A 144,179-nucleotide genomic window follows, 5' to 3' on the forward strand; every position below is an offset into this window, starting at 1 on the left:
TGTGCAGGAGGGTTTCCTGACACAATATGTTGACAGGCCAACAAGAGGCGAGGCCACATTGGATTTGGTTTTGGGTAATGAACCAGGCCAGGTGTTAGATTTGGAGGTAGGTGAGCACTTTGGGGACAGTGACCACAATTCGGTGACGTTTACGTTAGTGATGGAAAGGGATAAGTATACCCCGCAGGGCAAGAGTTATAGCTGGGGGAAGGGCAATTATGATGCCATTAGACATGACTTGGGAGGGGTAGGTTGGAGAAGTAGGCTGCTAGTGTTGGGCACACTGGATATGTGGAGCTTGTTCAAGGAACAGCTACTGCGTGTTCTTGATAAGTACGTACCGGTCAGGCAGGGAGGAAGGCGGCGAGCGAGGGAACCGTGGTTTACCAAAGAAGTGGAATCTCTTGTTAAGAGGAAGAAGGAGGCCTATGTGAAGATGAGGTGTGAAGTTTCAGTTGGGGCGCTTGATAGTTACAAGGTAGCGAGGAAGGATCTAAAGAGAGAGCTAAGACGAGCAAGGAGGGGACATGAGAAGTATTTGGCAGGTAGAATCAAGGAAAACCCAAAATCTTTCTATAGGTATGTCAGGAATAAAAGAATGACTAGGGTAAGAGTAGGGCCAGTCAAGGACAGGGATGGGAAGTTGTGTGAGGAGTCTGAAGAGACAGGCGAGATGCTAAATGAATATTTTTCATCAGTATTCACTCAGGAAAAAGATAATGTTGTGGAGGAGAATGCTGAGACCCAGGCTATTAGAATAGATGGCATTGAGGTACGTAGGGAAGAGGTGTTGGCAATTCTGGACAGGCTGAAAATAGATAAGTCCCCGGGGCCCGATGGGATTTATCCTAGGATTCTCTGGGAAGCCAGGGAAGAGATTGCTGAGCCATTGGCTTTGATTCTTATGTCATCATTGGCTACAGGAATAGTGTCCGAGGACTGGAGGATAGCAAATGTGGTTCCTTTGTTCAAGAAGGGGAGTAGAGACAACCACGGCAACTATAGACCGGTGAGCCTCACGTCTGTTGTGGGTAAAGTCTTGGAGGGGATTATAAGGATTATGATGGCAGCACGGTAGCATTGTGGATAGCACAATTGCTTCACAGCACCAGGGTCCCAGGTTCGATTCCGGCTTGGGTCACTGTCTGTGCGGAGTCTGCACATCCTCCTCGTGTGTGCGTGGGTTTCCTCCGGGTGCTCCGGTTTCCTCCCACAGTCCAAAGATGTGCAGGTTAGGTGGATTGGCCATGATAAATTGCCCTTAGTGTCCAAAATTGCCCTTAGTGTTGGGTGGGGTTATGGGGATAGGGTGGAGGTGTTGACCTTGGGTAGGGTGCTCTTTGTAAGAGCCGGTGCAGACTCGATGGGCCGAATGGCCTCCTTCTGCACTGTAAATTCTATGATAAGAGACAAGATTTATAATCATCTAGATAGGAATGATATGATTAGGGATAGTCAGCATGGCTTTGTGAAGGGTAGGTCATGCCTCACAAACCTTATTGAGTTCTTTGAGAAGGTGACTGAACAGGTAGACGAGGGTAGAGCAGTTGTTGTGGTGGATATGGATTTCAGTAAAGCGGTTGATAAGGTTCCCCACGGTAGGCTATTGCAGAAAATACAGAGGCTGGGGATTGAAGGTGATTTAGAGATGTGGATCAGAAATTGGCTAGCTGAAAGAAGACAGAGAGTGGTGGTTGATGGGAAATGTTCAGAATGGAGTTCAGTTACAAGTGGCGTCCCACAAGGATCTGTTCTGGGGCCGTTGCTGTTTGTCATTTTTATAAATGACCTAGAGGAGGGCGCCGAAGGGTGGGTGAGTAAATTTGCAGACGACACTAAAGTCGGTGGTGTTGTCGACAGTGCGGAAGGGTGTTGCAGGTTACAGAGGGACATAGATAAGCTGCAGAGCTGGGCTGAGAGGTGGCAAATGGAGTTTAATGTAGAGAAGTGTGAGGTGATTCACTTTGGAAGGAATAACAGGAATGCGGAATATTTGGCTAATGGTAAAGTTCTTGGAAGTGTGGATGAGCAGAGGGATCTCGGTGTCCATGTACATAGATCCCTGAAAGTTGCCACCCAGGTTGATAGGGTTGTGAAGAAGGCCTATGGAGTATTGGCCTTTATTGGTAGAGGGATTGAGTTCCGGAGTCATGAGGTCATGTTGCAGCTGTACAGAACTCTGGTACGGCCGCATTTGGAGTATTGCGTACAGTTCTGGTCACCTCATTATAGGAAGGACGTGGAAGCTTTGGAACGGGTGCAGAGGAGATTTACCAGGATGTTGCCTGGTATGGAGGGAAAATCTTATGAGGAAAGGCTGATGGACTTGAGGTTGTTTTCGTTAGAGAGAAGAAGGTTAAGAGGAGACTTAATAGAGGCATGCAAAATGATCAGGGGGTTAGATAGGGTAGAGAGTGAGAGCCTTCTCCCGCGGATGGAAATGGCTAGCACGAGGGGACAAAGCCTTAAACTGAGGGGTAATAGATATAGGACAGAGGTCAGAGGTAGGTTCTTTATGCAAAGAGTGGTGAGGCCGTGGAATGCCCTACCTGCAACAGTAGTGAACTCGCCCACACTGAGGGCATTTAAAGGTTTATTGGATAAGCATATGGATGATAATGGCATAGTGTAGGTTAGATGGCTTTTGTTTTTTGACTTCCCATGTTGGTGCAACATCGTGGGCCGAAGGGCCTGTACTGCACTGTATCGTTCTATGTTCTATGATTGTCCAGTGGTTTCTGTTGTCGTGTTGTAATTCCCGGAACAGGTCGTAGTCTGTCACCAGTGTGATGTTGGGTGCTCTGAGGTACAGACGAACCAACACGGTTGCGATTGGTACAACGCAGTTTTATTCCAACTAGTTATTTACGCATCTGACTTGGTACTCAGCACGTGGTGAAAGTGTGAGAGTCTTGTTAATGAGGTCCTGGCCTTGTCCTGTCTCCAGATGGACTGGCCACCAGGTGTCCTGTTTCTTGTCTTATACTGTGTCTGCTCTTGTCTGTGATTGGCTGTCGTGTTGTGTGTGCTAATTGGTCTGTTGGTCTGTCTATCATGATGTGTGTGTTGTGATGTGTGTTTGAATATCATGACAACCAGGTGCTTACAGCTTGAGGGGCGTGACGGACCAGGAGTCCCTGTCACTCTTACCGCCAGCCATTGCCATGTAGGAAGGAGTTTGAGCTTGGCACACTGAACCTGACCATGTTCCGAACACACCTTCGTAGAACATTACAGCGCAGTACAGGCCCTTCGGCCCTCGATGTTGCGCCGACCTTTGAAACCACTCAAAAGCCCATCTACACTATTCCCTTATCATCCATGTGTCAAATAGAACATAGAACATATGTCCTTGGTCATCAAGTCCCGGAATGGGACTCGAACCCGGGGGCTTGTGGCTCAGGGACAGGGATGTCACCCACTGTGCCACAAGACCTCACTGAGCTACAGTGGTTCCTGGTTAAGCTTACTCCTTATTCAGGTGCTACGCCCCAAGAGGACATTAGGCACAATAGATTGGTCCATGATTACACTTGGCAAAGTGTTGCAGTTGTTTGCTGTTGCCTTCAGCAGTGTGGCTGACCGGGAAACTAGCCCACTCCTACCACCTGCCCTCAGGGGGATTGAAGGGATTTACAGGCTGAGAATGATCATGGCTGGCCACGTTAAGAGCACACCTTCCCTGTCATCAAGTCCTGGAGTGGGACTGGAACCCAGAATTCTGGCTCAGAGGTAGGAACATTACCCACAGTGCCACTCCTCCCTGGTTAAGCAATGCCTCAAATGTAAAATTCTCGTCCTTATTTTCAAAGTCCTCCATTTCTTCACCCCTACCTATGTCTGTAACCTTGCCGAACTCCACAACCCTCCTCCAATTCTGGCTTCCTGTGTATCCCTGTTTTTAATTGTTCCGCCAAAGGCGATGTGTCTTCAGTTGCCTGGACCCTGAGTTCTCAAATTCCCTCCCTCCTGTCCGTTACTCCACATCTGTTACTTCCTTTAGGATGCTCCTAAAAAGCTACATCTTTGACCCAAGACCCATATTCTCTAATATGCCCAAATATGTCCTCATGCGGCACAGTGTCAAGTCTGGTTTGATAATGCTTCTCTGAGGCACCTTGGCGTGTTTTACTGCGTTACTATGTAAAGCACAAGTTGTTGCTCTCGCCTGCTATCTGGTTCACATTCAACAGTTTAGCTGTCTGTCCTGTCAGTGGTCAGGTTATTTTCAGATTACATCTGAAAGACAGAGGATGTGTCGGATATGTTCAGAGAACATCAAAAAGGAGAAGTCAGTTTGCACAGTTTCTGCTGAGCATCAAGAATCAGTTCAGTGATTGTCAGAATGGGGGCCAGATCCTGAAGTGTTGGGACCCGGGGACTGAGCGGACAATGTACCTATACCTGGTCCTCCTCATGCTGCCTGCTTCCTGTGTGGCAGGTAGGAACGTAACTTTCATACGTTTGTCCTTCCCTCTCTCACTCTCACCTCCAGCGCTGTCAGAACGATGTGTTTCCGTGGCTCTGTGTGAGTGTGTGTGAGTGACAGTGCACTCTCCGGACAGGGTGGAGAATGGGGCAAGCTGGGGTTGTTCCCTCGGAGCAGGGAAGGCTAAGGGGAGATTTTAAACCGCCGGCTTTGAAGCAGTGATTGAGGACTGAGGGCAGGATTTTCTGGTCCGGTCCTGGCGATACCCACAGCGTTTTGCGTGGCTCACCATTCCTTTCCAAGAGCGGGTGCAGACTCGATGGGCCGAATGGCCTCCTTCTGCACTGTAAATTCTATGTTACGTTCCAAAGGGAATTGGCTAAAGACTTGAAAATGGAAAATTTATGGGTGGCACGGTGGCGCAGTGGTTAGCACTGCTGCCTCACGGCGCTGAGGACCCGGGTTCAATCCCGGCCCCGGGTAACTGTCCGTGTGGAGTTTGCACATTTGCCCCGTGACTGCGTGGGTCTCACTCCCACAACCCAAAGATGTGCAGGGTAGGTGGATTGGCCACGCTAAATTGTCCCTTAGTTGGAAAAAAAAAGGATTGGGTATTCTAAATTTATTTTTTTTAAAAGAGAATGAACATTTACTGGAATCTGAAGATGGAGGAGGGGCCTGGGTCAAGTGGGTGGTTCTTTCAAAGAGCTGACATGGGCACAATTGACTGAAAGTATTCTGTTTGTGCTTGTAGTATCATCCTCTGATTTCCTCTCTGCAAATCTATTGCTATGGAAGAGCCCATTACGGCTTCGATCCTTGTCATCTTCCCCCTCCCATAATCGTTTCAGGGTTTAACCCCAACTGTGCTCGAATCGTACATTTAGATCCTGCCTCTTGACTCCTTACCCTGTAATCCCCCCCCCCCCCCCCCCCCCGCCCGCTTGCCTCCACCACTGTTAGGCAGCAAGATAAAATCATGGCATCTTACTGCCCTTCGTCCAGTCTGCCTCTCTTCCTCCTACACTCTGCCTTTTCCATTCAGTCATTCATTACCTTTCCGAAACAGTTGGCCTCTGGCAAGGAAGTTTCCTCCAAATCCCCTGGGCACATCAGTGACCATCTTATATTTATGGCCCCTTGACGAGGTTCCCTCCACAGGTGGGAGCATCTTTTCCACCCCCTCCCCATCAAAACCTTTTGTAACTTTTGTAATCAGATCACCCCTTCAGCCTTCTCTTTTGGAGAGAAATGAGCCACAGTCTTTCCTGATAATTATAGCCTCTCAGTTCTGGCATCGACCAATACTTCTATTTCCTATTCTATCCTCTTGCTCTGTTTTCTGCATTAATCTAATGATGGAAGTCCCAATTTTCAGGTCTTTTTTGTATTTCTATTCCTTCATATACATGTAGAACAGGAAGAGGTCATTGTACCCCTGGAGCATGTTCCATCATTCAATGAGACCATGCTTTCTCAATACCTTTGGTTAACAAAAAACCTTTAAGTTTTGTTTTAATTACTGGGGAGAGTCCCAATGATTCTATGCTGTGCCCTCTCTAAAATCTCAACACCCTTGCTGTAGCATGGCGCCCATTGCATTTTCTATTAACTTGTCCTCACAGCGTAAACGCCCCCCCCCCCCCACCCCGTTTTCCCACCTCCCCCACAACCATACTTATTATTAATCCTACACTCTCGCCAACAGATCCACGTGTAGCCTTTCCAACAAACGTCACAGGGGAGTGTTTGGAACTGGGGGCACCGACTAATTTTCACCTTTGACTAGTTCGGGGACACTGGGAGTAGAATCATCATATTTATTCCTGGTGCCTGTCATTGAGGGATGGAATATCAATCGTAACAACATTCATGAACGGTTTTGATGGAGTTGAGAAGGAGAAGATCACGGATTACAGAAGCAAAACATGTACATGGAGTTTTTTAAAATTCAAAAATAATTCCAATTAGGGGACAATTTAGCGTGTTCAATCCACCTACCCTGCACGCGTTTGGGTTGTGGGGGTGAGACCCACGCAGACACGGGGAGAATGTGCAAACTCCACACGGACAGTGACCCAGAGCTGGGATATAACCTGGGTCCTCAGCGCCGTGAGACAGCAGTGCTAACCACTGCGCCACCATGCTGCCCCTTAGATGGAATTAAGACACAGACCGGCTGTAATCTAATGGGATAGTAAAACGGGCTTGAGGGGCTGAACAGCCTCCTCCTGTTCCTATGTTTCCAGTTGAGGTGTTTAAATTATGAGGGTTTTTGATGGGACAGGAGAAACTGTTTCCACTGGCAGAGGAGACAGTAACCACAGGACACAGATTATAAAAATGTACAAAATAGGCAGGGATATTAGGAAACTTTTTTTAATAAGTGTGTTGTTATGATTGAAATGCTCTGCCTGTAAGAGTTACGGAAAGATATTCAATCGTAACTTTCAAAAGGAAGTCAGAGTTTTAAAAATTATTTATTTGTTTAAATGACGTGGACGTTGCTGTCAAGTCCAGCATTTATTGTCCACCTCAAATTCTCTTTGAGAAGGTGGTGGTGAATGGCTTTCTCGAACGATGTGGTGTAGGTACACCCACTGTGCGGTTAGGAAGAGTGCTCTGGGATTTTGACCCAGCAACAGTGAAGGAACAGCAATATAGTTCCAAGCCTCAATGGTGAGTGACTTGAAGGGGAACTTTCAGACGGTGGTGTTCCTGTCAACCTGCTCCCCTTGCCCTTGCGGATGGTCGAGGTTGCAGGTTTGGAAGGCGTTGTTGAAGGGGTTTGCAGAGTCGATTCAGTACACCTTATAGATGGTGCACACTGCTGTCACTGTGTGTCAGTGGTGGAAGCAGTGAATAGGTTGCCAATCGAGCACACTGTTTTTGTCCTGAATGGTGTCACGTTTCTTGAGTGGTATTGGAGCTGTGCTCATCCAGGCAAATTGTGATTACTCCATCACATTTCTAACTTGCGTCTGGCAGGTGATGGAATGATTTTTGGGGCCACAGAGTGAACTTCTCACCAAGGAATTCCCAGCTTTGATCTGCACTTACATTTATCACTGATCTAGTTTAGTTTCTGGTGAACTGGAATTTCCAAGATGCTGATAATCAGGGATTCAGTGATGGTGATGCCTTTCGATGTCAAGACAATGTCTCTTTTTGTACATGATCATACCTCGGCACACGTATAGCGTGAATGTTACTTGCCAGTGACAGCAATCCCTCTGTACCGACCCTTTGACAGTGCAGCACTCCCTCAGTACTGACCCTCTGACAGTGCAGCAATCCCTCTGTACCGACCCTCTGACAGTGCAGCACTCCCTCAGTACTGACCCTCTGACAGTGCAGCACTCCCTTAGCACTGACCCCCTGACAGTGCAGCACTCCCTCAGTACTGACCCTCTGACAGTGCGGCACTCCCTCTGTACCGACCCTCTGACAGTGCAGCACTCCCTCAGTACTGACCCTCTGACAGTGCAGCGCTCCCTCAGCACCGACCTCTGACAGTGCGGCACTCCCTCAGTACTGACCCTCTGACAGTGCAGCACTCCCTCAGTACTGACCCTCTGACTGTGCAGCACTCCCTCAGTACTGACCCTCTGACAGTCCAGCACTCCCTCAGTACTGACCCTCTGACAGTCCAGCACTCCCTCAGTACTGACCCTCTGACAGTGCAGCACTCCCTCAGTACTGCCCCTCTGACAGCGCAGCACTCCCTCAGTACGGCCCCTCTGACAGCGCAGCACTCCCTCAGTACTAACCCTCTGACAGTGCAGCACTCCCTCAGTACTGACCCTGTGACAGTGCAGCACTCCCTCAGTCCTGACCCTCTGACAGTGCAGCACTCCCTCAGTACTGACCCTCTGACAGCGCAGCACTCCCTCAGTACTAACCCTCTGACAGTGCAGCACTCCCTCAGTACTGACCCTGTGACTGTGCAGCACTCCCTCAGTACTGACCCTCTGACAGTGCAGCACTCCCTCAGTACTGACCCTCTGACAGTGCAGCACTCCCTCAGTACTGACCCTCTGACAGCGCAGCACTCCCTCAGTACTAACCTTGCGCAATGCTCTTTCCCTCAGCACTGACCCTCTGACAATGCAGCACTCAACATTGCTTACCCTGTGCAGCACTCCCTCCCTCAGTACTGCCCCTCATTTTCTAACTACTGGCATATTTTGAAAACCTTTCATGTTGTTTCTGAGTTTAATAAAAACGGAAGTGAGAATTAGAGTTTGTTGTTTATATTTACCCAGTTGTAACTTTCGCTTTCTGATCAGATTGTGTTTCAAAGTCAAAGCCAGTTGAAAAATCACGGGATGGGTTCTCCGTTCCCCGACGGCAAAACCCGTCCGGCGACGGGGCGCAGAATCCGTTCTGGCGGCAAAATCGGGAGCGCCGCCGGTTTTTCAATTCTTCGCCCCTCAAAATTGGCGTACTCGAGGAGTACGCCGTGCCGTGTATCCACCGCCTCAGGCCATAGCCTGAGGCCCGCCTGCAACGCTCCGTCCCCGACCGGCCGAGTTCCCGATGGCGTGGCTGACGTGTGCTCACACCCTCCGGAATCCTCGCGTGGCGGCTGCGGACTCAGTCCGGGATGCCCCAGTCGGGGGAGGGCCGATCGGCGGGCGGGGCGGGGGGGGGGCTTCATTCGGGGCTGGGGGCAATGTGGGCGCGCGGTCCGGCGTGCGCGAGCGGCCGATGCGGGGCACTACTTTGCCGGTCCAGGTCCGCCATGGACCACGGCACGGCCGCTGCAGGTCTCTGCCGTTCGCATGCGCGGCCTCTGACCTGGAAGTGGGGACCATATCGGTAGCTAGAGCTGAGAGCTCTACGCCGGCCCCCTGCTCGCCCCCAGCAAAACGGGGAATCTGTGGCCCTTTGACCGAGTTTTTCTGGCGTGAAAGACCACAGTTTCAACGACGGCATCAGCACTTCGTCTCAAAATCTGAAAATCCAGCCCCCTATATTACAGGGCAGGAACAAATGTTTGATTTTAATTAATAAACTCTAATCCTGCATTGTTCCTACTTTACTGTTGTATTTTCATAATTGGTGTATGAGGAACTATGGTTTTGATCCTCTGGTGCATTATATTAGATTGTGAAAGTTTATTTTGTATCTCCACAAACAATATTTTCCCTTTGGGGAGTGGTGGGAAAGTGTTGGGAGGAAAAATAGGCAGATTATCAATCTGTTGAATTATGTCATGAACACTCCTTCCACAGCTGAGGAGCCCTGGAGTGGACCTTGAGCCCGTAACCTCTGGTTCAGAGACGAGGGAGCTATCGTCTGAGACATAACACTTCCATTGAGCAACTAAACGATACTGATGAGCAGGCAGTTATTTTCTAAATAAGTTGGTGACAGAGAAGGGAAAGAAACTGGGACGGCCAACTACTGGTGAGAGCCTGCAACTACATTGTGACAGAGAACTGTTTACATTAAGGGGGTTAGCTAGATGCTCCCTCGCCAGTGGGTTTGAAGGCAGGAAGCTTGTTCATTTCAGTCGGTAGCTTGTCTGTTCCCTGCCCACTGTCCCCTGCCCCCATGGCAATAATGCCAGTGGTAACCACTGAGTCAATTGATGTTCAGCAGTGGACAATTAATTCCCACTTGAGGGCCTCATCCCGCTGGAATTTAACCGTCAATGAAAGACGCCTATGCTAAGTGCCTCGCCCAGCAATTTCCCTTGTGCAGGCTACTGCCGGGCAAGAGGAGTGTCCCTTCTTAACAAACCCCCAGGCCGATTGGAGGAATCTCAAGACTTGAGCCCCCCCGCTCCTCCCAGTGACTCTGCCAGTTCAGGTGAGTCGCCAGCCTCTGATTGGCCAGCAGCAACTCCTGTTCCTGAGTTCCGTCCCAACTCATGGAGCGACCAATCGGTCAATTCATTGTTGCGGGGCAGCGAGCAGGAGTGGGGACGGAACTCAGGAACATCACTGGCTAGACCTTAGCTAGGTATTATGTTCAATCCTGAATGCCACGCGTTAAGAAGATATTGAGGAGCATGCAGAGGAGATTTACCTGATGAGGGGTTTTTCTTCACTATACGGATTTCCAGAAAACATTCTACAAGATTACAGTAAGAGATTGTTAACAAAAAAGGAGCATAGGAAATCGGAGGCAACCTGTCGGATTGGATGGGGAATTGGTCAGGAGATAGGAGACAGAGGGTAGATATAATGGACATCTATTGCAGTCAGTGGGATCACAGGGGAAAGCCAAACCACACCGTCTTTCTACAGCACCTCCAGCTGTATTTTGGTGAGTGTTTAGCCATTGACAACGCAAAGCTTTGAAACATTTAAACAGCTTTTCACTGTGTCCGTGAATGAGTGTCAGTGAGGTAAGTGTGTATGGTGGCAGGATGGTACGTGGCAGGGGGCTAGGGTGGGATATGTGAACATATGAGTTTGGAGCAGGGGAGGGCGGCAAGGTGGTGCAGTGGTTAGCACTGCTGTCTCACGGCACTGAGGACCCGGGTTCGATTTCGACCCTGGGTCACCGTCTGTGGTATTTTCCCCTGTGTCTGCGTAGGTCTCACCCCCACAACCCAAAAAGATGTGCAGTGTCGGTGGATTGGCCACGCTAAATTGCCCCTTAATTGGTCAAAGAAATGAATTGGGTACTTTAAATTTTTTTTAAAAAAATGAGTTAGGAGCAGGAGGAGGCCAGTTGGCCCCTCGAGCCTGCTCCACCATCACAAGGGCAGGTTTGAGGATATTCGCTGAGGAATGCATAATGTTCAGCACCATTCACCGCTCCTCACATACTGAAGCAATCCGTGTGCAACTGCAACAATGTCTGGACAATATTCAGGTGTGGCCTGAGGAATGCCGGAGTGCCAAACAACAGCGGTTATTGATGAAGACCTAGGGTGGGATTTTCTGCCCCCGCCTCCCTCCCCCCGTGGCACGTATGCCGCAGCAGAGGCGACCAGCCCCTTCCTGGAGGTGGAATCCTCGAGTCCCACTGTTATCAACTGGTTTCCCATTGTTAGCACCCTTCACCGCGGGGACTGCGGGTCGGGTGGGCGGGGGGGGGGGGGGGGGGGCGTTGGCTTGTGGAAAAGCTGTATAAATTTTGGTTCTAATTGCACAGAAGTGGAAAAAACATGCACCAATCAGTTAACAGCACAATAGTAACTGGGTAAACTGCCACAGCAAGAATAGAAAGTGTGGATTCTTCCGAAGTCCATCTCAAGAACTGTTCAACTGAATTCCTCCAAAACTATGAGCTGGAAAGTTGACGTCACAGAGATTTACTCATCACCCCAATATGGAAGCAGGATATCAGAACAGGAATTAGCATTACAGGGGAAACCCATTCTTCTATGTTTACAGATAACCAATGTCCTTTGTGGATTAAATATGTTCTTCCCAATTAATCTCAGAATACCAATTTTACCACCCAAATGCCCTGGATGTGCCAGGGGGCAGTGCTAGGAAATGCCCAGGATGTGCCAGGAGACAGTGCTAGGAAATGCCCAGGATGTGCCAGGGGGCAGTGCTAGGATGGGCATCTGCGGAGCTCCATTATGTGTGTGTGGCGGGGTGGGGGGGGGGGGGGGAGAGAGGGGGGTTCACTGGAGGACTACTACACGCCAATTTTCTCACCTGAACCAGCACTCTGCACAGAGTGCAAATGTGGTCACCACTGGCCAACATTTATTGCCCACCCCAGATTACCCCTGGAGAAGGTGGTGGGGAGCCACTCTCTTCAACCACTGAAGTCCATGAGGTGGATATACTTCCACGATGCTGGCAAGGAGGGAGTTCCAGGTTTTTGACCCAGCAGCAGTGATAGAATGGCAGTATAGGTCCAGGTCAGGATGGTGTGTGACTTGGAGGGGAACTTGTAAATCCTGTGCACCTGTCCCGGTCCTTTAAGCAGTGCATGTCACTTGTTTGGGAGGTGTTTTCAAACAAGTTGCTACAGAGCATCTTGTCGATGGTACACGCTACCGACACTGTGTGTTACTGAGGAAGTGAGGGAATAGCTCATCTAGTGGCAGGGGTGTCAACTGAGTCGACTTGTTTAGAATTTTGTCCGGCTGTCTGGAAAATTAAGAGTAAAACATATAGCCCTTTGGTAGTACAGAACTTTAATATCGCTGAAAAGAGAGGCATGTTGCTGAAGTTTTTCATCTTGCACTCATCAGGACAAATGCGAGAATCCCAATATTTCAAACAATCACAACAATTTATACGACAGGAGGGACGTGTGCTGATTGGTTGGCAAGTCAACTCTAATTGGCCAAGGCATTGTCTTGGAAAAAGCAATGGGGAGCAATAGGCTCCCCACATTTTGTGTGTATATGTGTTTGTACAATTCAAAAATGTTACAAGGCCTGAACATATTCCTTTTGTTTGCAGAGGATCCCTGCGTGTGAACGTATGTTGCTTCTAGTAAGCGTAAATGAGCGACATTGTGAACTTGAGTGATTATCTTAAACCGGTTGATATTTATGAGTGCACTCAGAATTGCTCAGAAAATGCTGCCCAATCGCAAGATCACATCTCACAGTCAATGCTTTGTTTCGGGTTTTGTAAGCATAGGCTGGTTGAATGCAGTATTCTGCCTATTACAAACAACCGAAGGAACATACTATTAGATTTGATTAGCTGGTCATTGGGCCATACGTACCTGACATCGCACCAGCATTGAAAGTCCTACATGACATTGCTCAGTTCTGTGCTAGGCAGAACGAATGTCCTGGTCACTTTTACTGATGAGTAGTGATCAATGCTGAATGGCAGTGGCTGGATCACAAGTTATTCATAATGTTAAAGGAGAGAGTACAAACCCTCAATCATGTGATTGTGCTGACGGTACACACATGTATGTGCACATACATATCTTCTGTTACCGTCTATGAGATAAACCTCTGTTTATATAAAATTGCAGAATAACCACAACGTAACGGACCATTCAGCCCAACAAGTTCATTCCAAAGTTTATGTTACACATGAGCCTCCTCTCACTTTACATCATCTAACTCTATTAACTTAATCTTTATGAAGTCACCCCTCAGCCTTCTCTTTTTTAAATCTTTACTGATGTTGTCATCCTCTCAGTTCTGATGTCATTAATAGATCTTTTTTACATTTTCCCTAGTGCCTTGATTTACTTCTTGTGATAGAGATCAGAGACTGCTCACAGTACTCCAAAGGTGAACTAACCGTACAAGTTTAAAATGACAATTCACTATTTCGGCTTTATCCCTCTGGAAATGAGCCCCAGTTCGTTCCTTCGCTACTTCGTTAACTGCAATGATGCTTTTCCTGATTTGTAAACCTGTATCCTCAGATCCCTCTGCTCCACACAACCATTTGGACACTTACTTTCCAGGCAGTATTGTGGTCTCTCTATTCCTACCATCAGTCTTATTTAATAAGGAATAAGAGGGACAGTAGCAATGTGGATACAAAATGGGCTGAATAATAGGAAGCAGAGAGTAATGGTCAACGGATATTTTTTGGGCTGGAGGAAGGTTTGTAATGGTGATCCCCCAGGGGTCAGCATTGGGACCCTTGCTTTTCTTGATATATTTTAATGATGTAGATCTTGGAGTGCAGGGGACAATTTCAAAGTTTGTAGATAATGCAAAACATGGAAGTATTGTAAACTGTGAAGAGGACAGTGCAGAACTTCAAAAGGATATAGACAAGTTGGCGGAGTGGGCAGGCAGGTGGCGGATGAAGTTCAATGCGGAGAAGCGCGAGGTGATGCATTTTGGTAGGAAGAACATGGAGAGTCAAGATAAAATAATGGGTGAAATTCTGAAGGAGGTTCAGGAGCACAGGGACCTGGGTGTATATGGGCATAGATCATTGAAGGTGGCAGGACAGGTGTAGAGAGCAGTTAATAAAGCATATAGTATCCTGAGCTTTATTAATAGGGGCACAGAGCACAATAGCAAGGAGGTTGTTCTGAACTTGTAATAATAATAATCTTTATCAGTGCCACAAGGAGGCTTACATTAACACTGCAATGAAGTTACTGTGAAAAACCCCTAGTCACCACATTCCGGCACCTGTTCGGATACACTGAGGGAGAATTCAGAACATCCAATTCACCTAACAAGCACGGCTTTCGGGACCTGTGGGAGGAAACCGGAGCGCCCGGAGGAAACCCACGCAGACACGGGGAGAACGTGCAGACTCCGCACAGATAGTGACCCAAGCCGGGAATCGAACCCAGGACCCTGGCGCTATGAAGCAACAGTGCTAACCGTTAGACATCAGCTGGGGTATTGTGTACAGTTCTGGGTGTTATGGGAAGGGTGTGAACGCATTAGAGAAAGTGCAGACGAGGTTTACAAGACTGACTTCAGAAACTTCAGCTATGAGGATAGATTGGAGGGACTGGGACTGTTCTTGGAGAGAAGAAGGTTCAGAGGAGATCTGATAGACATCTTCAAAGTCATGAGGGGGCTGGACAGAGTAGATCGAGAGAAACTGTTCATAGAATCCCTACAGTGTAACAGGTGGCCAGTTGGCCCATCGGGTCTGCACTGACTCTTGGAAAGAGCAACCTACCTAGGCCCAAGCCACAGCCTATCCCCGTAACCCAGTAATCGCACCTAATCTATTGGACACTGAGGGGCAATTTAGCATGGCCAATCCACCTAAGCTACACATCATTGGACTGTGGGAGGAAACGGGAGCACCCGGAGGAAACCCACGCAGACACGGGGAGAAAGTGCAAACTCCGCACAGACAGTGACCCAAGCCGGAAAGTGCAAACTGGAACCACATCCAGTTTGTGCAAAGTTCTGCTGAAGTTGCAGAAACAAATACCAAGAAATTGTGCTCTCATCCATATACCTCTCAGGGCCCCAGACTGGCGCAGATGTGGTAATGACGCACCGGCCAGTGGGCGGGCTCAGGAAGAGTTACGTAATCTGGAAATCGCCCTGCAGAAGGAGAAGTGGGATTGAGAAATGAGAATTGAAACTGAGTATTTTTTTAAGATGTGCCTTCCTGATTCACGTTTGTCACAATATTAGCTTCTCCCTGGCTTTTCTTTTGGATTGCAATTCTTGACACACTTTCACAAATTTCCAGCTCGCTTGGACACAATGGGCGGGATCCTCCGAGCCTCAGCACCGAAATCGCGATCGGCGCCGGGTCGGAGAATGGGCGTTGACGCCGAAATCCGGCATGACAATTTCAATAGCCCCCGTGATTCTCCGGCGAATCGGCATGAATCGCACGCACGTGGTCTACGCGGCACGGCTAGGGGGCCATTGACAGAGGCCCCCGCGGCGAGTCTCCGCCAAAAACTGGCCAAGTTCCCGACGTCATGGTTCTAACCACGTTTTGCCTTTCGGGAACGGCCAGTGGCGGCTGCAGAGTGAGTCCGCGGCCGCCCTGGTGGGGGGGGGGGCGGGGGTATTCTTCACCGGGTGGGGGCCTCACGGACAGCCAGGCTAGCGATTGGGGGCCACCTATCCGGAGGCGTGCGCGATCTCGGGGGGGCCTGTATTTTCGGGGCCGGTCCGCGTGAGAGTCCGCCGTGTCGCACGGGGGGGGGGGGGGGGGGGCGGCGCAGTCCGACCACATGCGCGTGCGCGGACTCCCGACCGGAAGTCCCCATATCCGCAGCCAGAGCTGCGAGGAGCATTCCAGGCCCTGCAAGCACCCTGCAGGTCGGAGAATCACTTTGAACTTTCTTCAGGAAAGTTCAGAGTGATTTGTGTGTGTTTTGACGCTGGAGTGGGGACAGAGGCCCATTATTGGAGAATCCCACGTAATGACTTTCAGTTCCTTCTCAGAGCTGATTCGATACAGAATGGCGTTAGCTTTGTGTGTCTATGTGTGGGTGTCTATGTGTGTGTCTGTGTATCTGTGTGTTTGTGTGTGTGGCGGGACAGTACTGAGGGAGTGCTGCACTGTCAGAGGGTCAGTACTGAGGGAGTGCTGCGCTGTCAGAGGGAAAGTACTGAGGGAGTGCTGCACTGTCAGAGGGAAAGTACTGAGGGAGTGCTGCACTGTCAGATGGGCAGTACTGAGGGAGTGCTGCACTGTCAGAGGGTCAGTACTGAGGGAGAGCTGCACTGTCAGATGGGCAGTACTGAGGGAGTGCTGCACTGTCAGAGGGTCAGTACTGAGGGAGTGCTGCACTGTCAGAGGGTCAGTACTGAGGGAGTGCTGCACTGTCAGAGGGTCAGTACTGAGGGAGTGCTGCGCTGTCAGAGGGTCAGTACTGAGGGAGTGCTGCACTGTCAGAGGGTCAGTACTGAGGGAGTGCTGCACTGTCAGAGGGAAAGTACTGAGGGAGTGCTGCACTGTCAGATGGGCAGTACTGACAGAGTGTTGCACTGTCAGAGGGTCAGTACTGAGGGAGTGCTGCACTGTCAGAGGGTCAGTACTGAGGGAGTGCTGCACTGTCAGAGGGAAAGTACTGAGGGAGTGCTGCACTGTCACAGGGTCAGTACTGAGGGAGTGCTGCACTGTCAGATGGGCAGTACTGACAGAGTGTTGCACTATCGGAGTGGCAGTACTGAGGGAGTACTGTACTGTCAGAGGGGCAGTACTGAGGGTTTGCTGCACTTTCAGAGGGTTAGCACAGAGGAAGTGCTGCACTGTCAGAGGGTCAATACTGATGGACTGCTGCACTGTCAGAGGGGCAGTACTGAGGGAGTGCTGCACTGACAAACGGTCAATACTGAGGGAGTGCTGCACTGTCAGACGGTCAGTACTGAGGGAGTGCTGCACTGTCAGAGGGGCAGTACTGAGGGAGTGCTGCACTGTCAAGGGTCAGTACTGAGGGAGTGCTGCACTGTCACAGGGTCAGTACTGAGGGAGTGCTGCACTGTCAGAGGGTTAGCACTGATGCAGTGCTGCACTGTCAGCGGGTCAGTACTGAGGGAGTGCTGCACTGTCAGATGGGCAGTACTGACAGAGTGTTGCACTATCGGAGTGGCAGTACTGAAGGAGTACTGTACTGTCAGAGGGGCAGTACTGAGGGAGTGCTGCACTGTCAGAGGGTCAGTACTGGGGCTTTGCTGCACTTTCAGATGGTCAGCACTGAGGGAGTGCTGCACTGTCAGAGGGTCAGTACTGAGGGAGTGCTGCACTGTCAGGGGGTCAGCACTGAGGGAGTGCTGCACTGTCAGAGGGTCAATACTGAGGGAGTGCTGCACTGTCAGAGGGTCAGTGCTGAGGGAGTGCTGCACTGTCAGGGGGTCAGTACTGAGGGAGCGTTGCACTGTCAGAGGTTCGGTACTGAGGGTGTGCTGCACTGTCAGAGGGTCAGTACTGAGGGAGTGCTGCACTGTCAGAGGGTCAGTACTGAGAGAGTGCTGCACTGTCAGAGGGTCAGTACTGAGCGAGTGCTGCACTGTCAGAGGGGCAGTACTGAGAGAGTGCTGCACTGTCAGAGGGGCAGTACTGAGAGAGTGCTGCACTGTCAGAGAGTCAGTACTGAGCGATTGCTGCACTGTCAGAGGGTCAGTACTGAAAGAGTGCTGCACAGTCAGAGGGTCAGTACTGAGGGAGTGCTGCACTGTCAGAGGGTCAGTACTGAAAGAGTGCTGCACAGTCAGAGGGTCAGTACTGAGGGAGTGCTGCACTGTCAGAGGGTCAGTACTGAGAGAGTGCTGCACTGTCAGAGGGGCAGTACTGAGAGAGTGCTGCACTGTCAGAGGGGCAGTACTGAGAGAGTGCTGCACTGTCAGAGGGTCAGTACTGAGAGAGTGCTGCACTGTCAGAGGGGCAGTACTGAGAGAGTGCCGCACTGTCAGAGGGTCAGTACTGAGAGAGTGCTGCACTGTCAGAGGGTCAGTACTGAGAGAGTATTCCATGATCAATGGTGCCATCTTTCTGATGAATCGTTAAACTGAGGCTCAGGTGATCTCTCTGGTGGATGTAAAATATCCCCAGTGAACATTTTAAAGAAAAGGAGGTCTTCTGAATGCCAACCAACACATTCACTATTTCCATGGCCATCTCCTTTAGTACCCTGTGTCATAGATTATCAGACCCTGGGCCTTTAACGGCTTTTACTTCCATTAATTTTTGCAACAATTGTCTTTTCCTAATATTCATTTCCTTCCATTCCTGCTTCTCGATCCTGGTTCCCCAGCATTTCTGGGAAGTGAATTTTGTATTCCAGCCTGAAGATGGAACTAAAGTAGTTGTTTAATTGCTTTGCCATTTCCTTGCTGCCTATTATAAATTCTCCCATTACGGACTGTAAGGGACCGACATTTGTCTTCAATCAAATTTTTACCCACTTATAGAAGATTTTGCAGTCCACTTTTATGTTAGTTGCAAGTTTACTCTCACACTCTACTTTTCTCCTCTTAATCAATCTTTTCGTCCTCCTTTGCTTTCTATATTCTGCTGATAGGATTTCATCCTTCTTCCTTCCTATTGTTATGGGCCAGGGTTTAGAGAACCCCAAAGTGTATCACCTGACCCACAACTTTTAATAGATTGTGGTATGAGGAGCACATGGCCCACTCTACAGGTATTGTGCAGCAGAAATGGAAAAGTATTTTTTTTAAAGCAAACCAATGTTTATTCTATAAACTCAAGTTAACCTTTTTAAAACATACTGTGAACATCTTAGCAACCATTAATTCAAATACAACCCCCAAAGAATACAACACTAAGTAATCCTTACTTTCCTTTTAACATCCATAAGACTTTAAAAAAACTTTTAACAGAAGGACATCAGGTTTAAATTCACTACTGAGAACAGTTATAACTCTGAATTCACCAAATGATCAAGAGATAGTCTTTACATGGCAGAGAGAACAACATTACACCTTCTCTGGCTGACTGCAGCTCCAACACACTGAAACGCAACCAATAAAACACAGACACACCCAAGCTTTTTTCTCAAACTGAAACTAAAAGCTGACAGACAGCCCAGCTCCACCCACACTCTGACATCACTGCAGTAATAAACACCCATTTCTTAAAGGTACACCCACTACAGTTATTCTGTAAAAAAACACCCATTTCTTAAAGGTACTCTCACAGGACACTGTGTCATTGGCAGCGACATGGACCACAACCTCTGGCTGTTGGACATGGCAGGGGGGATGGTGGATGTGGGAAGGCCCGCTGATTGGCACTGGGGACTGAGAAAGGAGGAACTCTCAACTTTCACTGGCCAGCAGCTCTCTTTATCTCTCATCCTTGCCTTCTCTGACCTACATGTGCCTCCAGAGCTACAGTGATGTGTTTGACGTTTAACTACCGTCTGAAATGGGCCAGCAAGCTTCTCAGTTCAAAAGCCACGAGGAATGGGCCATCAATGCTGGTCTTGCTAGCGGTGCCCACATCCCATGAAGGAATAAAGAAAACCACCCATCCATCATAACCCTCTGCTTCCCATCTCTGAGTCAAGTCGATATCCTTACTACCACCTTCCCCTTAATTCCACCTTCTTAACCAGCTTCCTGTGAGATACTGCTAAATGCCTTTCAAAGGCAGGAAACACGTGTATTGCACTACCTTCATGAGCCTTCTCTGTTACCTCATCAAAGAGTTCAATTGAGTTAATCAGATACGAGTCTCTTTTAACAAATCGATTCTCTCTCCCATTGATTAGCCTGTGAATTTCCAAAGGTATACGCCTCCATCACCATGGTTTCCAACAATGTCCCCACTCTCAATGATCGGATGTCTGGCTTGTAATTTTCTGGATTATCCTTGTCCCCTTTCTCGAATAATGGCGAAAGGTTAGTAACCCCCCCCGGCCCTCCGCCATTACTCCAGCGAGGATTGAAAGGTTGTGACCTCTGCAATTTCTACATTTGCTACTTTTAGCATCCTCAGGTACATCTGGGCCAGGTGACTTATAAACTTTCAGTAACCCTACTTTGCCCATAACTTTCCTCTCCTATTTTACTGTAACCTTCACATCATTGGCTTCCTTACTATCACTGGATTGAAATGAAATGAAATGAAATGAAAATCGCTTATTGTCACAAGTAGGCTTCAATAAAGTTACTGTGAAAAGCCCCTAGTCGCCACATTCCGGCGCCTGCTCGGGGAGGCTGGTACGGGAATTGAACCGTGCTGCTGGCCTGCCTTGGTCTGCTTTAAAAGCCAGCAATTTAGCCCAGTGTGCTAAACCAGCCCTTAAAACATCAAAGTCCACAGCGAGCAGGGTTCAAACCTATGCGGGGAGACCCCATTGGATTTCAAGTCCAACGCCTTAACCACTCGGCCATCGCTGCTGTACAGATAAATCTTTGCTGTACTAGGTCTTGTGGCACAGTGAGTTGTGACTCTCTGCCTCAGCCTAAAGTTCTGGATTCTAGGCAGGAGGGCAGTAAGAGTGGGAGAGCCTTCTGGGTGGCCAGAACCGTGTGTTATCTGCAGTGCAGCAACCTCCCAGTGTTAATCGGCTCCACGAGCTGTTTTTTGCCATGAATTGTACTCTGGAAAGTGCCCTCCATGCTTTGAGGGACATTCCCAAAGAAGAATCCTTTGTTGTGATGGGATTGATGGGAAAATCGGTGGACAATCTTTAAACGCAGCTCTCTTTATTTTCAGAGTTTCAGCTTCAACTCGAAACCAGGGAGCAAGTGCGGCTGCGAGGCGAACCCTACTCCATTCCCTGCACTGCAAAGACTAAGTCCATGGATCTCTCTGTGAAATGGTTACACCCACAAGGCTCTGTAAGTTAACTATGCCCTTGCTCTTTTTCAGCATTTCTATTCTGTTAAAAGTTTTTTTTTTCTAGTCGGTTCTGCTCAATCCCCAGATTGGTTAATCGTGCCTTCGGAGTCTGGTTTCTGTGACATTGACAAGGGTGAACACTTACCCTCCCCCATCCCGCCCAATTGCCACCACCCAAAAGGATGCCCTGTATAGTAGTTTCTCAATCAGCAATGCTGGTGTCCTGCCATTGTTTTATTTTAAAAGTTGCTCGGGGGGGGGGGGGGGCGGGGGGGGGGGGGGTGCCCCAAGATGTACGTGCCCTCTCTCTCCCCCTTGCCTGCAATAGCAGGCTGCAGTTCCTTCCATGCTGGAGGCTTTCCTGGGCCCTTCAGCCTCGAGGGACCAATCCACCATCCTCAATTGGAACCCAAGCTTGACCGCTGAGACTAATTGGCCAATTCAGACAAAATCGATGTCAGGTTTCCCTCTGTTGTTGGCGGGCCGGGTGCAGGCAATTAAGATCAATGTTTTGCCGCGATTCCTGTTTTTGTTTCAATGTCTGCCGATTTTCTTGCCTGAGGCATTTTTCAAGGGGGTGGACAGGTTTACCTCCTTGTTTGTTTGGGGGGGGGGCGGAAAGGTGGCCAGGATTAGGAGGGTGATACCGCAGAAGGGACGGCAGGCGGTGAGGTTAGGCCACCCGAAATGGGAAACTGTTCCTGGCCATTTCTGGAGGATCATGTTTTGAGTGGGTTCTTCCCAGCTTCCACCAATCCGAATACTGGGATCAAGTCCAGTCTTCAAATTACAGGAAAACCTCCCTCTTCCTGTCTCCTGTGCCTGCTCCAGGAAAGGGCAGGGTTTGAAGCCTTCAGTGGCTGCACTGTTCCCTTCAAATGAAATGAGTTGCGTGGTTAAATAATTCACGGCAGGACAGAGTGTGCATGGGCTGTGAGAGGAGCTGGGTTGATGGGATGAATGGTGTTTCCCTGTCCTGCCTCATGAATTCAGTGAAGATCCTGAAAACATTGACAATGTGTTGTTTTATCTTTCTCTGCAGCCTGTCAATGTTTCTCTGCTCCGAAAATATGACGACTGGTTCAGAATAGAGGCGGTGCTCAACATTAAGGCTGTGGAAGGAACTGATTCGGGAAACTTCACCTGCGTTGCAAAAGCAGAGGAGGAGGAACGATCGGCCGTGACATCTTTGCGTGTTGTCGGTAATAACCCTGTGTCCTCTTCATGGAGAGGGGGTTATTTGGTGCCAGCCGTGGCGGGACTCCGTGTAGTTTACGTGCACTCTGACCCATCTCTCTCACCGCCATCAGAATCTTCTCCACACTCACTCTCTGTGAAGTGATAACATTGCTGAGAGATTTGTGGAGGGACAGGCATGGTTCTCCCTCTTGCAGAGATGGCCGGATGGAAATCCAATAGGGGGTCTCAAAATGAGGAAGGGTTTCCACAGAGTCCATGAGGAGAAGTGGTTTCCAGTAGCAGAACGGTTGGTAACCAGCGGACACAGATATAAGGGAATAGATAGCAAAGGAACCAGAGTTGTTGATCAGGCTCTGATGAATGTAAGAAATTGGTGTATATATTATATTAGATGTATTTAATGCAGTAATGATTTTAAAAGTCTGACTTAGGGTGTGTATATATCTACTGCAATAATATATTTTTTTATATCCTGGTTTGAAAGAAAGTCAGACACTGTGGCTACAGAAGGTGCAATTAAGATGTTGTAAACATGAGATCAACATTATTTCAAACCATGCTTATGTTTACAAGGCGTAATGGGTTTATTGTTATGATTTCTGGGGAGTAGATAATTAGAGACATTGGGCGGGATTCTCCAACCCAACAGACCCATTTTCCGGAGTGACGTGCCTGCACCGGCAACGGGAGCCTCCATTCCGGCAGCTGGCCAATGGAGTTTCCCATTGTGGCCACCCCAGGCCTTCGGGAAACCCATGAGCACGGGTGCACTGTTGGCGAAGTGGAGGATGCCGCTGACGGAGAATCCCGCAGACTGTGTTTAAACTCAAGTAATTAGGTCATGGGTTTTGAGTGGGATAAGGATGATGTAGTAATGGGGGGGGGGGGGGGGGGCGGGCAGGTCTGTGGCAGTCGGTTTTGAGTTTAGTCAGTTTTTGCCAGGAGCTAAACTGTAGCTTCTGAAAGAGGATGCTAGGTGAAGCAGTAGTCTGACACAGACAATAATCTGCAGACTGTTTCCTGACAGGATCTGTCTCTTCAAATAGTCTCTCAAAAGATTGTTCGACACAAAGATAGGCAATAATGCTGTGTTTACTAACTTTATTTAAAAGTGGGGCTTGAGTTGTGATGGGGGTTGCTTGATTGGAGATAAAGAAATAGCCGTTGGGAGTTAAAATGTTTTATTTTATTGTTAAGCATTGTTTAACTGGTAACTGTAAGCTATATTTCTGTGATGTTAAGGCAGTTTAACACTGTGTAGTAATAAGGCTTGTTTTAATACACCAAATCCCTATTTGTGCGCTGAATCACTCCTGGAGCAAAGTGACCTTTCCTCACAGTTTTACAAATTTAAAAAAAGTGATCGGGGTTCCTGTCCTGTGTATTCACAAAGGTCTGGATTGTAACAAGGCAAAACACTTCTGGCAATGAGATATTATCATCTCTTCGACGCTACCTGTGGAAGCTGATTTAATAATATTTTTAAAATAGAATTAGATAAGTACTTGAAAAGGAAATGATGTAGGGTTATATAGAAATAACAAGGCAGTGGAATTAATTGAATAACTCATTCAAATAGATGTTAATAAGTCAATGGCCCAAATCAAATGGTCTCCTTCTGTTCATTAAAGTTCTCTAGCCCATGATTGTACTTGTTAATTGTTGGAAATTCAACTTTGAATCTCTTTTGCCCCCACATCTCCCCTCCCCTGCAAATTTGCAAATCTTCCATTTGAAGACATTTCACAACATTGAGGGTGAAAGGTGAGGTTTAAGGATGGATCTGTGCTTTAGGGAGCAGTGCTCGCTTCACCCAGAGCTGGAACATAGAACATACAGTGCAGAAGGAGGCCATTCAGCCCATCGAGTCTGCACCAACCCACTTAAGTCCTCACTTCCACCCTATCCCCGTAACACCCCAATAACCCCTCCTAACCTTTTTAGTCACAAAGGGCAATTTTTCATGGCCAGTCCACCTAACCCGCACATCTTTAGACTGTGGGAAGAAACCGGAGCACACGAAGGAAACCCACGCAGACACGGGGAGAACGTGCAGACTCCGCACAGAGAGTGACCCAGCGGGGAATCGAACCTGGGACCCTGGCGCTGTGAAGCCATAGTGCAATTATCACCATTGTGCGAACCTGGGATCAGAAATGGAACCGACTGGACCCTGGGGAGACATTTTACCAATTGGTTACACCATCCCAATCTAACAGCTGCTTCTGGATGCTTCATCATCCAGTCTGAAGTTGCAAACCCTGCTCTCAGATTTGCACCATCGACTTTTTATTGTGTCATTGTCTGGAATGGAATTCCTGTAACTCTGTCAATTGACATTGCTATCTTAATGTTAGAATGTGGAGAATATAGAATATTTCCCACAATGGACCTCTGCATCACCTCTGAATGACCATCTGGCAGCTCTGTGGTCACTTTTACTGAGGTCAGGCCAGATCTTTATCCCTGGATTCCCTTTTCTTTAGAAGTGAATCCAAATTGGGCGGCACGGTGGCGCAGTGGTTAGCACTGCTGCCTACGGTGCCGTGGACCCGGGTTCAATTCCGGCCCCGGGCACTGTCACAGAATCATGGAATCATAGAATTTACAGTGCAGAAGGAGGCCATTCGGCCCATCTCGTCTGCACCGGCCCTTACAAAGAGCACCCTACTGAAGCCCACATAATCTACCCTAAGCCGGAACCCAATAACCCCCACTTAACATTTTTTGGCCACTAGGGGCAATTTATCACGGCCAATCCACCTAACCCACACATCTTTGAACTGTGGGAGGAAACCGGAGCACCTGGAGGAAACCCACGCACACACGGGGAGGATGTGCAGACTCCGCACAGACGTGACTCAAGCCGGGAATCGAACCTAGGACCCTGGAGCTGTGAAGCAACTGTGCTAACCACTGTGCTGTCCGTGTGGAGTTGCACATTCACCCTGTGTGTAACCACACAACACAAAGATGTGCAGGGTAGGTGGATTGGCCACATTAAATTGCCCTTTAATTGGAAAAAAAAATAATTGGGTGCTCTAAATTTATTTTTAAAAATAATAAATAAACAAAGGAGTGAATCCAAATTCTCAAACTGCCCTGGTGGGACTGGCCACCCATTCCCTTGGATGAAATGAAATGAAAATGAAATGAATGAAATGAATGAAATGAAATGAAAATCCCTTATTGTCACAAGTAGACTTCAAATGAAGTTACTGTGAAAAGCCCTTAGTCGCCACATTCCGGCGCTTGTTCGGGGAGGCTGTTACGGGATTATTAACTTGTTGAGGGGGTGAGACAATCTGCAGTTGTTCGCCCATCACAATTTGTGCACTGGTTACATTTAGTTTGCTAACCCAGGTGTGCTGGGATGGTGATTTCAGGAAATGACCCAGTTCCTTGTGTGTCAACAGAGAGAGGTTACGTGCGAATCTCGACTGAGCAGCAAACTGCCCTGGTGGCAAACGCTGGGGAGAACATCCAACTTCAAGTGAAAATTGAGGCATATCCTAAACTGAGACAGATGCAGTGGATCTACGAGTCCAAGAACAATACTAATGATCACAAGTCGACATTCACTAAGGAATTCAATAGGTAAGGTATCAAAGATGAAGTGGCAAACAATGAAGGGACACATGGGTTCCAGTTGGCCACAGCCATGGAAGGGGTTCACATTGAGGTCTGTCATCTTGTTCTAATCCTTCCAGGATTGCACCTCGCAGGGTCGGGGCAAAGATACTGAAACAATGAGAGCCACATCATATGAGGTTAGAAATGTGTAGACTGGTGTCGGAACAGCACGGTTCCTTCCCTAAAGGACGCCAGTGAACTTGTTGGGTTTTGGCAACAAGTCGACTGTTTCATGCTGACTTTTATGAGCGGGAGATTTATTGAATTCAATTTCATAATTTCCTGGGGTTTGAGTGAGATCAGAATGAAACTCAGCGAAGTATCGCATCAGGTAGGCTGATGGGATTAGAATTCTGCTGTGCTCATGGACGGGAGAGTGAATAGCAATTCAGACTGCCTTACTTGAACCAATACATAATAAAACAATGAAATAATTCAAGGTGTTACAGGAAGTGCTCACAGCAAAGGGCTGTTTAGCACAGGGCTAAATCGCTGGCTTTGAAAGCAGGCCAGCAGCACGGTTCAATTCCCGTAACAGCCTCCCCGAACAGGCGCCGGAATGTGGCGACTAGGGGCTTTCACAGTAACTTCATTTGAAGCCTACTTGTGACAATAAGCGATTTTCATTCATTTCATTTCATTTCAAGTTCATTATATAGAATCAAGCACATCCTGATTGCAAGTCAACTGTTCATTCAGAAAGAGCACTCGCTCTGTACAGTCATTCTAACAGTGCAGCACTCTCTCAGCACTGCCCCTCTAACAATGCAGTACTCGCATTACTGCCTCTCTGACAGTGCAGCACTTCCTCAGTACTTACTGTCATAATATACACCAGTATATCATGGTGCAGACACACACTGATGGACACACAGTGGGACTAATCAACACACACAACACCGCAGCCAATCACCAGTAAGAGCACACTCACTATAAAGACAGGGGGCATCAGAGTTCCCGCTCATTCAAGTTGCAGCTAGCTAGGAGGACAGAGCTCACAGCCTGTAACACAGACATTCACCATGTGCTGAGTGCATCGACTGGTAAGGACAAGGCAAAGGTCTTTAGTTAAAGCTAGTATCGTATTAACCCACAGTCTGAGTATGTTTAAACAGTTAAAGATTCAATAAAATAGTGTTGCACTATTTCAAGTGTTGGTGACCTGTATGTGACCCAGAACACCCAACACATCACTTACTCTCTGACAGTGCCGCACTCTCTCAGCACTGCCCCTCTAACAATGCAGTACTCGCATTACTGCCTCTCTGACAGTGCAACACTCTCTCAGTACTGACCCTCTGACAGTGCAGCACTCCCTCAGTACTGCCCCTCTGACAGTGCAGCACTCCCTCAGTACTGCCCCTCTGACAGTGCAGCACTCCCTCAGTACTGCCCCTCTGACAGTGCAGCGCTCCCTCAGTACTGACCCTCTGACAGTGCAGCACTCCCTCAGTACTGACCCTCTGACAATGCAGCACTCACTCAGTACTGACCCTGAAACAGTGCAGCACTCCCTCAGTACTGCACCTCTGACAGTGTAGCACTCCCTCAGTACTGACCTTCTGACAGTGCAGCACTCCCTCAGTACTGATCCTCTGACAGTGCAGCACTCCCTCAGTACTACTCCTCTGACAGTGCAGCACCCCCACAGTACTGTCCCTCTGACAGTGCAGCACTCCCTCAGTACTGCCCCTCTGAAAGTTCAGCACTCCCTCAGTACTGACCCTCTGACAGTGCAGCACTCCCTCAGTACTGCCCCTCTGACAGTGCAGCACTACCTCAGTACAGCCTCTCTGACAGTGCAACAGTCCCTCGGTACTGTCCCTCTGACAGTGCAGCACTCCCTCAGTACTGACCCTCTGACAGTGCAGCACTCCCTCAGTACTGACCCTCTGACAGTGCAGCACTCCCTCAGTACTGACCCTCTGACAGTGCAGCACTCCCTCAGTACTGACCCTCTGACAGTGCAGCACTCCCTCAGTACTGACCCTCTGACAGTGCAGCACTCCCTCAGTACTGACCCTCTGACCGTGCAGCACTCCCTCAGTACTGACCCTCTGACAGTGCAGCATTCCCTCAGTACTGCCCCTCTGACCGTGCAGCACTCTCTCAGTACTGACCCTCTGACCGTGCAGCACTCCCTCAGTACTGACCCTCTGACAGTGCAGCATTCCCTCAGTACTGACCCTCTGACAGTGCAGCACTCTCTTAGTACTGACCCTCTGACAGTGCAGCACTCCCTCAGTACTGCGCTATCTGTACTGAGCAGGAAGTGTGCAATCAAATGAGCCACTCTTGAGACAGAAATACTGTGTCAACCTGATCTTAAATCATTTGACTGTTGAAATACTGTAATAAAAGCAAAATACTGCTGATACTGTAAAACTGAAATCGAATCGGAAATGCTGGAAAAGCTCAGCAGGTGTGGAGCGTCTGTGGAGAGAGAATCAGAGTTAACGTTTTGTGTTTGAATGACTCTATGAGTTAAAGAGAGGAGGAAATGTGAGGGATTTACAGCTCCTTGAAATCCATCACATTGCTCCCTCTCTTTCGCTCTGAGGAAGAGTCGTTGTTGCGTCTGAATCAGGTTGCAACACTTCAGGAAAGATGCCAGAATCTTGACAAGGGGGCAGAGGAGATCTGCCTGCATGTTGCCAGCGACGACGGATTTCGGTTATCTGGAAAGAGCAGAGACCTTGAGATTGTTGGCCTTAGAGCAGAGAAGGTTAAAGAGAGATTTGAGAGGAGCGCTCAAAATGAAGTGGAGCGTTGATGGAATAGTTACGGAGAAAGTGTATCCGTTCGGAGGGGTGTGGTGTCAGGGGACCGGGATGTCGATAATTAAAGATTACAACTTTAAAATGATTGGTAAAAGAATGTATGCAGCCATTTACTCTGTTGTGGAACACACCATAGAAAGCATCCTATCGGGCTGCATCACAGCCTGGTATGGCAACTGCTCGGCCCAGGACCGCAAGAAACTTCAGAGAGTCGTGAACACAGCCCAGTCCATCACACGAACCTGCCTCCCATCCATTGACTCCATCTACACCTCCCGCTGCCTGGGGAAAGCGGGCAGCATAATCAAAGATCCCTCCCACCCGGCTTACTCACTCTTCCAACTTCTTCCATCGGGCAGGAGATACAGAAGTCTGAGAACACGCACGAACAGACTCAAAAACAGCTTCTTCCCCACTGTCACCAGACTCCTAAATGACCCTCTTATGGACTGATTTCATTAACACTACACCCTGTATGCTTCATCCGATGCCAGTGCTTATGTAGTTACATTGTATATGTTGTGTTGCCCTATTATGTATTTTCTTTTATTCCCGTTTCTTCCCATGTACTTAATGATCTGTTGAGCTGCTCGCAGAAAAATACTTTTCACTGTACCTCGGTACACGTGACAATAAACAAATCCAATCCAATCCACTGCCTAAAGAGCAGCGGGAGCAATTCCAATCGTAACCTTCCAAACTGGGACCTGGAGGTAAATAATTGAAAATGAACAGCTGTAGGGCTATGGCGAAAGAGCACAGGGTATTGGGCTAATTAAATGGCCCCTTTAAAGAGCTGGCATAGTAACGATGGGCCAAACTGCCTCCATTCCTCTTGTTATCACTGTGTGAGAAGAGTCTTCAATACTCAAAAGGTTAAATGGTGCTGTGTCTCTCTCTCTGGCTGTTGCTTCGAGGGTTAATGCGCTGACATGACGTAGTGGCTCATTGCACAGAACTATCCCAGCTGTTTCCTTGGCCTCGCCTGAGATTCCTGACCCCAGCTCCAATTCGTCTGATTATCACAGTCAGCCCGTGGTGGTGACCCACTGACTCCCGCTGAAATGGGAACCAGGATAGGCGTTGTGACGCCTCACACAGCAGAATAAGAGGAGCTGGAAGGTAGAGGAGAGGAGAGACGCTGAGGGAATGGAAGGCAGGGAAGACTGAGCGTTGTAATTTTGTAGTTTTATTTTATTTTTTTGCAGCTATGAGAGTTCCCTCTCGTTGGTGCGACTGAAGGAAAATGAGAGTGGCGACTATACGTTCTCTGCCTCCAATGATAAAGCAAACTCGTCCCTGGCTTTCCAATTAGTAATAAATCGTAAGTAGCATCTCACTAAAGCCTCTGACTCCGACCGAGTCTCTGCCTGTTCGGAGAGCATAGAGCGTGTTTTAGACTGCAATGACCAGTCTCCATGTCGATTCTTCACCAGCCTCTTCCTTCACCCTCATTCCCCTCCCTCCCTTCACCCTTGTTGTGTTCTGCTTCTTCATGTAGCATAAGCTGCTTCCTTGATGTATGCTCTGACAAAGGAAGGTTCAGACTTGGAGATAGGTTTAACACATTTATTGAGCAGTTAACAATTCTCCGACTTGAGTTCGACTGTCCTGCTAATCTTACTATGGTAACTCAGTCTAACTAACCCGTCTGCTCTAAGCCATGCGGTGGGTGAGATGCTTCTGATCTGCCCATGTCCTTCTCTCTGAGTGTCGCCTGTGGAAAGAGAAAGAGCATGTGTGCCCTGTCCTTTTAAATATGGGTTTTGTAATGCCCCCTTGTGGTAGTGTCACCTCTGGTGTCTTGACTGCCCATTGGTCATGTCCTATTCTATGTGTTCATTAGCTGTATGTCTGCATGTCATGACATCTCCAGTGCTCCCTCTAGTGTTTATTTAATTGCAGTGTATTTACATTAACCCCTTGTGTATTTACAGTGATGCATATCACCACAACCCACAATCTCCTCCCCCTTGCTTCCTTCACCTTCAAACCCTCCCCCTCACACACCCTGCACCCTCAAACCCCTCCCCCTCCCTCCACCCCGAGCCCCCTCTCTCCCTCTCTGCATTCTCAAACCCCTCCTCCTCCCTCCCTTCACCCTCAAATCCCTCCTCCCTTCACCCTCAAACCCTCCCCCTCACACACCCTGCACCCTCAAACCCCTCCCCCTCCCTCCACCCCGAGCCCCCTCTCTCCCTCTCTGCATTCTCAAACCCCTCCTCCTCCCTCCCTTCACCCTCAAATCCCTCCTCCCTTCACCCTCAAACCCTCCCCCTCACACACCCTGCACCCTCAAACCCCTCCCCCTCGCTCCCTGCACCCCGAGCCCCCTCTCTCCCTCTCTGCATTCTCAAACCCCTCCTCCTCCCTCCCTTCACCCTCAAATCCCTCCTCCTCCCTCCCTTCACCCTCAAACCCCTCCCCCTCCCTCCCTTCACCCTCAAATCTCTCCCCCTCTCTCTCTGCACCCTCAAATCACTCCCTCTTTCTCTCTCTGCCTGCACCCTCAAATCCCCTGCCTCTCCCACCCTGCATCCTCCTCCTCCTCCCCTCCTCTTCCTGCACCCTCAAGTCCCTCTCTCCCTGCACCCTCGTGCACCTCCCTCGCCCTCTTTACACCCTCAATCCCTTCCCCCTTCCAGCAAGCCTCCTCACTTCCAGTCCTTTGATCTCTCCTCACGTTCGTTCCGAATCTTTCCCAAGAACCATGTTGCTCCAAGTCGCAGGCCTCAGCTTTAACCACCTTCTCCCAAACCAGTCCTGTGGTGGATTTACCAAGCTGCGTGGCCTTGCCCCTTTCTCACAATCTGAAAGCTTCTACATGACATTTACGCCTTGGTACCAGGCCACTCAGGCCCAATCAATGCCTGCTTCACAAAGCCTCCGCCCATCCCTTCTCCAACTAACCCTATCCAAATATCCTTCTCTACTTCATGTGTTTATCGAACTTGTCCTTAAATCCATCTATCCTACTGCCCTGAATGATTCCTTGTGGAATATTCTGGTCAATCGTCTCTGCACCCCCTCCAGTGCAATCACATCCTTCCTATAATGTGGTGACCAGAATTGCACGCAGTGCTCCAGCTGTGGCCCCACCAAAGTTCTGTACAGCTCCAACATGACCTCCCTGCTTTTGTAATCCATCCCCCGATTCGTGGCGGCACAGCGGCACAGTGGTTAGCACTGTTGCTTCACAACGCTTGGGTCCCAGGTTCGATTCCCGGCTTGGGTCACTGTCTGTGCGGAGTCTGCACGTTCTCCCTGTGTCTGCGTGGGTTTCCTCCGGGTGCTCCGGTTTCCTCCCACGAGTCCCGAAAGATGCGCTGTTAGGTGAATTGGACATTCTGAATTCTCCCTCAGTGTACCCGAACAGGCGCCGGAGTGTAGCAACTCGGGGATTTTCGCAGTAACTTCATTGCAGTGTCAATGTAAGCCTACTTGTGACAGTAATAAAGATTAAAAGATTATTAAAAGCGAGTGGCCTATATGCCTTTTACACCACCCTATTAACCGGCCCTTCTGCCTTCAGAGATATATGGACAAACACGCCAAGGTCCCTTTGTTCTTCGGAACTTCCCATTGTCAGATCTTTCATGATATACTTCCTTGTTAAATTACTCCTTCCAAAGTGTATTACCTCACATTCTTCAGGGTTACATAAGAACATAAGAACTAGGAACAGGAGTAGGCCATCTGGCCCCTCGAGCCTGCTCCGCCATTCAATGAGATCATGGCTGATCTTTGTGGACTCAGCTCCACTCTCCGGCCCGTACACCATATCCCCGAATCCCTTTATTCTTTAGAAAGGTATCTATCTTTTTCTTAAAAACGTTTAAAGAAGGAGCCTCAACTGCTTCACTGGGCAAGGAATTCCAGAGATTCACAACCCTTTGGGCGAAGAAGTTCCTCCGACACTCCGTCCTAAATCTACCTCCCCTTATTTTGAGGCTATGCCCCCTAGTTCTGCTTTCCCCGACCAGTGGAAACAACCTGCCCGCATCTATCCTATCTATTCCCTTCATAATTTTATATGTTTCAATAAGATCCCCCCGCATCCTTCTAAATTCCAATGAGTACAGTCCCAGTCTACTCAACCTCTCGTCATAATCTAATCCCCTCAACTCTGGGATCAACCTAGTGAATCTCCTCTGTGCCAATATGTCCTTTCTCAGGTAAGGAGACCAAAACTGCACACAATACTCCAGATGTGGCCTCACCAACACCTTATACAATTGCAGCATAACCTCCCTAGTCTTGAACTCCATCCCTCTAGCAACGAAAGACAAAACTCGATTAGCCTTCTTAATCACCTGTTGCACCTGCACACCAACTTTTTGCGACTCGTGCACCAGCACACCCAGGTCCCTCTGCACAGCAGCATGTTTTAACATCTTACCGTTTAAATAATAATCCATTCTGCTGTTATTCCTCCCAAAATGGATAGCCTCACACTTGGCAACATTGAATTCCATCTGCCAGACCCTAGCCCATTCACCTAACCTATCCAAATCCCTCTGCAGACTTCCGGTATCCTCTGCACTTTTTGCTTTACATCTGCCACTTATCCACCCATTTGACCATCCTGTCTAAATCATCCTGTAACCCAAGACACTCAACCACACTTTTAACCACCCGGCCAATCTTTGTGTCATCCGCGGACTTACTGATTCTACCCCTCCACGTAGTCATCTATGTCATTTATATAAACTATTGTCCCCCAATGCTTTTGTTTAATTCAAAAAAAGGTGCAATGCCTGGACATGTTCCTTTTGCCTGCAAGAGTAGACATCCCATCCAATCAGCACCCTCTTCTTGTGCGGAATAAATTGTTGCTCCCTTTGAAATTTGGCATTCTTGTGTCTGTCCTGATGAGTGCAAGATGAAAAGCTTCAACGGCATGTCTCTTTTTCAGCAATACTTTCTGAATGGTGAGAACGGTGGATGAGCAGGGACACATAGTGATCCAACTACACAATTGAAAGGATGTTGGTGTTTATCTCCAGAGGCCTAAGATACAAAGGGATGGGAGTTATGTTACAGTCATGCAGAGTTCTGTCTACGCTAATTGTGTAGGCACACAAAGCACACTGCAGAAAGGCTATATTGAGTGCAGCTTAGATTCGCCAGAATTATACCACGGTTAAATTATTATTTTAAAATTCTTTCGTGGGATATGGGCGTCGCTAGCTGGGCCAGCATTTATTGTCCATCTCTAATTGGCCTTCAACTGAGTGGCTTGCTTGGCCACTTCAGAGTCAACCACATTGCTGTGGGTCTAGAGTCACATGTACATGTAGGCCAGACCAGGTAAGGACGACAGATTTCCTTCCCTCAGGTACACTTGTGAGCCCGATGGGTTTTTACGACAATCAACGGTGGTTTCATGATCATCATTATTGACCTCACCGTCTGCCGTAGTGGGATTCGAACAAGGGTCCCCAGAGCATTGCCCTGGGTCTCTGGATTACTAGTCCTGGGACAATACCACTATGCCATCACCGCCATCAGCTCCCCTCAATGAGCCTCGGTTTGTATCCCGTTGAATCTAGAAGGTTAAGGGGCGATAATTGAGGTACTTATGATGATCAAAGGAGCTGATCGTTTCTCTCTGTTTATCTCTGGTACCTTTCGCGTAAAAGCAAAATACTGCGGATGCTGGAAATCTGAAATAAAAACACGAAATGCTGGATAAGCTCAGCAGGTCTGGCAGCGTCTGTGGAGAGAGAGAAACAGAGTTAGTGGGTCGAGTCTGTATGACTCCAGTTCAGAGCTTTTTCTGTTAAATCTGTTTTACGCCTTCTCAAAGGCCTTGTCGTCCGTGGTGTCCAGAATTTGACACAATGGCCATACCCCAGTTGAGGCCTCACCATTATACTCTATGCCTCTATTTCTCTGGTCAAGGATCCTGTGTGCCTGTTTTAACAGCTTCATGTTCTGTTTCCACAGCCCACCCTGTCAAAAATGCCGTGTTCACCCCCGTACTCTCAGGCTCGGTGGCGGTCGCAGTTCTCCTGCTCTTCTTCCTTGGTCTGCTGCTCTACAAATACAAACAGGTCAGATCCACATCCATTTAACCTTCATTTCCGTTGGTGAAATGCTCCTGACATTATCGAACTCTTCTTTATCATCAAAACTCTTCTGATCCCAGAAACCAACGTATGAGATCCGCTGGAAGATTATCGAAGCAGTCAACGGCAATGACTATACTTTCATTGACCCCACTCAGCTTCCATACAATGGGAAATGGGAGTTCCCCAGGGAGAAGCTCCGTTTGGGTAAGGACATCAACATTCATATTGTTTTATTTTGGTTTTCACTCTCTCCTACCATCAAGTACAACATTTGGAGTATTGGACACATGTCTCACCTCCACATGCTTGGTCAGACCATACTTGGTACTGTGTACAGTTCACGGGCGTCATTCTCCGACCCCCCAGCGGGTCGGAGAATGTCCGTTGGCCGCCGTGAATCCCGCCCCCGCCGGTTGCCGAAGTCTCCGGTACCGGATATTCGGCGGGGGCGGGAATCGCGCCGCGCCGGTTGGCGGGCCCCCCCGCTCGATTCTCCGGCCCGGATGGGCCGAAGTCCCGCTGATAAATTGCCTGTCCCGCCGCCGTAAATTAAAGTACCTATTTACCGGCGGGACAAAGCGGCGTGGGCGGGCTCCGGGGTCCTGGGGGGGGGCGAAGGACGATCTAACCCTGGGGGGTGCCCCCACGGTGGCCTGGCCCGCGATCGGGGCCCACCGATCCACGGGCGGGCCTGTGCCGTGGGGGCACTCTTTCCCTTCCGCCTCCGCAACGGTCTCCACCATGGCGGAGGCGGAAGAGACTCTCCCCACTGCGCATGTGCGGGAAACTGTCAGCGGCCGCTGACGTTCCCGCGCATGCGCCGCCCCGACATGTCATTTCCGCGCCAGCTGGCGGGGCAACAAAGGCCGTTTCCGCCAGCTGGCGGGGCGGAAATCCCTCCGGCGCTGGCCTAGCCCCTCAATGTTGGGGCTCGGCCCCCAAAGATGCGGAGCGATGCCTGTTTTGGGCGCCAGTCGGCGGACATCGCGCCGTTTGGGGAGAATTTCGCCCCACATCTCCATCGTGGATGTACCACATGGAGCACATTGTACAGTTATGGGCCGAGATTCTCTATTGCGAGTCCACTCCGCTACTGCTGATAGCGAGGGCGGGGAATTTGGCATTCAGCCTAATCTCTGATTCGCTGCAGAGGGGCCAGAGAATCCTGCTACCGGGAACAGGCGGAGAATCCCGTTGCTGGGACCGGGCGGAAAATCCCACTGCCGGGAACAGGCCGAGAATCCCGCTGCCGGGAACGGACAGAGAATCCCGCTGCTGTGAACGGACAGAGAATCCCGATGTTGTGAAAGAACGGAGAATCCTGCTGCCGTGAACGGACAGAGAATCCTGCTGCTGGAAATGGACAGAGAATCCCGCTGCTGTGAACGGACGGAGAATCCCGCTGCCTTGAACGGACAGAGAATCCCGATGTTGTGAAAGAACGGAGAATCCCGATGGTGTGAACGGACAGAGAATCCCGCTGCCGGGAATGGACAGAGAATCCCGATGGTGTGAACAGACGGAGAATCCCGATGGTGTGAACGGACGGAGAATCCCGATGGTGTGAACAGACGGAGAATCCCGATTGTGTGAACGGACGGAGAATCCCGATGGTGTGAACGGACAGAGAATCCCGATTGTGTGAACGGACGGAGAATCCCGATGGTGTGAACGGACGGAGAATCCCGATGGTGTGAACGGACGGAGAATCCCGCTGCTGTGAACGGACAGAGAATCCCGCTGCCGTGAACGGACAGAGAATCCCGATGGTGTGAACGGACGGAGAATCCCGCTGCCGGGAACGGACGGAGAATCCCGATTGTGTGAACAGACGGAGAATCCCGATTGTGTGAACAGACGGAGAATCCCGATTGTGTGAACGGACGGAGAATCCCGATGGTGTGAACAGACGGAGAATCCCGATTGTGTGAACGGACGGAGAATCCCGATGGTGTGAACGGACGGAGAATCCCGCTGCCGGGAACGGACGGAGAATCCCGCTGCTGTGAACGGACGGAGAATCCCAATTGTGTGAACGGACGGAGAATCCCGCTGCCGTGCACGGACGGAGAATCCCGCTGCCGTGAACAGACGGAGAATCCCGCTGCCGTGAACGGACGGAGAATCCCGCTGCCGGGAACGGACAGAGAATCCCGATTGTGTGAACGGACGGAGAATCCCAATGGTGTGAACAGACGGAGAATCCCGATGGTGTGAACGGACAGAGAATCCCGCTGCTGTGAACAGACGGAGAATCCCGCTGCTGTGAACGGACAGAGAATCCCGATTGTGTGAACGGACGGAGAATCCCGATGGTGTGAACGGACAGAGAATCCCGCTGCTGTGAACGGACAGAGAATCCCGATTGTGTGAACGGACGGAGAATCCCGATGGTGTGAACAGACGGAGAATCCCGCTGCTGTGAACGGACAGAGAATCCCGATGGTGTGAACAGACGGAGAATCCCGGGCGAATTTCTCCTACCCGCCCCGCCACATTTCTGCGCCGACCGGCCGGCGGGAGTCTCCGTAACACCGGCCGGTCAATGGGGTTTCCCATTGTGGGGCAGCCCCACGCTGTCGGGAAACCCCCGAGCGCCGGCAGAACGGAGACTCCCGCCGGCGGAGAATGACGCCCCCCGATTGTGTGAACAGGCGGAGAATCCCGATAGTGTGAACAGGCGGAGATTCCCGATGGTGTGAACGGACAGAGAATCCCGATTGTGTGACCGGACAGAGAATCCCGCTGCTGTGAACGGACGGAGAATCCCGATGGTGTGAACGGACGGAGAATCCCGCTGCTGTGAACGGACAGAGAATCCCGCTGCCGTGAACGGACAGAGAATCCCGATTGTGTGAACGGACAGAGAATCCCGATGGTGTGAACGGACAGAGAATCCCGCTGCCGTGAACGGACAGAGAATCTCGCTGCCGTGAATGGACAGAGAATCCCCCTGCCGTGAACGGACAGAGAATCCCCCTGCCGTGAACGGACAGAGAATCCCCCTGCCGTGAACGGACGGAGAATCCCGATGGTGTGAACGGGCGGAGAATCCCCCTGCCGTGAACGGACAGAGAATCCCGCTGCCGTGAACGGACAGAGAATCCCGCTGCCGTGAATGGACAGAGAATCCCGATGGTGTGAACGGACGGAGAATCCCCCTGCCGTGAACGGACAGAGAATCCCGCTGCTGTGAACGGACAGAGAATCCCGCTGCCGTGAACGGACAGAGAATCCCCCTGCCGTGAACGGACAGAGAATCCCGCTGCCGTGAACGGACAGAGAATCCCGCTGCCGTGAATGGACAGAGAATCCCGATGGTGTGAACGGACAGAGAATCCCCCTGCCGTGAACGGACAGAGAATCCCGCTGCTGTGAACGGACAGAGAATCCCCCTGCCGTGAACGGACAGAGAATCCCGCTGCCGTGAATGGACAGAGAATCCCGATGGTGTGAACGGACGGAGAATCCCCCTGCTGTGAACGGACAGAGAATCCCGCTGCCGTGAACGGACAGAGAATCCCGCTGCCGTGAATGGACAGAGAATCCCGATGGTGTGAACGGACGGAGAATCCCCCTGCCGTGAACGGACAGAGAATCCCGCTGCTGTGAACGGACAGAGAATCCCCCTGCCGTGAACGGACGGAGAATCCCGATGGTGTGAACGGACGGAGAATCCCGCTGCCGTGAACGGACAGAGAATCCCGCTGCCGTGAACGGACAGAGAATCTCGCTGCCGTGAACGGACAGAGAATCCCCCTGCCGTGAACGGACGGAGAATCCCGATGGTGTGAACGGACGGAGAATCCCCCTGCCGTGAACGGACAGAGAATCCCGCTGCTGTGAACGGACAGAGAATCCCGCTGCCGTGAATGGACAGAGAATCCCGATGGTGTGAACGGACGGAGAATCCCGCTGCTGTGAACGGACAGAGAATCCCGCTGCCGTGAATGGACAGAGAATCCCGATGGTGTGAACAGACGGAGAATCCCGCTGCCGGGAACGGACAGAGAATCCCGCTGCTGTGAACGGACAGAGAATCCCCCTGCCGTGAACGGACAGAGAATCCCGCTGCCGTGAATGGACAGAGAATCCCGATGGTGTGAACGGACGGAGAATCCCGATGGTGTGAACAGACGGAGAATCCCGATGGTGTGAACGGACGGAGAATCCCGCTGCTGTGAACGGACAGAGAATCCCGCTGCCGTGAACGGACAGAGAATCCCGCTGCCGTGAATGGACAGAGAATCCCGATGGTGTGAACGGACGGAGAATCCCGCTGCCGTGAACGGACAGAGAATCCCGCTGCTGTGAACGGACAGAGAATCCCGATGGTGTGAACGGACGGAGAATCCCGATGGTGTGAACGGACAGAGAATCCCGATTGTGTGACCGGACAGAGAATCCCGATTGTGTGACCGGACAGAGAATCCCGATGGTGTGAACGGACAGAGAATCCCGCTGCTGTGAACGGACAGAGAATCCCGATGGTGTGAACGGACAGAGAATCCCCCTGCCGTGAACGGACAGAGAATCCCCCTGCCGTGAACGGACAGAGAATCCCGCTGCCGTGAACGGACAGAGAATCCCGATGGTGTGAACGGACAGAGAATCCCGCTGCCGTGAACGGACAGAGAATCCCGCTGCCGGGAACGGACGGAGAATCCCGATGGTGTGAACGGACGGAGAATCCCGATGGTGTGAATGGACGGAGAATCCCGATGGTGTGAACGGACAGAGAATCCCGATGGTGTGAACGGACGGAGAATCCCGCTGCTGTGAACGGACAGAGAATCCTGCTGCCGGAAACGGACGGAGAATCCCGATGGTGTGAACGGACAGAGAATCCCGATGGTGTGAACGGACGGAGAATCCCGCTGCTGTGAACGGACGGAGAATCCCGATGGTGTGAACGGACGGAGAATCCCGATGGTGTGAACGGACGGAGAATCCCGATGGTGTGAACGGACGGAGAATCCCGATGGTGTGAACGGACAGAGAATCCCGCTGCCGGGAACGGATGGAGAATCCCGATGGTGTGAACGGACGGAGAATCCCGATGGTGTGAACAGACGGAGAATCCCGATGGTGTGAACGGATGGAGAATCCCGCTGCTGTGAACAGACGGAGAATCCCGATGGTGTGAACGGACGGAGAATCCCGCTGCCGGGAACGGACAGAGAATCCCGATTGTGTGAACGGATGGAGAATCCCGCTGCTGTGAACAGACGGAGAATCCCGATGGTGTGAACGGACAGAGAATCCCGCTGCCGGGAACGGACAGAGAATCTCGCTGCCGGGAACGGACGGAGAATCCCGCTGCCGGGAACGGACGGAGAATCCCGCTGCCGGGAACGGACAGAGAATCCCGCTGCCGGGAACGGACGGAGAATCCCGCTGCCGGGAACGGACAGAGAATCCCGCTGCCGTGAACGGATGGAGAATCCCGATGGTGTGAACAGACGGAGAATCCCACTGCTGTGAACGGACAGAGAATCCCGCTGCCGGGAACGGACAGAGAATCCCGATTGTGTGAACGGATGGAGAATCCCGCTGCTGTGAACAGACGGAGAATCCCGATGGTGTGAACGGACAGAGAATCCCGATTGTGTGAACGGACGGAGAATCCCGATTGTGTGAACGGACAGAGAATCCCGATGGTGTGAACGGACGGAGAATCCCGATGGTGTGAACGGACGGAGAATCCCGATGGTGTGAACGGACGGAGAATCCCGATGGTGTGAACGGACGGAGAATCCCGCTGCTGTGAACGGACGGAGAATCCCGATGGTGTGAACGGACAGAGAATCCCGATTGTGTGAACGGACAGAGAATCCCGATGGTGTGAACGGACGGAGAATCCCGATGGTGTGAACGGACGGAGAATCCCGATGGTGTGAACGGACGGAGAATCCCGATGGTGTGAACGGACGGAGAATCCCGCTGCCGTGAACGGACAGAGAATCCCGATGGTGTGAACAGACGGAGAATCCCGATGGTGTGAACGGATGGAGAATCCCGCTGCTGTGAACAGACGGAGAATCCCGATGGTGTGAACGGACAGAGAATCCCGCTGCTGTGAACGGACAGAGAATCCCGCTGCTGTGAACGGACGGAGAATCCCGATGGTGTGAACGGACAGAGAATCCCGATGGTGTGAACGGACGGAGAATCCCGATGGTGTGAACGGACGGAGAATCCCGATGGTGTGAACGGACGGAGAATCCCGCTGCCGTGAACGGACAGAGAATCCCGATGGTGTGAACAGACGGAGAATCCCGATGGTGTGAACGGACGGAGAATCCCGATTGTGTGACCGGACAGAGAATCCCGATTGTGTGAACGGATGGAGAATCCCGATGGTGTGAACGGATGGAGAATCCCGCTGCCGGGAACGGATGGAGAATCCCGATGGTGTGAACGGACGGAGAATCCCGATGGTGTGAACAGACGGAGAATCCCACTGCCGGGAACGGACAGAGAATCCTGCTGCTGTGAACGGACAGAGAATCATGCCCATGGTCTTTATGTTACAAAAAGATATAAAGGTACTCGAGAAGGTGCAAAAGAAATTGCACAAAGTTGTTTCCAGAACTGAGAGTATAGACTGAACAGACTGGAGTTATTTTATTAGAATAGAGAAGACTAAGAGTGCCGAATAGAGCTCGGGTTCGATAGGGTCAACATTGAGAAGAGGTTTGCATTAATTTGGGAAACCAGAACTAGGGATTACAGATGTTAGACAGTAACTAATAAATCCAATAGGAAATTCAGAGGAAAAAACAGCATTGTCCACAGAGTGGTGGGAATATGGACCTCGCTACCACCGGGGTTAATTGAGGTAAATAGTATCGATACATGTAAGGGGAAGCTTGATAAACACATGTGGACGAATGAACAGAGGGGTATGTTGATGGGAGTGCGATGAAGAGAGATGGGAGGAGCCTCGCGTACAGCATAAACACCAGCATGACCTTGTTGGGCTGAATGGTCTGTGCAGTAAGTTTTGTAAAGGGTGTGGGGCCAGTTGTTCTTCAAAGTGTAAATCCTTCACCTGTATATGGAGACAATGAGTATTTTGTGTTGGGGGGGACGGGGGAGCAGTGGTGGTGTTACAGTGTGGAGGCCCAGTACACACACCATCCTGACTTGGAAATATATCTCCATTCCTTCACTGCCGCTGGGTCAAAATGCTGGAACTCCCTCCCTAACAGCACCGTGGGTGTACCTACACCACATGCACTGCAGCGGTTCAAGAACGGCGGCTCCCCACCATCTTTTCAATATAGATTCAGTATAGATGGTCATCGTCCATCTCCCTCATTGTCTATCTCCCTGCAGTGTGAGACTGGGTGGAAAGCACTGAGGTCTGATGTTAGAATTGCGTTCGGTGATATGTAGCCCAGGTTTAACTCTGTGTGAATGAATGGGTATTGAGTGAGGTAAAATCTTGCCATCATCTTTAAGCAAGGACCCCATCAGCTTGGGGCTAGGGCTCTTGGTGAATCTTGGAATCTTAGAAATCTAAAATAAAAACAGAAAATGGCAGGAAAAACTCGGCAGGTCTGGCAGCATCTGTGGAGAGAGAGAAACGGAGTTAGCATTTTGTGTCCGTATCATTCTTCTTCAGTGAAGTTCCCGAATAAGAGTCATACTGAACTCGAAACATGAACATGTTTCTCACTCCACAGTTGCTGCCGAGTTTTCCCAGCATTTTCTGTTCTTAGTCCTGAAGGATGTGGCTTTGTGCCGCCTGCGTCCCGGAACTAACTACCTGAAACCTTCTCTTCCCAGGCAAGATCCTCGGAGCTGGAGCATTTGGGAAGGTTGTTGAGGCCACTGCGTATGGACTGGACAAAGAGGACTCAGCTATCAAGGTGGCAGTGAAGATGCTGAAACGTAAGAGGTTTGACTGACCCCTGTCGGACCCTCAGTTCACCTCCATCACTGGGGGTCATGATCTCTCCACTAACAATGGTGGAGGCAGGGGAGGGTTGTGACCTTCTCCCCACGCCCATCACTGGGGGCCGTGACTCTCTCTGCAGTAATACTGATCTGTGGAAAATCATTGAATTTAAATCTCGTTTACAATTGCTGCCATGTCTGGGCACTTTACTCGTTGGAATTTAGAAGAACAAGGGGCGATCTCATTGAAACATATAGGATTCTCAAGGAGCTTGACAGGGTAAATGCTGAGAGGATGCTTCACTCCTGGGAGAGTCTAGGACCAGAGGGCACCGTCTCAGGACAAAGGGATGTCCATTTAAGACTGAGATGAGGAGGCATTTCTTCTCTCAGAGGGTTGTGAGGCTTTGGAACTCCTTACCACCGAGAGATGTGGGGGCAGAATCGTTGTGTATATTTAAGGTTGAGATAGATTATTGATCAGTAAGGGAATTGAGGGTTACGGGGAAAGTTAATGTGAGGAATGTTAGATCAGCCATGATCCTATTGGATGGCGGAGTAGGCTCGGGGGTCCGAAAGGTCTATTCCTCTTTCTATTTCTTATGGTCTATAACCATTTACCTCACTGAGGTATGGAAGACCCAGGCAGTGTTTAATTCCTGAAATTCTCAAGCTGAATTTCAGCCAGATTTTGGAACGACTAAACTGCATTTTCCCCTAGAGTTTAATTAATGACCCTTCTTTACACCCTCTGTTGTCAACGCGATCAGAATCCCAGGCTGTGCAGCATTTTCCAACAATAGCCCCAACAATTGGGAGCACATGAAAGATTCACGTTGCTATTAAATTGTACGATCTCACTCACGTCCGTCATACAGTCTATTAAGTTGAAATGTGGTCACAATTATTATGTTGGGAAATCTAGCAGTCATACCACAACCTAGAAGGAGCGATCACACCCACCTCCAGTTCAATCTAGAAAGAGCGATCACACCCACCTCCAGTTCAATCTAGAAAGAGCGATCACACCCACCTCCAGTTCAATCTAGAAAGAGCGATCACACCCACCTCCAGTTCATTCTAGAAAGAGCGATCACGCCCACCTCCAGTTCAATCTAGAAAGAGCGATCACACCCACCTCCAGTTCAATCTAGAAAGAGCGATCACACCCACCTCCAGTTCACTGAGCATCAGAGGGAATCACATTTGAACCCAATCCAGTCCTCATCTGACGAGCTATTGTGATAGTGACTGGATACCTGGTCTGGCATATGAGCATCTGACTGACACGACTGGCATTGATTGCCCAACCCTAGTTGCACTGAGAAGGTTGTGATACTATTCAGCGCTTGACCACTGCAGAGAGTGACTAAAGGCAGAATTTAATGAGTGACAGGACATGGGTGTCACGGTGGTTAGCACTGCTGACTCACCCGGCTTGGGTCACTGTCTGTGTGGGGTCTCCTCGTGTCTGCGTGGGTTTCCTCCGGGTGCTCCGGTTTCCTCCCACAGTCCAGTTCAGTCAGGCGGATTGGCCATGCTAAATTGCCCCTTAGTGTCCAAAATGTGAGGTGATTACCAGGCTATGGTGATAGGGTGGAGGCGTGGACTTAAGTAGGGTGCTCTTTCCAAGGGCCGGGCAGACTGAATTGGCTTAATGGCCTCATTCTGCAGTGTAAATTCTATGATTCTATGAGTTTAGGTGGGATTACAGAGATAACGTGGGGGAGTGGGCCAAGATAGGGTGCTCTTTCAGAAGGTCAGTGAAAACGTGATAGGACCAATGGCCTCTTTCTGCACTGTAGAATTCGAAGGTTCTATTCTTCTATGGTACCATCCTAACTCACCACCAACCAAGTCAGTGGCGATCTCACCCATGGCCCCAATGGCTGCTCCAAAGAGAGTTAATTGGCCGGAGAGCGATCTTCCCCACCCAACTGAGGAGGAAGTGCAGCCTCCATGAGCTGTCAGCCAATCTGATTGGCAGGCAGCTTTTTGGCATCAACAGCGCCCCCCTGGGAGCGATGGCCACTGACATAACTGCATCCACTCCTGGACATTAAGGAGCGGGATGAGGCGTGTGTTCCGGGGACGGGACGGGGATGGGGGTGGCAGATTCGCGGCAGGATCAGGTCAGAAGGTCCTGGAGGTGAATGAGGGGATATGGTGGGTAGGGGTGGAATGGTGTGCGAGGCCGGAGGTGGAGGGGGGACGGGGACGGTGGAACATCCGGGGTGCGGGAGGGGGCAGATCTTGAGGGGGAAGACTGTGAATGAAGCAACCCCCACTTTTGGATCCGACCACGAGCAGTCAAGCCTTGCCAGTTTAAGGCCAAACATTCTTGCAATTGTTATGGGCGGGGCGTTTTCAGAACCCCAAAATGTATCATGGAGTTCAACCAACCTCACCCTTTAATGGATTTGTTGCTTTTTCGAGCACACAACTTTTTCCCTAGGTGTGGGATTACAATTATGGACACGTGGGTTTTTAAACACAAAACACTGTTTATTCCATGAACTCAACTTAACATCTTAAATAAACATTGGATCTCTTAACACCCCATACTTTTCAAAGATAACTCAGAAAATATTGCAACAGTAAACACTTCCTGAAAATGTTCCTTCAAACTTCCAAGAGACTTAACACCTTTAAACAGTATCACAACAGGTTAAAGCAGGGGCTGGTTTAGCTCACTGGGCTAACTCGCTGGCTTTTAAAGCAGACCAAGGCAGCACGGTTCAATTCCCGCACCAGCCTTCCCGAACAGGTGCCGGAATGTGGCGACTAGGGGCTTTTCACAGTAACTTCTTTGAAGCCAATAAGCGATTTTCATTTCATATATATATTATATATTTTCTGTAGAATGGCACAGACTGTCTCAAACTGGCTTTCTACTTTTAAACTGCTCTCAGCAAAACCAGCCAGGCACTTTTTAGCTGCTCTCAGCAAAACCAAACTGCAAAACTTGCAGCTCTCTCGAAACACACAGACACACAAACACTGCTTTTAAACTGAAACTAAAAACCTGCAAAATGGCTGACCTGAGCTGAGCTCCACCCACTCTCTGACATCACTGTTTTCTTAAAGGTACATTGCTTAAACATCCATTTCTTAAAGAGACTCTCACATGACACCTCCCTCCAAGAAACAAACCCCCATCAACTTCAAGATGGTTTCATTTTTCACTTTTGCACCATCCACTAAGAAATGTGCACAGTAAATATACCTTTTCGTTTAAAAAAAAAAACAGCACACGCAAACAGGTATAACAAGATAATCCATTTTTCTTTGTTCTTCTTCCTTTAACCAAAATTGACAGTCTCTTTGAACAAAGTCTCTGCACGATCCATCCATTCCTCTATTCCTCGGCATTTCTCTTTGGAAACAGATACTTTAGTTCAATCTGACCGCAAGAGTCCCTTGCAATTCTCCAATGCAGGAACATTGGTGATCACAGCTTTCAGGCAGTCAAATGCCTGTTGAAAGTCCGCTGTCCATTGAAATTTTTTTGGTTTCTTTGGCACTTCCATCAGTGGAGTAAACACGCCACAAAACTTTTGCACAAAGGATCGATCAAATTCATTCATGCTAAGAGATTGCATTATTTCCCTTTGTCTTGAAGGTAACGGAAACTCCGCAAGGAAAGTGATTCGGGCTTCTCCAAATTCACTTTCGGCTAGGTTCATCACCAAACCCGCCACCTGAAGTCGATCGAAGAACTCCATATGATGGTTTAAATGTTCTTTCCATGTCTGGAAGTTGGAAATAAAAGCAGATTGTCCCACTTTCTCAATGCAATCATTCAATGGTGGGACAGGATAAGAGTCCGTTCTTGTAACTGCATTCACCTTTCTATAGTCCACACACAACCGTTGGGTACTGTCTGGTTTAGGTACCATCACTATGGGTGAGCTCCATTGGCTGCAACCCACTTCAATTATGCCATTTTTCAGCATACTCTCAATCTCTTTGTTAACCTGTGCCAATTTTAAAGGGTTAAGTCTATATGGATGTTGTTTGATAGGAACAGCATTTCCCACATCTACATCATGTGCAGCCATTTTAGTACTTCCCAATTTATCTCTACAAACTTGCCCATGTGATATCAATAACTCTTTCAGGTCAGTTCGTTTTTCCTCTGGAAGGTAACTTAACAATTCATCCCAATTTTTGAGAACATCCTCATTTTCCAATTTAATTTGAGGTATGTCAAATTCACAGTCATCTGGGGCGTGATTCTCCGACCCCCAGCCGGGTCGGAGAATCGCCGGGGGCTGGCGTGAATCCCGCCCCCGCCGGTTGCCGAATTCTCCGGCACCGGATATTCGGCGGGGGTGGGAATCGTGCCGCGCCGGTTGGCGGGCCCCCCCCCCCCCGGCGATTCTCCGACCCGCGATGGGCCGAAGTCCTGCTGCTGGAATGCCTGTCCCGCCGGCGAGAATCAAACCACCTCTCTTACTGGCGGGACAAGGCGGCGCGGGCGGGCTCCGGGGTCCTGGGGGGGGGGGGGGCGCGGGGCGATCTGGCCCCGGGGGGTGCCCTAATGGTGGCCTGGCCCGCGATCGGGGCCCACTGATCCACGGGCGGGTCTGTGCCGTGGGGGCACTCTTTTCCTTCCGCCTTCGCCATGGTCTCCACTATGGCGGAGGCGGAGGAGACCCCCTCCACTGCGCATGCGCGGGGATGCCATGAGCGGCCGCTGACGCTCCCGCGCATGCGCCGCACGGCAAAGTCATTTCCGCGCCAGCTGGCGGGGCACCAAAGACCTTTCCCGCCAGCTGGTGGGGCGGAAATCAGTCTGGCGCGGGCCTAGCCCCTCAAGGTGAGGGCTCGGCCCCTCAAGATGCGGAGAATTCCGCACCTTTGGGGCGGCGCGATGCCGGACTGATTCGCGTGTTTTTGGCGCCGGTCGGCGGACATCGCGCCGATTGCGGAGAATCCCGCCCCAGGATTTGGTTCGTCTCTTTGAGTTAGAATCATTAAAACCTCCTTTTTCTCTCCTTCCCTTTCAAAGTACCTTTGAAGCATATTCACATGACACACGCGGTGAGTCTTCCTTCTATCTGGTGTTTTTACCACATAATTCACCTCATTTAATTTCCTTTCAATCTGATAAGGTCCACAAAACCAAGCTTTTAAAGGCTCACCTACCACTGGTAACAACATAAAACTTTATCCCCACTGGCAAAACTACGAACTTTGGATTTCGTGTCCGCTACCCGTTTCATCACATTTTGTGCAACTTTCAAATGTTGTCTCGCCAATTCACCTGCTCTATTTAATCGTTCCCTAAAATTTGACACGTAATCCAATAATGTAATTTCCGATTTCTCACCCACCAATCCTTCTTTAATCAATTTAAGTGGTCCTCTTACCTCATGACCAAAAATTAGTTCAAAAGGAATAAATTTGGTAGACACATTAGGTGCATCCCTAATTGCAAGCAATACGAATGGGATTCCTTTATCCCAATCCTCGGGATAATCTTGACAATACGCCCTCAACATGATCTTTAATGTCTGATGCCACCTTTCTAATGCTCCCTGTGATTCTGGATGGTACGCAGTTGATTTAAATTGCTTTATTCCTAAGCTATCCATAACTTCTTTGAATAACTTTGAAGTAGAATTTGATCCTTGATCCAATTGAATTTCTGTGGGTAGTCCATATCTAGTAAATAATTTAAGTAACTCCTCCACAATCCTTTTAGCTGTAATATTATGTACTGGAATGGCCTCTGGAAACCTAGTAGACACATCCATTACAGTCAAAAGATATTGATTCCCACTTTTTGTTTTAGGAAGCGGTCCTACACAATCGATTAGGACCCTTGTAAAAGGTTTCTCAAATGCTGGAATGGGTATTAAGGGCGCTGGTTTTATCACTGCTTGAGGTTTCCCTATCACTTGACATGTGTGACATGATTGACAAATTTAACTACATCTTTATGTAGTCCAGGCCAATAAAAATGTTTCTGGATTTTAGCTTGAGTTTTCCTTATTCGCAAATGACCTCCCACTGGTACCTCATGTGCAACTCGCAACACCTCCTTTCTATACCCTGCCGACAATACTACTTGATGAACTTCTGCCCACTTTTCATCCGCCTGCATATGTGCAGGTCTCCATTTCCTCATCAAGACATCATTTTTACGGTACTAACACTCTGGTATACACTCAGATTCCTCTTCCGTATATGCTTTCTGATATAGCCGTTTTAGTTCTACATCTTTCTGTTGTAACTCCGCCAATTTTCCTGAACTAAAAATATCCGCCTCATCCTCCACCTGTTCTTGTTCTTTTTCAACCATCTGATCAAAAATCATTTCTGATAATTGCGCTTCAACTTCATCTTCACTCTTTGATTTCTCCTCTTGTATTACCCTGTGACTTTGCGACCTTGTTACTACACAATACGGAAAAATCCCAGGATATTCGTCCTTCAACACTTTTCCACTGGCTTATTAACCACAGTAGGCATCACTCCCACCTGCGATCCAGCTATATCATTACCCAATTGCCCAAGATAAACTGTATTCCTGGACAAGATAGTTTATCTATTACTCCTACTACCACTTCACCACTCTTCACTGGACTTTCCAACCTTACCTTATATAATGGAACGCTGCTCCTCTCACCCTGAATTCCACATATAACCACCTTTTCTGGCAACATTCTTCCCAAACTACGTAATTCCTCATCTCTTACCATTAAAGATTGACTAGCCCCTGTATCTCTTAAAATTGTGACTTATTTACCTGCTCCTCCTGATACACATGAGTGAACTTTACCCACACAAGTAAATTCTTTAAAGGCATCTGGCACCTTCTTAACAATTACTTCTTGAACAGGCTGTACAATCGTTTGCACCTCCTTCACTTCCCTTGGGCTTTCCTTTACCACTTTAACAAACCCCACTGTCTTATCCTGTTTTACCACATCAGCCTTTCCAGTGCTTTTCTTCAACCACCAACACTGTGACTTTACATGGCTTAGTTTATTACAGTGAAAACATTTGAAACTTTTCATTTCTTTTCCACCCTCCTGGATTTCTTTTTTAATCTGAGGTACACTATCTTTATTGTCTCCCATCAGATCACCTTTACCTTTACCACTTGAGAATTTCTCATGTCCCCAGTTTTTATCCCTCACCGGCTGAAACTGATGTCGGAAACCAATCTTTGATTTATGAACTAATTCATAATCATCTGCCATTTCTGCTGCTAATCTCGCAGTTTTAACCCTCTGTTCTTCCACATGAGTTCTCACTGCATCAGGAATAGAATTTTTAAACTCCTCCAAAAGTATAATTTCTCTGAGAGCTTCATACGTTTGGTCTATTTTCAAAGCCCTTATCCACCTCTCAAAATTACTCTGTTTGAGCCTTTCAAACTCCATGTATGTTTGACCAAATTCTTTCCTTAAATTTCTAAACCTTTGTCTGTAAGCTTCAAGCACTAGCTCATTTGCACTAAAGATGGATTTCTTCACATCCTCATACGTTCCAGATACCTCCTCCGGTAGTGATGCAAACACTTCACTAGCTCTACCTACCAGCTTTGTTTGAATCAGTAACACCCACATGTCCTGTGGCCATTTCATTTGTTTAGCTACTTTCTCAAATTAAATGAAAAAGGCTTCCACTTCCTTCTCGTCAAACCTTGGCAATGCTTGGACATAGTTAAATAGATTCCCACCAAGCCTTCGGCTATGACGCTCTTTCTCACTATCCTCATCACTATCATCCAACTGTACGTTTCCCTTTATGTCTGCCAATTTTAATTGATTGTCATGTTTCATGGCCATTTTCTGAAGTTCAAACTCCCTCTCTTTATCTTTTTCCCTGATCTGTATCTCCCTTTCTTTTTCTTTTTGTTCTGCTAGGGCTATTCTTTCTTTTCTCCTTTCTTCTCTCTCCTTTTCTTTTTCCTATCTCTCTCTTTCTCTTTCTTTTTCCTCTCTCTCACTCTCATATTCCAGCCGCTTTAATTCTTTCTGATGTTCCATTTGTTTAATTTGCAACTGAATTTTTGCTATTTCCAATGAGTCAAACTCTATCTCAGGCAACTTTAAATGCTTAACCACCGCCATAATTACCTCATCTTTTCGCATTTTGTCAGGTAAGGTTAACTGCAATGTTCTTGCCAAATCTAACAGTCAGCTTTTCGTTTCTGTCCGTAAAGTACTGCGTGTGACATTCTCCACCCCCAAAAACTTCTGAGCCGCTGAAAGAGCCATTGTTCACAACACTCTCCCCACTTAAACTAAAATACCACACCGGAAAAGCAACAATCCTTCACTGTCTTTAAGTTCACAAAAGCCAATCCAATCGATAGACTTTTATCCCCCTCGAGCCCCCAATTGTTCTAGAACCCCAAAATGTATCATGTAGTTCAGCCAACCTCACCCTTTAATGGATTTGTTGCTTTTCCGAGCACACGGCTTTTTCCCTCGGTGTGGGATTACAATTATGGACACGTGGGTTTTTAAACACAAAACACTGTTTATTCCATGAACTCAACTTAACATCTTAAATAAACATTGGATCTCTTAACACTCCATACTTTTCAAAGATAACTTAGAAAATATTGCAACAGTAAATACTTCCTGAAAATGTTCCTTCAAACTTCCAAGAGACTTAACACCTTTAAACAGAATAACATCAGGTTAAAGGATATATATATTTTCTGTAGAATGGCACAGACTGTCTCAAACTGGCTTTCTACTTTTAAACTGCTCTCAGCAAAACCAGCCAGGCACTTTTTAGCTGCTCTCAGCAAAACCAAACTGCAAAACTTGCAGCTCTCTGGAAACACACAGACACACAAACACTGCTTTTAAACTGAAACTAAAAAGCTGCAAAATGGCTGACCTGAGCTGAGTTCCACCCACTCTCTGACATCACTGTTTTCTTAAAGGTACATTGCTTACACATCCATTTCTTAAAGGGACTCTCACATGACACAACACTGGAACCACAACTCCATCCCGTCTAATGGAGGGGTCTGAGCTGCCCACCCCCATCCCACATTTAAAACAAAATCAAACACCTGAATATGTGCACCACATAATTTGCTAACACTCTTCCTCATTTGTCACTTTTAGCCAGTGCCCATTCGACCGAGAAAGAGGCCTTGATGTCCGAGCTGAAGATCCTGAGTCACCTCGGGCAGCACACGCACGTTGTCAACCTTCTGGGAGCCTGCACACTCGGAGGTGAGAGGTGACCATCAGCGTTTGTACCACTGAGGCCGCGCATAACAACAACTTGCATTTAGGTAGCACCTGCAATCTAACCAAATTTAGCACCGATTAACTTCGGGACTATATTGATTATCAGGACAGGTGTCCAAAGAGGTAGATTCTACGGGGCATCCTGAAGGAGGAACGAGAGAGGGATGTGGAGAAATTCCGGGATGGAATCCCAGAGTTTAGGGATTGGCAGCTGAAGACGGGGTCCACTCGTGGTAAAAAGACAATGGACGGGATTCTCCGACCCCCCCCCCGCCGGGCCGGAGAATCGGCGGGGGAGGGGGGGGGGGCAGCATGAATCCCGCCCCCACCGGCTGCCAAATTCTCCAGCGCCGGGGATTTGGTGGGGGCGGGAATCACGCTGCACCGGTCAGCGTCCGCTAGCAGCGGCCCCCCTGGCGAGTCTCCAGCCCGGCGTAAATTAGAGTAGGTACTTACCGGCGGGACCTGGCTGCGCGGGCGGCCTCCGGGGTCCTCGGGTGGGGCGCGGGGGGATCTGGCCCCGGGAGGTGTCCCCACGGCGGCCTGGCCCGCTATCGGGGCCCACCGATCCGCGGGCGGGCCTGTGCCATGGGGGCACTCTATTTTTCCACGTCGGCCGCTGTGGTCCTCCACCATGGCCGACGCGGAGATGAAACCCCCCTGTGCATGCGCTGGGATGAGGCCAGCACACGCTGGCGTTCCTGCCCATGCACCAACTTGCGCAGGGCGGTGGAGACCCTTCGGCACCGGTTGGCGTGGTGCCAAGCCCCTTCCCCGCCAGTCGGCGCGGCACAAACCACCCCGACGCCAGCCTCGCCACTGAAGGTGCGGAGGATTCTGCACCTTCGGGGCGGCCCGACGCCGGAGTGGTTTGTGCCACTCCTCGGCGCTGGAGTTGCCCGCCCCGCCGATTCCCGAGGGGTTGTTGGGCTGGAGGAGGTATCAGAGCTGTGGCAGGACAAGGACATAATAATAATATAATAATAATCACTTATTGTCACAAGTAGGCTTCAATGAAGTTACTGTGAAAAGCCCCTGCATGGATTTGAAAATAAAGATGAGAATTTTTAAATCAAAGCAGTGTGGTCTGGTTGTCAATCAAGTTCAGCGATCATGGGTTGGCGGGATTTGGTGCAAGTTTCATATTATTGTCATGTGACATTACGATATATAATACTGCCGGAGTTTTGCATTACAAGATGAGCAATGGACTCTCCACAAAGAATTCTGATCCTCACTTTTACTTAACATGATTTGCCTTTGAATTGTAGGCCCAGTTCTTGTCATCACGGAATACTGTTGCTATGGCGATTTATTGAACTTCCTGAAGAGCAAGGCCCAGTACCTGACCTGCTGCGATGCGCTGAATAATTATAAGAACCTGTCCCACCACAAACGGCCCTTAAGGTAGCGAGACGTTTTGACATCTTCAAGGGAGGTTTTCGATCACTCTGTCAGCCTGCCTCCAAAGTCTTGGTGAACCACAATCTTCTATTTTGTACCAAATGCCCAACCATTCCCAAATCTCTGAGGCCCAGATCCAGCCAAATCCTGACTTTCCCAGACCTTTCTAACCCCCTTCCTCACAAACCTAGAGGGAACACAGCAGTAAAGTCATTGCTTGGCAGACTCTCCCTCTCTTCAACCTCTCATTCCTTCTTAACTCGCCTCCTGCTTTTAGTGATACTGAGTTCAGTGCTCTTTAGAAATTATTTTACTGGCTCCTCTCGAGTGCCAAAAACCCAGCACCTTCTGTCTAAAGTTGCCAACTCTCCATGATGACTCTGCAATTTCCAAGAATTGAAGTTTGGGGGGGGTGGCACAGCCTCACGGCGCCAGGGTCCCAGGTTCGATTCCCCGCTGGGTCACTGTCTGTGCGGAGTCTGCACATTCTCCCCCTGTGTGTGTGGGTTTCCTCCGGGTGCTCCGGTTTCCTCCCACAGTCCAAAGATGTGCAGGTTGGTTGGATTGGCCATGCTAAATTGTCCCATAGTGTCCTAAAATGTTAGGTCGGGTTACTGGGTTACGGGGATAGGGTGGAGGCATGGGCTTAAGTAGGGTGCTCCTTCCAAGACTGGTGCTGACACAATGGGCCGAATGGCCTCCTTCTGCACTGTAAATTCTATGATTCTATGACATCCCGGCCACTGCCGAGAGAAAAAGCCAGAAGATGATTCAATGAAGTGTGAAAAGCAAAATGGTGAGAGGGATGGTGAAGCAGACTGTTTACCTGAGAATCAAGCATTATGCAATTGGGTTGCTTTCTGATTGATTATAGGAAGGCGGGGCACCACAAGGGTGACTATACCGGGTAACCAATAATGAGGGTGTGGGGAGGTGGGCCACTTGAGGCAGGAGGTCAAAACCTCCAGGAATAAGTCCAATCAAAACTCTTCCTCCTCCCTCCACCCTGTGCCCAAGCAAAGACCCACCCTCCCTCACTCATTGTTCCCTTAATCATCTCCACCCTGCTTTAGGTGGGTAAAGAGCCTCATCGGAGAAAGCCACATGGGACTATCGGCTTCGCGCTCTCTCTCTCTCTAATAGTGGGATTCAACTGATTAAAAGCTTGAGGCACTTTGCCTCAATGGAAATGGAACCTGCATCGTTGACATTATTCTGAACCACACGCTGACGATCCATCCAACTGAGGTAACAGCCGACCCCCCCCCCCCGCCCCCCCCCCCCCCCCCCCCCCCCCCCCCCACTCCCCCCCACCAAAGGCTGTTTGAAACCTCTTCCTGACAGAGTCTCTCCACTCTTCGCTTTCAACCTGGGCGGTGCTGCTGAATGAAACTGATTTAAAGGAGTCGCCTTGTCTTTCCCACAGCGACTACTCGGAAGGTTACCTGCCCATGAGGCCAAGATTGTCCAGTATGAGCCCAATGATTTCTCAAACAGATTCCCAAACTATGGAAGGTAAGCATGAAAATATTCCGATCATTGTCAATCTTTGAATATATACACATATTCTTCTGGGGCTGTGGAGGTTATGGGCAAGGCCGGCATTTACTGCCCAATCATTATTTGCCCTTTGATGGTGGTGGTTGACTTTCTTTTTGACCCATCTCTTGGGTCTGATACAATTGAGAAGCTAAACCACTTCAGCGAGAGATGAGCAGCCAACCATGCTGGGAGTCACATGTAGCCCCGGAGTGAGGCAGGATGCAATCTCTGTCTAGGCATAGCGCTATTCCATTGTGGATTTGTCACTTTAAGGCCAATTATTCATTCAGATTCTATTCCTCGCCATGGGGACCATTGACCGCGATTGTTTTATTTACATCGCAAAGGGAATTTTTAATATTTGTTCCTGGGATGTTGGTAACAATGGGATGGTGCCTCCTCTCTAATAACCCTTCAGCCAAAACGTTGGGAAGGAAAATTGACCCACTCCCCCTTCACTGACTCCCCTCCCTCCCCAACTAACTAGACTCTGTTCTTCAAACAGAAGATGAAGACCAATTGCCATTGGACGTTGAAGACCTTCTGAGCTTCTCTTACCAAGTTGCGACTGGGATGGATTTCCTGTCCTCCAGAAATGTGAGTACAGATTGAACTCGGCAAGTGTGATCCACTGTGTTCCTGAGACACATACACCTCCAAGACCCCAGCCCCAATTACCGGATCTGGAATAAGCTAGCTGGTCACGTCCAGGTGGACATGCTACATTTAGGCTCAGTACTCCTGGCCGATGGATTTCCATTCCTGTCCCTATCCAGTAATTCTGCCTGCTCCTTGCATTTACCTTCCCTTTGCATGCTGAGCGTATTTTATTTTGTTCGTAGGATTGTAGGCATCGCTGGCAAGGTCAGCATTTATTGTCCATCCTTAATTGGTGTTGAGAGGTTGCTGGTGAGCTGCCGTCTTGAGCCACTGCATGCGGTGCAGGTACACCCACAGTGCTGATAGGGAAGGAGTTCCAGGAGACCCAGCAATAGTGAGGATAGATGTGACAGTTCCAAGTCAGGATGGTGTGTGGCTTGGAGGGGGGAGTTCCACGTGGTGGCATTCCCAGGTATCTGCTCCCCTTGTCCTTCTAGATGGTAGTGGTTGTGGGTTTGGAAGGTGCTGTCTCAGGAGCCTTGGCGAGTTGCTGCAGTGCATCTTGTAGATGGTGCACACGGCCACCACTGTGCGTCGGTGGTGGAGGGAATAAATATTGAAGATGGCGGATGGGATGCTATTCGCTGAGCTGCTCAGTAGATGGGCTTGAGGGATAGAAACATAAAAAATAATATCAATAATAATAATCGCTTATTGTCACAAGTAGGCTTCAATGGAGTTACTGTGAAAAGCCCCGAGTCGCCACATTCCGGCGCCTGTTCGGGGAGGCCGGAACGGGAACTGAACCCGCGCTCCTGGTCTTGTTCTGCATTACAAGCCAGCTGTTTAGCCCAATGTGCTAAACCAGCCCCTGAAATGGGAACAGGAGTGGACCGTTCGGCCCTTCAAACCTGCTCCACCATTCATTATGATCATGGCTGATCATCCAACTCAATGGCCTGATCCTGCTTTCCCCACATATCCTTTGATCCCATTCGCCCAGAGCTCGATCTAACTCCTTCTTGCAAACATGCAAGAGTTTATCCTCAACAGTTTTCTGTGGTAGAGAATTCCACAGGCTCACCACTCTCTGGGTGAAGAAATATCTTGGGCGGGATTCTCCGAACCCCGCCGGAGGGGGGGGGGGGGGGGGGGGGGGATCTGGCACCGGGGGGGGGGGGGGGGGCACGGTGGCCTGACCCACGATCGGGGCCCACCGATCCGCGGGCGGGCCTGTGCCGTGGGGGCACTCTTTCCCTCCGCACCGGCCGCTGTAACGGCCTCCACCATGGCCAGCGCTGAGAAGAACCCCCCTGCGCATGCGCTGGGATGACGCCAGCACACGCTGCCACTCCCGCGCATGCGCCACCTCGTGCCGGCAGGCGGAGGCCCGTTGGCGCCTGTTGGCACAGCGTGAAGCCCTTTGTTGCCGGTTGGCACGGCGTGAAGCCCTTTGCCACCGGCTGGCGCGGCGCCAACCCCACCGGCACCGGCCTAGCCCCTACAGGTGCGGAGGATTCCACACCTTCCGGGCGGCCCAATGCCGGAGTGGTTCACGCCACTCCTCGGCACCGGAGTGGCCTGTCCCGCCGGGTAGGGAAGAATCCCGCCCCTTATCCCTGTCCTAAATGGTTTACCCTGTATCCTCAGACTGTGACCCCTGGTTCTGGACACACCCACCATCGGGAACGTCCTTCCTGCATCTACCCTGTCGAGTCCTGTTCGAACGTTATAGTTCTCCAAGAGATTCCCCCCTCATTCTTCTGAACTCCAGGAAATACAATCCTAACCGACTCAATCTCTCCTCATACATCAGCCCCGCCATCCCAGGAATCAGCCTGGTAAACCATCTCTGCACTCCCTCGACAGCAAGAGCATCCTATGTACAGGTTTGCCAACCCGAAAGTGGCGGGGAGAGGGGGTGGGGGGTGGGGGTGGTGAGGGTGGGTGGGGGGGGGGGGGGTGATCCCATTGTGTTTCATCACCCTTTGGTTTAATAATGGGGAAGGAACTGTCTGATTCTCTCAGTGGGAGATGGATAAACATGGGGGTCCGATGGAATCGAGGTGCGCCAATTGAGATTGTGGCATCAGCTTTGCAAAGTTGACCTCTCTGAAGGTGAATGATGGTTTCTGGGTTTTTATTGCAGTGCATCCACCGTGATCTTGCTGCGAGGAACATTTTACTGACGGAAGGACGCGTCGCCAAGATCTGCGACTTCGGTTTGGCGAGAGACATCATGAACGACTCGAACTACATCGTCAAAGGCAATGTGAGTTTAAAAATCACCGAGGGGTCTGATAGCAACAGGGCTCCATGGTTTAGTAGGTATCCCTGAGTGGTGCTGAGTTAGACAGTCCTAAACATCCCAACTCCCAGCCCTGATTCGTTTTACTCAACACGCAATCATCACTGGCGAGGCCAACATTTATTGCCCATCCCCTTGAGAAGGTGGTGGTGAGTTGCCTTCTTGAATCTCTGCGGATCATATGGTGTAGGTACACCCACAGTGCTGTTAGGGACGCGATCCAGGATTTTTGACAGGATTGAAGCAACGCCGATGTATTTCCAAACCAGGATGGTGAGTGACTTGGAGGGGAACCTCCAGGTGGTGGTTTTCCCCAGCATCGACTTACCTATCTTCTGGATGTACAGGGGCCACAGGCTCAATATTGTCTGTGAGAAATTCGAGTCAGAGTTGGTGTCAAAATGTGATCCATGAGAGGTTAATGAGAGGAAGTCTACAATTTACCCAAATTTGATGGAAACATCGGGGGGGAAAAAACAGAAAGGAAAAATACATCCTGATAGTCCGAGATTGAGTTTTCAGGATTTTCACCCTGAAGATTATCTTCTATCCCCTAGACCCTGCTCATCCTGATCTGAGTTTTCCGTCTCTCGGGGATTCAGGGGATTTTAGGAACGGTGGGGAAGTGGAGTTGAGGCAGAAGATCCGGCCATGATGGTTTGGAATGGGAAAGCAGGCTCGATGGGCTGAATGGCCGACACCTGCTCCTATTTCCAACTCTCAGGTTTTTATTTCCTGTGCGTCCGTGTGATTATTATGACGTTGCCTCCTGTTTCTCCCATCAGTGTTTTCTAAGACCTGCTGTTTTGCTTTTAGGCTCGTCTCCCAGTGAAGTGGATGGCTCCAGAGAGTATCTTTGATTGTGTGTACACCGTGCAGAGTGATGTCTGGTCCTACGGGATCCTGCTCTGGGAGATTTTCTCACTCGGTAACCCGACAATTCATTCCTCGATGAGCCAGAATTCAGCCCTTTCTTCCGCCAAAATGGAGTGAATGAACTGTTTGCCCGCAACAGTGAGCAATTCACGATTAAAAATCTCCGACACAACAGGGATTCTGTGTAAATACTGAAACATTCCTGGAGACCTTCTGTAAATACGGACATGCTCCTAGAGACACTCTGTATGGGGCTGGTTTAGCGCAGTGGGCTAAACAGCTGGCTTGTAATGCTGAACAATGCCAGCAGCGCGGGTTCAATTCCCGTACCGTCCACCCGGAATGTGACGACTAGGGACTTTTCACAGTAACTTCTGTGAAGCCTACTTGTGACAATAAACGACTATTATTATTTAAATGCTGACACACCGCCCGGATACCCTCTGTAAATGCTGACACACTCCCGGAGACCCTCTGTAAATACTGACACACGCCCGGAAACCCTCTGTAAATACTGACACACTCCCGGATACCCTCTGTAAATACAAACACACTCCCGGATAGCCTCTGTAAATACTGACACACTCCCGGATACCCTCTGTAAATACTGACACACTCCTAGATACCCTCTGTAAATACAAACACACTCCCGGAGACCCTCTGTAAATACTGACACACTCCCGGAGAAACTCTGTAAATACTGACACACTCCCGGAGAAACTCTGAAAATACTGACACACTCACGAAGACCCTCTGTAAATACTGACACACTCCCGGAGACCCTCTGTAAATACTGACACACTCCGCAGAAACTCTGAAAATACTGACACACTCCGAAGACCCTCTGTAAATATTGACACACTCCCGGAGAATCTCAGTAAATACTGACACACTCCCGCAGAAACTCTGAAAATACTGACACACTCACGAAGACCCTCTGTAAATACTGACACACTCCCGGAGACCCTCTGTAAATACTGACACACTCCCGCAGAAACTCTGAAAATACTGACACACTCCCGAAGACCCTCTGTAAATATTGACACACTCCCACAGAAACTCTGTAAATACTGACACACTCCCGAAGACCCTCTGTAAATACTGACACACACCCGGATGCCCTCTGTAGATACTGACACACTCCCGGAGACCCTGTGTAAACACAGACACACTCCGGAGACCCTCTGTAAATACTGACACACTCACCGTGGACCTCTGTAAATACTGACAGACTCCCAGTGACCCTCTGTAAATACTGACACACTCCCGGAGACCCTCTGTAAATACTGACACATTCCCGGAGACCGTCTATAAATACTGACACCACTCCCGGAGACCCTCTGTAAATAATGGCACACTCCCAGTGACCCTCTGTAAATACTGACAGATACCCAGTGACCCTCTGTAAATACTGACACACTCCCGGAGAAACTCTGTAAATACTGACACACTCCCAGTGACCCTCTGTAAATACTGACACACTCCCGGAGAAACTCTGTAAATACTGACACACTCCCGGAGAAACTCTGTAAATACTGACACACTCCCGGAGAAACTCTGTAAATACTGACACACTCCCGGAGACCATCTGTAAATACTGACACACTCCCGGAGAAACTCTGTAAATACTGACACACTCCCGGAGACCCTCTGTAAATACTGACACACTCCCGGAGAAACTCTGTAAATACTGACACACTCACAGTGACACTCTGTAAATACTGACACACTCCCGGAGAAACTCTGTAAATACTGACACACTCACGGTGACACTCTGTAAATACTGACACACACCCGGAGACCCTCTGTAAATACTGACACTCTCACGGAGACCCTCTGTAAATACTGACACACTCACAGTGACACTCTGTAAATACTGACACACTCCCGGAGAAACTCTGTAAATACTGACACACTCCCAGTGACCCTCTGTAAATACTGACACACTCCCGGAGACCCTCTGTAAATACTGACACACTCCCGGATACCCTCTGTAAATACTGACACACTCCCGGATACCCTCTGTAAATACTGACACACTCCCAGAGACCCTCTGTAAATACGGCAAACTCCCGGAGACCCTCTGTAAATACTGACACACTCCCGGAGACCCTCTGTAAATACTGACACACTCCCGGATACCCTCTGTAAATACTGACACACTCCCGGATACCCTCTGTAAATAATGACACACTCACGGAGACCCTCTGTAAATACTGACACACCCCCGGAGACCCTCTTTAAATACTGACACACTCCCGGAGAAACTCTGTAAATACTGACACACTCCCAGAGACCCTCTGTAAATACTGACACACTCCCGGAGAAACTCTGTAAATACTGACACACTCCCGGAGACCCTCTGTAAACACTGACACACTCCCGGAGAAACTCTGTAAATACTGACACACACCCGGAGACCCTCTGTAAATAATGACACTCACGGAGACACTCTGTAAATACTGACACACTCCCGGAGAAACTCTGTAAATACTGACACACTCCCAGTGACCCTCTGTAAATACTGACACACTCCCGGAGAAACTCTGTAAATACTGACACACTCCCGGAGAAACTCTGTAAATACTGACACACTCCCGGAGAAACTCTGTAAATACTGACACACTCTAGGAGACCATCTGTAAATACTGACACACTCCCGGAGAAACTCTGCAAATACTGACACACTCCCGGAGACCCTCTGTAAATACTGACGCACTCCCGGAAAAACTCTGTAAATACTGACACACACCCGGAGACCCTCTGTAAATACTGACACACTCCCAGAGAAACTCTGTAAATACTGACACACTCCCGGAGAAACTCTGTAAATACTGACACACTCCCGGAGACCATCTGTAAATACTGACACACTCCCGGAGAAACTCTGTAAATACTGACACACTCCCAGTGACCCTCTGTAAATACTGACACACTCCCGGAGACCCTCTGTAAATACTGACACACTCCCGGATACCCTCTGTAAATACTGACACACTCCCGGATAGCCTCTGTAAATACTGACACACTCCCAGAGACCCTCTGTAAATACGGCAAACTCCCGGAGACCCTCTGTAAATACTGACACACACCCGGAGACCCTCTGTAAATACTGACACACTCCCGGATACCCTCTGTAAATACTGACACACCCCCGGATACCCTCTGTAAATAATGACACTCACGGAGACCCTCTGTAAATACTGACACACTCCCGGAGAAACTCTGTAAATACTGACACACTCCCAGTGACCCTCTGTAAATACTGACACACTCCCGGAGAAACTCTGTAAATACTGACACACTCCCGGAGAAACTCTGTAAATACTGACACACTCCCGGAGAAACTCTGTAAATACTGACACACTCTAGGAGACCATCTGTAAATACTGACACACTCCCGTAGAAACTCTGCAAATACTGACACACTCCCGGAGACCCTCTGTAAATACTGACACACTCCCGGAGAAACTCTGTAAATACTGACACACACCCGGAGACCCTCTGTAAATACTGACACACTCCCGGAGAAACTCTGTAAATACTGACACACTCCCGGAGAAACTCTGTAAATACTGGCACACTCCCGGAGACCATCTGTAAATACTGACACACTCCCGGAGAAACTCTGTAAATACTGACACACTCCCGGAGACCCTCTGTAAATACTGACACACTCCCGGAGAAACTCTGTAAATACTGACACACACCCGGAGACCCTCTGTAAATACTGACACTCTCCCGGAGACCCTCTGTAAATACTGACACACTCACAGTGACACTCTGTAAATACTGACACACTCCCGGAGAAACTCTGTAAATACTGACACACTCCCAGTGACCCTCTGTAAATACTGACACACTCCCGGAGACCCTCTGTAAATACTGACACACTCCCGGATACCCTCTGTAAATACTGACACACTCCCGGATACCCTCTGTAAATACTGACACACTCCCAGAGACCCTCTGTAAATACTGACACACTCCCGGAGACCCTCTGTAAATACTGACACACACCCGGAGACCCTCTGTAAATACGGCAAACTCCCGGAGACCCTCTGTAAATACTGACACACTCCCGGAGAAACTCTGTAAATACTGACACACTCTAGGAGACCATCTGTAAATACTGACACACTCCCGTAGAAACTCTGCAAATACTGACACACTCCCGGAGAAACTCTGTAAATACTGGCACACTCCCGGAGACCATCTGTAAATACTGACACACTCCCGGAGAAACTATGTAAATACTGACACACTCCCGGAGACCCTCTGTAAATACTGACACACTCCCGGAGAAACTCTGTAAATACTGACACACACCCGGAGACCCTCTGTAAATACTGACACTCTCCCGGAGACCGTCTGTAAATACTGACACACTCACAGTGACACTCTGTAATTACTGACACACTCCCGGAGAAACTCTGTAAATACTGACACACTCCCAGTGACCCTCTGTAAATACTGACACACTCCCGGAGACCCTCTGTAAATACTGACACACTCCCGGATACCCTCTGTAAATACTGACACACTCCCGGATACCCTCTGTAAATACTGACACACTCCCAGAGACCCTCTGTAAATACGGCAAACTCCCGGAGACCCTCTGTAAATACTGACACACTCCCGGAGACCCTCTGTAAATACTGACACACTCCCGGATACCCTCTGTAAATACTGACACACTCCCGGATACCCTCTGTAAATAATGACACACTCACGGAGACCCTCTGTAAATACTGACACACTCCCGGAGAAACTCTGTAAATACTGACACACTCCCAGTGACCCTATGTAAATACTGACACACTCCCGGAGAATCTCTGTAAATACTGAGACACTATCGGAGACCTTCTGTAAATACTGACACACTCCCGGAGACCCTCTGTAAATACTGACACACTCCCGGAGACACTCTGTAAATACTGACACACTCCCAGTGACACTCTGGAAATACTGACACACTCCCAGTGGCCCTCTGTAAATATTGACACACTCCCAGAGATCCTCTGGAAATACTGACACACTCCCGGAGACCCTCTGGAAATACTGACACACTCCCAGTGACCCTCTGTAAATACTGACACACTCCCGGAGAAACTCTGTAAATACTGACACACTCCCGGAGACCGTCTGTAAATACTGACACACTCCCGGAGACCCACTGTAAATACTGACACACTCCCGGAGACCGTCTGTAAATACTGACACAATCCCGGAGACCCCCTGTAAATACTGACACATCCTGGAGACCCACTGTAAGTACTGACACACTCCCGGATACCCTCTGTAAATACTGACACACTCCCGGATACCCTCTGTAAATACTGTCACACTCCCGAGTCCCTCTGTAAATACTGACACACTCCCGGAGACCCTCTGTAAATACTGACACACTCCCGGAGACCCTCTGTAAATACTGACACACTCCCGGAGAATCTCTGTAAATACTGACACACTCCCGGAATCCCTCTGTAAATACTGACACTCTCCCGGAGACCCTCTGTAAATACTGACACTCTCCCGGAGACCCTCTGTAAATACTGACACTCTCCCGGAGACCCTCTGTAAATACAGCCACGCTCTGGGCAACCTCTGTAAATACTGATTATATTTATTGTTTGCGGTAGGTTCGAGCCCTTACCCCGGAGTCCCCGTGGACACCAAGTTCTACAAATCAATAAGAAGTGGATTCCAGATGGACAGACCCGGTTCTGCAACGCCAGAATTGTAAGAGACCCCTCCTTTCCAGAGAGAGAGAGAGAGAGAAATGAATTGAGTTTATAATTTCTTTATTCAGCGAGTTATGATCACAAAAGCACTGCCTGAAAGGGTGGTAGAAGCAGATAGATACATGCAGGGCCACATGGGGAGAGAGCAGGAATAATGGGTTGGGAATTGGGGGCTAATTTGAAAGCTTCATCATGAGCTGGAACAGTCAGGATGGGCCATATGGCCTCGTTCAGCATTGTATCATTCTGTGATTCTGTGATTTATTTATGATTCTTTCACGCGATGTGGGTATCACAGCTAGACAGCATTTGATGCTCATCCCTAGTTGACCATGAGAAGGTGGTGATGAGCTGTCTTCTTGAACCGCTGCAGTCCCTGAGATGTAGGTACACCCACCGTGCTGTTAGGGAGGGAGTTCCAGGATTTTGCCCCAGCGACAGTGAAGGAACGGCCGATGTATTTCCAAGTCAGGATGGTGAGTGGCTTGGAGGGGAGCTTGCTGGTGGTGGTGTTTCCATGTATCTGCTGCCCTTGTCCTCCTGGGTGGCAGTGGTCTCAGGTTTGGAAGGTGCTGTCGAAGGAGCCTTGCTGAGCGGCTGCAGTGCATCTTGTAGAGGGTACACACGGCTGTCAGTGTGGGTAGGTGGAGGGAAGGAATGTTGGAGGTAGTGGAGGGGGTTGGTTAAGAGGGAAGCTTTGTCCTGACGGTATCGATCTTCTGGAGTGTTGTTGGAGCTGCACTCATCCAGGTAAGTGGAGCGTGTCCCATTACACTCTGGATTTGTGCCTTGTAGATGGTGGACAGGTTTTGGGGAGTCAGGAGGTGAGATACTCGCTGCAGGATTCCTAGTCTCTGACCTACTCTTGTAGTCACAGTATTTTAATGCCTCAGTTCAGTTTCTGGTCAACGGTAACCCCCAGGTTGTTGATTATGCACCCTCATACGTGCAATCTGTTGTGGAGGGGGGGTTGGTAGGGGAAGGGGGAGCATCTACCCGACCTCACTCTCAGGTCGTCCACTCAAAATGACTGCCCGATAGCGGGATTCACGACGGAACCCCTTGCAATCACTGCCATTCCCTGATGACCCATGGAAGCCCTCAGCCTCCCCAGATTCACATGGGATAAATCTTTGTCCGTCAGCTCTCACCCTCTCCCCCCCCATTCCCCTGGAGTGAGCTCCAGAGGCCTCTGCGTATCTGAATCTCCCAGTCCTGTTGCCTCCCTATTGTCTGTATCATTGTGTTGATGCCCTCAGCGATGCTCCTCAGTGTCTGGGCCACTCTCTACAGTGCCCCAGCAATGTCCACCCGCATATGGGACATGTCCCTCGGTGACTGGGTCATGATGTTGAGGCCCTCAGACATGGTCATCACAGACTGAGCCTGGGGCACCACCGCTCAAGACACTGACCTCTTGCTGCAGGATTTCCATCACGGTCACCACCCTGGCAGTGGTCACACTTTGTCAGTATCATCTCCCCCGCCCGTAGCCTTTGGGACTCCTCCAATCAGCTTTGCACTCGCTGGAGAGTCGCTGACATCCCCATCTGAATCTCATGGCTGTGTCCTAACATCTGCATCAGCTCTGGGAGGGCCTTGTCCAGAGGCTCGGCGTCTGGCCGGGACCCAGCTGCATCCTGGGATACAGCAGACCTCTGGCTGCCGACCCCCTTGGATGTTCCTGCCTCCACTTCATGTGCATCAGCAACCTTTTGGTGGTCACCAGCTTGTGCCCCAGAAGCTTGTCGCTGTCGGTGACTGCTCTCTCCTCGGTCAACCCCTCCCCCCAATCTCCAGGGCCCCCTCCTCGTAAGGGGTGGGGACTCGGATCTCTGGTACTCTGCCCCTCGTCTTGGCTCTTGCCCCCTTATTATTGGCCCCGCAGGAGAAGATAGCCCAAGAGAGGGCTTTGTCAGCCATGCGCTTGATGGGTCGCGGGGGGGGGGGTTCTAAAGCATGGGCAGCACGGTAGCATGGTGGTTAGCACAATTGCTTCACAGCTCCAGGGTCCCAGGTTCGATTCCCGGCTTGGGTCACTGTCTGTGCGGAGTCGGCACGATCTCCCCGTGTGTGCGTGGGTTTCCTCCGAATGCTCCGGTTTCCTCCCACAGTCCAAAGATGAGCAGGTTAGGTGGAGTGGCCATGATAAATTGCCCTTAGTGTCTAAAATTGCCCTTAGTGTTGGGTGGGGTTACTGGGTTATGGGGATAGGGTGGAGGTGTGGGCTTGGGTAGAGGTGAGGTTTACAATTCGAGGGGTGACAGGCAGAACTGATGCCAGGAGTGAAGTGGTAACTTACCCTTGCAGCTTGGTGGAGGTTGTTATGTTACTCTTTGATAATATATCGTTACTCTTTGCTTTATATTTTCAGAATGGTCTGATGATGTGATTCTCCAGATACCACCAGTCTTTAACCTAAAAGCAAAATAGATTTAATGAATAACGAATTGATTAATATTGAGTTTGTACACTCTTACAGAACTATAACTAGTGATCAAGTAATTCAGAATAGAGTATTAACTATTTTAACTACACGTGCTAACTATGCTATTGTCTATCTCTCTAACACTCTGCTGTCCAGTCACTCCTGCTTCAAAGAGACCCAAGATCCTCTGAGTTCTCATATTTATACACAAATCTAGTGCTGCCATCTAGTGGTTGTGTTACACTATGATGTAGTCATTAACCCTTTATATGTCTCTGTGTACACATATCACTGCAGAGGCTGTTGGTTTTCTTCCAACATTGGACAGTGATCCTCTTGGTCACGCTGCCCACACTGACAGCCGCTGCCACTGCCTCCCTGGCAGTATTGGTGACCCTGCTGCTGGCCCTCCGACCCGCTCGGGGGAAACAGGATGCCCCGTCTCTCATTCACAGCGTTGAGAAGCCTGGCCACAACGGCAGTCCCAAAGCGAGGAGCAGGTCTGCGCTTGTGTGTTGACCAGGAGTGAGTGGTGAGGGAGAGTTTAAAAGCAGCTCCCCCTTGCTAGCAGCGAGACGCTGACGCACAGACCTGCCGAATCAGACGGTGAGACAGCCAGTAATGGCTAGAAGCTCATGGGCCGCGATGTCGCCAACACGAACATCGAGAAACACCCCACTAATCACGCCCTAAATGACACCATTTCCCGTTACATCGCCTCTAATTTCATTTTCAAGAATATCTGATAATAAAAACCTTGGGCGGGATTCTCCCGTCCCCGGCGGGGCGGAGGGTCCTGTCGCCGGGGAGCGGTGTGAACCACGCCGGCGTCGGGCCGCCCCAAAGGTGCTGAATCCTCCGCACCTTCAGGGGCTAGGCCGGCCCCGGAGTGGTTTGCGCCGCACCAGCCGGCGCGAGTTAGCGCATGCGCGGGAGCGCCAGTGTGTGCTGGCGGCATCCTAGCGCATGCGCAGAGGGCTTCGTCTCCGCACCGGTCATGGCGGATCGCTACAGCCACCGGTGCGGAAGAATAGAGTGCCCCCACGGCACAGGCCCGCCCGCGGATCAGTGGGCCCCGATCGCGGGCCAGGCCACCGTGGGGGCACCTCCCGAGGCCAGATCGCCCCCCCCCGAGGACCCCGGAGGCCGCCCGCGCAGCCAGGCCCCGCCTGGTGTAACAGACGGCAGCAGGACAGGCCGCAAATGGGCGGCCACTCGGCCCATCGAGGGTCGGAGAATCGGGGGGGGGGGGGGCTGCTGCCAGCGGCCGCCGACCGGCACGGTGTGATTCCCGTCCCGCCAAATCTCTGGCGCCAAATCCCGCCGCTCGTATCAGTTTTCATAAGATCTCACTGGCTCACAAAGTCCTTTGGGAAAGGAAGCTGCTGTCCTTACCCAATGTCGACTTATCTGTGACTCCAGCCCCACACCAAAATTATTGGCTCTTAACTGCCCTCTACAATGGCCTGGAAGGACAATCAGTTATATAAAACTTCTGTAAGTGTAGGTTTACTGTTAAAGTGCTATCAATAGTGGGATCTGTACATTCACCTGAGAAGACAAATGGCGCTGTTTAACATCTCACCTCAATGGTGGCACCTCTGACGGAGCAGCACCCGCTCAGTACCACATTGGATTACCTGGCGAGCACCTGGAGTAGGATAGTACAGTCTCAATGTGACAAGTGGTGTGAGCGAGCTGGGTGGGGTTGTGAATCCGTAGTATCGTGACCTGAGTGTAAAAGAGACTTGGGGTCATGACCCTCATGGTGGGAGACATTGGGGTCATGACCCTGGAGAAAGGGAGCGACAGAATTGACTCTGACTGGCACTGACCTTCGAACTCTTGCTTCCAACAGGTATGACATCATGACAAGGTGCTGGAACCTTGAGCCCACAGATCGTCCGACCTTTGACCAGATTGTGAAGCTGCTGAATAAACAGAGGGGTGAATTCAGCACGCAGGCGAGTGAGGGTTAATGATGTAGTTACTGAGAAGCTGGACTTGGAAAGGGGTCTGATGGGGAAAAGGGCGAAAGGCAATTGCTCGATCTCCAGTAAAGTCCCCACAGAAATGAGAATGGGGCTCAGTGTGAAATTATAAAGCAGTCATTGCAGTCTGTGGGTGCAGGAAGCGATCCACTCGAGCCTGCATTCTGTCTCTTAATGCTTTGTCTCTCTCTCTGTTTGTGTAGGATTACAGAAACCTACCCATTGAACACGAGGTCCCAGAATCTCCCACCTGCCACTCACCGAATCAGAGCAACTGCGAGACAATTGATGAGACTGTGTTATTGATCAATCCTTACAGCAAGATCTGAATGACCGCCAGCAGCAAGCTGATCAAACTGTGGTTTCCTCTCACTCCTCAAGGAAACCTCTTCGATATTCAGTTTCCCAGGACTCAATACTTTTTAATCCCATTTGCCATGCCGTTTTTGACATTACTCACAGAATGAATTGTTGCAGATTTATTGTTATGAGAGAGCCGGGATTCAATTAATGAATGATGCACAAAATTGGAGTGAGAATCAGATATATTTGAGGGAGGGAAATTTGTTTCTGTAGCAGGGAGTGGTGATTGGTGCCGTGCGTTAGTTTTTCTTGTGTATTATAGTCTTCCTACAATACTGAACGTTATCGGAACTTGCCATCAGGAATAGCAAATTATGAGGGCATTACAGAGCATGTGGTCTAGAACAGCGTTTTTCAAACTTTTTGTTTCACGGGACCCAGTTTTACCAACCGGTCGACCTTCGCAACCCACTTTAATGCTTACCTTTAATGCGACAGGTGAACCTGCTTGGTCCTCATGATTTCACTTACTTCGTCATTCAATGTTACATTTCTACGAAGGACTTCAGCTTCATCCTTTGAAAAAAAATAAAGAGGTTTGTCCTCAAACTTGCCATGCTTAGTCTTCAAATGCTTTTGAAGTTTTGAATATTTTAAACTTGCATTTGCCAGTACTTCCCTGCGTATAACGCACATGGGTTTTGCATCCTGGTTTGCATTGGCACAATTAACAAAGACATACCTCAAGAAATCACCTTTACACTGCTTTGTTCCCGATTTCAGTTCTTTCTTTGTTTAAAGTGATCCATCTTCAGTTCTTCACAGTCCTGTTGCTTGCTCGCTCACAGCTAGAAAATGGAGGAATCTCTCCTGCATGATTTCACGCCAAAAGCATGGACGTACAGGAGGAGTGATGTCCATGTACGTACCGGGCGCAAGACCTGCTCTCTACCGCTGCTTCTGGCTGGAAGACTGTATTGTCCCATTTAAAAGCGGTCGCGGCAGGCATTTTCAATTTAAAAGCCTTTGGGTACTTCTCTCATTTTGGGAAAACCGCGACCGATCACTCCGTGACCCTCACGACCCCTGCCCGTGTCCCCACCGGCGGGTCGGAACCTGCAGTTTGAAAAGCTCTGGTCTAGGAGACTGTCACCAAGTCCCAGGCTCATTTTACACATCAGATTTTCTATTGCATTAAAAGGGACTCCAAGTAAGAGGGTGATTGTCTGGAAAGACAGATGTGGCAGACCCACATGTGGAACACACCTGGATTTTAACCCTTTCACTAATGCTACTTATGCAATGCAGCAATTTGAACTGTTGCATTGACTTGTGTTTAGGGTGCATTTTCAACGGTTTTTAAAAAGCTCAGTACGAGATTAGGCTTTGCATACGAAACTGGGGAAAGCTCAAAACTGGGTTGGATTCCTGTCTGCCATTTTCAAACACAGTTATTAAAGTGTTTATTTCCGAATGCTGGCACTTTCCAGCCTCTGTAACGGGGGCAAAGGTGTGGAGTGAAATTCAGATGTGGAGGTAGCAGAGAAAAATTTGATAAACGAGCAATATATTCTTCCTGATGACCGGCGCTTATAAACAAGTGCAGTTACTCCAATTGGAAAGTAACAGTGCCTAAAACTCAAAAGTAACCTTTCCAGGGAGTTCCGTTTGCCATTTTAATGTTTGTGCAGGTCTTTGAGAGCAACCCCTTAAAGAATATCACAGTCAAACAGACCCTAGTGCATGTAATTCCACTGAAACTTTCACATGTGTGCACGTTCCTGATTCAACTGCACTGCTGCACAGTGTTAGCTGCGTGGCTGATCCATTGGGACCTATTCAACTAAGTGTGAAGCACCACACCAAGATGTTTTCATTGATTTCAAATTGCTTTGAAAAGAAATGTAACCATGGGATCATTCAGCACGGCGGGAGGCCAATCGGCCAGTCAAGCCTATGCCAGCCCACTGAAAAGGCCATGCAATTCATCCCAGTCTCCCTGCTCTTTCCCTGCAACACTTGCAAAAAAAATTGCCAGGGCGGGAAAGGAGGAGAGTTGTTTTTACGCGGTGAGTTGCTATGATCTGGATTGGCCTCCCTTAAAGGGGAGTGGAAGGAAATACGACGAGTAACTTTCCAAAGGGATTTGCAAAAATACTTGAAAAGGAAAACATTTGGCAGAGCAGTGAGGCTAATTGGCGAGCCCCTTCACTGAGCTGGCACAGGCGCGATGGCTTCCTCCTGTGCTGTGTGATTCCATGAGGCATCGCTGCACAATTTTGCTAACTAGATAAATCAGCCACACTAATATGGAACAGCTGAAAGCACAGAGACTATTAATTGTCAATTATTTAATTAATGTTTAAGTACAGCGCTAACAATCTGCCTGTCAGCCACTTTCCTAGCGAATTACTAATTGGTTAAATAAGCGTTGAGGTGATTTGTTATTTTGACACGCTGCTGATTTACCTGCTGTCTAACTCACTGAATCAAGGTTTCAGCTTATTATTCACTAACTAGTTTGTGTTTAAAAACTTTAAAACTCTTTGATCAAAGAAGTAAAATAACACGAAGGGTAATTTTTAAACCGTGTTCAGAGATACTGATTTTTGGAAATGGTTTTGGGCTGGTTACTTATCGATGATCACTAATTTAATCAATATAACTAACCAGCACATTTTATGATCGAATCTCGATTTATACAAGTTTTCTCATGCATTAAATTTTCTGCCTAATATCTAACATCATTGCAAAATTATTATTTTTTAAAATTTAGAATAAATGTTCATTAAAATGTCTTGTTTCACTATTTTATTGTTCCAATTCTTCTTTGTGCACATGTCCCCATTGAATTTGCCCATATCTATCTTAGCAGAGAGGTCGGTGACGAGGGGCCTAGGTTGACAGTGATTGATAGAAGGATTAAAGGGGAGACGAGGAAACAGTTTTTCATCCAGAGGAGGATGGGGGTCTGGAACTCACTGCCTGGAATGGCAGTATAAGCAGGGATCCTAAATTCATTGAAAAGATGTCTGCAAAGGCTTCTGGAGTCCCGTAACCTGGAAGGCTGTGGGCCTAGTGCTGGAACGTGGGATTAAGGCTGGGTGATTAACCTGATGAGGCTGGCTTGTTTCTTAGCCGGTGCAGACACAATGGGCAGAGTGGCCTCATCTGCTGTAAATTTTTCTACATTTTCTAAATATCTCAATAGGAGGAATTTGCAGGAGATATGGGGAGAGGTCAGCGGAAGGGCAGAATATGAATTGCTTCTTAGGAGAGCCGTCACAGACAGGATGGGCCAAATGCTTGCTTCTGTGCTGTAACGATTCAGTGATTCTATGATGGCGTGAGGGTCCACCACCTCCTGGCTCCCCAGTGTTACATTTAGGGGGCACCCAATGATGCGCTGGGGAATCCCTCTCGGAAGTTCACACGTAAGGGTTTACCCAGCAATTGCCCAGAAGCGCTAACTTCCTATGGACAATTGCGCTGGGCTGGGAACCATCGACAGGAGCGACTTAAATCGCGCACCTCAGAATGTTCCGCCAGTTTTACTCTGCTAATTATTCTGAAAGAGTTATGAGAAAAAAAAATCACTTCAAACTCCAGAGTAACTACTTAAAAAAAAACCAGACACTCAGCTGGAACGTGAGGGGACTTAACGGGCCAGTGTAAAGATCCAGAGTCTTCCCCCTCCCAAAAGCCTGAGGGTGGACATAGACTTCCTACAAGAGACACAACATATGGGAGCCAAATCAGGAATGGCATGAGAACTAAACTCCTTTATGGAGCAGATGAGGGGGGGGGGGGTAGACCGTGAAGATTCAACCACCTGAGGGTGAAGGAGTTTTCTTTCTTCTCCCACATACACAAAGCCTATTTACGCATCGACTGCTTCATAGCGGGGAAAACGGCACTTCCAGGGGTACTGGGCGGAATACTACGTGATGGTAATCTCGGACCATGCACCACACTATATGGAGGTGAGGTTGGAGGCAGGCCAGGCACAGCGCCCCCCCATGGCGGCTGGATACAGCTCTCCTCAGAGGCCAGGTGTTCTGCAAAGAATATCACAATCTATCGATGGATGTGTAACCTGCAACCAAGACAGGGAGGCCTCACCCGCCTCTTTCTGAGAGGCATTGAAGGCGATGACCAGGTTGGGGGGGGGGGGATAGTAGCTTATTGGGCGTTTAGGGGTAGGAACAAAATGGCAGCTAGACAGTGGCTGATTGACTCCTTATTAGAAGTGGATCAACACTACTCCACGGCCCTGAACGTGGACCTGCTGACTGAGAGGAAAAAGCTTCAAATGGAATTTGACCAGCTCGCAACTGGGAAAGCAATAAACCAGCTTTACCTGACTCGGGGGGTGGGAGGGGCGGGGCGTTAAGGGGTAGGAAGGAGTAGGGTAGGATGGTAACACAGTGGTTAGCATTGGTGCTTCACAGCGCCAGGGTCCCAGGTTCGAATCCTGCATAGGTCACTGCCCGTGCGGAGTCTGCACGTTCTCCCCGTGTCTGCGTGGGTTTCCTCCGGGTGCTCCGGTTTCTTCATGCAGTCCAAAGATGTGCAGGTTACGTGGATTGGCCGTGTGAAATTGTCCTTAGTGTCCAAAAAAAAGGTTGTGTGGGGTTACTGGATTACAGAGATAGAGTGGAGGTGTGGGTTTAGGTAGGGTGCTCTTTCCAACGGCTGGTGCAGACTCGATGGGCCGAATGGCTTCCTTCCGCACTGTAAATTCGATGATTCTTTGATTAATTCCATGCAGTCAGGAAAGGCACCGGGACCGGAAGGGTTCCCGGCGGACTTCTACAACAAATTTGTGCCAGTAATGGCTTCGCACCTGCGGCAGATGTTCAATGACTCGCTGTAGAGGGAAGCCCTGCCACCGACACTGCCACAGATAGGCCTCAATCCCACTGATCCCCAGAAAAGACAAAGACCCGACAGAGTGCAGGTCATAGACCCATCTCACTGCTGAACACTGGCGCTAAAGTTTTGGCGAAGGTCTGGCGAGGAGCCTGGAGAACCGCCGGCCAGAGCGATTGTGGAAGATCAGATCGGGTTTGTCAAGGGAAGACCACTAACTGCGAGCCTCAGGCACCTGTTGAACGTGATTATGACCCTGCCTGGGGAGGGGACACCAGTGATCGTCTCCCTGGACGCTGAGAAAGCCTTCGATCGAGTAGAATGGAGGTTCCTCATGGAGGTGCTTGAATGGTTTGGGTTGTGGCCAGGGCTCCCTTCACTGGTGAAACGTCTGTACAATGCTCCCATGGTGAGCGTACGGACAAACACCACCAGCTCTGAATATTTCCGGCTGTACAGAGGCAGGGGTGCCCCTGCTATTTGCACTGACAATTGAGCTATTAGCCATCGCTCTTAGATAGGGCGGGGGGAGTCGGCCTAGGTGGGGTGCTCTTCCGGAGGGTTGGTGCAGACCCGATGGGCCGAATGGTCTCCTTCTGCACTGTAAGGATTCTATGTATTCTTAACATGATGAGCTGCCTTTTCAGAGCAGCCGAGCACAGAGGTCAAGGACCGAGCTTGAAGGGGTTAAACTCAAAACTAACATGAAGTGGCACTTCAAGCAGTCGCTGGAGCCCAGGTAAGTCAGGGGTTCAGAGTCTCAGCTACGTGGTGAGTGTGGACAGTGGTGAGGGGGTGTGGGGGCCAGGTTCAAAAAGCCAGGGGGGAGGGTTAAAAGGAGGGATGACCAGGGCGAGTGGGGAGATGCCTCTGAGGCCCCCTCCCCATCCTCCCACCCGCCCTTGCCCGACACCGGCCCATGCAGCTAAGGCTGTCTACCTTCCCTTATGGTGTAGGCCTCCCTCTGCCATGGGAAAAGTACCAGGGGAAGTGGGATGACACCCAGTAATTGATTACTTAAGGGCCTCAATAGGCCCAAGGTGGGGTGGGCTGACCAATGCCTCCCCTACCCCCTGTAAAATTCAGGCAGGTGAGGGTTGGGCACGTAGTTGACGAGAAGGCCACATGTTGGATTTTGCCTGTCCACCCTGCCTTCAAATCCACCAGCGGGGCAGTGTAAAATCCAGCCTGATGCATAATGGGCGTCTTGGGAAGAATAGGTGGGTTTGGACATTGGTTCCTCAAGCTTTCTACCACATGGAGTTTCCTCAACTCATGTCTGGGTCTGTTGTAGATTAATTGATGCGGTTGGTCAACAACTCTGTTATAATTGTATCATGGGCTGACCGGGATGGTAAAAATTGAATTAGGTGGACCGTGACACTTTCTCACCCAGCCATTCCTGTGTTCTTTTGATAAGAAGGCAAATCTACCTCACTGCATTCATAGAAGATCATTCAATGTCACGATATTGGAGGTTGCTGCAGCAGAATTTTACTCTAATGTGGTGAATACGCCAGCAACATCCGTCCATTCCGCAGATAGAAAATAAGCATAAGGGCAACACGGTGGCGCAGTGGGTTAGCACTGCGGCCTCACGGCGCCGAGGTCCCAGGTTCGATCCCGGCTCTGGGTCACTGTCCGTGTGGAGTTTGCACATTCTCCCCGTGTCTGCGTGGGTTTTGCCCCCACAACCAAAAGAGTTGCAGGGTAGGTGGATTGGCCACGCTAAATTGCCCCTTAATTGGAAAAAATGAATTGGGTAATCTAAATTAAAAAAAAAGAAATTTGGCATAAAATGATTGAGATAGAAATGAAGACGAAGAGACAGATGGAGAAAGAAGAGAGGGAGAGAAAGAGAGACAGAGAGAATCACAGCAAGGGAGACAGAGTTGGAGGGGGAAAAAAAAAGAGTAGAGGCATAGGGCAATGAGAGCCAGGAACCTGGACATCAATCTGCATCGGTGATATATGCCCTCTTTATCCAACGGTGCTAATGCCAATTGTAATGCCGCTGTCATTATTCTCACTGTCGTCCACTAATTGAGCAAATGAATCAAATGTGGGATCTTCCTCTGCTGCCTGTCTTGCTGCTGTGCCAATCAGTTGGGGTGTCATATTCAGATGTGGACAGCTCACAGTGTCAGCAGCTTTAGTGGGAGCATTTAGCACACAATTGGAATGGAAATACACCCAGCTGAGATGCTGACACCATCGAAACATCAACCTCAGAAGGGAAGGAAATTATTTACAAAAGAACTTTCGCTAAAATACTTCCTTACTGAAACTGTCACTTAACAGAAAAACAAAATCAGAGCTCTTTGTGGAGCCTGTGTTGGTTCCAAACATAAATAGCAGTGAAATAAATGCTAGTGTAGACTCTTACCTGTATAATTGGTGGTGGGAACAATACACGGTGGCACAGTGTACCCCTCTGTGTACCCGAACAGGCACCGGAATGTGGCGTCTGGGGCTTTTCACAATAAGTTCATTGCAGTGTTAATGTCAGCCTACTTGTGACACTAATAAAGATTATTATTAGTAGTAGTTCTGGACACTACAACTCCGGAAGGATTTCTTGGGCTTGGATCAAATGCAACACAGATTCGCCAGGATAATACCAAGGTCGGGATTTCCTGGCCCTTCCCATCAGCGGCATCTTCCGGACCCGCAAAAGGCAACCGCCCACAGCGGGGTTCCCCGGTGCCACGGCCGGCGAGCAACGCAAATGGTCAATGACCTCGGCGGGACTGGAGGGTCCTCTTGGCGGCCAATGGTGAGCTACCTTCGCCATTGGAAAACACATCACTTGGTCTGTCTTTTTGGTTTAGTTTTCCAGTGTGTTGCAGCTGCAGTCAGACAAAGCAGCTGTACTGTTGAGCTCTCTGCCATGAAGGACTATCTCTTAATCATTTGGTGAATTCAGAATTATAAATGTTTTCAGTATTGAATGTAAACCCTAATGTGCTCCTGTTTAAAGGTTTATTAAGTCTTCTGGGTGTTAAAAGGACAGCATACAGGTTACTTAGTGTTGTATTCTTTGGGGGTTGTATTTGAATTAATGGTTGCTAAGATATTCACTGTATGTTTTAAAAAGGTTAACTTGAGTTCATAGAATAAACAATGTTTTGTTATAAAAAATACTTTTCCATTTCTGCTGTACCACACCTGTAGAGTGGGCCGTGTGCTCCCCATACCACAATCTATTAAAAGTTGTGGGTCAGGTGAACTCCAGGATACACTTTGGGGTTCTCTAAACCCTGACCCATAACACTAGAGCCAAGCCAATCAGACGTGATGTCAGGAAGAATTCTTCCGCACAAATGTTGGCGGGAATCTGGAATTCCCTTCCTGAGAAAGCTGTTGAGGCTGGGAGGTGAATTAAACATTTCCAAAGGGGAGACTGGTCATGTTCTGTTGAGCAGGGGCACTGAGAAAGATAGATACAGATCAGATGTTAGCCATCGCTCTGAATAGTAAACTGAAGGGGGCTGAATGGCCTCCGTCTGCTTCAATTGAGATACAAAACTAATTTTCAACATTGTCCCCCCTGCGGAATTTCATCGTATTTCCAGGTGGATACAAATGTCACAATTGAAAGCAATGGGCTGCATTTTACCTGCCCCCAGCTGGGCATGTTTCCAGCGGGGGGTGGGTGAGGGGGGGGGGGGGGCGCGGTTGGCCTGTAAAGTAGGGCAAGAACCCACCCCACCACACTTCCCACTCACCCTCAAGCTCATCACCACAAAACTTATTTTAATAAATAATTATTCATGATCATTGTAAACGAGCTAATTGACCCCAGTAATGAGCTGCCTATGTCATTGAAAAATCCTCTTATTCAGGATAAGGCACTCGGTCCGGTTGAAGAGCTATACAAAGCACTCTTTATTTTCAATAATTCACCTGGTACATATGCACAAAATTAAATCGAAAATCTTTTGAGAGTACAATGAAAAGTCCTTGAGATCTGAAGAGTGAAAGCGAAAAGCTTCAAGATAAAAGTAACTCCAGATTTACAAATGAAAAGTCATTTTAACAAAAGGCTTTTTTGAAAGTAATTTTCACGAATGCTTCAAGAATCTTGGGAGGCAAAGTTCTTCTACTAATCAGTCATATAGATCACATTCTTAAGGGAAACCTTGTCTATGGTTTAGCCCCTCATTCACTTTCATTGGTTCTAATTCTCAGCTGAGACCCCCTTGATTTGTTCAGGAAAGTGTCAGTCACTTAATAGGTGATTGGTTAATTAGACATTAATCAATTACTACAATTAATTATCCTTTCTTTGATATCGTATGATTCTCATGCCTCCTGTCCCACGATCAAACTCCCGATGTCACTTCTGGTCCAGTAATGTCGAGATTGTTGCAAATTCGTTGAATGTCTTTGTATCGATTTGTACAGTACATCTTTTGCATCTTTTGTAGACAGTCATGGTCAGGATTCAATAATTTAGCCAGTTTTTATAACTTGATCATATTTCTGCAGATTCTGTAATTTTCAAGAATTGTTTTATTTTCCAGTATATTTGAGCTAATTCTCTTAAAGGACCCCCTCTATAATGACAGCACAAGTGGCTAGCACTGTGGCTTCACAGCGCCAGGGTCCCAGGTTCGATTCCCCGCTGGGTCAGTGTCTGTGCGGAGTCTGCACGTTCTCCCCGTGTCTGCGTGGGTTTCCTCCGGGTGCTCTGGTTTCCTCCCACAGTCCAAATACGTGTAGGTTAGGTGGATTGGCCATGCTAAATTGCCCTTAGTGTCCAAAAAGGTTAGGAGGGATTATTGGGTTATGGGGATAGGGTGGAAGTGAGGGCTTAAGTGGGTCGGTGAAGATTCGATGGGCCGAATGGCCTCCTTCTGCACTGTATGTTCTATGTTCTGTTAATCTGTCATAAATACTTTAGTGTGGACAGTCAGCCCACACCTCTGAAAAATAATTTTTAAAGGATGGGAAGGAAGGCGGGCTATTATCTTTGGGTGGGGGGGTCTTCCTTTGGGGATTTGGGGGGAGTCCCCCTAAAATAGTATCCCCCTTTTTTACCTACCCCCGTTCTCTATTAAATAGACCACCCTCACCTCCCCTCCCTAAACTGCTATTCTGGGTCTGGACAAGGATCCAACTATCTACTTTGGTATAACAGTGAGGCAATGTTATTGCACCACAGGAGTGATACCACTGTTATTGTACCACAGGAGTGATACCACTGTTATTGTACCACAGGAGTGATACCACTGACCAATAGACAGCTTTTACATTAAAACAAACTTCAATTTGAACACAGAATAAACCACATTAGCAACAAAGAAATAGCTTTACTGCTCACAGATACATCTCAACTTGCTTCCTGAAACCTGCCTCTACATTCCAATTAAGCAAACCGTATATTTTAAAAAACACTTGTGAGCAAGGTTAACAATCAAATTTTACTTGCTTATCTTGAGACGGTCTTCACGAAAGAGATATTGCATTAGAACCAAATTGAACCATGTCTGTCTAGCTTGGTGTTCCAGAAGCAACTCAAACGTGGCCCCTCCCATTAACTATGCCACCTACAATCTTTGAGAAGGTGACTGAACAGGTAGACGAGGGTAGAGCAGTTGATGTGGTGTATATGGATTTCAGCAAAGCATTTGATAAGGTTCCCCACGGTAGGCTATTGCAGAAAATACGGAGGCTGGGGATTGAGGGTGATTTAGAGATGTGGATCAGAAATTGGCTAGCTGAAAGAAGACAGAGGGTGGTGGTTGATGGGAAATGTTCAGAATGGAGTTCAGTTACAAGTGGAGTACCACAAGGATCTGTTCTGGGGCCGTTGCTGTTTGTCATTTTTATCAATGACCTAGAGGAAGGCGCAGAAGGGTGGGTGAGTAAATTTGCAGACGATACTAAAGTCGGTGGTGTTGTCGACATGTGGAAGGATGTAGCAGGTTACAGAGGGATATAGATAAGCTGCAGAGCTGGGCTGAGAGGTGGCAAATGGAGTTTAATGTAGAGAAGTGTGAGGTGATTCACTTTGGAAGGAATAACAGGAATGCGGAATATTTGGCTAATGGTAAAATTCTTGGAAGTGTGGATGAGCAGAGGGATCTAGGTGTCCATGTACATAGATCCCTGAAAGTTGCCACCCAGGTTGATAGGGTTGTGAAGAAGGCCTATGGAGTGTTGGCCTTTATTGGTAGAGGGATTGAGTTCCGGAGTCAGGAGGTCATGTTGCAGCTGTACAAAACTCTGGTACGGCCGCATTTGGAGTATTGCGTACAGTTCTGGTCACCGCATTATAGGAAGGACGTGGAGGCTTTGGAGCGGGTGCAGAGGAGATTTACCAGGATGTTGCCTGGTATGGAGGGAAAATCTTATGAGGAAAGGCTGATGGACTTGAGGTTGTTTTCGTTAGAGAGAAGAAGGTTAAGAGGAGACTTAATAGAGGCATACAAAATGATCAGGGGGTTAGATAGGGTGGACAGTGAGAGCCTTCCCCCGCAGATGGAAATGGCTGGCACGAGGGGACATAGCTTTAAACTGAGGGGTAATAGATATAGGACAGAGGTCAGAGGTAGGTTCTTTACGCAAAGAGTAGTGAGGCCGTGGAATGCCCTACCTGCTACAGTAGTGAACTCACCAACATTGAGGGCATTTAAAAGTTTATTGGATAAACATATGGATGATAATGGCACAGTGTAGGTTAGATGGCTTTTGTTTCGGTGCAACATCGTGGGCCGAAGGGCCTGTACTGCGCTGTATCGTTCTATGTTCTATGTTCTAATCCAAAAGCCCACCACGTTCTCAGGTTGCATTGCCCCTGAAAAATCAATGATTCTCTCTCTTTGTAGCCACAGCAAAAATACTAAATACAAACTTCAGAACATGAAGATTTCTCACATTTGCCACGCTGGCCAAACTGATCCCTACCCAGGACCCTGGACGTACTTGGTTCAGGGATCCACTGGGCTGTCTTCTTCTGTCTGGCTGCAGTGCCCGCAATGCCCACTAATGCACTCTTGGCATTACCAGGACTGCCGGATCTGTCAACCAATCAGAATGGCCGGCAGCTTCCAAGGGCGGAACCCGAGAGTGGCACACTGCCCCTATTTAGCCCACCTACATAATGGATATGGAGAGGGCTGGCACGGAGCGGGTCAACTTTGCTTCCAGGATGGGGGCCTCCACAAGTCCACCCCCCCCCCCCCCTATTCTTCAACCCCATAATCTCCACGCAGATTCTCGAGAAAGAATGAACTTGCATTTCTACAGCATCTTTCATAACCTGAGGACATCCTAAAGCACTTTGCAAACAATGAAGTATTTGTGAGGGTAGCTCCCAGAAACAGATGAAAGAATTGAAGATTTGTTTTCTTTGTGAGTGATGTTGGTTGGGGAATAAATATTAGCATCATAACCCTGGGAGAACTCACCTGCTCTTCTCCCAGCAGTGGGGCATTCAACCGAGGGAGCGCGAGTTCTCCCTCGGTGTTCCACTGGGAATGTTGATCTGATGTATCTGCTCAAATCTCTTGAGTGGGGCTTGCGCATAATAACTAGGGCATAATCATTTATAAAAGTCAAATTTGGCCCCAGCTTGAGGCCTGGACACCAGAGGGTGTGAAGGGTTTAGGGAGGGTACAGTAGAGATTTGCTAAACTGGTTCCAGAATGTGGTAGTATGCATTAGGGGTCATGTGGGACTGTGAAGCCGTGATGTCATTGGCTGACAGATCCCGGGACCTGGTTGGCTGTTGATCTCTAGCTCCGCCCTGAAGGCGGAGTATAAGAACCAAGAGTTCTCCCCCGCAGGCCAGTCTGTTACTGAACTGCGGGGAACAAGTCATGCTTAATAAAGCCTCATCGACTTCATCTCTATTCGTCTCTCGTGAGTCTTTGTGCGCTACAATTTATTAAGCGTGCTTAAAGGACTATGGAGCTCAGGATCATCCCGGAATGCCTGAGGATCAGCCCCCATGCAGTGAACTCAGCAGCAGTTTTTAAACACTGGCAGACTTGTTTCGAAGCCTACCTCAGAACGGCCCCCGGCCGGGTCACAGAAGACCAGAAACTACAGGTCCTGCACTCGAGGGTAAGCCCGGAAATTTACCCTCTCATAGAAGACGCAGAGGACTTCCAGACGGCGTTCGCAGCACTCAAGAGCATCTATATTCGCCCAGTGAACCAGATCTACGCACGCTACCAACTCGCAACGAGGCGGCAAAGTCCCGGAGAATCGCTAGACGAATTCTACGCCGCGCTGCTAATTTTGGGACGGGCCTGCAGCTGCCCGCTGGTAAACACGATTGAACACACGGACATGGTAATTCGCGATGCGTTTGTGGCAGGTATGAACTCTCCCCAAATTCGCCAAAGACTTTTGGAAAAAGAGTCGCTGGGACTCTCAGAGGCACGGGCCCTTGCAGCCTCCCTGGATGTGGCTGCGCGAAACGCCCGCACGTACGGCCCCGACCGCGCGGCAACCCCTTGGGCTTCGTGGACCCCCGTCGCGACAAACCCCCCCCCCCACCCCACAGACTTGCGCGGTTCAGACGCCAAGTCGTCCCGGGGGAGCCCGCTGCTATTTCTGCGGCCAGGCGAAACACCCCCGGCAGCACTGCCCGGCCCGCGCAGCGATTTGCAAGAGCTGCGGGAAAAAGGGCCATTTCGCGGCTGTGTGCCAGTCCCGGGAGGTCGCCGCTGCCCCAGGAGAAGAAGGAGTCCTGCGCGTTCCTAACGCTCCCCAACCCCCCCAGCGGCCTATGTACGACCCGCAGGCGCAGCCATTTTGGGTCCCGGCCATCGCTGTCCCCAGAGAACAAGGAGTCCTGCGCGTTTCAAACGCTCCCCAACCCCCCCAGCGCCCCATGTGCGACCCGCAGGCGCCGCCATTTTGGGTTCCGGGCACCACGAGGGGAGGAAGGGTGCCACCGTCTTGGGACCCCCCAGCCCTGTGCGACGCATGGGGGTGGCCATTTTGTCCACCCCCGCCGCCATCTTGTGACCCCCCAGCCATGTGCGATGCATGGGGGCAGCCATTTTGTTCACCCCCGCCGCCATCTTGGACGGCAACAATGGACCCCAACATCGATGGCTCAACGGGGTTCGAGGAAGACGCTGAAACACTACGACCACGTCTGGCCTCAATGACGCTGGACCAAGCACGGCCCCGGACGCTCCAGACGACGACAACAACGTGCTGATCAACGGGCACGAGACACCATGCCTGGTCGACTCCGGGAGCACAGAAAGCTTCATCCACCCCGACACGGTAAGACGCTGTTTTTTGACCATTCGTTCCAGTGCGCAAAAGATTTCCCTAGCTGCAGGATCCCACTCCGTACAGATCAAAGGCTACTGCATAGTGACCCTAACGGTGCAAGGGAGGGAGTTTAAAAACTACAGGCTCTACGTCCTTCCCCAACTCTGCACGCCCACACTACTGGAATTAGACTTCCAGTGCAACCTGCAGAGCCTAACTTTCAAATTCGGCGGCCCAATACCCCCACTCACTATCTGCGGCCTCGCAACCCTCAAGTTTGAGCCCCCATCATTGTTTGCAAACCTCACCCCGGATTGCAAACCCATCGCCACTAGGAGCAGACGGTACAGCGCCCAGGACCGGACATTCATTCGGTCTGAAGTCCAGCGGCTACTGAAGGAAGGCATAATCCAGGCCAGCAATAGTCCCTGGAGAGCACAGGTGGTAGTAGTAAAGACAGGGGAGAAGCAAAGGATGGTCATAGACTATAGCCAGACCATCGACAGGTACACACACCTAGATGCGTACCCTCTCCCCCGCATATCCGACATGGTCAATCGGATTGCCCAATATAAGGTCTTCTCCACCGTGGACCTCAAGTCCGCCTACCATCAGCTCCCCATCCGCCCAAGTGACCGCAAGTACACAGCCTTCGAGGCAGACGGGCGATTATACCACTTCCTAAGGGTCCCATTTGGCGTCACAAACGGGGTCTCGGTCTTCCAACGAGAGATGGACCGAATGGTTGATCAACACGGGTTGCAGGCCATGTTCCCATATCTCGACAATGTAACCATCTGCGGCCAGGATCAGCAGGACCACGACGCCAACCTCCAAAAATTCCTCCAGACCGCTAAAGCCTTGAACCTCACATACAACGAGGACAAGTGCGTTTTTAGCACTAACCGGCTAGCCATTTTGGGATATGTAGTGCGCAATGGGATAATAGGCCCCGACCCCGAACGTATGCGCCCCCTCATGGAATTTCCCCTCCCTCACTGCTCAAAAGCCCTAAAACGCTGCCTGGGGTTCTTTTCATATTACGCCCAGTGGGTCCCCCAGTACGCAAACAAGGCCCGCCCCCTAATACAGACCACGACCTTCCCTCTGTCGACAGAGGCTTGCCAGGCCTTTAGCCGCATCAGAGCGGATATCGCAAAGGCCACGATGCGCGCCATCGACGAGTCCCTCCCCTTCCAGGTTGAGAGCGACGCCTCCGATGTAGCTCGAGCGGCCACCCTTAACCAAGCGGGCAGACACGTGGCCTTCTTCTCCTGAACCCTCCATGCCTCAGAAATCCGCCACTCATCAGTGGAAAAGGAAGCCCAAGCCATAGTGGAAGCTGTGCGACATTGGAGGCATTACCTGGCCGGCAGGAGATTCACTCTCCTCACTGACCAACGGTCGGTAGCTTTCATGTTCGATAATGCACAGCGGGGCAAAATTAAAAATGACAAGATCTTAAGGCGGAGGATCGAGCTCTCCACCTTCAACTACGAGATCTTGTCCCGGAAAGCTGAACGAGCCGTCCGATGCCCTATCCCGCGGCACATGTGCCAACACACAAATAGACCGTCTCCAAGCCCTCCACGAGGACCTCTGCCACCCGGGGGTCACTCGGTTCTACCATTTTATAAAGTCCCGCAACCTCCCCTACTCTGTGGAGGAGGTCCGTACAGTCACCAGGAACTGCCACATCTGCGCAGAGTGCAAACCGCACTTTTTCAGGCCAGATAGAGCGCATCTGATCAAGGCTTCCCGTCCCTTTGAACGCCTCAGTCTGGATTTCAAAGGGCCCCTCCCCTCCACCGACCGCAACACATACTTCCTGAACGTGGTGGACGAGTACTCCTATTTCCCCTTCGCCATCCCCTGCTCTGACATGACAGCGGCCACAGTCATTAAAGCCCTTAACACCATCTTCACACTGTTCGGTTGCCCCGCATACGTCCATAGCGACAGGGGGTCCTCCTTCATGAGTGACGAGCTGCGCCAGTTCCTGCTCAGCAAGGGTATAGCCTCGAGCAGGACGACCAGCTACAACCCCCGGGGGAACGGGCAAGTAGAGAGGGAGAACGGCACGGTCTGGAAGACCGTCCTACTGGCCCTACGGTCCAGGGATCTCCCAGTTTCACGGTGGCAGGAGGTCCTCCCGGACGCTCTCCACTCCATCCGGTCACTACTGTGTACCACCACTAATCAAACGCCCCATGAGCGCCTCCTTGTCTTCCCCAGGAGGTCCTCCTCCGGAACGTCGCTGCCGACCTGGCTGGCGGCCCCAGGACCCATCTTGCTCCGGAAACATGTGCGGGCGCACAAGTCGGACCCGTTGGTCGAGAGGGTTCACTTCCTCCACGCGAACCCGCAGTACGTCTACGTGGAGTACCCCGACGGCCGACAGGACACGGTCTCCCTGCGAGACCTGGCGCCCGCCGGCAACACGCACACCCCCTCGACACCTATCACCCCCTCCCTGCCACCGGCGCACCCGCGACAGCCCCCTTCCCGGGAGGATCGGTCCTCCTCCCAGGTCCGACCAGAAGTGAAGCTGAAGCAGAAACCGTAAAGCTCCCGGAGGCGACAACACTGGAACAAGCACCACCACCACCAGGGCTGAGGCGATCGACAAGGACGACCAGACCGCCCGACCGACTTGTGGCATCAGTGTAACACTAGAATGTTGTGGACTTTATCGAGAATTTTTTCCCCTTTTTCCCTCTTACGAATACTGTAAATAGTTCAAAACAAAAAAATACCCTGTACATACTGTGATGACATGCAAAAGTTTTTCCTCCCAGGACCAGCCTTGTAAACCTCTACCACCATGCGAAGCACCACCCCGCCGGGTTCATTTTTAACAAGGGGTGAATGTGGTAGTATGCATTAGGGGTCATGTGGGACTGTGAAGCCGTGATGTCATTGGCTGACAGATCCCGGGTCCTGGTTGGCTGTTGACCTCTAGCTCCGCCCTGAAGGTGGAGTATACGAACCAGGAGTTCTCCCCCGCAGGCCAGTCTGTTACTGAACTGCCGGGAACAAGTCACGCTTAATAAAGCCTCATCAACTTCATCTCTATTCGTCTCTCGTGAGTCTTTGTGCGCTACACAGGGAAGCTGGAATTTTATTCCCCTGAGAGCAGAGGAGGCTATTGAAGGTCTGATAGAAGTGTTAAACTCCTGAAGGGCTTGGATAAAGTAAATAAAAAGACACTACATGGAGTCTTCACTAATCTATGCATGAGTGAGGACATGGTCATGGAGCAGGGGGGGGTCAGGGGGAGGGGGTGGTCACTAACAGCCATCATCCTTCCCTTGCTGCCAACCCCCACGGCCCCATTTTTGCCACGGCGCCCATCGACACAAAACCCCCGCAACTGCACCTACCTTTCCTGCGCCGGGATCCTGGGTGGATGTAATTCCAGCAGCAGCCACAGCCTCCACCATGGCGCTACCGAGTACAAGAGCTGCCAACATCTGATTGGTCAGCAGCTCTTGGAGGGCAGTGCATCGTACTCAGTGGCCCTCAGTCCACTGAACTGCCTGATGGGCAGAGGAAATGGTGGGCCTTCCTCCTAGCTCAAGTAGCAAGAGGGACACCCACAGAGAACGGAAGATTTCACCCACCGTTTCCAATGGTGGGAGGGTCAATAACCAGAGGTCGCGGATTAAAAGTGATTAGAAAACAACTTGAGGAAAAACTGTGTTTTGGATTTGGGAAATGGAAACTGATTCAATGGTAGCTTTGAAAAAAAAACTAGATAAATACCCGAAAGAGAAACGGAATGCAGGGGTATGTGTTCAGAGCTGTGGACTATTCCTTTTCAAAGGAGCCAGCCAGCACACATTTGATGGGCTGAATGTCCTCCTTTGTGCTGCCATAGAAATCCTACAGTGCAGAAAGAGGCTTTGAGTCTGATATTGAGTCTGCACCAGCCATTTAAAAGATCACCCTACCTAGGTCCAGTCCCCCGACCTGTAACCCCCCCTAACCTGCACATCTTTGGACTGTGGGAGGAAACCAGAGCACTCGGAGGAAACCCACGCAGACATGGGGAGAAAATGCAAACTCCACACAGTCACCCAAGGATGGAATCGAACCCGGGCCGTTGATGCCGTCAGTTAATAGTGCTAACCATTGTGCCACCGTGTCCTGTTCTATGATTCTCTATGGACTGTCCCTGGCTGCACCAAGTCATAGGTTTCTGCCTAATCTAGTGGAAACCACTAGCCCCTCGCCTGAGTGAATCTGCGGGAAATCCCAAAGAAACTTGAGGAAGAGTTTTTAAAAATTTAGAGTACCCAATTCATTTTTTCCAATTAAGGGGCAACTTAGTGTGGCCAATCCACCTACCCTGCACATCTTTTGGGTTGTGGGGGCGAAACCCACGCAAACACGGGGAGAATGTGCAAACTCCGCACGGACAGTGACCCAGAGCCAGGATCGAAGCTGGGATCTCAGCACCGTGAGGTTGCTGTGTTAATCACTGCGCCACCGTGCTGCCCTACTTGAGGAAGGGTTGTGGAGAGATTGTGTACCTCGCTATTTATATTTCTAAATTCCTCATCTCATCGTCTGAATCACACCGTCGCGAGAACACAAACTTGCACCAATTTAATTATACAGATTTACAGATATAAAGAGAAGTGCACATTACATCCAAAGAGCAGAAAGACTTAGAGTATGAAAGCACACCCTGGTTAGAGAGGCTGCTGGCAGAGACATGTTGTGAGCGAGCTACAGTCATGAGGCTGCTGTACAATTTGTTTTAATAAATACCTTTTGTGTTCACGAAAGAAGTTTTTGAAAGTGCATCTTTAAATCTGGCGACGAGGATAAATTATCCTGACACTGCCTCTGGAGTGACTCCTGTTTTACTCGATGTCTTAGAAAAAATGGACTCACCAGAATGCCTCGCTTTGGGCAAATGGACCCATTTGACTCCTCCACGGAGGACTGGACATTATATGTCGAGCGCCTTGGGTATTAATTCCAAGCAAAAGAAATAGAAGAGGAGGCAAAATTCAAACCGATTCTCCTGAGTGTTTTGGAAATCAGACGTTAAAACTTATTTGCAATCTTACAACTCTCAGCAATGGGAAGACTCTTCTCAATGGATCAGTGAGTGACTCTCAATGTTACTGGACCAGTGAGTGACTCTCGGAGTTAATGGACCAGTGAGTGACTCACAGTGTTAATGGATCAGTGAGTGACTCTCGGTGTTAATGGATCAGTGAGTGACTCTCAGTGTTAATGGATCAGTGAGTGACTCTCAGTGTTAATGGATCAGTGAGTGACTCTCGGTGTTAATGGATCAGTGAGTGACTCTCAATGTTAATGGATCAGTGAGTGACTCACGGTGTTAATGGATCAGTGAGTGACTCTCGGTGTTAATGGATCAGTGAGTGACTCTCGGTGTTAATGGATCAGTGAGTGACTCTCAATGTTAATGGATCAGTGAGTGACTCTCGGTGTTAATGGATCAGTGAGTGACTCTCAGTGTTAATGGATCAGTGAGTGACTCTCAATGTTAATGGATCAGTGAGTGACTCTCGGTGTTAATGGATCAGTGAGTGACTCTCAATGTTAATGGATCAGTGAGTGACTCTCGGTGTTAATGGATCAGTGAGTGACTCTCGGTGTTAATGGATCAGTGAGTGACGCTCGGTGTTAATGGATCAGTGAGTGACTCTCAATGTTAATGGATCAGTGAGTGACTCTCAGTGTTAATGGATCAGTGAGTGACTCTTGGTGTTAATGGATCAGTGAGTGACTCTCGGTGTTAATGGATCAGTGAGTGACTCTCAGTGTTAATGGATCAGTGAGTGACTCTCGGTGTTAATGGATCAGTGAGTGACTCACAGTGTTAACGGATCAGTGAGTGACCCTCAGTGTTAATGGATCAGTGAGTGACTCTCGGTGTTAATGGATCAGGGAGTGACTCTCGGTGTTTCTGGATCAGACAGTCACTCTCGGTGTTAATGGATCAGTGAGTGACTCTCAGTGTTAATGGATCAGTGAGTGACTCTCAGTGTTAATGGATCAGTGAGTGACGCTCAGTGTTAATGGATCAGTGAGTGACTCTCGGTGTTAATGGATCAGTGAGTGACTCTCGGTGTTAATGGATCAGTGAGTGACTCTCAGTGTCAATGCATCAGTGAGTGACTCTCAGTGTTATTGGATCAGTGAGTGACTCTCAGTGTTAATGGAGCAGTGAGTGACTCTCAGTGTTATTGGATCAGTGAGTGACTCTCGTGTTAATGGATCAGTGAGTGACTCTCAGTGTTAATGGATCAGTGAGTGACTCTCGATGTTAATGGATCAGTGAGTGACTCTCGGTGTTAATGGATCAGTGAGTGACTCACAGTGTTAATGGATCAGTGAGTGACTCTCGGTGTTAATGGATCAGTGAGTGACTCACAGTGTTAACGGATCAGTGAGTGACTCTCAGCGTTAATGGATCAGTGAGTGACTCTCAGTGTTAATGGATCAGTGAGTGACTCTCAGTATTAATGGATCAGTGAGTGACTCTCGATGTTAATGGATCAGTGAGTGACTCTCGGTGTGAATGGATCAGTGACTGACTCTCAATGTTAACGGATCAGTGAGTGACTCTCAGCGTTAATGGATCAGTGAGTGACTCTCAGTGTTAATGGATCAGTGAGTGACTCTCAGTGTTAATGGATCAGTGAGTGACTCTCGGTGTTAATGCATCAGTGAATGACTCTCAGTGTTAATGGATCAGTGAGTGACTCTCAGTGTCAATGGATCAGTGAGTGACTCACAGTGTTAACGGATCAGTGAGTGACCCTCAGTGTTAATGGATCAGTGAGTGACTCTCGGTGTTAATGGATCAGTGAGTGACTCACAGTGTTAACGGATCAGTAAGTGACTCTCAGCGTTAATGGATCAGTGAGTGACTCTCAGTGTTAATGGAGCAGTGAGTGACTCTCAGTGTTAATGGATCAGTGAGTGACTCTCGGTGTTAATGGATCAGTGAGTGACTCTCGTGTTAATGGATCACTGAGTGACTCTCGGTGTTAATGGATCAGTGAGTGACTCTCGGTGTTAATGGATCAGTGAGTGACTCTCAGTGTTAATGGATCAGTGAGTGACTCTCGGTGTTAATGGATCAGTGAGTGACTCTCGGTGTTAATGGATCAGTGAGTGACTCTCGGTGTTAATGGATCAGTGAGTGACTCTCGATGTTAATGGATCAGTGAGTGACCCTCGGTGTTAATGGATCAGTGAGTGACTCTCAGTGTTAATGGGTCAGTGAGTGACCCTCGGTGTTAATGGATCAGTGAGTGACTCTCGGTGTTAATGGATCAGTGAGTGACCCTCGGTGTTAATGGATCAGTGAGTGACTCTCAGTGTTAATGGATCAGTGAGTGACTCTCAGTGTTAATGGGTCAGTGAGTGACTCTCAGTGTTAATGGATCAGTGAGTGACTCTCGGTGTTAATGGATCAGTGAGTGACTCTCCGTGTCAATGGATCATTGAGTGACTCTCAGTGTTAATGGATCAGTGAGTGACTCTCAGTGTTAATTGATCAGTGAGTGACACTCGGTGTTAATGGATCAGTGAGTAACTCTCAATGTTAATGGATCTGTGAGTGACTCTCAGTGTTAATGGATCAGTGAGTGACTCTCAGTGTTAATGGATCAGTGAGTGACTCTTGGTGTTAATGGATCAGTGAGTGACTCTCGGTGTTAATGGATCAGTGAGTGACTCTCAGTGTTAATGGATCAGTGAGTGACTCTCGGTGTTAATGGATCAGTGAGTGACTCACAGTGTTAACGGATCAGTGTGTGACCCTCAGTGTTAATGGATCAGTGAGTGACTCTCGGTGTTAATGGATCAGGGAGTGACTCTCGGTGTTTCTGGATCAGACAGTCACTCTCGGTGTTAATGGATCAGTGAGTGACTCTCAGTGTTAATGGATCAGTGAGTGACTCTCAGTGTTAATGGATCAGTGAGTGACTCTCAGTGTTAATGGATCAGTGAGTGACTCACAGTGTTAACGGAACAGTGAGTGACCCTCAGTGTTAATGGATCAGTGAGTGACTCTCGGTGTTAATGGATCAGGGAGTGACTCTCGGTGTTATTGGATCAGTGAGTGACTCTCAGTGTTAATGGATCAGTGAGTGACTCTCAGTGTTATTGGATCAGTGAGTGACTCTCGTGTTAATGGATCAGTGAGTGACTCTCAGTGTTAATGGATCAGTGAGTGACTCTCAGTGTTATTGGATCAGTGAGTGACTCTCGTGTTAATGGATCAGTGAGTGACTCTCAGTGTTATTGGATCAGTGAGTGACTCTCGTGTTAATGGATCAGTGAGTGACTCTCAGTGTGAATGGATCAGTGAGTGACTCTCGGTGTTAATGGATCAGTGAGTGACTCTCAGTGTTAATGGATCAGTGAGTGACTCTCGGTGTTAATGGATCAGGGAGTGACTCTCGGTGTTATTGGATCAGTGAGTGACTCTCAGTGTTAATGGATCAGTGAGTGACTCTCAGTGTTATTGGATCAGTGAGTGACTCTCGTGTTAATGGATCAGTGAGTGACTCTCAGTGTTAATGGATCAGTGAGTGACTCTCAGTGTTATTGGATCAGTGAGTGACTCTCGTGTTAATGGATCAGTGAGTGACTCTCAGTGTTAATGGATCAGTGAGTGACTCTCGATGTTAATGGATCAGCGAGTGACTCTCGGTGTTAATGGATCAGTGAGTGACTCTCAGTGTCAATGGATCAGTGAGTGACTCTCGGTGTTAATGGATCATTGAGTGACTCTCAGTGTTAATGGATCAGTGAGTGACTCTCAGTGTTAATGGATCAGTGAGTGACACTCGGTGTTAATGGATCAGTGAGTGACTCTCAGTGTTAATGCATCGTGAGTGACTCTCAATGTCATTGGATCAGTGAGTGACTCTCAGTGTTAATGGATCAGTGAGTGACTCTCAGTGTTAATGGGTCAGTGAGTGACTCTTGGTGTTAATGGATCAGTGAGTGACTCTCAGTGTTAATGGATCAGTGAGCGACTCTCATTGTTAATGGATCAGTGAGTGACTCTCGGTATTTCTGGATCAGACAGTCACTCTCGGTGTTAATGGATCAGTGAGTGACTCTCAGTGTTAATGGATCAGTGAGTGACTCTCAGTGTCAATGCATCAGTGAGTGACTCTCAGTGTTATTGGATCAGTGAGTGACTCTCAGTGTTAATGGATCAGTGAGTGACTCTCAGTGTTAATGGATCAGTGAGTGACTCTCAGTGTTAATGCATCAGTGAGTGACTCTCAGTGTTATTGGATCAGTGAGTGACTCTCAGTGTTAATGGATCAGTGAGTGACTCTCGGTGTTAATGGATCAGTGAGTGACTCTCAGTGTTAATGGATCAGTGAGTGACTCTCAGTGTTATTGGATCAGTGAGTGACTCTCGGTGTTAATGGATCAGTGAGTGACTCTCGGTGTTAATGGATCAGGGAGTGACTCTCGGTGTTAACTGATCACTGAGTGACTCTCGGTGTTAATGGATCAGTGAGTGACTCTCGGTGTTTCTGGATCAGACAGTCACTCTCGGTGTTAATGGATCAGTGAGTGACTCTCAGTGTTAATGGATCAGTGAGTGACTCTCGATGTTAATGGATCAGTGAGTGACACTCGGTGTTAATGGATCAGTGAGTGACCCTCGGTGTTAATGGATCAGTGAGTGACTCTCAGTGTTAATGGGTCAGTGAGTGACCCTCGGTGTTAATGGATCAGTGAGTGACCCTCGGTGTTAATGGATCAGTGAGTGACTCTCAGTGTTAATGGATCAGTGAGTGACTCTCAGTGTTAATGGGTCAGTGAGTAACTCTCAGTGTTAATGGATCAGTGAGTGACTCTCGGTGTTAATGGATCAGTGAGTGACTCTCCGTGTCAATGGATCATTGAGTGACTCTCAGTGTTAATGGATCAGTGAGTGACTCTCAGTGTTAATTGATCAGTGAGTGACACTCGGTGTTAATGGATCAGTGAGTGACTCTCAATGTTAATGGATCAGTGATTGACTCTCAGCGTTAATGGATCAGTGAGTGACTCTCAGTGTTAATGGATCAGTGAGTGACTCTCGGTGTTAATGGATCAGTGAGTGACTCTTGGTGTTAATGGATCAGTGAGTGACTCTCGGTGTTAATGGATCAGTGAGTGACTCTCGGTGTTAATGGATCAGTGAGTGACTCACAGTGTTAACGGATCAGTGAGTGACCCTCAGTGTTAATGGATCAGTGAGTGACTCTCGGTGTTAATGGATCAGGGAGTGACTCTCGGTGTTTCTGGATCAGACAGTCACTCTCGGTGTTAATGGATCAGTGAGTGACTCTCAGTGTTAATGGATCAGTGAGTGACTCTCAGTGTTAATGGATCAGTGAGTGACTCACAGTGTTAACGGATCAGTGAGTGACCCTCAGTGTTAATGGATCAGTGAGTAACTCTCGGTGTTAATGGATCAGGGAGTGACTCTCGGTGTTATTGGATCAGTGAGTGACTCTCAGTGTTAATGGATCAGTGAGTGACTCTCAGTGTTATTGGATCAGTGAGTGACTCTCGTGTTAATGGATCAGTGAGTGACTCTCAGTGTTAATGGATCAGTGAGTGACTCTCAGTGTTATTGGATCAGTGAGTGACTCTCGTGTTAATGGATCAGTGAGTGACTCTCAGTGTTAATGGATCAGTGAGTGACTCTCGGTGTTAATGGATCAGTGAGTGACTCTCAGTGTTAATGGATTAGTGAGTGACTCTCAGTGTTAATGGATTAGTGAGTGACTCTCAGTGTTATTGGATCAGTGAGTGACTCTCGTGTTAATGGATCAGTGAGTGACTCTCAGTGTTAATGGATCAGTGAGTGACTCTCAGTGTTATTGGATCAGTGAGTGACTCTCGTGTTAATGGATCAGTGAGTGACTCTCAGTGTTAATGGATCAGTGAGTGACTCTCGATGTTAATGGATCAGTGAGTGACTCTCGGTGTTAATGGATCAGTGAGTGACTCTCAGTGTCAATGGATCAGTGAGTGACTCTCGGTGTTAATGGATCATTGAGTGACTCTCAGTGTTAATGGATCAGTGAGTGACTCTCAGTGTTAATGGATCAGTGAGTGACACTCGGTGTTAATGGATCAGTGAGTGACTCTCAGTGTTAATGCATCGTGAGTGACTCTCAATGTTATTGGATCAGTGAGTGACTCTCAGTGTTAATGGATCAGTGAGTGACTCTCAGTGTTAATGGGTCAGTGAGTGACTCTTGGTGTTAATGGATCAGTGAGTGACTCTCAGTGTTAATGGATCAGTGAGTGACGCTCAGTGTTAATGGATCAGTGAGTGACTCTCGGTGTTAATGGATCAGTGAGTGACTCTCGGTGTTAATGGATCAGTGAGTGACTCTCAGTGTCAATGCATCAGTGAGTGACTCTCAGTGTTATTGGATCAGTGAGTGACTCTCAGTGTTAATGGAGCAGTGAGTGACTCTCAGTGTTATTGGATCAGTGAGTGACTCTCGTGTTAATGGATCAGTGAGTGACTCTCAGTGTTAATGGATCAGTGAGTGACTCTCGATGTTAATGGATCAGTGAGTGACTCTCGGTGTTAATGGATCAGTGAGTGACTCACAGTGTTAACGGATCAGTGAGTGACCCTCAGTGTTAATGGATCAGTGAGTGACTCTCGGTGTTAATGGATCAGTGAGTGACTCACAGTGTTAACGGATCAGTGAGTGACTCTCAGCGTTAATGGATCAGTGAGTGACTCTCAGTGTTAATGGATCAGTGAGTGACTCTCAGTATTAATGGATCAGTGAGTGACTCTCGATGTTAATGGATCAGTGAGTGACTCTCGGTGTGAATGGATCAGTGACTGACTCTCAATGTTAACGGATCAGTGAGTGACTCTCAGCGTTAATGGATCAGTGAGTGACTCTCAGTGTTAATGGATCAGTGAGTGACTCTCAGTGTTAATGGATCAGTGAGTGACTCTCGGTGTTAATGCATCAGTGAATGACTCTCAGTGTTAATGGATCAGTGAGTGACTCTCAGTGTCAATGGATCAGTGAGTGACTCACAGTGTTAACGGATCAGTGAGTGACCCTCAGTGTTAATGGATCAGTGAGTGACTCTCGGTGTTAATGGATCAGTGAGTGACTCACAGTGTTAACGGATCAGTAAGTGACTCTCAGCGTTAATGGATCAGTGAGTGACTCTCAGTGTTAATGGAGCAGTGAGTGACTCTCAGTGTTAATGGATCAGTGAGTGACTCTCGGTGTTCATGGATCAGTGAGTGACTCTCGTGTTAATGGATCACTGAGTGACTCTCGGTGTTAATGGATCAGTGAGTGACTCTCGGTGTTAATGGATCAGTGAGTGACTCTCAGTGTTAATGGATCAGTGAGTGACTCTCGGTGTTAATGGATCAGTGAGTGACTCTCGGTGTTAATGGATCAGTGAGTGACTCTCAGTGTTAATGGATCAGTGAGTGACTCTTGATGTTAATGGATCAGTGAGTGACCCTCGGTGTTAATGGATCAGTGAGTGACTCTCAGTGTTAATGGGTCAGTGAGTGACCCTCGGTGTTAATGGATCAGTGAGTGACTCTCGGTGTTAATGGATCAGTGAGTGACCCTCGGTGTTAATGGATCAGTGAGTGACTCTCAGTGTTAATGGGTCAGTGAGTGACTCTCAGTGTTAATGGATCAGTGAGTGACTCTCGGTGTTAATGGATCAGTGAGTGACTCTCCGTGTCAATGGATCATTGAGTGACTCTCAGTGTTAATGGATCAGTGAGTGACTCTCAGTGTTAATTGATCAGTGAGTGACACTCGGTGTTAATGGATCAGTGAGTAACTCTCAATGTTAATGGATCAGTGACTGACTCTCAGTGTTAATGGATCAGTGAGTGACTCTCAGTGTTAATGGATCAGTGAGTGACTCTCGGTGTTAATCGATCAGTGAGTGACTCTTGGTGTTAATGGATCAGTGAGTGACTCTCAGTGTTAATGGATCAGTGAGTGACTCACAGTGTTAACGGATCAGTGAGTGACCCTCAGTGTTAATGGATCAGTGAGTGACTCTCGGTGTTAATGGATCAGGGAGTGACTCTCGGTGTTTCTGGATCAGACAGTCACTCCCGGTGTTAATGGATCAGTGAGTGACTCTCAGTGTTAATGGATCAGTGAGTGACTCTCAGTGTTAATGGATCAGTGAGTGACTCTCAGTGTTAATGGATCAGTGAGTGACTCACAGTGTTAACGGATCAGTGAGTGACCCTCAGTGTTAATGGATCAGTGAGTGACTCTCGGTGTTAATGGATCAGGGAGTGACTCTCGGTGTTATTGGATCAGTGAGTGACTCTCAGTGTTAATGGATCAGTGAGTGACTCTCAGTGTTATTGGATCAGTGAGTGACTCTCGTGTTAATGGATCAGTGAGTGACTCTCAGTGTTAATGGATCAGTGAGTGACTCTCAGTGTTATTGGATCAGTGAGTGACTCTCGTGTTAATGGATCAGTGAGTGACTCTCAGTGTTAATGGATCAGTGAGTGACTCTCAGTGTTAATGGATCAGTGAGTGACTCTCGGTGTTAATGGATCAGGGAGTGACTCTCGGTGTTATTGGATCAGTGAGTGACTCTCAGTGTTAATGGATCAGTGAGTGACTCTCAGTGTTATTGGATCAGTGAGTGACTCTCGTGTTAATGGATCAGTGAGTGACTCTCAGTGTTAATGGATCAGTGAGTGACTCTCAGTGTTATTGGATCAGTGAGTGACTCTCGTGTTAATGGATCAGTGAATGACTCTCAGTGTTAATGGATCAGTGAGTGACTCTCGATGTTAATGGATCAGTGAGTGACTCTCGGTGTTAATGGATCAGTGAGTGACTCTCAGTGTCAATGGATCAGTGAGTGACTCTCGGTGTTAATGGATCATTGAGTGACTCTCAGTGTTAATGGATCAGTGAGTGACTCTCAGTGTTAATGGATCAGTGAGCGACACTCGGTGTTAATGGATCAGTGAGTGACTCTCAGTGTTAATGCATCGTGAGTGACTCTCAATGTTATTGGATCAGTGAGTGACTCTCAGTGTTAATGGATCAGTGAGTGACTCTCAGTGTTAATGGGTCAGTGAGTGACTCTTGGTGTTAATGGATCAGTGAGTGACTCTCAGTGTTAATGGATCAGTGAGCGACTCTCATTGTTAATGGATCAGTGAGTGACTCTCGGTGTTAATGGATCAGTGAGTGACTCTCGGTGTTTCTGGATCAGACAGTCACTCGGTGTTAATGGATCAGTGATGACTCTCAGTGTTAATGGATCAGTGAGTGACTCTCAGTGTTAATGGATCAGTGAGTGACTCTCAGTGTCAATGCATCAGTGAGTGACTCTCAGTGTTATTGGATCAGTGAGTGACTCTCAGTGTTAATGGATCAGTGAGTGACTCTCAGTGTTAATGGATCAGTGAGTGACTCTCAGTGTTAATGCATCAGTGAGTGACTCTCAGTGTTAATGGATCAGTGAGTGACTCTCGGTGTTAATGGATCAGTGAGTGACTCTCAGTGTTAATGGATCAGTGAGTGACTCTCAGTGTTATTGGATCAGTGAGTGACTCTCGGTGTTAATGGATCAGTGAGTGACTCTCGGTGTTAATGGATCAGGGAGTGACTCTCGGTGTTAACTGATCACTGAGTGACTCTCGGTGTTAATGGATCAGTGAGTGACTCTCGGTGTTTCTGGATCAGACAGTCACTCTCGGTGTTAATGGATCAGTGAGTGACTCTCAGTGTTAATGGATCAGTGAGTGACTCTCGATGTTAATGGATCAGTGAGTGACACTCGGTGTTAATGGATCAGTGAGTGACCCTCGGTGTTAATGGATCAGTGAGTGACTCTCAGTGTTAATGGGTCAGTGAGTGACCCTCGGTGTTAATGGATCAGTGAGTGACTCTCGGTGTTAATGGATCAGTGAGTGACCCTCGGTGTTAATGGATCAGTGAGTGACTCTCAGTGTTAATGGATCAGTGAGTGACTCTCAGTGTTAATGGGTCAGTGAGTGACTCTCAGTGTTAATGGATCAGTGAGTGACTCTCGGTGTTAATGGATCAGTGAGTGACTCTCCGTGTCAATGGTTCATTGAGTGACTCTCAGTGTTAATGGATCAGTGAGTGACTCTCAGTGTTAATTGATCAGTGAGTGACACTCGGTGTTAATGGATCAGTGAGTGACTCTCAGTGTTAATGGATCAGTGAGTGACTCTCGGTGTTAATGGATCAGTGAGTGACTCTTGGTGTTAATGGATCAGTGAGTGACTCTCGGTGTTAATGGATCAGTGAGTGTCTCTCGGTGTTAATGGATCAGTGAGTGACTCACAGTGTTAACGGATCAGTGAGTGACCCTCAGTGTTAATGGATCAGTGAGTGACTCTCGGTGTTAATGGATCAGGGAGTGACTCTCGGTGTTTCTGGATCAGACAGTCACTCTCGGTGTTAATGGATCAGTGAGTGACTCTCAGTGTTAATGGATCAGTGAGTGACTCTCAGTGTTAATGGATCAGTGAGTGACTCTCAGTGTTAATGGATCAGTGAGTGACTCACAGTGTTAACGGATCAGTGAGTGACCCTCAGTGTTAATGGATCAGTGAGTGACTCTCGGTGTTAATGGATCAGGGAGTGACTCTCGGTGTTATTGGATCAGTGAGTGACTCTCAGTGTTAATGGATCAGTGAGTGACTCTCAGTGTTATTGGATCAGTGAGTGACTCTCGTGTTAATGGATCAGTGAGTGACTCTCAGTGTTAATGGATCAGTGAGTGACTCTCAGTGTTATTGGATCAGTGAGTGACTCTCGTGTTAATGGATCAGTGAGTGACTCTCAGTGTTAATGGATCAGTGAGTGACTCTCGGTGTTAATGGATCAGTGAGTGACTCTCAGTGTTAATGGATCAGTGAGTGACTCTCAGTGTTAATGGATCTGTGAGTGACTCTCGGTGTTAATGGATCAGGGAGTGACTCTCGGTGTTATTGGATCAGTGAGTGACTCTCAGTGTTAATGGATCAGTGAGTGACTCTCGTGTTAATGGATCAGTGAGTGACTCTCAGTGTTAATGGATCAGTGAGTGACTCTCAGTGTTATTGGATCAGTGAGTGACTCTCGTGTTAATGGATCAGTGAGTGACTCTCAGTGTTAATGGATCAGTGAGTGACTCTCGATGTTAATGGATCAGTGAGTGACTCTCGGTGTTAATGGATCAGTGAGTGACTCTCAGTGTCAATGGATCAGTGAGTGACTCTCGGTGTTAATGGATCATTGAGTGACTCTCAGTGTTAATGGATCAGTGAGTGACTCTCAGTGTTAATGGATCAGTGAGTGACACTCGGTGTTAATGGATCAGTGAGTGACTCTCAGTGTTAATGCATCGTGAGTGACTCTCAATGTTATTGGATCAGTGAGTGACTCTCAGTGTTAATGGATCAGTGAGTGACTCTCAGTGTTAATGGATCAGTGAGTGACTCTCAGTGTTAATGGATCAGTGAGCGACTCTCATTGTTAATGGATCAGTGAGTGACTCTCGTGTTAATGGATCACTGAGTGACTCTCGGTGTTAATGGATCAGTGAGTGACTCTCGGTGTTAATGGATCAGTGAGTGACTCTCGGTGTTAATGGATCAGTGAGTGACTCTCAGTGTTAATGGATCAGTGAGTGACTCTCGGTGTTAATGGATCAGTGAGTGACTCTCGGTGTTAATGGATCAGTGAGTGACTCTCAGTGTTAATGGATCAGTGAGTGACTCTCGATGTTAATGGATCAGTGAGTGATCCTCGGTGTTAATGGATCAGTGAGTGACTCTCAGTGTTAATGGGTCAGTGAGTGACCCTCGGTGTTAATGGATCAGTGAGTGACTCTCGGTGTTAATGGATCAGTGAGTGACCCTCGGTGTTAATGGATCAGTGAGTGACTCTCAGTGTTAATGGATCAGTGAGTGACTCTCAGTGTTAATGGATCAGTGAGTGACTCTCGGTGTTAATGGGTCAGTGAGTGACTCTCCGTGTCAATGGATCATTGAGTGACTCTCAGTGTTAATGGATCAGTGAGTGACTCTCAGTGTTAATTGATCAGTGAGTGACACTCGGTGTTAATGGATCAGTGAGTAACTCTCAATGTTATTGGATCAGTGACTGACTCTCAGTGTTAATGGATCAGTGAGTGACTCTCAGTGTTAATGGATCAGTGAGTGACTCTCGGTGTTAATGGATCAGTGAGTGACTCTTGGTGTTAATGGATCAGTGAGTGACTCTCGGTGTTAATGGATCAGTGAGTCACTCTCAGTGTTAATGGATCAGTGAGTGACTCTCGGTGTTAATGGATCAGTGAGTGACTCACAGTGTTAACGGATCAGTGAGTGACCCTCAGTGTTAATGGATCAGTGAGTGACTCTCGGTGTTAATGGATCAGGGAGTGACTCTCGGTGTTTCTGGATCAGACAGTCACTCCCGGTGTTAATGGATCAGTGAGTGACTCTCAGTGTTAATGGTTCAGTGAGTGACTCTCAGTGTTAATGGATCAGTGAATGACTCTCAGTGTTAATGGATCAGTGAGTGACTCACAGTGTTAACGGATCAGTGAGTGACCCTCAGTGTTAATGGATCAGTGAGTGACTCTCGGTGTTAATGGATCAGGGAGTGACTCTCGGTGTTATTGGATCAGTGAGTGACTCTCAGTGTTAATGGATCAGTGAGTGACTCTCAGTGTTATTGGATCAGTGAGTGACTCTCGTGTTAATGGATCAGTGAGTGACTCTCAGTGTTAATGGATCAGTGAGTGACTCTCAGTGTTATTGGATCAGTGAGTGACTCTCGTGTTAATGGATCAGTGAGTGACTCTCAGTGTTAATGGATCAGTGAGTGACTCTCAGTGTTATTGGATCAGTGAGTGACTCTCGTGTTAATGGATCAGTGAGTGACTCTCAGTGTTAATGGATCAGTGAGTGACTCTCGATGTTAATGGATCAGTGAGTGACTCTCGGTGTTAATGGATCAGTGAGTGACTCTCAGTGTCAATGGATCAGTGAGTGACTCTCGGTGTTAATGGATCATTGAGTGACTCTCAGTGTTAATGGATCAGTGAGTGACTCTCAGTGTTAATGGATCAGTGAGCGACACTCGGTGTTAATGGATCAGTGAGTGACTCTCAGTGTTAATGCATCGTGAGTGACTCTCAATGTTATTGGATCAGTGAGTGACTCTCAGTGTTAATGGATCAGTGAGTGACTCTCAGTGTTAATGGGTCAGTGAGTGACTCTTGGTGTTAATGGATCAGTGAGTGACTCTCAGTGTTAATGGATCAGTGAGCGACTCTCATTGTTAATGGATCAGTGAGTGACTCTCGGTGTTAATGGATCAGTGAGTGACTCTCGGTGTTTCTGGATCAGACAGTCACTCTCGGTGTTAATGGATCAGTGAGTGACTCTCAGTGTTAATGGATCAGTGAGTGACTCTCAGTGTTAATGGATCAGTGAGTGACTCTCAGTGTCAATGCATCAGTGAGTGACTCTCAGTGTTATTGGATCAGTGAGTGACTCTCAGTGTTAATGGATCAGTGAGTGACTCTCAGTGTTAATGGATCAGTGAGTGACTCTCAGTGTTAATGCATCAGTGAGTGACTCTCAGTTTTATTGGATCAGTGAGTGACTCTCAGTGTTAATGGATCAGTGAGTGACTCTCGGTGTTAATGGATCAGTGAGTGACTCTCAGTGTTAATGGATCAGTGAGTGACTCTCAGTGTTATTGGATCAGTGAGTGACTCTCGGTGTTAATGGATCAGTGAGTGACTCTCGGTGTTAATGGATCAGGGAGTGACTCTCGGTGTTAACTGATCACTGAGTGACTCTCGGTGTTAATGGATCAGTGAGTGACTCTCGGTGTTTCTGGATCAGACAGTCACTCTCGGTGTTAATGGATCAGTGAGTGACTCTCGATGTTAATGGATCAGTGAGTGACACTCGGTGTTAATGGATCAGTGAGTGACCCTCGGTGTTAATGGATCAGTGAGTGACTCTCAGTGTTAATGGGTCAGTGAGTGACCCTCGGTGTTAATGGATCAGTGAGTGACTCTCGGTGTTAATGGATCAGTGAGTGACCCTCGGTGTTAATGGATCAGTGAGTGACTCTCAGTGTTAATGGATCAGTGAGTGACTCTCAGTGTTAATGGGTCAGTGAGTGACTCTCAGTTTTAATGGATCAGTGAGTGACTCTCAGTGTTAATGGATCAGTGAGTGACTCTCGGTGTTAATGGATCAGTGAGTGACTCTCCGTGTCAATGGATCATTGAGTGACTCTCAGTGTTAATGGATCAGTGAGTGACTCTCAGTGTTAATTGATCAGTGAGTGACACTCGGTGTTAATGGATCAGTGAGTGACTCTCAATGTTAATGGATCAGTGAGTGACTCTCAGTGTTAATGGATCAGTGAGTGACTCTCGGTGTTAATGGATCAGTGAGTGACTCTTGGTGTTAATGGATCAGTGAGTGACTCTCGGTGTTAATGGATCAGTGAGTGACTCTCGGTGTTAATGGATCAGTGAGTGACCCTCAGTGTTAATGGATCAGTGAGTGACTCTCGGTGTTAATGGATCAGGGAGTGACTCTCGGTGTTTCTGGATCAGACAGTCACTCTCGGTGTTAATGGATCAGTGAGTGACTCTCAGTGTTAATGGATCAGTGAGTGACTCTCAGTGTTAATGGATCAGTGAGTGACTCTCAGTGTTAATGGATCAGTGAGTGACTCACAGTGTTAACGGATCAGTGAGTGACCCTCAGTGTTAATGGATCAGTGAGTGACTCTCAGTGTTAATGGATCAGGGAGTGACTCTCGGTGTTATTGGATCAGTGAGTGACTCTCAGTGTTAATGGATCAGTGAGTGACTCTCAGTGTTATTGGATCAGTGAGTGACTCTCGTGTTAATGGATCAGTGAGTGACTCTCAGTGTTAATGGATCAGTGAGTGACTCTCAGTGTTATTGGATCAGTGAGTGACTCTCGTGTTAATGGATCAGTGAGTGACTCTCAGTGTTAATGGATCAGTGAGTGACTCTCGGTGTTAATGGATCAGTGAGTGACTCTCAGTGTTAATGGATCAGTGAGTGACTCTCAGTGTTAATGGATCAGTGAGTGACTCTCGGTGTTAATGGATCAGGGAGTGACTCTCGGTGTTATTGGATCAGTGAGTGACTCTCAGTGTTAATGGATCAGTGAGTGACTCTCAGTGTTATTGGACCAGTGAGTGACTCTCGTGTTAATGGATCAGTGAGTAACTCTCAGTGTTAATGGATCAGTGAGTGACTCTCAGTGTTATTGGATCAGTGAGTGACTCTCGTGTTAATGGATCAGTGAGTGACTCTCAGTGTTAATGGATCAGTGAGTGACTCTCGATGTTAATGGATCAGTGAGTGACTCTCGGTGTTAATGGATCAGTGAGTGACTCTCAGTGTCAATGGATCAGTGAGTGACTCTCGGTGTTAATGGATCATTGAGTGACTCTCAGTGTTAATGGATCAGTGAGTGACTCTCAGTGTTAATGGATCAGTGAGTGACACTCGGTGTTAATGGATCAGTGAGTGACTCTCAGTGTTAATGCATCGTGAGTGACTCTCAATGTTATTGGATCAGTGAGTGACTCTCAGTGTTAATGGATCAGTGAGTGACTCTCAGTGTTAATGGGTCAGTGAGTGACTCTTGGTGTTAATGGATCAGTGAGTGACTCTCAGTGTTAATGGATCAGTGAGCGACTCTCATTGTTAATGGATCAGTGAGTGACTCTCGGTGTTAATGGATCAGTGAGTGACTCTCGGTGTTTCTGGATCAGACAGTCACTCTCGGTGTTAATGGATCAGTGAGTGACTCTCAGTGTTAATGGATCAGTGAGTGACTCTCAGTGTTAATGGATCAGTGAGTGACTCTCAGTGTCAATGCATCAGTGAGTGACTCTCAGTGTTATTGGATCAGTGAGTGACTCTCAGTGTTAATGGATCAGTGAGTGACTCTCAGTGTTAATGCATCAGTGAGTGACTCTCAGTGTTATTGGATCAGTGAGTGACTCTCAGTGTTAATGGATCAGTGAGTGACTCTCGGTGTTAATGGATCAGTGAGTGACTCTCAGTGTTAATGGATCAGTGAGTGACTCTCCGTGTTATTGGATCAGTGAGTGACTCTCGGTGTTAATGGATCAGTGAGTGACTCTCGGTGTTAATGGATCAGGGAGTGACTCTCGGTGTTAACTGATCACTGAGTGACTCTCGGTGTTAATGGATCAGTGAGTGACTCTCGGTGTTTCTGGATCAGACAGTCACTCTCGGTGTTAATGGATCAGAGAGTGACTCTCAGTGTTAATGGATCAGTGAGTGACTCTCAGTGTCAATGCATCAGTGAGTGACTCTCAGTGTTATTGGATCAGTGAGTGACTCTCAGTGTTAATGGATCAGTGAGTGACTCTCAGTGTTAATGGATCAGTGAGTGACTCTCAGTGTTATTGGATCAGTGAGTGACTCTCAGTTTTAATGGATCAGTGAGTGACTCTCGGTGTTAATGGATCAGTGAGTGACTCTCAGTGTTAATGGATCAGTGAGTGACTCTCAGTGTTATTGGATCAGTGAGTGACTCTCGGTGTTAATGGATCACTGAGTGACTCTCGGTGTTAATGGATCAGGGAGTGACTCTCGGTGTTAACTGATCACTGAGTGAGTCTTTGTGTTAATGGATCAGTGAGTGACTCTTGGTGTTAATGGATCAGTTAGTGACTCTCTGTGTTAATGGATCAGTGAGTGACGCTCGGTGTTAATGGATCAGTGAGTGACGCTCAGTGTTAATGGATCAGTGAGTGACTCTCGGTGTTAATGGAACTGTGAGTGACTCTCGGTGTTAATGGATCTGTGAGTGACTCTCGGTGTTAATGGATCACTGAGTGACTCTGGTGTTAATGGATCAGTGAGTGACTCTCAGTGTTAATGGATCAGTGAGTGACTCTCAGTGTGAATGCATCAGTGAGTGACTCTCGGTGTTAATGGATCAGTGAGTGACTCTCAGTGTTAATGGATCAGTGAGTGACTCTCATTGTTAATGGATCAGTGAGTGACTCTCGGTGTTAATGGATCAGTGAGTGACTCTCAGTGTTAATGGATCAGTGAGTGACTCTCAGTGTTAATGGATCAGTGAGTGACCCTCGGTGTTAATGGATCAGTGAGTGACTCTCGGTGTTAATGGATCAGTGAGTGACTCTCGGTGTTAATGGATCAGTGAGTGACTCTCAGTGTTAATGGATCAGTGAGTGACTTTCGGTTTTAATGGATCAGTGAGTGACTCTCAGTGTTAATGGATCAGTGAGTGACTCTCGGTGTTAATGGATTAGTGAGTAACTCTCGGTGTTAATGGATCAGTGAGTGACTCTCGGTGTTAATGGATCAGTGAGTGATTCTCGGTGTTTCTGGATCAGACAGTCACTCTCGGTGTTAATGGATCAGTGAGTGACTCTCAGTGTTAATGGATCAGTGAGTGACTCTCAGTGTTAATGGATCAGTGAGTGACTCTCAGTGTCAATGCATCAGTGAGTGACTCTCAGTGTTATTGGATCAGTGAGTGACTCTCAGTGTTAATGGATCAGTGAGTGACTCTCAGTGTTAATGCATCAGTGAGTGACTCTCAGTGTTATTGGATCAGTGAGTGACTCTCAGTGTTAATGGATCAGTGAGTGACTCTCGGTGTTAATGGATCAGTGAGTGACTCTCAGTGTTAATGGATCAGTGAGTGACTCTCAGTGTTATTGGATCAGTGAGTGACTCTCGGTGTTAATGGATCAGTGAGCGACTCTCGGTGTTAATGGATCAGGGAGTGACTCTCGGTGTTAACTGATCACTGAGTGACTCTCGGTGTTAATGGATCAGTGAGTGACTCTCGGTGTTTCTGGATCAGACAGTCACTCTCGGTGTTAATGGATCAGTGAGTGACTCTCAGTGTTAATGGATCAGTGAGTGACTCTCAGTGTCAATGCATCAGTGAGTGACTCTCAGTGTTAATGGATCAGTGAGTGACTCTCAGTGTTAATGGATCAGTGAGTGACTCTCAGTGTTAATGCATCAGTGAGTGACTCTCAGTGTTAATGGATCAGTGAGTGACTCTCGGTGTTAATGGATCAGTGAGTGACTCTCAGTGTTAATGGATCAGTGAGTGACTCTCAGTGTTAATGGATCAGTGAGTGACTCTCAGTGTTAATGGATCAGTGAGTGACTCTCAGTGTTAATGGATCAGTGAGTGACTCACAGTGTTAACGGATCAGTGAGTGACCCTCAGTGTTAATGGATCAGTGAGTGACTCTCGGTGTTAATGGATCAGGGAGTGACTCTCGGTGTTATTGGATCAGTGAGTGACTCTCAGTGTTAATGGATCAGTGAGTGACTCTCAGTGTTATTGGATCAGTGAGTGACTCTCGTGTTAATGGATCAGTGAGTGACTCTCAGTGTTAATGGATCAGTGAGTGACTCTCAGTGTTATTGGATCAGTGAGTGACTCTCGTGTTAATGGATCAGTGAGTGACTCTCAGTGTTAATGGATCAGTGAGTGACTCTCGGTGTTAATGGATCAGTGAGTGACTCTCAGTGTTAATGGATCAGTGAGTGACTCTCGGTGTTAATGGATCAGGGAGTGACTCTCGGTTTTATTGGATCAGTGAGTGACTCTCAGTGTTAATGGATCAGTGAGTGACTCTCAGTGTTATTGGATCAGTGAGTGACTCTCGTGTTAATGGATCAGTGAGTGACTCTCAGTGTTAATGGATCAGTGAGTGACTCTCAGTGTTATTGGATCAGTGAGTGACTCTCGTGTTAATGGATCAGTGAGTGACTCTCAGTGTTAATGGATCAGTGAGTGACTCTCGATGTTAATGGATCAGTGAGTGACTCTCGGTGTTAATGGATCAGTGAGTGACTCTCAGTGTCAATGGATCAGTGAGTGACTCTCGGTGTTAATGGATCATTGAGTGACTCTCAGTGTTAATGGATCAGTGAGTGACTCTCAGTGTTAATGGATCAGTGAGTGACACTCGGTGTTAATGGATCAGTGAGTGACTCTCAGTGTTAATGCATCGTGAGTGACTCTCAATGTTATTGGATCAGTGAGTGACTCTCAGTGTTAATGGATCAGTGAGTGACTCTCAGTGTTAATGGGTCAGTGAGTGACTCTTGGTGTTAATGGATCAGTGAGTGACTCTCAGTGTTAATGGATCAGTGAGCGACTCTCATTGTTAATGGATCAGTGAGTGACTCTCGGTGTTAATGGATCAGTGAGTGACTCTCGGTGTTTCTGCATCAGACAGTCACTCTCGGTGTTAATGGATCAGTGTGTGACTCTCAGTGTTAATGGATCAGTGAGTGACTCTCAGTGTTAATGGATCAGTGAGTGACTCTCAGTGTCAATGCATCAGTGAGTGACTCTCAGTGTTATTGGATCAGTGAGTGACTCTCAGTGTTAATGGATCAGTGAGTGACTCTCAGTGTTAATGCATCAGTGAGTGACTCTCAGTGTTATTGGATCAGTGAGTGACTCTCAGTGTTAATGGATCAGTGAGTGACTCTCGGTGTTAATGGATCAGTGAGTGACTCTCAGTGTTAATGGATCAGTGAGTGACTCTCAGTGTTATTGGATCAGTGAGTGACTCTCGGTGTTAATGGATCAGTGAGTGACTCTCGGTGTTAATGGATCAGGGAGTGACTCTCGGTGTTAACTGATCACTGAGTGACTCTCGGTGTTAATGGATCAGTGAGTGACTCTCGGTGTTTCTGGATCAGACAGTCACTCTCGGTGTTAATGGATCAGAGAGTGACTCTCAGTGTTAATGGATCAGTGAGTGACTCTCAGTGTCAATGCATCAGTGAGTGACTCTCAGTGTTATTGGATCAGTGAGTGACTCTCAGTGTTAATGGATCAGTGAGTGACTCTCAGTGTTAATGCATCAGTGAGTGACTCTCAGTGTTATTGGATCAGTGAGTGACTCTCAGTGTTAATGGATCAGTGAGTGACTCTCGGTGTTAATGGATCAGTGAGTGACTCTCAGTGTTAATGGATCAGTGAGTGACTCTCAGTGTTATTGGATCAGTGAGTGACTCTCGGTGTTAATGGATCAGTGAGTGACTCTCGGTGTTAATGGATCAGGGAGTGACTCTCGGTGTTAACTGATCACTGAGTGAGTCTTTGTGTTAATGGATCAGTGAGTGACTCTTGGTGTTAATGGATCAGTGAGTGACTCTCTGTGTTAATGGATCAGTGAGTGACGCTCGGTGTTAATGGATCAGTGAGTGACGCTCAGTGTTAATGGATCAGTGAGTGACTCTCGGTGTTAATGGAACTGTGAGTGACTCTCGGTGTTAATGGATCTGTGAGTGACTCTCGGTGTTAATGGATCAGTGAGTGACTCTCAGTGTTAATGGATCAGTGAGTGACTCTCAGTGTGAATGCATCAGTGAGTGACTCTCGGTGTTAATGGATCAGTGAGTGACTCTCAGTGTTAATGGATCAGTGAGTGACTCTCATTGTTAATGGATCAGTGAGTGACTCTCGGTGTTAATGGATCAGTGAGTGACTCTCAGTGTTAATGGATCAGTGAGTGACTCTCAGTGTTAATGGATCAGTGAGTGACCCTCGGTGTTAATGGATCAGTGAGTGACTCTCGGTGTTAATGGATCAGTGAGTGACTCTCGGTGTTAATGGATCAGTGAGTGACTCTCAGTGTTAATGGATCAGTGAGTGGCTTTCGGTTTTCTTTGGATCAGTGAGTGACTCTCAGTGTTAATGGATCAGTGAGTGACTCTCGGTGTTAATGGATTAGTGAGTAACTCTCGGTGTTAATGGATCAGTGAGTGACTCTCGGTGTTAATGGATCAGTGAGTGATTCTCGGTGTTTCTGGATCAGACAGTCACTCTCGGTGTTAATGGATCAGTGAGTGACTCTCAGTGTTAATGGATCAGTGAGTGACTCTCAGTGTCAATGCATCAGTGAGTGACTCTCAGTGTTATTGGATCAGTGAGTGACTCTCAGTGTTAATGGATCAGTGAGTGACTCTCAGTGTTAATGGATCAGTGAGTGACTCTCAGTGTTAATGCATCAGTGAGTGACTCTCAGTGTTATTGGATCAGTGAGTGACTCTCAGTGTTAATGGATCAGTGAGTGACTCTCGGTGTTAATGGATCAGTGAGTGACTCTCAGTGTTAATGGATCAGTGAGTGACTCTCAGTGTTATTGGATCAGTGAGTGACTCTCGGTGTTAATGGATCAGTGAGCGACTCTCGGTGTTAATGGATCAGGGAGTGACTCTCGGTGTTAACTGATCACTGAGTGACTCTCGGTGTTAATGGATCAGTGAGTGACTCTCGGTGTTTCTGGATCAGACAGTCACTCTCGGTGTTAATGGATCAGTGAGTGACTCTCAGTGTTAATGGATCAGTGAGTGACTCTCAGTGTCAATGCATCAGTGAGTGACTCTCAGTGTTATTGGATCAGTGAGTGACTCTCAGTGTTAATGGATCAGTGAGTGACTCTCAGTGTTAATGCATCAGTGAGTGACTCTCAGTGTTATTGGATCAGTGAGTGACTCTCAGTGTTAATGGATCAGTGAGTGACTCTCGGTGTTAATGGATCAGTGAGTGACTCTCAGTGTTAATGGATCAGTGAGTGACTCTCAGTGTTATTGGATCAGTGAGTGACTCTCGGTGTTAATGGATCAGTGAGTGACTCTCGGTGTTAATGGATCAGGGAGTGACTCTCGGTGTTAACTGATCACTGAGTGAGTCTTTGTGTTAATGGATCAGTGAGTGACTCTTGGTGTTAATGGATCAGTGAGTGACTCTCTGTGTTAATGGATCAGTGAGTGACGCTCGGTGTTAATGGATCAGTGAGTGACGCTCAGTGTTAATGGATCAGTGAGTGACTCTCGGTGTTAATGGAACTGTGAGTGACTCTCGGTGTTAATGGATCTGTGAGTGACTCTCGGTGTTAATGGATCACTGAGTGACTCTGGTGTTAATGGATCAGTGAGTGACTCTCAGTGTTAATGGATCAGTGAGTGACTCTCAGTGTGAATGCATCAGTGAGTGACTCTCGGTGTTAATGGATCAGTGAGTGACTCTCAGTTTTAATGGATCAGTGAGTGACTCTCATTGTTAATGGATCAGTGAGTGACTCTCAGTGTTAATGGATCAGTGAGTGACTCTCAGTGTTAATGGATCAGTGAGTGACCCTCGGTGTTAATGGATCAGTGAGTGACTCTCGGTGTTAATGGATCAGTGAGTGACTCTCGGTGTTAATGGATCAGTGAGTGACTCTCAGTGTTAATGGATCAGTGAGTGACTTTCGGTTTTAATGGATCAGTGAGTGACTCTCAGTGTTAATGGATCAGTGAGTGACTCTCGGTGTTAATGGATTAGTGAGTAACTCTCGGTGTTAATGGATCAGTGAGTGACTCTCGGTGTTAATGGATCAGTGAGTAACTGTCGGTGTTAATGGATCAGTGAGTAACTGTCGGTGTTAATGGATCAGTGAGTGACTCTCAGTGTTAATGGATCAGTGAGTGACTCTCAGTGTTAATGGTTCAGTGAGTGACTCTCGGTGTTAATGGATCAGTGAGTGACTCTCGGTGTTAATGGATCAGTGAGTGACTCTCAGTGTTAATGGATCAGTGAGTGACTCTCGGTGTTAATGGATCAGTGAGTGACTCTCGGTGTCAATGGATCAGTGAGTGACTCTCAGTGTTAATGGATCAGTGAGTGACTCTCGGTGTTAATGGATCAGTGAGCGACTCTCAGTGTTAATGGATCAGTGAGTGACTCTCGGTGTTAATGGAACTGTGAGTGACTCTCGGTGTTAATGGATCTGTGAGTGACTCTCGGTGTTAATGGATCACTGAGTGACTCTCGGTGTTAATGGATCAGTGAGTGACTCTCAGTGTGAATGCATCAGTGAGTGACTCGCGGTGTTAATGGATCAGTGAGTGACTCTCAGTGTTAATGGATCAGTGAGTGACTCTCATTGTTAATGGATCATTGAGTGACTCTCGGTGTTAATGGATCAGTGAGTGACTCTCAGTGTTAATGGATCAGTGAGTGACTCTCAGTGTTAATGGATCAGTGAGTGACCCTCGGTGTTAATGGATTAGTGAGTGACTCTCGGTGTTAATGGATCAGTGAGTGACTCTCAGTGTTAATGGATCAGTGAGTGACTTTCGGTGTTAATGGATCAGTGAGTGACTCTCAGTGTTAATGGATCAGTGAGTGACTCTCGGTGTTAATGGATTAGTGAGTGACTCTCGGTGTTAATGGATCAGTGAGTGACTCTCAGTGTTAATGGATCAGTGAGTGACTCTCGGTGTTAATGGATCAGTGAGTGACTCTCGGTGTTAATGGATCAGTGAGTAACTCTCGGTGTTAATGGATCAGTGAGTGACTCTCAGTGTTAATGGATCAGTGAGTGACTCTCGGTGTTAATGGATCAGTGAGTGACTCTCAGTGTTAATGGATCAGTGAGTGACTCTCGGTGTTAATGGATCAGTGAGTGACTCTCGGTGTTAATGGATCAGTGAGTGACTCTCAGTGTTAATGGATCAGTGAGTGACTCTCGGTGTTAATGGATCAGTGAGTGACTCTCAGTGTTAATGGATCAGTGAGTGACTCTCGGTGTTAATGGATCAGTGAGTGACTCTCAGTGTTAATGGATCAGTGAGTGACTCTCGGTGTTAATGGATCAGTGAGCGACTCTCAGTGTTAATGGATCAGTGAGTGACTCTCGGTGTTAATGGGTCAGTGAGTGACTCTCGGTGTTAATGGATCAGTGAGCGACTCTCAGTGTTAATGGATCAGTGAGTGACTCTCGGTGTTAATGGATCAGTGACTGACTCTCAGTGTTAATGGATCAGTGAGTGACTCTCGGTGTTAAAGGATCAGTGAGTGACTCTCAGTGTTAATGGATCAGTGAGTGACTCTCGGTGTTAATGGATCAGTGACTGACTCTCAGTGTTAATGGATCAGTGAGTGACTCTCAGTGTTAATGGATCAGTGAGTGACTCTCGGTGTTAATGGATCAGTGAGTGACTCTCGGTGTTAATGGATCAGTGAGTGACTCTCGGTGTTAATGGATCAGTGAGTGACTCTCAGTGTTAATGGATCAGTGAGTGACTCTCGGTGTTAATGGATCAGTGAGTGACTCTCAGTGTTAATGGATCAGTGAGTGACTCTCGGTGTTAATGGATCAGTGAGTGACTCTCGGTGACTCTCAGTGTTAATGGATCAGTGAGTGACTCTCAGTGTTAATGGATCAGTGAGTGACTCTCGGTGTTAATGGACCAGTGAGTGACTCTCAGTGTCAATGGATCAGTGAGTGACTCTCAGTGTCAATGGATCAGTGAGTGACTCTCGGTGTTAATGGATCAGTGAGTGACTCTCAGTGTTAATGGATCAGTGAGTGACTCTCGGTGTTAATGGATCAGTGAGTGACTTTCGGTATTAATGGATCAGTGAGTGACTCTCGGTGTTAATGGATCAGTAAGTGACTCTCAGTGTTAATGGATCAGTGAGTGACTCTCGGTGTTAATGGGTCAGTGAGTGACTCTCAGTGTTAATGGATCAGTGAGTGACTCTCGGTGTTAATGGATCAGTGAGTGACTCTCGGTGTTAATGGGTCAGTGAGTGACTCTCAGTGTTAATGGATCAGTGAGTGACTCTCGGTGTTAATGGATCAGTGAGTGACTCTCGGTGTTAATGGATCAGTGAGTGACTCTCAGTGTTAATGGATCAGTGAGTGACTCTCGGTGACTCTCAGTGTTAATGGATCAGTGAGTGACCCTCAGTGTTAATGGATCAGTGAGTGACTCTCAGTGTTAATGGATCAGTGAGTGACTCTCAGTGTTAATGGATCAGTGAGTGACCCTCAGTGTTAATGGATCAGTGAGAGACTCTCGGTGTTAATGGATCAGTGAGTGACTCTCGGTGTTAATGGATCAGTGAGTGACTCTCGGTGTTAATGGATCAGTGAGTGACTCTCAGTGTTAATGGATCAGTGAGTGACTCTCGGTGTTAATGGGTCAGTGAGTGACTCTCGGTGTTAATGGATCAGTGAGTGACTCTCAGTGTTAATGGGTCAGTGAGTGACTCTCGGTGTTAATGGATCAGTGAGTGACTCTCAGTGTTAATGGGTCAGTGAGTGACCCTCGGTGTTAATGGATCAGTGAGTGACTCTCGGTGTTAATGGGTCAGTGAGTGACCCTCGGTGTTAATGGATCAGTGAGTGACTCTCGGTGTTAATGGATCAGTGAGTGACCCTCGGTGTTAATGGATCAGTGAGTGACTCTCGGTGTTAATGGATCAGTGAGTGACTCTCAGTGTTAATGGATCAGTGAGTGACCCTCGGTGTTATTGGATCAGTGAGTGACCCTCGGTGTTAATGGGTCAGTGAGTGACTCTCGGTGTTAATGGATCAGTGAGTGACTCTCGGTGTTAATGGATCAGTGAGTGACTCTCGGTGTTAATGGATCAGTGAGTGACTCTCAGTGTTAATGGATCAGTGAGTGACTCTCGGTGTTAATGGATCAGTGAGTGACCCTCGGTGTTAATGGATCAGTGAGTGACTCTCAGTGTTAATGGGTCAGTGAGTGACTCTCGGTGTTAATGGATCAGTGAGTGACCCTCGGTGTTAATGGATCAGTGAGTGACTCTCAGTGTTAATGGGTCAGTGAGTGACTCTCGGTGTTAATGGATCAGTGAGTGACTCTCGGTGTTAATGGATCAGTGAGTGACTCTCAGTGTTAATGGATCAGTGAGTGACTCTCGATGTTAATGGATCAGTGAGTGACCCTCGGTGTTAATGGATCAGTGAGTGACTCTCAGTGTTAATGGGTCAGTGAGTGACTCTCAGTGTTAATGGATCAGTGAGTGACCCTCGGTGTTAATGGATCAGTGAGTGACTCTCAGTGTTAATGGGTCAGTGAGTGACTCTCGGTGTTAATGGATCAGTGAGTGACCCTCGGTGTTAATGGATCAGTAAGTGACTCTCAGTGTTAATGGGTCAGTGAGTGACTCTCGGTGTTAATGGATCAGTGAGTGACTCTCGGTGTTAATGGATCAGTGAGTGACTCTCGGTGTTAATGGATCAGTGAGTGACTCTCGGTGATAATGGATCAGTGAGTGACTCTCAGTGTTAATGGATCAGTGAGTGACTCTCGGTGTTAATGGATCAGTGAGTGACTCTCGGTGACTCTCAGTGTTAATGGATCAGTGAGTGACTCTCAGTGTTAATGGATCAGTGGGTGACTCTCGGTGTTAATGGATCAGTAAGTGACTCTCAGTGTTAATGGATCAGTGAGTGACTCTCGGTGTTAATGGATCAGTGAGTGACTCTCGGTGTTAATTGGTCAGTGAGAGACTCTCAGTGTTAATGGGTCAGTGAGTGACTCTCAGTGTTAATGGATCAGTGAGTGACTCTCAGTGCTAATGGATCAGTGAGTGACTCTCGGTGTTAATGGATCAGTGAGTGACTCTCAGTGTTAATGGATCAGTGAGTGACGCTCGATGTTAATGGATCAGTGAGTGACTCTCGGTGTTAATGGATCAGTGAGTGACTCTCGGTGTTAATGGATCAGTGAGTGACTCTCAGTGTTAATGGATCAGTGAGAGACTCTCAATGTTAATGGATCAGTGAGTGACTCTCGGTGTTAATGGATCAGTGAGTGACTCTCGGTGTTAATGGATCAGTGAGTGACTCTCAGTGTTATTGGATCAGTGAGTGACTCTCGGTGTTAATGGATCAGTGAGTGACTCTCGGTGTTAATGGATCAGTGAGTGACTCTCAGTGTTATTGGATCAGTGAGTGACTCTCGGTGTTAATGGATCAGTGAGTGACTCTCAGTGTTAATGCATCAGTGAGTGACTCTCGGTGTTAATGGATCAGTGAGTGACTCTCGGTGTTAATGGATCAGTGAGTGACTCTCGGTGTTAATGCATCAGTGAGTGACTCTCGGTGTTAATGCATCAGTGAGTGACTCTCAGTGTTATTGGATCAGTGAGTGACTCTCGGTGTTAATGGATCAGTGAGTGACTCTCAGTGTTATTGGATCAGTGAGTGACTCTCGGTGTTAATGGATCAGTGAGTGACTCTCGGTGTTAATGGATCAGTGAGTGACTCTCGGTGTTATTGGATCAGTGAGTGACTCTCGGTGTTAATGGATCAGTGAGTAATCCTAGTGTTAATGCATCAGTGAGTGACTCTCAGTGTTAATGGATCAGTGAGTGACTCTCAGTGTTATTGGTTCAGTGAGTGACTCTCGGTGTTAATGGATCAGTGAGTGACTCTCGGTGTTAATGGATCAGTGAGTGACTCTCGGTGTTAATGGATCAGTGAGTGACTCTCAGTGTTATTGGATCAGTGAGTGACTCTCGGTGTTAATGGATCAGTGAGTGACTCTCGGTGTTAATGGATCAGAGAGTGACTCTCGGTGTTAATGGATCAGTGAGTGACTCTCGGTGTTAATGGATCAGTGAGTGACTCTCGGTGTTAATGGATCAGTGAGTGACGCTCAGTGTTAATGGACCAGTGAGTGACTCTCGGTGTTAATGGATCAGTGAGTGACTCTCAGTGTTAATGGATCAGTGAGTGACTCTCGGTGTTAATGGATCACTGAGTGACTCTCAGTGTTAATGCATCAGTGAGTGACTCTCGGTGTTAATGGATCAGTGAGTGACTCTCGGTGTTAATGGATCAGTGAGTGACTCTCAGTGTTAATGCATCAGTGAGTGACTCTAGGTGTTAATGGATCAGTGAGTGACTCTCAGTGTTAATGGATCAGTGAGTGACTCTCAATGTTAATGGATCAGTGAGTGACCCTCGGTGTTAATGGATCAGTGAGTGACTCTCAGTGTTAATGGGTCAGTGAGTGACTCTCGGTGTTAATGGATCAGTGAGTGACCCTCGGTGTTAATGGATCAGTGAGTGACTCTCAGTGTTAATGGATCAGTGAGTGACTCTCGGTGATAATGGATCAGTGAGTGACTCTCGGTGTTAATGGATCAGTGAGTGACTCTCAGTGTTAATGGATCAGTGAGTGACTCTCGGTGTTAATGGATCAGTGAGTGACTCTCGGTGTTAATGGATCAGTGAGTGACTCTCGGTGACTCTCAGTGTTAATGGATCAGTGAGTGACTCTCAGTGTTAATGGATCAGTGGGTGACTCTCGGTGTTAATGGATCAGTAAGTGACTCTCAGTGTTAATGGATCAGTGAGTGACTCTCAGTGTTAATGGATCAGTGAGTGACTCTCGGTGTTAATTGGTCAGTGAGAGACTCTCAGTGTTAATGGGTCAGTGAGTGACTCTCAGTGTTAATGGATCAGTGAGTGACTCTCAGTGCTAATGGATCAGTGAGTGACTCTTGGTGTTAATGGATCAGTGAGTGACTCTCAGTGTTAATGGATCAGTGAGTGACTCTCGGTGTTAATGGATCAGTCAGTGACTCTCGGTGTTAATGGATCAGTGAGTGACTCTCAGTGTTAATGGATCAGTGAGAGACTCTCAATGTTAATGGATCAGTGAGTGACTCTCGGTGTTAATGGATCAGTGAGTGACTCTCGATGTTAATGGATCAGTGAGTGACTCTCTGTGTTAATGGAGCAGTGAGTGACTCTCAGTGTTAATGGATCAGTGAGTGACTCTCGGTGTTAATGGATCAGTGAGTGACTCTCGTGTTAATGGATCAGTGAGTGACTCTCGGTGTTAATGGATCAGTGAGTGACTCTCGGTGTTAATGGATCACTGAGTGACTCTCGTGTTAATGGATCAGTGAGTGACTCTCGGTGTTAATGGATCAGTGAGTGACTCTCAGTGTTAATGGATCAGTGAGTGACTCTCGGTGTTAATGGATCAGTGAGTGACTCTCAGTGTTAATGGATCAGTGAGTGACTCTCGATGTTAATGGATCAGTGAGTGACCCTCGGTGTTAATGGATCAGTGAGTGACTCTCAGTGTTAATGGGTCAGTGAGTGACCCTCGGTGTTAATGGATCAGTGAGTGACTCTCGGTGTTAATGGATCAGTGAGTGACCCTCGGTGTTAATGGATCAGTGAGTGACTCTCAGTGTTAATGGGTCAGTGAGTGACTCTCAGTGTTAATGGATCAGTGAGTGACTCTCGGTGTTAATGGATCAGTGAGTGAGTCTTTGTGTTAATGGATCAGTGAGTGACTCTCGGTGTTAATGGATCAGTGAGTGACGCTCAGTGTTAATGGACCAGTGAGTGACTCTCGGTGTTAATGGATCAGTGAGTGACTCTCAGTGTTAATGGATCAGTGAGTGACTCTCGGTGTTAATGGATCACTGAGTGACTCTCAGTGTTAATGCATCAGTGAGTGACTCTCGGTGTTAATGGATCAGTGAGTGACTCTCGGTGTTAATGGATCAGTGAGTGACTCTCAGTGTTAATGCATCAGTGAGTGACTCTAGGTGTTAATGGATCAGTGAGTGACTCTCAGTGTTAATGGATCAGTGAGTGACTCTCAATGTTAATGGATCAGTGAGTGACCCTCGGTGTTAATGGATCAGTGAGTGACTCTCAGTGTTAATGGGTCAGTGAGTGACTCTCGGTGTTAATGGATCAGTGAGTGACCCTCGGTGTTAATGGATCAGTGAGTGACTCTCAGTGTTAATGGATCAGTGAGTGACTCTCGGTGATAATGGATCAGTTAGTGACTCTCGGTGTTAATGGATCAGTGAGTGACTCTCAGTGTTAATGGATCAGTGAGTGACTCTCGGTGTTAATGGATCAGTGAGTGACTCTCCGTGTTAATGGATCAGTGAGTGACTCTCGGTGACTCTCAGTGTTAATGGATCAGTGAGTGACTCTCAGTGTTAATGGATCAGTGGGTGACTCTCGGTGTTAATGGATCAGTAAGTGACTCTCAGTGTTAATGGATCAGTGAGTGACTCTCGGTGTTAATGGATCAGTGAGTGACTCTCGGTGTTAATTGGTCAGTGAGAGACTCTCAGTGTTAATGGGTCAGTGAGTGACTCTCAGTGTTAATGGATCAGTGAGTGACTCTCAGTGCTAATGGATCAGTGAGTGACTCTTGGTGTTAATGGATCAGTGAGTGACTCTCAGTGTTAATGGATCAGTGAGTGACTCTCGGTGTTAATGGATCAGTGAGTGACTCTCGGTGTTAATGGATCAGTGAGTGACTCTCAGTGTTAATGGATCAGTGAGAGACTCTCAATGTTAATGGATCAGTGAGTGACTCTCGGTGTTAATGGATCAGTGAGTGACTCTCGATGTTAATGGATCAGTGAGTGACTCTCTGTGTTAATGGAGCAGTGAGTGACTCTCAGTGTTAATGGATCAGTGAGTGACTCTCGGTGTTAATGGATCAGTGAGTGACTCTCGTGTTAATGGATCAGTGAGTGACTCTCGGTGTTAATGGATCAGTGAGTGACTCTCGGTGTTAATGGATCACTGAGTGACTCTCGTGTTAATGGATCAGTGAGTGACTCTCGGTGTTAATGGATCAGTGAGTGACTCTCAGTGTTAATGGATCAGTGAGTGACTCTCGGTGTTAATGGATCAGTGAGTTACTCTCGGTGTTAATGGATCAGTGAGTGACTCTCAGTGTTAATGGATCAGTGAGTGACTCTCGATGTTAATGGATCAGTGAGTGACCCTCGGTGTTAATGGATCAGTGAGTGACTCTCAGTGTTAATGGGTCAGTGAGTGACCCTCGGTGTTAATGGATCAGTGAGTGACTCTCGGTGTTAATGGATCAGTGAGTGACCCTCGGTGTTAATGGATCAGTGAGTGACTCTCAGTGTTAATGGGTCAGTGAGTGACTCTCAGTGTTAATGGATCAGTGAGTGACTCTCAGTGTTAATGGATCAGTGAGTGACTCTCGGTGTTAATGGATCAGTGAGTGACTCTCCGTGTCAATGGATCATTGAGTGACTCTCAGTGTTAATTGATCAGTGAGTGACACTCGGTGTTAATGGATCAGTGAGTGACTCTCAATGTTAATGGATCAGTGAGTGACTCTCAGTGTTAATGGATCAGTGAGTGACTCTCAGTGTTAATGGATCAGTGAGTGACTCTCGGTGTTAATGGATCAGTGAGTGACTCTTGGTGTTAATGGATCAGTGAGTGACTCTCGGTGTTAATGGATCAGTGAGTGACTCTCAGTGTTAATGGATCAGTGAGTGACTCTCGGTGTTAATGGATCAGTGAGTGACTCACAGTGTTAACGGATCAGTGAGTGACCCTCAGTGTTAATGGATCAGTGAGTGACTCTCGGTGTTAATGGATCAGGGAGTGACTCTCGGTGTTTCTGGATCAGACAGTCACTCTCGGTGTTAATGGATCAGTGAGTGACTCTCAGTGTTAATGGATCAGTGAGTGACTCTCAGTGTTAATGGATCAGTGAGTGACTCACAGTGTTAATGGGTCAGTGAGTGACCCTCGGTGTTAATGGATCAGTGAGTGACTCTCGGTGTTAATGGATCAGTGAGTGACCCTCGGTGTTAATGGATCAGTGAGTGACTCTCAGTGTTAATGGGTCAGTGAGTGACTCTCAGTGTTAATGGATCAGTGAGTGACTCTCAGTGTTAATGGATCAGTGAGTGACTCTCGGTGTTAATGGATCAGTGAGTGACTCTCCGTGTCAATGGATCATTGAGTGACTCTCAGTGTTAATTGATCAGTGAGTGACACTCGGTGTTAATGGATCAGTGAGTGACTCTCAGTGTTAATGGATCAGTGAGTGACTCTCAGTGTTAATGGATCAGTGAGTGACTCTCGGTGTTAATGGATCAGTGAGTGACTCTTGGTGTTAATGGATCAGTGAGTGACTCTCGGTGTTAATGGATCAGTGAGTGACTCTCAGTGTTAATGGATCAGTGAGTGACTCTCGGTGTTAATGGATCAGTGAGTGACTCACAGTGTTAACGGATCAGTGAGTGACCCTCAGTGTTAATGGATCAGTGAGTGACTCTCGGTGTTAATGGATCAGGGAGTGACTCTCGGTGTTTCTGGATCAGACAGTCACTCTCGGTGTTAATGGATCAGTGAGTGACTCTCAGTGTTAATGGATCAGTGAGTGACTCTCAGTGTTAATGGATCAGTGAGTGACTCACAGTGTTAACGGATCAGTGAGTGACCCTCAGTGTTAATGGATCAGTGAGTGACTCTCGGTGTTAATGGATCAGGAAGTGACTCTCGGTGTTATTGGATCAGTGAGTGACTCTCAGTGTTAATGGATCAGTGAGTGACTCTCAGTGTTATTGGATCAGTGAGTGACTCTCGTGTTAATGGATCAGTGAGTGACTCTCAGTGTTAATGGATCAGTGAGTGACTCTCAGTGTTATTGGATCAGTGAGTGACTCTCGTGTTAATGGATCAGTGAGTGACTCTCAGTGTTAATGGATCAGTGAGTGACTCTCAGTGTTAATGGATCAGTGAGTGACTCTCGGTGTTAATGGATCAGGGAGTGACTCTCGGTGTTATTGGATCAGTGAGTGACTCTCAGTGTTAATGGATCAGTGAGTGACTCTCAGTGTTAATGGATCAGTGAGTGACTCTCAGTGTTATTGGATCAGTGAGTGACTCTCGTGTTAATGGATCAGTGAGTGACTCTCTGTGTTAATGGATCAGTGAGTGACTCTCGATGTTAATGGATCAGTGAGTGACTCTCGGTGTTAATGGATCAGTGAGTGACTCTCAGTGTCAATGGATCAGTGAGTGACTCTCGGTGTTAATGGATCATTGAGTGACTCTCAGTGTTAATGGATCAGTGAGTGACTCTCAGTGTTAATGGATCAGTGAGTGACACTCGGTGTTAATGGATCAGTGAGTGACTCTCAGTGTTAATGCATCGTGAGTGACTCTCAATGTTATTGGATCAGTGAGTGACTCTCAGTGTTAATGGATCAGTGAGTGACTCTCAGTGTTAATGGTTCAGTGAGTGACTCTTGGTGTTAATGGATCAGTGAGTGACTCTCAGTGTTAATGGATCAGTGAGCGACTCTCATTGTTAATGGATCAGTGAGTGACTCTCGGTGTTAATGGATCAGTGAGTGACTCTCGGTGTTTCTGGATCAGACAGTCACTCTCGGTGTTAATGGATCAGTGAGTGACTCTCAGTGTTAATGGATCAGTGAGTGACTCTCAGTGTCAATGCATCAGTGAGTGACTCTCGGTGTTAATGGATCAGTGAGTGACTCTCAGTGTTAATGGATCAGTGAGTGACTCTCAGTGTTATTGGATCAGTGAGTGACTCTCGGTGTTAATGGATCAGTGAGTGACTCTCGGTGTTAATGGATCAGGGAGTGACTCTCGGTGTTAACTGATCACTGAGTGACTCTCGGTGTTAATGGATCAGTGAGTGACTCTCGGTGTTTCTGGATCAGACAGTCACTCTCGGTGTTAATGGATCAGTGAGTGACTCTCAGTGTTAATGGATCAGTGAGTGACTCTCAGTGTCAATGCATCAGTGAGTGACTCTCAGTGTTATTGGATCAGTGAGTGACTCTCAGTGTTAATGGATCAGTGAGTGACTCTCAGTGTTAATGGATCAGTGAGTGACTCTCAGTGTTAATGCATCAGTGAGTGACTCTCAGTGTTATTGGATCAGTGAGTGACTCTCAGTGTTAATGGATCAGTGAGTGACTCTCGGTGTTAATGGATCAGTGAGTGACTCTCAGTGTTAATGGATCAGTGAGTGACTCTCAGTGTTATTGGATCAGTGAGTGACTCTCGGTGTTAATGGATCAGTGAGTGACTCTCGGTGTTAATGGATCAGGGAGTGACTCTCGGTGTTAACTGATCACTGAGTGAGTCTTTGTGTTAATGGATCAGTGAGTGACTCTTGGTGTTAATGGATCAGTGAGTGACTCTCGGTGTTAATGGATCAGTGAGTGACGCTCGGTGTTAATGGATCAGTGAGTGACGCTCAGTGTTAATGGATCAGTGAGTGACTCTCGGTGTTAATGGAACTGTGAGTGACTCTCGGTGTTAATGGATCTGTGAGTGACTCTCGGTGTTAATGGATCACTGAGTGACTCTCGGTGTTAATGGATCAGTGAGTGACTCTCAGTGTTAATGGATCAGTGAGTGACTCTCAGTGTGAATGCATCAGTGAGTGACTCTCGGTGTTAATGGATCAGTGAGTGACTCTCAGTGTTAATGGATCAGTGAGTGACTCTCATTGTTAATGTATCAGTGAGTGACTCTCGGTGTTAATGGATCAGTGAGTGACTCTCAGTGTTAATGGATCAGTGAGTGACTCTCAGTGTTAATGGATCAGTGAGTGACCCTCGGTGTTAATGGATCAGTGAGTGACTCTCGGTGTTAATGGATCAGTGAGTGACTCTCGGTGTTAATGGATCAGTGAGTGACTTTCGGTTTTAATGGATCAGTGAGAGACTCTCAGTGTTAATGGATCAGTGAGTGACTCTCGGTGTTAATGGATTAGTGAGTAAGTCTCGGTGTTAATGGATCAGTGAGTGACTCTCAGTGTTAATGGATCAGTGAGTGACTCTCGGTGTTAATGGATCAGTGAGTGACTCTCAGTGTTAATGGATCAGTGAGTGACTCTCGGTGTTAATGGATCAGTGAGTAACTGTCGGTGTTAATGGATCAGTGAGTGACTCTCAGTGTTAATGGATCAGTGAGTGACTCTCGGTGTTAATGGATCAGTGAGTGACTCTCGGTGTTAATGGTTCAGTGAGTGACTCTCGGTGTTAATGGATCAGTGAGTGACTCTCGGTGTTAATGGATCAGTGAGTGACTCTCAGTGTTAATGGATCAGTGAGTGACTCTCGGTGTTAATGGATCAGTGAGTGACTCTCAGTGTTAATGGATCAGTGAGTGACTCTCGGTGTTAATGGATCAGTGAGTGACTCTCAGTGTTAATGGATCAGTGAGTGACTCTCAGTGTCAATGCATCAGTGAGTGACTCTCAGTGTTATTGGATCAGTGAGTGACTCTCAGTGTTAATGGATCAGTGAGTGACTCTCAGTGTTAATGGATCAGTGAGTGACTCTCAGTGTTAATGCATCAGTGAGTGACTCTCAGTGTTATTGGATCAGTGAGTGACTCTCAGTGTTAATGGATCAGTGAGTGACTCTCGGTGTTAATGGATCAGTGAGTGACTCTCAGTGTTAATGGATCAGTGAGTGACTCTCAGTGTTATTGGATCAGTGAGTGACTCTCGGTGTTAATGGATCAGTGAGTGACTCTCGGTGTTAATGGATCAGGGAGTGACTCTCGGTGTTAACTGATCACTGAGTGAGTCTTTGTGTTAATAGATCAGTGAGTGACTCTTGGTGTTAATGGATCAGTGAGTGACTCTCGGTGTTAATGGATCAGTGAGTGACGCTCGGTGTTAATGGATCAGTGAGTGACGCTCAGTGTTAATGGATCAGTGAGTGACTCTCGGTGTTAATGGAACTGTGAGTGACTCTCGGTGTTAATGGATCTGTGAGTGACTCTCGGTGTTAATGGATCACTGAGTGACTCTCGGTGTTAATGGATCAGTGAGTGACTCTCAGTGTTAATGGATCAGTGAGTGACTCTCAGTGTGAATGCATCAGTGAGTGACTCTCAGTGTTCATGGATCAGTGAGTGACTCTCAGTGTTATTGGATCAGTGAGTGACTCTCGTGTTAATGGATCAGTGAGTGACTCTCAGTGTTAATGGATCAGTGAGTGACTCTCAGTGTTATTGGATCAGTGAGTGACTCTCGTGTTAATGGATCAGTGAGTGACTCTCAGTGTTAATGGATCAGTGAGTGACTCTCGGTGTTAATGGATCAGTGAGTGACTCTCAGTGTTAATGGATCAGTGAGTGACTCTCAGTGTTAATGGATCAGTGAGTGACTCTCGGTGTTAATGGATCAGGGAGTGACTCTCGGTGTTATTGGATCAGTGAGTGACTCTCAGTGTTAATGGATCAGTGAGTGACTCTCAGTGTTAATGGATCAGTGAGTGACTCTCAGTGTTATTGGATCAGTGAGTGACTCTCGTGTTAATGGATCAGTGAGTGACTCTCAGTGTTAATGGATCAGTGAGTGACTCTCGGTGTTAATGGATCAGTGAGTGACTCTCAGTGTCAATGGATCAGTGAGTGACTCTCGGTGTTAATGGATCATTGAGTGACTCTCAGTGTTAATGGATCAGTGAGTGACTCTCAGTGTTAATGGATCAGTGAGTGACACTCGGTGTTAATGGATCAGTGAGTGACCCTCAGTGTTAATGCATCGTGAGTGACTCTCAATGTTATTGGATCAGTGAGTGACTCTCAGTGTTAATGGATCAGTGAGTGACTCTCAGTGTTAATGGGTCAGTGAGTGACTCTTGGTGTTAATGGATCAGTGAGTGACTCTCAGTGTTAATGGATCAGTGAGCGACTCTCATTGTTAATGGATCAGTGAGTGACTCTCGGTGTTAATGGATCAGTGAGTGACTCTCGGTGTTTCTGGATCAGACAGTCACTCTCGGTGTTAATGGATCAGTGAGTGACTCTCAGTGTTAATGGATCAGTGAGTGACTCTCAGTGTTAATGGATCAGTGAGTGACTCTCAGTGTCAATGCATCAGTGAGTGACTCTCGGTGTTAATGGATCAGTGAGTGACTCTCAGTGTTAATTGATCAGTGAGTGACTCTCAGTGTTATTGGATCAGTGAGTGACTCTCGGTGTTAATGGATCAGTGAGTGACTCTCGGTGTTAATGGATCAGGGAGTGACTCTCGGTGTTAACTGATCACTGAGTGACTCTCGGTGTTAATGGATCAGTGAGTGACTCTCGGTGTTTCTGGATCAGACAGTCACTCTCGGTGTTAATGGATCAGTGAGTGACTCTCAGTGTTAATGGATCAGTGAGTGACTCTCAGTGTCAATGCATCAGTGAGTGACTCTCAGTGTTATTGGATCAGTGAGTGACTCTCAGTGTTAATGGATCAGTGAGTGACTCTCAGTGTTAATGCATCAGTGAGTGACTCTCAGTGTTAGTGGATCAGTGAGTGACTCTCAGTGTTAATGGATCAGTGAGTGACTCTCGGTGTTAATGGATCAGTGAGTGACTCTCAGTGTTAATGGATCAGTGAGTGACTCTCAGTGTTATTGGATTAGTGAGTGACTCTCGGTGTTAATGGATCAGTGAGTGACTCTCGGTGTTAATGGATCAGGGAGTGACTCTCGGTGTTAACTGATCACTGAGTGACTCTTGGTGTTAATGGATCAGTGAGTGACTCTCGGTGTTAATGGATCAGTGAGTGACGCTCGGTGTTAATGGATCAGTGAGTGACGCTCAGTGTTAATGGATCAGTGAGTGACTCTCGGTGTTAAAGGAACTGTGAGTGACTCTCGGTGTTAATGGATCTGTGAGTGACTCTCGGTGTTAATGGATCACTGAGTGACTCTCGGTGTTAATGGATCAGTGAGTGACTCTCAGTGTTAATGGATCAGTGAGTGACTCTCAGTGTGAATGCATCAGTGAGTGACTCTCGGTGTTAATGGATCAGTGAGTGACTCTCATTGTTAATGTATCAGTGAGTGACTCTCGGTGTTAATGGATCAGTGAGTGACTCTCAGTGTTAATGGATCAGTGAGTGACTCTCAGTGTTAATGGATCAGTGAGTGACCCTCGGTGTTAATGGATCAGTGAGTGACTCTCGGTGTTAATGGATCAGTGAGTGACTCTCGGTGTTAATGGATCAGTGAGTGACTCTCGGTGTTAATGGATCAGTGAGTGACTCTCAGTGTTAATGGATCAGTGAGTGACTTTCGGTTTTAATGGATCAGTGAGAGACTCTCAGTGTTAATGGATCAGTGAGTGACTCTCGGTGTTAATGGATTAGTGAGTAACTCTCGGTGTTAATGGATCAGTGAGTGACTCTCAGTGTTAATGGATCAGTGAGTGACTCTCGGTGTTAATGGATCAGTGAGTGACTCTCAGTGTTAATGGATCAGTGAGTGACTCTCGGTGTTAATGGATCAGTGAGTAACTGTCGGTGTTAATGGATCAGTGAGTGACTCTCAGTGTTAATGGATCAGTGAGTGACTCGCGGTGTTAATGGATCAGTGAGTGACTCTCGGTGTTAATGGTTCAGTGAGTGACTCTCGGTGTTAATGCATCAGTGAGTGACTCTCGGTGTTAATGGATCAGTGAGTGACTCTCAGTGTTAATGGATCAGTGAGTGACTCTCGGTGTTAATGGATCAGTGAGTGACTCTCAGTGTTAATGGATCAGTGAGTGACTCTCAGTGTTAATGGATCAGTGAGTGACTCTCAGTGTTAATGCATCAGTGAGTGACTCTCAGTGTTATTGGATCAGTGAGTGACTCTCAGTGTTAATGGATCAGTGAGTGACTCTCAGTGTTAATGGATCAGTGAGTGACTCTCGGTGTTAATGGATCAGTGAGTGACTCTCGGTGTTAATGGATCAGTGAGTGACTCTCGGTGTTAATGGTTCAGTGAGTGACTCTCGGTGTTAATGGATCAGTGAGTGACTCTCGGTGTTAATGGATCAGTGAGTGACTCTCAGTGTTAATGGATCAGTGAGTGACTCTCGGTATTAATGGATCAGTGAGTGACTCTCAGTGTTAATGGATCAGTGAGTGACTCTCGGTGTTAATGGATCAGTGAGTGACTCTCAGTGTTAATGGATCAGTGAGTGACTCTCGGTGTTAATGGATCAGTGAGCGACTCTCAGTGTTAATGGATCAGTGAGTGACTCTCGGTGTTAATGGAACTGTGAGTGACTCTCGGTGTTAATGGATCTGTGAGTGACTCTCGGTGTTAATGGATCACTGAGTGACTCTCGGTGTTAATGGATCAGTGAGTGACTCTCAGTGTTAATGGATCAGTGAGTGACTCTCAGTGTGAATGCATCAGTGAGTGACTCGCGGTGTTAATGGATCAGTGAGTGACTCTCAGTGTTAATGGATCAGTGAGTGACTCTCATTGTTAATGGATCAGTGAGTGACTCTCGGTGTTAATGGATTAGTGAGTGACTCTCGGTGTTAATGGATCAGTGAGTGACTCTCGGTGTTAATGGATCAGTGAGTGACTCTCAGTGTTAATGGATCAGTGAGTGACTCTCGGTGTTAATGGATTAGTGAGTAACTCTCGGTGTTAATGGATCAGTGAGTGACTCTCAGTGTTAATGGATCAGTGAGTGACTCTCGGTGTTAATGGATCAGTGAGTGACTCTCAGTGTTAATGGATCAGTGAGTGACTCTCGGTGTTAATGGATCAGTGAGTAACTGTCGGTGTTAATGGATCAGTGAGTGACTCTCAGTGTTAATGGATCAGTGAGTGACTCTCGGTGTTAATGGATCAGTGAGTGACTCTCGGTGTTAATGGTTCAGTGAGTGACTCTCGGTGTTAATGGATCAGTGAGTGACTCTCGGTGTTAATGGATCAGTGAGTGACTCTCAGTGTTAATGGATCAGTGAGTGACTCTCGGTGTTAATGGATCAGTGAGTGACTCTCAGTGTTAATGGATCAGTGAGTGACTCTCGGTGTTAATGGATCAGTGAGTGACTCTCAGTGTTAATGGATCAGTGAGTGACTCTCAGTGTCAATGCATCAGTGAGTGACTCTCAGTGTTATTGGATCAGTGAGTGACTCTCAGTGTTAATGGATCAGTGAGTGACTCTCAGTGTTAATGGATCAGTGAGTGACTCTCAGTGTTAATGCATCAGTGAGTGACTCTCAGTGTTATTGGATCAGTGAGTGACTCTCAGTGTTAATGGATCAGTGAGTGACTCTCGGTGTTAATGGATCAGTGAGTGACTCTCAGTGTTAATGGATCAGTGAGTGACTCTCAGTGTTATTGGATCAGTGAGTGACTCTCGGTGTTAATGGATCAGTGAGTGACTCTCGGTGTTAATGGATCAGGGAGTGACTCTCGGTGTTAACTGATCACTGAGTGAGTCTTTGTGTTAATAGATCAGTGAGTGACTCTTGGTGTTAATGGATCAGTGAGTGACTCTCGGTGTTAATGGATCAGTGAGTGACGCTCGGTGTTAATGGATCAGTGAGTGACGCTCAGTGTTAATGGATCAGTGAGTGACTCTCGGTGTTAATGGAACTGTGAGTGACTCTCGGTGTTAATGGATCTGTGAGTGACTCTCGGTGTTAATGGATCACTGAGTGACTCTCGGTGTTAATGGATCAGTGAGTGACTCTCAGTGTTAATGGATCAGTGAGTGACTCTCAGTGTGAATGCATCAGTGAGTGACTCTCAGTGTTCATGGATCAGTGAGTGACTCTCAGTGTTATTGGATCAGTGAGTGACTCTCGTGTTAATGGATCAGTGAGTGACTCTCAGTGTTAATGGATCAGTGAGTGACTCTCAGTGTTATTGGATCAGTGAGTGACTCTCGTGTTAATGGATCAGTGAGTGACTCTCAGTGTTAATGGATCAGTGAGTGACTCTCGGTGTTAATGGATCAGTGAGTGACTCTCAGTGTTAATGGATCAGTGAGTGACTCTCAGTGTTAATGGATCAGTGAGTGACTCTCGGTGTTAATGGATCAGGGAGTGACTCTCGGTGTTATTGGATCAGTGAGTGACTCTCAGTGTTAATGGATCAGTGAGTGACTCTCAGTGTTAATGGATCAGTGAGTGACTCTCAGTGTTATTGGATCAGTGAGTGACTCTCGTGTTAATGGATCAGTGAGTGACTCTCAGTGTTAATGGATCAGTGAGTGACTCTCGGTGTTAATGGATCAGTGAGTGACTCTCAGTGTCAATGGATCAGTGAGTGACTCTCGGTGTTAATGGATCATTGAGTGACTCTCAGTGTTAATGGATCAGTGAGTGACTCTCAGTGTTAATGGATCAGTGAGTGACACTCGGTGTTAATGGATCAGTGAGTGACCCTCAGTGTTAATGCATCGTGAGTGACTCTCAATGTTATTGGATCAGTGAGTGACTCTCAGTGTTAATGGATCAGTGAGTGACTCTCAGTGTTAATGGGTCAGTGAGTGACTCTTGGTGTTAATGGATCAGTGAGTGACTCTCAGTGTTAATGGATCAGTGAGCGACTCTCATTGTTAATGGATCAGTGAGTGACTCTCGGTGTTAATGGATCAGTGAGTGACTCTCGGTGTTTCTGGATCAGACAGTCACTCTCGGTGTTAATGGATCAGTGAGTGACTCTCAGTGTTAATGGATCAGTGAGTGACTCTCAGTGTTAATGGATCAGTGAGTGACTCTCAGTGTCAATGCATCAGTGAGTGACTCTCGGTGTTAATGGATCAGTGAGTGACTCTCAGTGTTAATTGATCAGTGAGTGACTCTCAGTGTTATTGGATCAGTGAGTGACTCTCGGTGTTAATGGATCAGTGAGTGACTCTCGGTGTTAATGGATCAGGGAGTGACTCTCGGTGTTAACTGATCACTGAGTGACTCTCGGTGTTAATGGATCAGTGAGTGACTCTCGGTGTTTCTGGATCAGACAGTCACTCTCGGTGTTAATGGATCAGTGAGTGACTCTCAGTGTTAATGGATCAGTGAGTGACTCTCAGTGTCAATGCATCAGTGAGTGACTCTCAGTGTTATTGGATCAGTGAGTGACTCTCAGTGTTAATGGATCAGTGAGTGACTCTCAGTGTTAATGCATCAGTGAGTGACTCTCAGTGTTAGTGGATCAGTGAGTGACTCTCAGTGTTAATGGATCAGTGAGTGACTCTCGGTGTTAATGGATCAGTGAGTGACTCTCAGTGTTAATGGATCAGTGAGTGACTCTCAGTGTTATTGGATTAGTGAGTGACTCTCGGTGTTAATGGATCAGTGAGTGACTCTCGGTGTTAATGGATCAGGGAGTGACTCTCGGTGTTAACTGATCACTGAGTGACTCTTGGTGTTAATGGATCAGTGAGTGACTCTCGGTGTTAATGGATCAGTGAGTGACGCTCGGTGTTAATGGATCAGTGAGTGACGCTCAGTGTTAATGGATCAGTGAGTGACTCTCGGTGTTAAAGGAACTGTGAGTGACTCTCGGTGTTAATGGATCTGTGAGTGACTCTCGGTGTTAATGGATCACTGAGTGACTCTCGGTGTTAATGGATCAGTGAGTGACTCTCAGTGTTAATGGATCAGTGAGTGACTCTCAGTGTGAATGCATCAGTGAGTGACTCTCGGTGTTAATGGATCAGTGAGTGACTCTCAGTGTTAATGGATCAGTGAGTGACTCTCATTGTTAATGTATCAGTGAGTGACTCTCGGTGTTAATGGATCAGTGAGTGACTCTCAGTGTTAATGGATCAGTGAGTGACTCTCAGTGTTAATGGATCAGTGAGTGACCCTCGGTGTTAATGGATCAGTGAGTGACTCTCGGTGTTAATGGATCAGTGAGTGACTCTCGGTGTTAATGGATCAGTGAGTGACTCTCAGTGTTAATGGATCAGTGAGTGACTTTCGGTTTTAATGGATCAGTGAGAGACTCTCAGTGTTAATGGATCAGTGAGTGACTCTCGGTGTTAATGGATTAGTGAGTAACTCTCGGTGTTAATGGATCAGTGAGTGACTCTCAGTGTTAATGGATCAGTGAGTGACTCTCGGTGTTAATGGATCAGTGAGTGACTCTCAGTGTTAATGGATCAGTGAGTGACTCTCGGTGTTAATGGATCAGTGAGTAACTGTCGGTGTTAATGGATCAGTGAGTGACTCTCAGTGTTAATGGATCAGTGAGTGACTCGCGGTGTTAATGGATCAGTGAGTGACTCTCGGTGTTAATGGTTCAGTGAGTGACTCTCGGTGTTAATGCATCAGTGAGTGACTCTCGGTGTTAATGGATCAGTGAGTGACTCTGAGTGTTAATGGATCAGTGAGTGACTCTCGGTGTTAATGGATCAGTGAGTGACTCTCAGTGTTAATGGATCAGTGAGTGACTCTCAGTGTTAATGGATCAGTGAGTGACTCTCAGTGTTAATGCATCAGTGAGTGACTCTCAGTGTTATTGGATCAGTGAGTGACTCTCAGTGTTAATGGATCAGTGAGTGACTCTCAGTGTTAATGGATCAGTGAGTGACTCTCGGTGTTAATGGATCAGTGAGTGACTCTCGGTGTTAATGGATCAGTGAGTGACTCTCGGTGTTAATGGTTCAGTGAGTGACTCTCGGTGTTAATGGATCAGTGAGTGACTCTCGGTGTTAATGGATCAGTGAGTGACTCTCAGTGTTAATGGATCAGTGAGTGACTCTCGGTATTAATGGATCAGTGAGTGACTCTCAGTGTTAATGGATCAGTGAGTGACTCTCGGTGTTAATGGATCAGTGAGTGACTCTCAGTGTTAATGGATCAGTGAGTGACTCTCGGTGTTAATGGATCAGTGAGCGACTCTCAGTGTTAATGGATCAGTGAGTGACTCTCGGTGTTAATGGAACTGTGAGTGACTCTCGGTGTTAATGGATCTGTGAGTGACTCTCGGTGTTAATGGATCACTGAGTGACTCTCGGTGTTAATGGATCAGTGAGTGACTCTCAGTGTTAATGGATCAGTGAGTGACTCTCAGTGTGAATGCATCAGTGAGTGACTCGCGGTGTTAATGGATCAGTGAGTGACTCTCAGTGTTAATGGATCAGTGAGTGACTCTCATTGTTAATGGATTAGTGAGTGACTCTCGGTGTTAATGGATCAGTGAGTGACTCTCGGTGTTAATGGATCAGTGAGTGACTCTCAGTGTTAATGGATCAGTGAGTGACCCTCGGTGTTAATGGATCAGTGAGTGACTCTCGGTGTTAATGGATTAGTGAGTGACTCTCGGTGTTAATGGATCAGTGAGTGACTCTCGGTGTTAATGGATCAGTGAGTGACTCTCAGTGTTAATGGATCAGTGAGTGACTTTCGGTGTTAATGGATCAGTGAGTGACTCTCGGTGTTAATGGATCAGTGAGTGACTCTCGGTGTTAATGGATTAGTGAGTGACTCTCGGTGTTAATGGATCAGTGAGTGACTCTCAGTGTTAATGGATCAGTGAGTGACTCTCGGTGTTAATGGATCAATGAGTAACTCTCAGTGTTAATGGATCAGTGAGTGACTCTCAGTGTTAATGGATCAGTGAGTGACCCTCGGTGTTAATGGATCAGTGAGTGACTCTCGGTGTTAATGGATCAGTGAGTGACTCTCGGTGTTAATGGATCAGTGAGTGACTCTCAGTGTTAATGGATCAGTGAGTGACTTTCGGTTTTAATGGATCAGTGAGTGACTCTCAGTGTTAATGGATCAGTGAGTGACTCTCGGTGTTAATGGATTAGTGAGTAACTCTCGGTGTTAATGGATCAGTGAGTGACTCTCAGTGTTAATGGATCAGTGAGTGACTCTCGGTGTTAATGGATCAGTGAGTGACTCTCAGTGTTAATGGATCAGTGAGTGACTCTCGGTGTTAATGGATCAGTGAGTAACTGTCGGTGTTAATGGATCAGTGAGTGACTCTCAGTGTTAATGGATCAGTGAGTGACTCTCGGTGTTAATGGATCAGTGAGTGACTCTCGGTGTTAATGGTTCAGTGAGTGACTCTCGGTGTTAATGGATCAGTGAGTGACTCTCGGTGTTAATGGATCAGTGAGTGACTCTCAGTGTTAATGGATCAGTGAGTGACTCTCGGTGTTAATGGATCAGTGAGTGACTCTCAGTGTTAATGGATCAGTGAGTGACTCTCGGTGTTAATGGATCAGTGAGTGACTCTCAGTGTTAATGGATCAGTGAGTGACTCTCGGTGTTAATGGATCAGTGAGTGACTCTCAGTGTTAATGGATCAGTGAGTGACTCTCAGTGTCAATGCATCAGTGAGTGACTCTCAGTGTTATTGGATCAGTGAGTGACTCTCAGTGTTAATGGATCAGTGAGTGACTCTCAGTGTTAATGGATCAGTGAGTGACTCTCAGTGTTAATGCATCAGTGAGTGACTCTCAGTGTTATTGGATCAGTGAGTGACTCTCAGTGTTAATGGATCAGTGAGTGACTCTCGGTGTTAATGGATCAGTGAGTGACTCTCAGTGTTAATGGATCAGTGAGTGACTCTCAGTGTTATTGGATCAGTGAGTGACTCTTGGTGTTAATGGATCAGTGAGTGACTCTCGGTGTTAATGGATCAGGGAGTGACTCTCGGTGTTAACTGATCACTGAGTGAGTCTTTGTGTTAATGGATCAGTGAGTGACTCTTGGTGTTAATGGATCAGTGAGTGACTCTCGGTGTTAATGGATCAGTGAGTGACGCTCGGTGTTAATGGATCAGTGAGTGACGCTCAGTGTTAATGGATCAGTGAGTGACTCTCGGTGTTAATGGAACTGTGAGTGACTCTCGGTGTTAATGGATCTGTGAGTGACTCTCGGTGTTAATGGATCACTGAGTGACTCTCGGTGTTAATGGATCAGTGAGTGACTCTCAGTGTTAATGGATCAGTGAGTGACTCTCAGTGTGAATGCATCAGTGAGTGACTCTCGGTGTTAATGGATCAGTGAGTGACTCTCACTGTTAATGGATCAGTGAGTGACTCTCATTGTTAATGTATCAGTGAGTGACTCTCGGTGTTAATGGATCAGTGAGTGACTCTCAGTGTTAATGGATCAGTGAGTGACTCTCAGTGTTAATGGATCAGTGAGTGACCCTCGGTGTTAATGGATCAGTGAGTGACTCTCGGTGTTAATGGATCAGTGAGTGACTCTCGGTGTTAATGGATCAGTGAGTGACTTTCGGTTTTAATGGATCAGTGAGTGACTCTCAGTGTTAATGGATCAGTGAGTGACTCTCGGTGTTAATGGATTAGTGAGTAACTCTCGGTGTTAATGGATCAGTGAGTGACTCTCAGTGTTAATGGATCAGTGAGTGACTCTCGGTGTTAATGGATCAGTGAGTGACTCTCAGTGTTAATGGATCAGTGAGTGACTCTCGGTGTTAATGGATCAGTGAGTAACTGTCGGTGTTAATGGATCAGTGAGTGACTCTCAGTGTTAATGGATCAGTGAGTGACTCTCGGTGTTAATGGATCAGTGAGTGACTCTCGGTGTTAATGGTTCAGTGAGTGACTCTCGTTGTTAATGGATCAGTGAGTGACTCTCGGTGTTAATGGATCAGTGAGTGACTCTCAGTGTTAATGGATCAGTGAGTGACTCTCGGTATTAATGGATCAGTGAGTGACTCTCAGTGTTAATGGATCAGTGAGTGACTCTCGGTGTTAATGGATCAGTGAGTGACTCTCAGTGTTAATGGATCAGTGAGTGACTCTCGGTGTTAATGGATCAGTGAGCGACTCTCAGTGTTAATGGATCAGTGAGTGACTCTCGGTGTTAATGGAACTGTGAGTGACTCTCGGTGTTAATGGATCTGTGAGTGACTCTCGGTGTTAATGGATCACTGAGTGACTCTCGGTGTTAATGGATCAGTGAGTGACTCTCAGTGTTAATGGATCAGTGAGTGACTCTCAGTGTGAATGCATCAGTGAGTGACTCGCGGTGTTAATGGATCAGTGAGTGACTCTCAGTGTTAATGGATCAGTGAGTGACTCTCATTGTTAATGGATCAGTGAGTGACTCTCGGTGTTAATGGATCAGTGAGTGACTCTCAGTGTTAATGCATCAGTGAGTGACTCTCAGTGTTAATGGATCAGTGAGTGACCCTCGGTGTTAATGGATCAGTGAGTGACTCTCGGTGTTAATGGATTAGTGAGTGACTCTCGGTGTTAATGGATCAGTGAGTGACTCTCGGTGTTAATGGATCAGTGAGTGACTCTCAGTGTTAATGGATCAGTGAGTGACTTTCGGTGTTAATGGATCAGTGAGTGACTCTCAGTGTTAATGGATCAGTGAGTGACTCTCGGTGTTAATGGATTAGTGAGTGACTCTCGGTGTTAATGGATCAGTGAGTGACTCTCAGTGTTAATGGATCAGTGAGTGACTCTCGGTGTTAATGGATCAATGAGTAACTCTCAGTGTTAATGGATCAGTGAGTGACTCTCAGTGTTAATGGATCAGTGAGTGACCCTCGGTGTTAATGGATCAGTGAGTGACTCTCGGTGTTAATGGATCAGTGAGTGACTCTCGGTGTTAATGGATCAGTGAGTGACTCTCAGTGTTAATGGATCAGTGAGTGACTTTCGGTTTTAATGGATCAGTGAGTGACTCTCAGTGTTAATGGATCAGTGAGTGACTCTCGGTGTTAATGGATTAGTGAGTAACTCTCGGTGTTAATGGATCAGTGAGTGACTCTCAGTGTTAATGGATCAGTGAGTGACTCTCGGTGTTAATGGATCAGTGAGTGACTCTCAGTGTTAATGGATCAGTGAGTGACTCTCGGTGTTAATGGATCAGTGAGTAACTGTCGGTGTTAATGGATCAGTGAGTGACTCTCAGTGTTAATGGATCAGTGAGTGACTCTCGGTGTTAATGGATCAGTGAGTGACTCTCGGTGTTAATGGTTCAGTGAGTGACTCTCGGTGTTAATGGATCAGTGAGTGACTCTCAGTGTTAATGGATCAGTGAGTGACTCTCAGTGTTAATGGATCAGTGAGTGACTCTCGGTGTTAATGGATCAGTGAGTGACTCTCAGTGTTAATGGATCAGTGAGTGACTCTCGGTGTTAATGGATCAGTGAGCGACTCTCAGTGTTAATGGATCAGTGAGTGACTCTCGGTGTTAATGGAACTGTGAGTGACTCTCGGTGTTAATGGAGCTGTGAGTGACTCTCGGTGTTAATGGATCACTGAGTGACTCTCGGTGTAAATGGATCAGTGAGTGACTCTCAGTGTTAATGGATCAGTGAGTGACTCTCAGTGTGAATGCATCAGTGAGTGACTCGCGGTGTTAATGGATCAGTGAGTGACTCTCAGTGTTAATGGATCAGTGAGTGACTCTCATTGTTAATGGATCAGTGAGTGACTCTCGGTGTTAATGGATCAGTGAGTGACTCTCAGTGTTAATGCATCAGTGAGTGACTCTCAGTGTTAATGGATCAGTGAGTGACCCTCGGTGTTAATGGATCAGTGAGTGACTCTCGGTGTTAATGGATTAGTGAGTGACTCTCGGTGTTAATGGATCAGTGAGTGACTCTCGGTGTTAATGGATCAGTGAGTGACTCTCAGTGTTAATGGATCAGTGAGTGACTTTCGGTGTTAATGGATCAGTGAGTGACTCTCAGTGTTAATGGATCAGTGAGTGACTCTCGGTGTTAATGGATTAGTGAGTGACTCTCGGTGTTAATGGATCAGTGAGTGACTCTCAGTGTTAATGGATCAGTGAGTGACTCTCGGTGTTAATGGATCAGTGAGTGACTCTCGGTGTTAATGGATCAGTGAGTGACTCTCGGTGTTAATGGATCAGTGAGTGACTCTCGGTGTTAATGGATCAGTGAGTGACTCTCGGTGTTAATGGATCAGTGAGTGACTCTCAGTGTTAATGGATCAGTGAGTGACTCTCGGTGTTAATGGATCAGTGAGCGACTCTCAGTGTTAATGGATCAGTGAGTGACTCTCGGTGTTAATGGGTCAGTGAGTGACTCTCGGTGTTAATGGATCAGTGACTGACTCTCAGTGTTAATGGATCAGTGAGTGACTCTCGGTGTTAATGGATCAGTGACTGACTCTCAGTGTTAATGGATCAGTGACTGACTCTCAGTGTTAATGGATCAGTGAGTGACTCTCGGTGTTAATGGATCAGTGAGTGACTCTCGGTGTTAATGGATCAGTGAGTGACTCTCGGTGTTAATGGATCAGTGAGTGACTCTCAGTGTTAATGGATCAGTGAGTGACTCTCGGTGTTAATGGATCAGTGAGTGACTCTCGGTGTTAATGGATCAGTGAGTAACTCTCAGTGTCAATGGATCAGTGAGTGACTCTCAGTGTTAATGGATCAGTGAGTGACTCTCGGTGTTAATGGATCAGTGAGTGACTCTCGGTGTTAATGGATCAGTGAGTGACTCTCGGTGTTAATGGATCAGTGAGTGACTCTCAGTGTTAATGGATCAGTGAGTGACTCTCGGTGACTCTCAGTGTTAATGGATCAGTGAGTGACTCTCAGTGTTAATGGATCAGTGAGTGACTCTCGGTGTTAATGGATCAGTGAGTGACTCTCAGTGTTAATGGATCAGTGAGTGACTCTCGTTGTTAATGGATCAGTGACTGACTCTCAGTGTTAATGGATCAGTGAGTGACTCTCAGTGTTAATGGATCAGTGAGTGACTCTCAATGTTAATGGATCAGTGAGTGACTCTCGGTGTTAATGGATCAGTGACTGACTCTCAGTGTTAATGGATCAGTGACTGACTCTCAGTGTTAATGGATCAGTGAGTGACTCTTAATGGATCAGTGAGTGACTCTCTTTGTTAATGGATCAGTGAGTGACTCTCAGTGTTAATGGATCAGTGAGTGACTCTCGGTGTTAATGGATCAGTGAGTGACTCTCAGTGTTAATGGATCAGTGAGTGACTCTCGGTGTTAATGGATCAGTGAGTGACTCTCGGTGTTAATGGGTCAGTGAGTGACTCTCAGTGTTAATGGATCAGTGAGTGACTCTCGGTGTTAATGGATCAGTGAGTGACTCTCGGTGTTAATGGGTCAGTGAGTGACTCTCAGTGTTAATGGATCAGTGAGTGACTCTCGGTGTTAATGGATCAGTGAGTGACTCTCGGTGTTAATGGATCAGTGAGTGACTCTCAGTGTTAATGGATCAGTGAGTGACTCTCGGTGACTCTCAGTGTTAATGGATCAGTGAGTGACTCTCAGTGTTAATGGATCAGTGAGTGACTCTCAGTGTTAATGGATCAGTGAGTGACCCTCAGTGTTAATGGATCAGTGAGTGACTCTCGGTGTTAATGAATCAGTGAGTGACTCTCAGTGTTAATGGATCAGTGAGTGACTCTCAGTGTTAATGGATCCGTGAGTGACCCTCAGTGTTAATGGATCAGTGAGTGACTCTCGGTGTTAATGGATCAGTGAGTGACTCTCAGTGTTAATGGATCAGTGAGTGACCCTCGGTGTTAATGGATCAGTGAGTGACTCTCGGTGTTAATGGATCAGTGAGTGACTCTCGGTGTTAATGGATCAGTGAGTGACTCTCGGTGTTAATGGATCAGTGAGTGAAGCTCGGTGTTAATGGATCAGTGAGTGACTCTCGGTGTTAATGGATCAGTGAGTGACTCTCGGTGTTAATGGATCAGTGAGTGACTCTCGGTGTTAATGGATCAGTGAGTGACTCTCAGTGTTAATGGGTCAGTGAGTGACCCTCGGTGTTAATGGATCAGTGAGTGACTCTCGGTGTTAATGGATCAGTGAGTGACCCTCGGTGTTAATGGATCAGTGAGTGACTCTCGGTGTTAATGGATCAGTGAGTGACTCTCAGTGTTAATGGGTCAGTGAGTGACTCTCGGTGTTAATGGATCAGTGAGTGACTCTCGGTGTTAATGGATCAGTGAGTGACTCTCAGTGTTAATGGATCAGTGAGTGACTCTCGGTGTTAATGGATCAGTGAGTGACTCTCAGTGTTAATGGATCAGTGAGTGACTCTCGGTGTTAATGGATCAGTGAGTGACCCTCGGTGTTAATGGATCAGTGAGTGACTCTCAGTGTTAATGGATCAGTGAGTGACTCTCAGTGTTAATGGGTCAGTGAGTGACTCTCGGTGTTAATGGATCAGTGAGTGACTCTCGGTGTTAATGGATCAGTGAGTGACTCTCGGTGTTAATGGATCAGTGAGTGACTCTCAGTGTTAATGGATCAGTGAGTGACTCTCGATGTTAATGGATCAGTGAGTGACCCTCGGTGTTAATGGATCAGTGAGTGACTCTCAGTGTTAATGGGTCAGTGAGTGACTCTCAGTGTTAATGGATCAGTGAGTGACCCTCGGTGTTAATGGATCAGTGAGTGACTCTCAGTGTTAATGGATCAGTGAGTGACCCTCGGTGTTAATGGATCAGTGAGTGACTCTCGGTGTTAATGGATCAGTGAGTGACTCTCGGTGTTAATGGATCAGTGAGTGACTCTCAGTGTTAATGGATCAGTGAGTGACTCTCGGTGTTAATGGATCAGTGAGTGACTCTCAGTGTTATTGGATCAGTGAGTGACTCTCGGTGTTAATGGATCAGTGAGTGACTCTCGGTGTTAATGGATCAGAGAGTGACTCTCGGTGTTAATGGATCAGTGAGTGACTCTCGGTGTTAATGGATCAGTGAGTGAGTCTTTGTGTTAATGGATCAGTGAGTGACTCTCGGTGTTAATGGATCAGTGAGTGACGCTCAGTGTTAATGGACCAGTGAGTGACTCTCGGTGTTAATGGATCAGTGAGTGACTCTCAGTGTTAATGGATCAGTGAGTGACTCTCGGTGTTAATGGATCACTGAGTGACTCTCAGTGTTAATGCATCAGTGAGTGACTCTCAGTGTTAATGGGTCAGTGAGTGACTCTCGGTGTTAATGGATCAGTGAGTGACCCTCGGTGTCATTGGATCAGTGAGTGACTCTCGGTGTTAATGGATCAGTGAGTGACTCTCAGTGTTAATGGATCAGTGAGTGACTCTCGGTGTTAATGGATCAGTGAGTGACTCTCAGTGTTAATGTATCAGTGAGTGACTCTCAGTGTTAATGGATCAGTGAGTGACTCTCGGTGACTCTCAGTGTTAATGGATCAGTGAGTGACTCTCAGTGTTAATGGATCAGTGGGTGACTCTCGGTGACTCTCAGGGTTAATGGATCAGTGAGTGACTCTCAGTGTTAATGGGTCAGTGAGTGACCCTCGGTGTTAATGGATCAGTGAGTGACCCTCGGTGTTAATGGATCAGTGAGTGACTCTCGGTGTTAATGGATCAGTGAGTGACTCTCAGTGTTAATGTGTCAGTGAGTGACTCTCGGTGTTAATGGATCAGTGAGTGACTCTCGGTGTTAATGGATCAGTGAGTGACTCTCAGTGTTAATGGGTCAGTGAGTGACTCTCAGTGTTAATGGATCAGTGAGTGACCCTCGGTGTTAATGGATCAGTGAGTGACTCTCAGTGTTAATGGGTCAGTGAGTGACTCTCGGTGTTAATGGATCAGTGAGTGACCCTCGGTGTTAATGGATCAGTGAGTGACTCTCAGTGTTAATGGTTCAGTGAGTGACTCTCGGTGTTAATGGATCAGTGAGTGACTCTCGGTGTTAATGGATCAGTGAGTGACTCTCAGTGTTAATGGATCAGTGAGTGACTCTCGGTGTTAATGGATCAGTGAGTGACTCTCAGTGTTAATGGATCAGTGAGTGACTCTCGGTGTTAATGGATCAGTGAGTGACTCTCAGTGTTAATGGAACAGTGAGTGACTCTCAGTGTTAATGGATCAGTGAGTGACTCTCGGTGTTAATGGATCAGTGAGTGACTCTCGGTGACTCTCAGTGTTAATGGATCAGTGAGTGACTCTCAGTGTTAATGGATCAGTGGGTGAATCTCGGTGTTAATGGATCAGTAAGTGACTCTCAGTATTAATGGATCAGTGAGTGACTCTCGGTGTTAATGGATCAGTGAGTGACTCTCGGTGTTAATTGGTCAGTGAGAGACTCTCAGTGTTAATGGGTCAGTGAGTGACTCTCAGTGCTAATGGATCAGTGAGTGACTCTCGGTGTTAATGGATCAGTGAGTGACTCTCAGTGTTAATGGATCAGTGAGTGACGCTCGGTGTTAATGGATCAGTGAGTGACTCTCGGTGTTAATGGATCAGTGAGTGACTCTCAGTGTTAATGGATCAGTGAGAGACTCTCAATGTTAATGGATCAGTGAGTGACTCTCGGTGTTAATGGATCAGTGAGTGACTCTCGGTGTTAATGGATCAGTGAGTGACTCTCAGTGTTATTGGATCAGTGAGTGACTCTCGGTGTTAATGGATCAGTGAGTGACTCTCGGTGTTAATGGATCAGTGAGTGACTCTCGGTGTTAATGGATCAGTGAGTGACTCTCAGTGTTATTGGATCAGTGAGTGACTCTCGGTGTTAATGGATCAGTGAGTGACTCTCGGTGTTAATGGATCAGTGAGTGAGTCTTTGTGTTAATGGATCAGTGAGTGACTCTCGGTGTTAATGGATCAGTGAGTGACGCTCAGTGTTAATGGATCAGTGAGTGACTCTCAGTGTTAATGGATCAGTGAGTGACTCTCGGTGTTAATGGATCACTGAGTGACTCTCAGTGTTAATGCATCAGTGAGTGACTCTCGGTGTTAATGGATCAGTGAGTGACTCTCGGTGTTCATGGATCAGTGAGTGACTCTCAGTGTTAATGCATCAGTGTGTGACTCTAGGTGTTAATGGATCAGTGAGTGACTCTCAATGTTAATGGATCAGTGAGTGACCCTCGGTGTTAATGGATCAGTGAGTGACTCTCAGTGTTAATGGGTCAGTGAGTGACTCTCGGTGTTAATGGATCAGTGAGTGACCCTCGGTGTTAATGGATCAGTGAGTGACTCTCGGTGTTAATGGATCAGTGAGTGACTCTCAGTGTTAATGGATCAGTGAGTGACTCTCAGTGTTAATGGATCAGTGAGTGACTCTCAGTGTTAATGGATCAGTGAGTGACTCTCGGTGTTAATGGATCAGTGAGTGACTCTCGGTGACTCTCAGTGTTAATGGATCAGTGAGTGACTCTCAGTGTTCATGGATCAGTGGGTGACTCTCGGTGTTAATGGATCAGTGGGTGACTCTCGGTGTTAATGAATCAGTGAGTGACTCTCGGTGTTAATTGGTCAGTGAGAGACTCTCAGTGTTAATGGGTCAGTGAGTGACTCTCAGTGTTAATGGATCAGTGAGTGACTCTCAGTGCTAATGGATCAGTGAGTGACTCTCGGTGTTCATGGATCAGTGAGTGACTCTCAGTGTTAATGGATCAGTGAGTGACGCTCGGTGTTAATGGATCAGTGAGTGACTCTCGGTGTTAATGGATCAGTGAGTGACTCTCGGTGTTAATGGATCAGTGAGTGACTCTCAGTGTTAATGGATCAGTGAGAGACTCTCAATGTTAATGGATCAGTGAGTGACTCTCGGTGTTAATGGATCAGTGAGTGACTCTCGGTGTTAATGGATCAGTGGGTGACTCTCAGTGTTATTGGATCAATGAGTGACTCTCGGTGTTAATGGATCAGTGAGTGACTCTCGGTGTTAATGGATCAGTGAGTGACTCTCAGTGTTAATGGATCAGTGAGTGACTCTCGGTGTTAATGGATCAGTGAGTGACTCTCGGTGTTAATGGATCAGTGAGTGACTCTCGGTGTTAATGGATCAGTGAGCGACTCTCATTGTTAATGGATCAGTGAGTGACTCTCGGTGTTCATGGATCAGTGAGTGACTCTCGGTGTTTCTGGATCAGACAGTCACTCTCGGTGTTAATGGATCAGTGAGTGACTCTCGGTGTTAATGGATCAGTGAGTGACTCTCGGTGTTAATGGATCAGTGAGTGACTCTCAGTGTTAATGGATCAGTGAGTGACCCTCGGTGTTAATGGATCAGTGAGTGACTCTCGGTGTTAATGGATCAGTGAGTGACTCTCAGTGTTAATGGATCAGTGAGTGACTCTCGGTGTTAATGGATCAGTGAGTGACTCTCAGTGTTAATGGATCAGTGAGTGACTCTCAGTGTTAATGGATCAGTGAGTGACTCTCGGTGTTAATAAACCAGTGAGTGACTCTCAGTGTCAATGGATCAGTGAGTGACTCTCAGTGTCAATGGATCAGTGAGTGACTCTCGGAGTTAATGGATCAGTGAGTGACTCTCGGTGTTAATGGATCAGTGAGTGACTCTCGGTGTTAATGGATCAGTGAGTGACTCTCGGTGTTAATGGATCAGTAAGTGACTCTCAGTGTTAATGGATCAGTAAGTGACTCTCAGTGTTAATGGATCAGTGAGTGACTCTCGGTGTTAATGGATCAGTGAGTGACTCTCAGTGTTAATGGATCAGTGAGTGACTCTCAGTGTTAATGGATCAGTGAGTGACTCTCGGTGTTAATGGGTCAGTGAGTGACTCTCAGTGTTAATGGATCAGTGAGTGACTCTCGGTGTTAATGGATCAGTGAGTGACTCTCGGTGTTAATGGATCAGTGAATGACTCTCAGTGTTAATGGATCAGTGAGTGACTCTCGGTGACTCTCAGTGTTAATGGATCAGTGAGTGACTCTCAGTGTTAATGGATCAGTGAGTGACTCTCAGTGTTAATGGATCAGTGAGTGACCCTCAGTGTTAATGGATCAGTGAGTGACTCTCAGTGTTAATGGATCAGTGAGTGACTCTCAGTGTTAATGGATCAGTGAGTGACCCTCAGTGTTAATGGATCAGTGAGAGACTCTCGGTGTTAATGGATCAGTGAGTGACTCTCAGTGTTAATGGATCAGTGAGTGACTCTCAGTGTTAATGGATCAGTGAATGACTCTCGGTGTTAATGGATCAGTGAGTGACTCTCAGTGTTAATGGATCAGTGAGTGACTCTCGGTGTTAATGGATCAGTGAGTGACTCTCAGTGTTAATGGGTCAGTGATTAACTCTCGGTGTTAATGGATCAGTGAGTGACTCTCGGTGTTAATGGATCAGTGAGTGACTCTCGGTGTTAATGGATCAGTGAGTGACTCTCGGTGTTAATGGATCAGTGAGTGACACTCGGTGTTAATGGATCAGTGAGTGACTCTCAGTGTTAATGGGTCAGTGAGTGACCCTCGGTGTTAATGGATCAGTGAGTGACTCTCGGTGTTAATGGATCAGTGAGTGACCCTCGGTGTTAATGGATCAGTGAGTGACTCTCGGTGTTAATGGATCAGTGAGTGACTCTCAGTGTTAATGGATCAGTGAGTGACCCTCGGTGTTAATGGATCAGTGAGTGACTCTCAGTGTTAATGGATCAGTGAGTGACCCTCGGTGTTAATGGATCAGTGAGTGACTCTCAGTGTTAATGGGTCAGTGAGTGAC

At 47.8% G+C, this 144,179-nt stretch overlaps 1 protein-coding gene and 1 non-coding gene across 2 annotated transcripts; one reads left to right on the plus strand and one right to left on the minus strand.

Annotated features, from left to right (window-relative positions):
• The first annotated feature begins 4,272 nt into the window (after positions 1 to 4,272).
• Positions 4,273 to 69,739, plus strand: LOC140427136 (macrophage colony-stimulating factor 1 receptor-like). Its single transcript, XM_072512677.1, has 17 exons — positions 4,273 to 4,441; positions 20,962 to 21,086; positions 22,130 to 22,289; positions 25,704 to 25,884; positions 29,909 to 30,024; positions 34,650 to 34,756; positions 34,852 to 34,978; positions 42,569 to 42,673; positions 51,784 to 51,894; positions 53,184 to 53,319; positions 54,743 to 54,831; positions 55,364 to 55,455; positions 57,608 to 57,730; positions 58,583 to 58,694; positions 64,285 to 64,384; positions 68,673 to 68,778; positions 69,009 to 69,739. The coding sequence occupies exons 1-17, from the start codon at positions 4,393 to 4,395 to the stop codon at positions 69,132 to 69,134; spliced, it is 1,965 nt and encodes a 654-aa protein (XP_072368778.1). The 5' UTR covers positions 4,273 to 4,392; the 3' UTR covers positions 69,135 to 69,739.
• Positions 20,561 to 20,642, minus strand: trnas-uga (transfer RNA serine (anticodon UGA)). The gene has a single exon. It is a non-coding gene; the product is annotated as a tRNA-Ser (tRNA).
• Positions 69,740 to 144,179: the final 74,440 nt, after the last annotated feature.

The sequence above is a fragment of the Scyliorhinus torazame genome, chromosome 7 (genome assembly GCF_047496885.1).
Source record: "Scyliorhinus torazame isolate Kashiwa2021f chromosome 7, sScyTor2.1, whole genome shotgun sequence".
In the NCBI taxonomy this organism is placed as follows: domain Eukaryota; kingdom Metazoa; phylum Chordata; class Chondrichthyes; order Carcharhiniformes; family Scyliorhinidae; genus Scyliorhinus; species Scyliorhinus torazame.

Excerpts from the sequence above, each read along its gene's own strand:
- LOC140427136 (XM_072512677.1), top strand. The coding sequence starts at position 4,393 with ATGTACCTATACCTGGTCCTCCTCATGCTGCCTGCTTCCTGTGTGGCA. Across the intron at positions 21,087-22,129 it reads GGTTACACCCACAAGGCTCT|CCTGTCAATGTTTCTCTGCT; the intron begins GTAAGTTAACTA and ends CTTTCTCTGCAG. Across the intron at positions 34,757-34,851 it reads TGCTCTACAAATACAAACAG|AAACCAACGTATGAGATCCG; the intron begins GTCAGATCCACA and ends TTCTGATCCCAG.